Below are 103,836 nucleotides of genomic sequence, written 5' to 3'. Positions count from 1 at the left end.
TTAAAATTGCTTGTCTCATGTTCTTTTCCTTAAGACATATACCTCAGATAGGACAAAGGTTTGTACTACAATCTCTTTTCTAAAAGGAGAACCCAGTCTGGGCAAACCGGTTCTATGAGAATAATGATTCAATTCTTAATTCGTTAGATGACTTTTTTGCCACCATGGCAACCCTATACGAGGATACTAACAAACAGTTAACCACAGAAAATGATCTCACTAAAGCAAGGAAAGAGACTGGTTGAGGATTATGTAGCCGAGTTCCAAATGTGGGTTACTGATTCTAATTGGAATCCACTCAGTCTCAAAAACCATCAATCACTACATCCGGGGAAGTGGTCTCTCTATCCAGATGTATTCTATCAGATTGTACAGATGTGGGGGTCTTCCAGACATAGATCTGATGGCCTTTTGTCTAAACAAGAAGCTTCCCAGATACCTCTCCAGGTCCAGAAATGATGGATGCTCTAGCAGTTCCATGGTTTTACCAACCTGCTTACATTTTTCCACATCTGGTTCTTCTACCAAGAGTGATCTCAATCTTATGTGTTTCTGATAGCACCAGCATGGCCTCACAGGTTCTGGTATGCAGGCCTTGTCCGAATGTCCAGTTACCAACCTTGGTCACTTCCTTTAAGACTAGACCTTCTGCTTCAAGGCCTGTTTTTCCATCCGTATCTCAAATCTCTAAATTTGATGGCATGGAAATTGAACGCTTAGTCCTTACTCATAGAGGTTTTTCTGACTGAAGGGGCGTGACCCAGAAACGCTTTGTGCGTTTGCAGGTATTGTCTGACCAGACAAGTGAGTTGCGGCTTGCTTTTATCCTACTTTTGATTTTTATCTTATTTCAACTATTCCCGTTTTTTTAGCTTATTTTTCCACTAGTGATGTTTGTATTTATCATGCTATAATATCATGCTATAATATACAGGACTGCTAGGATTTTATTTCAATCCTGTTTTAATTCTTTATTGCTGCCCTGTTGAATCCAGTTGCTTGACTGTTCACATAGTAAAACCGTCTAGTGTGAAATATGCTTTAATCTGTTGATTGCAAATACGGATACCACTCCAAATTTGCCTTGTGTGATAAAATGTGTCACACTAAAACAATTTTGCTACGTTGTCACTATTATGTGTAGAATGATTGTAATTGAATCAAATATTTTATTTTTTATAAAAAGTTTTTTCTTGAATTTTGTTGCACCAATCACAAAATTAGAGCTGTTAGTGTTTTTTGTATTATATATAAACAAGGTATCTGTTGTTGCTAGAACCTCAAATGTTTACTGTAAATAACTGATAAGACAAAGGGCTAGATTACGAGTGGCACACTAACTATTGCACGCAAGTGATATTGGGTTTCTCGCGCATGTTTGCAGGATGAAAGTAAATGCGATCCCTTGAACGAAATTGAATTGAGCTTGCATCGAGATAGCGCAACATCAGAGCTCTGGTAAACTGTTACACGAGACGAAAAAAAATATATATAAAAAAACACATTGAAAATACATTTAAACACAGTCTAATAAAAAAGTATTAAAAACAAAATTTATAAGGGCTCAAAGATATGAGGTTTCTGGTGTTAGAGAAAAAAAACTGCAAAGTACATTAACATAGATACATACATGTCTATATATGTGTGTGTGTGTATATATATATATATATATATATATATATATAGACAGCAGGCAGGCCAGCACTCATGGTTAACATTTCATCCACCCAGGGTGCTTCCATGGTATTGATAGTAGTAAAGAATGGGGATGCACTCGCCAGGATTTCATGTAACGTTTAGGGGTGTTACCTTCTTCGTCAGACAATACATTGTGTATATACTATGTGTATATATATATATATATATATATATGTATTTGCAGACATATATACACATAAATACATATGTATACATATATAGAAGTGCATTGGAGCCCTTTGCAGTCAAGTAGATGTACTGTAAATATTTCACATTCCAATGTTCTGCACATAGGAATATGTTTTAAATATTTATAGATATTCCTATTTATATTTGTATATATCTATACCTATATATAATCATCTATGTTTGGATATATATTTTTCCTAAAAATCACATGTACAGTATATAGAAATATGTATTTATGAATAAATAGAACATATTCTATGTGAAGAACATTGGAATGTGAAATATTAATATTTTCATGTTGGGTTAGCGCATTTGAGAAGATGCGATTGGGTTTGCGCTCAAGTTGGTTGTTAGATTTCCCCCACACACACTTTTCGCACTTCCTTGAGTTCTAAGGGGGAAAACTTTATCCCAGTTGCGATATTCTAACTTCAGCCTTTAGCGTGTGCAAAAACCTTTTACTTTCAACTTGTAATACGAACAAAAAACAAAATTTATGCTTACCTGATAAATTTCTTTCTTTTGCGATGTACCGAGTCCACAGATTCATCCTTACTTGTGGGATATTGTCCTTCCTGACAGGAAGTAGCAAAGAGAGCACCACAGCAGAGCTGTCTATATAGCTCCTCCCCTAACTCCACCCCCCAGTCATTCGACCGAAGGCCAAGGAAGAAAAGGAGAAACTATAAGGTGCAGAGGTGACTGAAGTTTTCATAACAAAAATACTATCTGTCTTGAATAGACAGGGCAGGCCGTGGACTCGGTACATCGCAAAAGAAAGAAATTTATCAGGTAAGCATAAATTTTGTTTTCTTTTGCATGATGTACCGAGTCCACGAATTCATCCTTACTTGTGGGATACCAATACCAAAGCTTTAGGACACGGATGAAGGGATGGACAAGACAGAAACCTAAACGGAATGCACCACTGCTTGCATAACCTTTCTCCCAAACATAGCCTCCGAAGAAGCAAAAGTATCAAATTTGTAAAATTTGGAAAAGGTATGAAGCGAAGACCAAGTCGCAGCCTTACAAATCTGTTCAACAGAAGCATCATTTTTAAAAGCCCATGTGGAAGCCATCGCTCTAGTGGAGTGAGCTGTAATTCTTTCAGGAGGCTGCTGTCCAGCAGTCTCATAAGCCAAACGGATGATGCTTTTCAGCCAAAAGGAAAGAGAGGTAGCCGTAGCCTTTTGACCTCTACACTTTCCAGCATAGACAACAACAACGAAGATGATTGGCGAAAATCTTTGGTTGCCTGCAAATAAAACTTCAAGGCACGAACCACGTCCAAGTTGTGCAACAGACATTCCTTCTTAGAAGAAGGATTAGGACACAGAGAAGGAACAACAATTTCCTGATTGATATTCCTGTTAGAAACAACCTTAGGGAGGAACCCAGGTTTGGTACGCAAAACCACCTTATCAGCATGGAAAACAAGATAAGGCGAGTTGCATTGTAATGCAGATAGTTCAGAAACTCTTCGAGCTGAAGAGATAGCAACTAGAAACAGAACTTTCCAAGATAGAAGCTTAACATCTATGGAATGCATGGGTTCAAACGGAACCCCCTGAAGAACATTAAGAACTAAATGTAGACTCCATGGCGGAGCAACAGGTTTAAACACAGGCTTGATTCTAACTAAAGCCTGACAAAAAGCCCGAACGTCTGGGACATCAGCCAGACTCTTGTGCAATAGGATAGAAAAAGCAGATATCTGTCCCTTTAGGGAACTAGCTGACAATCCCTTTTTACAATCCTTCTTGAAGAAAGGACAAAATCCTAGGAATCCTGATCTTACTCCATGAGTAGCCTTTGTATTCGCACCAAAAAAGATATCTACGCCATATCTTATGATAGATTTTCCTGGTGACAGGCTTTCGAGCCTGAATCAAGGTATCTATGACCGACTCAGAGAAACCCCGTTTTGATAAAATCAAGCGTTCAATCTCCAAGCAGTCAGTTGCAGAGAAAGTAGATTTGGGTGCTTGAACGGACCTTGAATTAGAAGGTCCCGTCGCAGTGGCAGAGTCCATGGTGGTAGAGATGACATGTCCACCAGGTCTGCATACCAAGTCTTGCGTGGCCATGCAGGTGCTATCAAAATCACCAAAGCTCTCTCCTGTTTGATTCTGGCAATCAGACGCGGAAGGAGAGGGAAAGGTGGAAACACATAAGCCAGGTTGAACGACCAGGGTACTGCTAGAGCATCTATTAGTACTGCCTGAGGGTCCCTGGACCTGGATCCGTAACAAGGAAGTTTGGCATTCTGACGAGACGCCATCAGATCCAATTCTGGTGTGCCCCATAGCTGAACCAGTAGAGCAAACAACTCCGGATGGAGCTCCCCTGGATGAAAAGTCTGTCGACTTAGAAAATCTGCCTCCCAGTTCTCTACCCCTGGGATATAGATCGCTGATAGATGGCAAGAGAGAGTCTCTGCCCATCGGATTATCCTGGAAACTTCTATCATCGCCAAGGAACTCCTTGTTCCCCCCTGATGATTGATATAAGCTACAGTCGTGATGTTGTCCAACTGAAACCTGATGAATCCGGCTGAAGCCAGCTGAGGCCACGCCTGAAGAGCATTGAATATCGCTCTTAATTCCAGAATATTTATCGGTAGGAGGGCCTCCTCCTGAGTCCACAAACCCTGTGCTTTCAGGGAATTCCAGACTGCACCCCAGCCCAGAAGGCTGGCGTCCGTCGTCACAATAACCCACGCTGGCTTGCGGAAACACATTCCCCCTGGACAGGTGATCCTATGACAACCACCAAAGAAGAGAGTCTCTGGTCTCGTGATCCAGATTTATCTGGGGAGATAAATCTGCATAATCCCCATTCCACTGTTTGAGCATGCATAGTTGCAGTGGTCTGAGATGCAAGCGAGCAAACGGAACTATGTCCATTGCCGCTACCATAAGCCCGATTACCTCCATACGCTGAGCCACTGACGGCCGAGGAATGGAATGAAGAGCTCGGCAGGTGGTTAAAATTTTTGATTTCCTGACCTCCGTCATGTCCACCAAATCTATCAGAGTCCCCAGGAATGGAACTCTTGTGAGAGGAATAAGAGAACTCTTTTTCACGTTCACCTTCCACCCATGAGATCTTAGAAAGGCCAACACTAAGTCCGTGTGAGACTTGGCAAGTTGGAAAGTCGACGCTTGAATTAAGATGTCGTCTAGATAAGGCGCAAATGCTATGCCCCGCGGCATTAAGACCGCCAGAAGGGACCCTAGCACCTTTGTGAAGATTCTTGGTGCCGTGGCCAACCCGAAGGGAAGAGCCACAAACTGGTAATGCCTGTCCAGAAAGGCAAACCTTAGGAATTGGTTTAGGATCTTGAGATCTAGAATTGGTCTGAAGGTTCATTCTTTTATGGGAACCACAAACAGATTGGAGTAGAAACCTTGTCCCTGTTCTGCTTTTGGAACTGGGCAGGTCCCTCCCATGGTAAAAAGGTCTTCTACACAGCGTAAGAATGCCTCTCTCTTTTGTCTGGTTTACAGACAATTGAGAAAGATGGAATCTCCCCCTTGGAGGAGAATCCTTGAAATCTAAAAGATACCCCTGGCTTACAATTTCTACGGCCCAGGAGTCCTTAACGTCTCTTGCTCAGGCCTGAGCAAAGAGAAAGAGTCTGCCCCCTACTAGATCCGGTCCCGGATCGGGGGCTACCCCTTCATGCTGTCCTAGTGACAACAGCAGGCTTTTAGGCCTGCTTACCCTTGTTCCAAGCCTGGTTAGGTCTCCAGGTTGGTTTGGATTGAGCAAAGTTCCCCTCTTGCTTTGCAGCAGGGGAATTGGAATCCAAAATATCATCTAGTGGGGTCTCCATCTGAAGAGCCTCTTCTAGAGCCTCAAACCAAAAGGCAGCCGCAGTGGTTACAGGAACAATGCACGCTATAGGTTGAAGAAGAAAACCTTGATGAACAAAAATTTTCTTTAGGAGACCCTCTAATTTTTTATCCATAGGATCAATGAAAGCACAACTGTCTTCAATAGGTATAGTTGTACGCTTAGCCAGGGTAGAAATAGCTCCCTCCACCTTAGGGGCCATTTGCCATGAGTACTTTATGGTGTCAGAAATTGGAAACATTTTCTTAAAAACAGGAGGGGAGAGAACGGAATATCTGGTCTATCCCACTCCTTAGTAACAATGTCCGAAATCCTCTTAGTGACCGGAAAAACATCAGTGTAAACAGGAACCTCTAAATATTTGTCCATTTTACACAATTTCTCTGGAACTACAATAGGGTCACAATCATCCAGAGTCGCTAAAACCTCCCTGAGCAATAAGCGGAGGTGTTCTAGCTTAAATTTAAATGCCGTCATATCTGAATCTGTCTGAGGGAACATCTTTCCTGAATCAGAAATCTCTCCCTCAGACAGCAAATTCCTCATCCTTACTTCAGAACATTGTGATGGAATATCGGATACGGCCACTAAAGCGTCAGAAGGCTCAGCATTTGTTCTTAACCCAGAGCTACTGCGCTTCCCTTGCAACCCAGGCAGTTTCGATAAAACCTCTGTGAGGGTAGTATTCATAACTGAAGCCATATCTTGCAAGGTGAAAGAATTAGACACACTAGAAGTACTTGGCGTTGCTTGTGCGGGCGTTACCGGTTGTGACACTTGGGGAGAACTAGATGGCAAAACCTGATTTCCTTCTGTCTGAGAATCATCTAATGCCAAACTTTTATAAGTCAAAATATGCTGTTTGCAATTTATAGACATATCAGTACAAGTGGGACACATTCTAAGAGGGGGTTCCACAATGGCTTCTAAACAAATTGAGCAATGAGTTTCCTCCGTGTCAGACATGTTTAACAGACTAGTAATAAAGCAAGCAAGCTTGGAAAACACTTTATTTAATGCAAAAAACACAATTTGCAAAAACGGTACAGTGCCTTTAAGATAAAAAAAGGCATACACAAACTGCAAAACAGATTAAAATTGCTTCAATTTTTCCGAAATTTTAACAGTGTACCCACTAAGCTTTAGAAGGATTGCACCACAAGTTAATAAGCAATAAACCCCCAAATGAAAAAAAAACCCTATAAGCACCTTGCCACAGCTCTGCTGTGGCCCTACCTGCCCTTAGGAATGATAATATGGGGTTAAAGCTTCGAACAGGCCCTCAGAAGATTAATAGGACCTCAGGAGAAGTTGCTTGCTGCTTGTCTGTATAACTAAATACAGGCCCCGCCCACCTCACTGGATGTTGCTGGGGCCTAAACAAATCTAGCAAACCTAGTTTGAAAACCATGTGGGTTATAACAACCCCAAAAAGCCAAATGACCCCTCAAGCAAACGTCCCATAAACATAAAAAACGTTACTCCCAGAACACACAAACGTTTGTCCCAATTTTTCATAAACAAACTGAGTATCCAAAAAACTTAGCCCTTTATGCAAGCTAGTAAAGCCTCTTTCACACTAGGATTACTGCTTCCCCTTCCCCTAAAGGGGATACTGTCAGCCTTTCTGAGTTAACACAGTCTCTGAATCGTTCCTCACACTGAAGTTTTCCTGTACTCCTCAGCTTCTGTGGAAACAGCAGTGGACCTTAGTTACAAATGCTAAGATCATCATCCTCCAGGCAGAAATCTTCATCTATGTCCTGCCTGAGAGTAAATAGTACAACACCGGTACCATTTAAAAATAACAAACTCTTGATTGAAGATAAAATAAAAACTAACAGTTTATCACCTCTTCTCTTTACCCTTCCAGCTTAGAGCCAGCAAAGAGAATGACTGGGGGGTGGAGTTAGGGGAGGAGCTATATAGACAGCTCTGCTGTGGTGCTCTCTTTGCTACTTCCTGTCAGGAAGGACAATATCCCACAAGTAAGGATGAATCCGTGGACTCGGTACATCATGCAAAAGAAAAACTTCTATCAGAGTTAGTGGAGAGCAATAAATAGCACTCCACTCGTAATCTAGCCCAAAAATGGTTTATTCAATTAGTTTCTTTTCCTTTATCATTAAAAACTGGGGAAAGAATGTGAGTTTCATTTTAGATCGGATGGCATCCAGATCAATAATAAAAAAAAAAAAGGTAAGATTGTGTGGCATCATGCATCCTTGGATTCTCACTAGATTAATAGAATATAAAAACATACCAGCATTAAGCTAAAAGTTTGAATGCTTTAAAGGTATTAAATTGATAGTGAATAGAAGGATCAAAGTAGGAAACTTCTGGGTGCTATAGAGCAGAGCTTCTTAAACTTTTCCTTTCACCTGGGACCCCTTTTTGCATTGGAAAATGGACTTATCTTTTTCTATTTGTAGCAATGAACAACACCCATGCATTTGAAGAGGTACACAATTAGCGTTGTGCCTATCGAACATTAAGTTAAAATACAAACAAAAAAAGTTACTCATAATTACACATACATTTTTAAAGGGAGGTCCAAGGGGGGTCCTGACCCACAGTTTAAATAGCATGACTGTAGTATGTTGTAGTTGCCACTGTTCGTTGAGTGCTAATCGGAAATGGTAGATGTAACAGGGATGTGGTTAGACTTATTAATTAACTTAATCCCTTATAATGTCTCTATAATTAAAAAAACAAACATCCGAGACTAAAGGTCCAGCAAGTCTATCAACTGGATTGGAATGTAGGTTATTCTCTAAACAAAAATGTATTAGAAAATGTATAGCATTAAATGATATTTTATATATTTTGTGAAAAGCACAACTGGGCTAAAAGAGGCTGCTCCTAGTTTGTAAATCGTTATAGAACAAGTTACTGAGCTGTTGTTCGTTCCTGGTAGAGCACTTCTCTCTTTGTATGCATTTATATTTTTTAATGATTACATATATAGTCATAAAACTGTTGCAATTCCTGCATACGTCTCACATGATGTATATTTTGTATTATTAAAGAGACATTAAACACTAAATAAATGCTAGAATGATGCATTCAAAGAAAATATAAGTCTGAGAATAACATGTAAATGTATTTGCTAAAATTTTCATTAGCTGATATAGACAAAATAATTGTAACGTTTTAGGGCTCCATTTATTAAGCAGTGGATGCTGCTTCATAGATCCGGGCCAGAAACGGAAGAAGCAGCGGTCATAAGACCGCTGCTTCTTAACCTGTCCACCATCTTTTAAGTGGTGATCGGGATAATTGACAGCCCCCTGCTAGCGGCCAATTGGCCGCCAGTGAGCAGGGGGCGGCATTGCACAAGCATTTCCCTAGAAATGCTTGTAAAATGTTAAATGCAGACAGCATATGCTGGCATTTAGTGAGGTTGAGCGGTCATGATTCGCTACAGCGAATCATGTCTGCTCGACTATTAATAGATCTACCCCATAGTGTCTATAAAATAATGGGAGCCGCCGTTTTGTAACTTAGGTTACCTCCTCTGTTGCGGCCCATTAGGGACAGTAATAAATAGTTCACTAGAGTGTTCAGCCAAATGCTGTGTGGAATATAAGTATTCTGCATTTCCATTTCAAATAGGAACTTAAAAGCTCACAATTTCAGAATGGAATTACAGGAAGGGGGAACAAAATAAATCATGACAGTATATTGAAGATATATATATTGTATATAAATATATATATATATATATATGAGTGATGTGAAGGAAGGAAAAGAAGGAGCACTGTAAGGTTCCAAATGATCAGATTAAGAAAACCTACTATTACTATATTGATATATATATATAGTATAGTGTATAGTAAATGAACAAATCTGCTTCTTAAATTGTTTATGACCCTAATGCTTTAGTTCTCTCACTAAAGTAAAAAAATCAATAAAATCCAATTGAAATTATAAGGAATAATAGGTGTTTAAAAACTGCTGTGAATAGTTATAAGATCATAAAACTATAGATGGTACTGAGGATTATTTTCCATATATGGTATATATTAACCAATGATGAGTGTCACTTATCTGTAAGTAAGCCCAATCGTTGGTGTATAAAATGGAAGAGGCAAAAAAAACATGCCGACGTGGGTGGTTTCAGAGAAAACGGAAGTGATGTCACTCGTATCGCAATATCTTACGCGTTTTGTGGGTCCTGTGCCCACTTCGTCAGAGATAGGATCCACTTTCATCCTGGGTCTCCTTTTATTTTTGGAGACCAGAAGTGCTTCCATTCTGTTTTTTTGGAGTTTTGTTTATTTTAATCCAAAATTATTATATAAAAAAAAATGTTTAAGAAACTTTCATAGAAGATTTTCGGGGGGTGGCGGGTTCTGCTAGTGTAATGATCGGTTTGGAATTGGGATATATTATTATTCCATAGTCCAATTTATAATAGTTTGTTAAACATATTTAATATAATAATGCATGTTTTTAATTGATTAAAATATATATATATACATGTAAAAATATATAAATAAGCATATATGGACTCTAGGAAGGGAATAAATAATGTAAATTAAAATATAAGTTGAAAGGGGAATATATATTTTATTATTAAAACATTTTATAATTTTTTTTTTTAATATTTGTAAAAAAAAATAATTAAAATTGATATGGATAATTTGTTGTTTTATAAAGGTCTAAAATAGGACCTAATTACGTCAAACTATAAATTTGTGAAATCGTGAGTTTTTAGAAGTCAAAGGTTTTTAGGAGAAGGTTCCAGACCATATAGAAGTGTATGAGATGTTTATCTAAATGTTTAGTAAGTGTAAAACACAATAGAATAAAATAAAGTACTATAGAGTAGTCATTTGCATAATTTAAATTTAGGATTAGATTATTTAATAAAATATATTATATATATATATATATATATATATATTCAGGAATGCTTGGGTTTATTGGTTGTTCATAAAAAGGCGGCTTGATTTATGTCCCTATTCAGACCATATGGTTTCCCTTGTATTTAAATAGTGGATCCAATGTTTCCCTTTTTCTTAATTGTAATAATCTATCCTTACCCCATGACTTTGGTATTAGTTAAATCACTTTGATTGTGAATTTGTTTGAGTTTTTATTGTGAAACTCCTCGAAATGTCTACTTAGACTGTATTCGGATGTTTCTCCCTCATAGTGTTTTACATGCTCTAGGAGTCTGGTTTTAAGAATTCTCTTTGTTCTACCAATGTAGATTTTTTTTTGCATGTGCACTCTATTCTATAAACAACGTATTCTGATTTGCAGTTCATGTAAGATTGAATTGGAATTTGTTTAGTAGTGTTGTTGATGATGATCCATTTGTTTTCGCTAGTTCGTTTATAGCACTTGCAGTTTTTTCTCCCACATTAGAATCCTTTAACTAGTTGTTGATTAATCTCCAATTTTTGTGGGTTGTTTGTTTTTAGTTGTGTTGGAGCTAGAATGTTTTTAAAGTTTAGATTCTTTTTATATGTTACCAGAGGTCTCTGGGGTGTTTTTTTTTTTTTTTCTTCAAGGACTGGATCTTTTCTTAGGATGTGCCAATGTTCATTCAGGATTTTCTCAATCTGTTTTGATGCACAGTTGTAAGTGGTGATGAATCTGGGAGTTTTGTCTATATTAGTAGATTGTTTGATCTTATTCTTTGGTTGGAGCAGAGTGCTTCTTTCCATAGTTTTCACTTTGTTATATGCTTCCGAGATGTCCTTTTAATTTCAACAGTTTTAAAGGAAAAATTCAAAGAAAAAGGGTTTAGAGTCTTCAAAATCATCAATTTCTGTACAATTTCTTTTGATCCTCTAAAATTGCCTATACAGTGTATTTTTTAACTTTTGGATGATGGCGACTCTTAGCGTGTAGATAGCCGTTTATGTCCGTTTCTTTTGTGAATAATTGCGTGCTGATTTTCTCACCTTTTGATAAAAGAAAAAGTATGCTTACCTGATAAATTTATTTCTTTTTTGACACGATGAGTGTACAGATCATCTAATTACTATTGGGAATATCACTACTGCCCAGCAGGAGGCGGCATAGAGCACCACAGCAAAGCTGAAAAATATCACCTCCCTTCCCTCCCAACCCAGTCATTCGACCGAAGTAAAGGAGAGAAAGGAAGCAACAAGGTGCAGAGGTGTCTGAAGTTTATAATAAACCAACAACCTGTCTATAAAACAGGGCAGGCCGTGGACTCATGTCAAAAAAGAAATAAATTTATCAGATAAGCATACATTTTCTTTTCTTTTTAATGGACACGATGAGTCCACGAATCATCTAATTACTATTGGGAATCAATACCCAAGCTAGAGTACACCGATGATAAAGGAGGGATAAGAGAGGAAACCTAAATGGAAGGCACCACTGCTTGAAGAACCTTTCTCCCAAAAGCGGCCTCAGCCGAGGCAAAAGTGTCAAATATGTAAAATTTTGAAAAAGTGTAAAGAGAAGACCAAGTTGCAGCCTTGCAAATCTGTTCCACAGATGTTTCATTTTTGAATGCCCATGAGGAAGACACAGCCCTCGTGGAATGAGCTGTAATTTTCTCTGGAGGATGCTGCCCGGAAGTTTCATAGGCAAAACATATGATACTCTCCAGCCAAAAAGAAAGAGAAGTAGCCGTAGCTGTCTGTCCCTTGCGTTTTCCCGAGAAAACCACAAACAAAAGCAGAAGACTGACGAAAATCCTTAGTCGTCTGTAAGTAGTATTTTAGAGCCCATACTACGTCCAATTTGTGCAGAAGCCATTCCTTCTGAAGAGGAGGATTAGGACATAATGAAGGAACCACAATCTCCTAATTAATGTTCCGATCAGAAACTACTTTAGGGAGAAATCCTAACTTTATACGTAAAACTACCATGTCCGAATTAAAATAAGGTAAGGTGACACATACTGTAATGCAGAGAGCTCTGACACTCTACGAGCAGATGAAATAGCCAGTAAAAACAAATAACTTTCCAAGATAACAACTTAATATCTAAGGAATGCATGGGCTCAAACGGAGCCCCTTCAAAAACTTTAAGAACTAAATTAAGACTCCAGGGAGGAGTAACTGGTTTGAACACAGGCCTGATACTGACCAAGGCCTGACAAAAAGATTGCACATCTGGAACATCTGCCAGACGTTTACAGGGAGTGCAGAATTATTAGGCAAATGAATATTTTGACCACATCATCCTCTTTATGCATGTTGTCTTACTCAAAGCTGTATAGGCTCGAAAGCCTACTACCAATTAAGCATATTAGGTGATGTGCATCTCTGTAATGAGAAGGGGTGTGGTCTAATGACATCAACACCCTATATCAGGTGTGCATAATTATTAGGCAACTTCCTTTCCTTTGGCAAAATGGGTCAAAAGAAGGACTTGACAGGCTCAGAAAAGTCAAAAATAGTGAGATATCTTGCAGAGGGATGCAGCACTCTTAAAATTGCAAAGCTTCTGAAGCGTGATCATCGAACAATCAAGCGTTTCATTCAAAATAGTCAACAGGGTCGCAAGACACACAAGCTGAAACGTCAAGACTGGGCCAAGAAATATCTCAAGACTGATTTTTCTAAGGTTTTATGGACTGATGAAATGAGAGTGAGTCTTGATGGGCCAGATGGATGGGCCCGTGGCTGGATTGGTAAAGGGCAGAGAGCTCCAGTCCGATTCAGACGCCAGCAAGGTGGAGGTGGAGTACTGGTTTGGGCTGGTATCATCAAAGATGAGCTTGTGGGGCCTTTTCGGGTTGAGAATGGAGTCAAGCTCAACTCCCAGTCCTACTGCCAGTTTCTGGAAGACACCTTCTTCAAGCAGTGGTACAGGAAGAAGTCTGCATCCTTCAAGAAAAACATGATTTTCATGCAGGACAATGCTCCATCACACGCGTCCAAGTACTCCACAGCGTGGCTGGCAAGAAAGGGTATAAAAGAAGAAAATCTAATGACATGGCCTCCTTGTTCACCTGATCTGAACCCCATTGAGAACCTGTGGTCCATCATCAAATGTGAGATTTACAAGGAGGGAAAACAGTACACCTCTCTGAACAGTGTCTGGGAGGCTGTGGTTGCTGCTGCACGCAATGTTGATGTGAACAGATCAAAACACTGACAGAATCCATGGATGGCAGGCTTTTGAGTGTCCTTGCAAAGAAAGGTGGCTATATTGGTCACTGGTTTGTTTTTGTTTTGTTTTTGAATGTCAGAAATGTATATTTGTGAATGTTGAGATGTTATATTGGTTTCACTGGTAAAAATAAATAATTGAAATGGGTATATATTTGTTTTTTGTTAAGTTGCCTAATAATTATGCACAGTAATAGTCACCTGCACACAAAGATATCCCCCTAAAATAGCTAAAACTAAAAACAAACTAAAAACTACTTCCAAAAATATTCAGCTTTGATATTAATGAGTTTTTTGGGTTCATTGAGAGCATGGTTGTTGTTCAATAATAAAATTAATCCTCAAAAATACAACTTGCCTAATAATTCTGCACTCCCTGTATGTAACAAAACAGACAAGGCAGAAATTTGACCCTTTAGGGAACTAGTCGATAATACTTTCTCCAAACCTTCTTGGAGAAAAGACAGAATTAGAGAAAAGGAATGCGTAGGTCTGGCGCTAGTATATGAACCTACAGCTCTCTCCTAAAAGGGTGCCTAGTCAACCCTGAAATGGTTACGTGGTATAGGTGGTGGAGTGAGCGCCTGAAAGGCAGAGGTTTAATAAGAATATAATAAAGTAATATATATATATATAAATGCTCTATAAAAAATATTAGGTTAAAAATATTTTGTTAGAAATATTTTACTAAAAGGATATATCGCTAAAAATATTAATGTTTAATACAAAGTCTTTAAAACATAATATCATGGATCCATGAATACATTAAATATACAAAATGTTGACAACATAAATATTATGAGTGGATGATACACTTAAAAACAAGTTGGATTAAACCATAACAACATAATGACATATAAAATAGATTATGAACATATAAAAAACTATATAAAATAATCCAGTGATAGAATCCAAAAATCACAGTGTGTATAACTTAGGAGTCCAGTGAGAAAAGTCAAATATATAAAATATGCCCTATAGTGGTTAAAGTTCAATGTGATCCAAATGGTCCTTGTGGTGTCAAATCCAAGTTAGAAACCAAATCCAATGTGAATCCAAAAATCAATGGCAAAAATCAGTGGCAAAAATGTGAAGAAATAGAAAAATATAAAGAATGGATTATAAAGTAAAATTAAAAATATAAAGTTATAAAAATACAAAAACAGATGTGAGGACTGTGGTAAAAATATATAATTGATGTGATATGTGTTTGAGTGATATCACACTAAAAATACAATTAAAAAACCTGTGGGAAAAAACAAAAACAATACTAAGAACAACAAAAATAATACTTGTTTAGAGTATCAGAAAATCTCTCACCATTTATATGTCGACACGTTTTGGCCTGATATCAGGCCTTTCTCAAGACTGTATAAACTGGTGAGTGATGAATGTATTTATAAGGGTATTGTTCCAATCAAAAACCTAGGTTTGGGCGCCAAAATTCCTCCTTTTCAGGGACCACCCCAATCCTAATGAATTGTGGGTATGGGCAAACTTTTAAATTATTATACCTTTTTATAGGCCGTTTATTAGGTCGTTTTTTAGGTGGATAAAACCTCAATACAATTAATGAGAAAGTTTTCTAACTCCTAACCTTAATAGTATGCTCGCCTAACTGATAAATCTATCTGATGAATTATATTTCTCATATTGTTAGGAGAATTATCGCCGCTGAATATTCCCAAAAGATGACGTCACTTCCGGTATCGGCTTAGTGACGTCATTTCCGGTTTCGCCGGATATTTAAAATAGTCCCGTGGCGATCGGGAGGACATGACTAGTGCAGTACTTGTTATTATGGAAGGGGACCAGATCGATTGATTATAATATACAGGCAGTCCCCGGGTTACAGACACCCGACTTAAGTACAACTCGTACTTACAAACAGAGAAAATAGAGCAGAGGTTTAATAAGAATATAATAAAGTAATATATATATATATAAATGCTCTATAAAAATATTAGGTTAAAAATATTTTGTTAGAAATATTTTACTAAAAGGATATATCGCTAAAAATATTAATGTTTAATACAAAGTCTTTAAAACATAATATCATGGATCCATGAATACATTAAATATATGAAATGTTGACAACATAAATATGAGTGGATGATACACTTAAAAACAAGTTGGATTAAACCATAACAACATAATGACATATAAAATAGATTATGAACATATAAAAAAACTATATAAAATAATCCAGTGATAGAATCCAAAAATCACAGTGTGTATAACTTAGGAGTCCAGTGAGAAAAGTCAAATATATAAAATATGTCCTACAGTGGTTAAAGTTCAATGTGATCCAAATGGTCCTTGTGGTGTCAAATCCAAGTTAGAAACCAAATCCAATGTGAATCCAAAAATCAATGGCAAAAATCAGTGGAAAAAATGTGAAGAAATAGAAAAATATAAAGAATGGATTATAAGATAAAATTAAAAATATAAAAATACAAAAACAGATGTGAGGACTGTGGTAAAAATATATAATTGATGTGATATGTGTGTTGAGTGATATCACACTAAAATCCCAGAAAAAATACAGGGTATTGTTCCAATCAAAAACCTAGGTTTGGGCGCCAAAATTCCTCATTTTCAGGGACCACCCCTATCCTAATGAATTGTGGGTATGGGCAAACTTTTAAATTATTATACCTTTTTATAGGCCGTTTATTAGGTCGTTTTTTAGGTGGATAAAACCACAATACAATTAATGAGAAAGTTTTCTAACTCCTAACCTTAATAGTATGCTCGCCTAACTGATAAATCTATCTGATGAATTATATTTCTTATATCGTTAGGAGAATTATCGCAGCTGAATATTCCCAAAAGATGACGTCACTTCCGGTATCGGCTTAGTGACGTCATTTCCGGCTTCCCCGGATATTTACAATAGTCCGGTAGCGATCGGGAGGACATGACTAGTACAGTACTAGTTATTATGGAAGGGGACCAGATCGATTGTTTATAATATAATGTTATCTCATTAAAATTATGTAAGTCTGAAATGATCACTTTATTGTATGTATTAAACGGTCGGACTTAAAGAGGCTTCTTGTTGTGTCGTAATTTACACTTGGGGAATGTTAAGAATTGGTACATAGTCTAATGATATGTGTCCTACAGTGGGTAGTACCTAAAATGCAAGTTAGTATCCATTCTGATCACTCACAATAAGGGACTATATGGGTTATATGGTATATAATACATATCCACGAAAGGACTTCATGTAAAACACTCCATAAAATTTTATAAGAATTTATAAAAAAATATATCCTTGCGATAAGAGCTGATTAGAGCATAGATAATACATATCCACAAGATTATAGAAGTTTTCATATGAGAAAAGGTGTTTTTTGCGATGTGAGCTGATCAGAAAACGGATATTTGCTTTATACAATAAATCTTGATATTTAGATTGTAACCATGGTACAGAAAAAAATGGTGGTACAAAAAATAGATAGAACATATTATTAATACAGGGAGTGCAGAATAATTAGGCAAGTTGTATTTTTGAGGATTCATTTTATTATTGAACAACAACCATGTTCTCAATGAACCCAAAAAACTCATTAATATCAAAGCTGAATAGTTTTGGAAGTAGTTTTTAGTTTGTTTTTAGTTATAGCTATTTTAGGGGGATATCTGTGTGTGCAGGTGACTATTACTGTGCATAATTATTAGGCAACTTAACAAAAAACAAATATATACCCATTTCAATTATTTATTTTTACCAGTGAAACCAATATTACATCTCAACATTCACAAATATACATTTCTAACATTCAAAAACAAAACAAAAACAAATCAGTGACCAATATAGCCACCTTTCTTTGCTAGGACACTCAAAAGCCTGCCATCCATGGATTCTGTCAGTGTTTTGATCTGTTCACCATCAACATTGCGTGCAGCAGCAACCACAGCCTCCCAGACACTGTTCAGAGAGGTGTACTGTTTTCCCTCCTTGTAAATCTCACATTTGATGATGGACCACAGGTTCTCAATGGGGTTCAGATCAGGTGAACAAGGAGGCCATGTCATTAGATTTTCTTCTTTTATACCCTTTCTTGCCAGCCACGCTGTGGAGTACTTGGACGCGTGTGATGGAGCATTGTCCTGCATGAAAATCATGTTTTTCTTGAAGGATGCAGACTTCTTCCTGTACCACTGCTTGAAGAAGGTGTCTTCCAGAAACTGGCAGTAGGACTGGGAGTTGAGCTTGACTCCATCCTCAACCCGAAAAGGCCCCACAAGCTCATCTTTGATGATACCAGCCCAAACCAGTACTCCACCTCCACCTTGCTGGCATCTGAGTCGGACTGGAGCTCTCTGCCCTTTACCAATCCAGCCACGGGCCCATCCATCTGGCCCATCAAGACTCACTCTCATTTCATCAGTCCATAAAACCTTAGAAAAATCAGTCTTGAGATATTTCTTGGCCCAGTCTTGACGTTTCAGCTTGTGTGTCTTGTTCAGTGGTGGTCGTCTTTCAGCCTCTTACCTTGGCCATGTCTCTGAGTATTGCACACCTTGTGCTTTTGGGCACTCCAGTGATGTTGCAGCTCTGAAATATGGCCAAACTGGTGGAAAGTGGCATCTTGGCAGCTGCACGCTTGACTTTTCTCAGTTCATGGGCAGTTATTTTGCGCCTTGGTTTTTCCACACGCTTCTTGCGACCCTGTTGACTATTTTGAATGAAACACTTGATTGTTCGATGATCACGCTTCAGAAGCTTTGCAATTTTAAGAGTGCTGCATCCCTCTGCAAGATATCTCACTATTTTTGACTTTTCTGAGCCTGTCAAGTCCTTCTTTTGATCCATTTTGCCAAAGGAAAGGAAGTTGCCTAATAATTATGCACACCTGATATAGGGTGTTGATGTCATTAGACCACACCCCTTCTCATTACAGAGATGCACATCACCTAATATGCTTAATTGGTAGTAGGCTTTCGAGCCTATACAGCTTGGAGTAAGACAACATGCATAAAGAGGATGATGTGGTCATATACTCATTTGCCTAATAATTCTGCACTCCCTGTATAGAAGATCCATATTTAAACATCCAATTATATAAATTAAATTATACAAGCACAAAAGAACAAATGCAAATATGTGTAATGGCACTAATGTGGGACCATTGTGTCATACATATGAAAGTTCCGAATTCCATAAAAAACATGCTATACTTAAAATGAGTATAAAACAGAAAAGGAATGTATATATATATATATATATATATATATATATTATATATATATATATATATATATATATATATACGGAGATTAAAAGGACCTAAAACGGTCCCTAAAAACGTTATGATAATAAATATTGGTGGGATGAGCTTGGACTGACTCCCTAAATACAATCAGACAGGGGTAGTGTGACCTGGTAGTCAGGGGTCCAACACCTTGTCTAGAATATGATGGAAAAATTCTACTGGAATATAGTACAATATCAGACTAAAATACAAATCCTAGTGAGTTAATGATGGAATCACTGACCTAAGTCAAGGGAATAAGTAAACTGGATAGTGCGTCCTCATGGGTTCCCCATAGAACAAAGGTCTAGGTGAAAATGTTGGTGAACTAAAATGACTACCTATATTATCGTAGATAGAATGCTAAGGTTCCAATAGCGTGAACCATAGGAGTATATATCAAAAGTTGTGGTAATCACTATTAGACGGATAAGATTCTGATTAAAATAGATAGATTAATTAATATAACTACCTATACATACACAGGTACAGAATATCTGAGAGATGTATAAGACTAGTTAATAAATTACACAGACTCCCTTGTCATACAAGGATAATGTACTATGGTACCCAAACTCTAACCCGTGGGGGTATAGGTCAGATAACTATAAAATACGACTTTATCTGTACATATAATGTGCTAGCAAAAACAAGTATAAACAATGTCAGATAAAATATCTATTTAAAAAATTAAAAGGATGAAGTTATACAAAAATAAAAGAATAATAGACTATATCCTCTTAGATTATCTTCTAAGTTGTAAGAGATGTGATAAGTCTTCTTTATTATTGAGCCCTTTAGGATATAGGCTGTCTAACGTAAATATCTAGATTCTGAATACAGTAGCTTTTGCTCATAGTTCCCACCTCTCCAATTTTTGCTAACTTTTTGTATCCCAAAGAATTGGAAATCTTTCACATTCCCACCATGTTTTTGTGTAAAGTGCCTATAGAGTGCAGTGTCTATATTCTTTTTTTCTATACACAATATTTGTTCTCTAATTCTGTCCCTTAACATTCTAGAGGTCTGCCCTATGTATTGTAAACTGCAGGGGCATTGAATTAAATAAATGATACCTCTATCTTCACATCTAATTAGATTGTGGATATTATATTTCTCTTTTTTTGAACTTGAAAAGAAGTGGTTGGTTTTCAGCCCATTCTTGCAGGCCTTGCAGCTCAAGCATGGGAAGAAACCTCTGATGTTTTTGCCAAATACATCTATCGTATTGTGCCTTTTTTGGCCTGGAATGCTAGGGGCTATCATACTCTTCAAATTCTTTGTTTTCCTGTAAATAAATTTTGGATGGGAAATAAGTTTTTCGCCAATGATGTCGTCCTCTTTGAGTAGTGACCAGTGCCGTTTAATTATTTTCTCTATGTGTTTATTTTCACAATACTCAGTGATCATTGGGACGTCTATGACGTCATCTGAGTTGCTTCTGATGTGTTTCGTTTTGTATTTTGTAAGATCTTTACGGTCCACTTTCCTAACTTCTTCAATCTTCCCTTCTAAGGTATCTTCTTCATATCCTCTGTCCAGGAAGCGTTGCTTCAGAACTTTAGCTTGTTCCTCCCACTTGTCATAATTCGAGCAGTTTTTTCTTATTCAAAGGAGTTGGCCCTAAGGAATGTTCGATTTCCACAATGTGTGGTGACAGCTTAGATTATGTATATAATTGTTACAATCAACCTCCTTGAAGAAGGTTGATGTCTCAATATGCCCGTTATGAATCTCTATTTGTAGATCTAAAAAGTTGATCTTTTTTTGACTAAGTTCATGAGTAAAAATTAAGTTCATGGTATTCATATTCATTACATTAATCGTGTGGAGATCGTCAACGGTTCCTCTCCAGATTATAAAAATGTCATTGATGTATCTGACATATAGGACCAGGTCCACGCCGGCTGGGCAAGAGTCCCAAAACACTTGTTCCCACTTGCCCATGTAAAGATTTGCATAGCTCGGCGCGAACCTGGTCCCCATGGCCGTACCACATAATTGTTTATAAAATTGATTTCCATAGTTAAAATAGTTGTGTGATAAACTGTAACTTATACCATCAAGGATAAAAGTGTGTTGTGCTTCTATTAAGTTTGTGTCTTTTCTGAGAAAAAAATCAACTGCCTCAATCCCTCCTTCGTGGGGGATGTTCGTATATAAAGATGATATATCGCATGTTGCCATAATGAAATTATCCTCCCACTGTATTTCATCCAATTTATTGAAGAGTTGAGTCGAATCTTTTAGATACGATGGGAGGCTGGTGACATATTTCTGAAGGTTTATGTCAATGTACTCTGAAAGATTACTTGATATGGACCCTATTCCCGAAATTATGGGTCTTCCAGGGGGTTTGTGCAGTGATTTATGTATTTTTGGAAGCTGGTAGAACACTGCAGTGATAGGATATGTTACTGATATGTAATCATATTCCTTATCATTTAAAATCCCCCTTGTTTTTGCTTCCTTGATCAAGTCTTCCAATTCTTTGTTGTATTTCGTCGCTGGATTATTTGGTAACTTTTGGTATGTCTTTGTGTCATTTAGAATTCTTCTACATTCCTCATCGTAGTCGCTACTATTCATGACGACTATGCCTCCTCCCTTGTCTACTGGTTTTATACTCAGACTCTTATTATCTTCCAGTTTCTTGATGGTCTCAAGTTGTGACTTTGAGAGGTTATGTTTCACCTTCTTTATTGAGTTTCGACTGAGGTTTTTTAGATCTTGGCATACATTCGTCTCAAAGGTCTCAATGACACTGCCTTTGCTGTAGACGGGATTGAAAGAGGATCGTGGTCTTAGGTTTGTATGTACAAACTCATTATTGCTGGCAGTCCCCAAAGGGATGTGATTACGTTCAATAGGTGACTTCAAAAAGTGCTGTTTAAGCGTTAGTTTTCTCACAACCTCTTTTATACTGATAAATGTCTGGAACTTATCCAGACATTTTGTGGGTGCAAAGCTTAAACCATATGTTAATACGGATGTTTCCTTCTCAGATAATTGTGTTGAACTTAGGTTGTATATACCCTGTTCTTGACCTTTGTGTTCCGGTGTGTGTGAGCTGGATGCTTTTTGGGTTGGGTTAGGGACATACTTGTCGTATAGATGTTTCTTCTGTCTGTTTATTCTGACACCCCCTCTTTTCCCTCTATGGGTCTTCTTTTTAAGATTGGGCTTAGTGGTTCTTCTGAATCTGTATTCTTTCCTTTTGCTGCTGTTCTCTCTTTGCCTTTCTCCCTGAGAGGTAGGGGATTTACCCCTAAAAAAGAGGAGGAAGGAGAGGCAAGGACAGACAGAGGAGCTGCATCAGTCTCCTTGTGATTATTAGATGTTTGTTGTGATGTAGAAATCTGCTGATGTTGTCTCCTTTCATGGGTTTGTTGATAGTCACGTTGGTTATGAGAGGATTTGTTGGCATATGTGTGCGATATTCCTCTCTCCAAGTTAATCTGTGATAGGAGTCTGTTTGGACATTATTTTGTCGTGGTGGTATCCTGTAGTTGTGGTCTCTACGCCCATGTCTTGGCATATCTTCCACATCATCAGATAAGGATATTTTCCTCCCATATGTCTGTCTTCTATTAGAGGTCCTTGGTTGATCATAAGCATATCCTGCGTGCTTATAATTGTCATAATAGGATTCAGAATCGGAACTCCTATAAGGTCTATGGTCTCTATAAGAGTCATATGGCCTCACCTCATAGTTTTGGTAATAACCACTATTATCTCTCCTTTGGTTATAGTAGCCATAATTGTCTTTACCATAGTTCCTTGGAGTTCTTGCATATGTATTATTCCATTCGCTATTATTTCTAGAGTTGTTTCCTATATATGGGCCTTGTTGGAATGGGACTCTTCTTTGTAGTTGGTTATGATGATAATAGCCTCCATTTTGGTTACGATTCATGTTTCTTTGTTGATTGGTGTATCTCCTATTATGGCGTACCTCTGTCCAGTTCTTTTCTCCCTTGATGTTCCGAGGGCTGGCATCATGCGAGACCTTGATATCTGGTCCTGGTGGTCTTTTAGTCGGTAATTGGTTTTCTTGTTGTGCCTCTTGGGTCGTGTTTTTACAATTTTCCAATTCTCTGTTTAGCTTCTTAGTTTTCTTCGTGATATCTTCCCTAACCCTTCTGATCATGTTTTCTTTTCTTTCTAACATTTCTTTGTGTTCTGTTTCCGTCACATCAATGTTATTCAACATTGTTTCATCATCCTTGATTTCTAGGTCTAGTTTGTTAATAATTGATGTTCTGTATTTGATAATCAATTTAATGAGTTGCCAAGAGGTCTCTAAGAGAATATTTATCCATTTGTCTGTAAAGGTCAAATCATCTGTTTGAAATGCACAATCTTTATTGATTCTAAGCCCCTTTGGAATTAGGTCTAGATCTAAGCACTTATGTAAAAATGAGATTTCTGCTTTATATTTGACCTCAGACACAAGTGATCTTTCTAAACTTTTAAAAATAGACATAATGTCTAGACTGTCTGGGTCATCTTGGTGAGAGTTTGTCGTACTGGTGGAGATATCTAAGGTAATCTCTCTTCTCAGTGATATGAGATCTTCCATAATGAGTGCAATGTACAATATATGGAGTTAGGATAACAATGTCTAATGTATATTAGAAGATTAAAAACGTATTAGGAAGAGGATATAGAGGCAATAGTTAAAATATGTGATGAAATATCCTGAAATACAAGTTAGAGTAAAATAGGATGAAGGTATTGAGTAAATATAGGAATACTGCTGCCCGGACCTACTAACTAGGAAAATACAATGTTAGAGAAAAGGAATGCGTAGGTCTGGCGCTAGTATATGAACCTATAGCTCTCTCCTAAAAGGGTGCCTAGTCAACCCTGAAATGGTTACGTGGTATAGGTGGTGGAGTGAGCGCCTGAAAGGCAGAGGTTTAATAAGAATATAATAAAGTAATATATATATATATATATATAAATGCTCTATAAAAATATTAGGTTAAAAATATTTTGTTAGAAATATTTTACTAAAAGGATATATCGCTAAAAATATTAATGTTTAATACAAAGTCTTTAAAACATAATATCATGGATCCATGAATACATTAAATATATACGAAATTTTGACAACATAAATATTATGAGTGGATGATGCACTTAAAAACAAGTTGGATTAAACCATAACAACATAATGACATATAAAATAGATTATGAACATATAAAAAACTATATAAAATAATCCAGTGAAAGAATCCAAAAATCACAGTGTGTATAACTTAGGAGTCCAGTGAGAAAAGTCAAATATATAAAATATGTCCTATAGTGGTTAAAGTTCAATGTGATCCAAATGGTCCTTGTGGTATCAAATCCAAGTTAGAAACCAAATCCAATGTGAATCCAAAAATCAATGGCAAAAATCAGTGGAAGAAATAGAAAAATATAAAGAATGGATTATAAGATAAAATTAAAAATATAAAGTTATAAAAATACAAAAACAGATGTGAGGACTGTGGTAAAAATATATAATTGATGTTATATGTGTTTGAGTGATATCACACTAAAATCCCAGAAAAAATACAATTAAAAAACCTGTGGGAAAAAACAAAAACAATACTAAGAACAACAAAAACAATACTTGTTTAGAGTATCAGAAAATCTCTCATCATTTATATGTCGACGCATTTCGGCCTGATATCAGGCCTTTCTCAAGACTGTATAAACTGGTGAGTGATGAATGTATTTATAAGGGTATTGTTCCAATCAAAAACCTAGGTTTGGGCGCCAAAATTCCTCCTTTTCAGGGACCACCCCAATCCTAATGAATTGTGGGTATGGGCAAACTTTTAAATTATTATACCTTTTTATAGGCCGTTTATTAGGTCGTTTTTTAGGTGGATAAAACCTCAATACAATTAATGAGAAAGTTTTCTAACTCCTAACCTTAATAGTATGCTCGCCTAACTGATAAATCTATCTGATGAATTATATTTCTTATATCGTTAGGAGAATTATCACCGCTGAATATTCCCAAAAGATTACGTCATTTCCGGCTTCGCCGGATATTTACAATAGTCCCGTGGCGATCGGGAGGACATGACTAGTACAGTACTTGTTATTATGGAAGGGGACCAGATCGATTGTTTATAATATAATGTTAACTCATTAAAATTATGTAAGTCTGAAATGATCACTTTATTGTATGTATTAAATGGTCGGACTTAAAGTGGCTTCTTGTTGTGTCGTAATTTACACTTGGGGAATGTTAAGAATTGGTACATAGTCTAATGATGTGTCCTACAGTGGGTAGTACCTAAAATGCAAGTTAGTATCCATTCTGATCACTCACAATAAGGGACTATATGGGTTATATGGTATATAATACATATCCACGAAAGGACTTCATGTAAAATACTCCATAAAATTTTATAAGAATTTATAAAAAATATATCCTTGCGATAAGAGCTGATTAGAGCATAGATAATACATATCCACAAGATTATAGAAGTTTTCATGAGAGAAAAGGTGTTTTTTGCGATGTGAGCGTGGATATGTATTATATACCATATAACCCATATAGTCCCTTATTGTGAGTGATCAGAATGGATACTAACTTGCATTTTAGGTACTACCCACTGTAGGACACACATCATTAGACTATGTACCAATTCTTAACATTCCCCAAGTTTAAATTACGACACAAGAAGCCTCTTTAAGTCCGACCGTTTAATACATACAATAAACTGATCATTTCAGACTTACATAATTTTAATGAGTTAACATTACAGGCAGTCCCCAGGTTACGAACAAAAAAGGTTCTGTAGGTTTTGTTCTTAAGTTGAATTTGTATGTAAGTTGGAACAGGCACTGTTTTTAGGTGAAACTCTAGCCAAACATTTTTTTAGTTTTGGATAGCATAGGGAAGAGTTTGTTTTGTTATCTGTGCCCCTGTTCAGAAAATTTCATATCACTTTCTGTCCTTGTGAAAATTGGATTTTGAGTATTTTGGGTTATCGTGGAAATAAGGATTGTCAATAAAGCTCTATTTTCTCTGTTTGTAAGTACGAGTTGTACTTAAGTCGGGTGTCTGTAACCCGGGGACTGCCTGTATATTATAAACAATCGATCTGGTCCCCTTCCATAATAACAAGTACTGTACTAGTCATGTCCTCCCGATCGCCACGGGACTATTGTAAATATCCGACTAAACCGGAAATGACGTCACTAAGCCGATACCAGAAGTGACGTCATCTTTTGGGAATATTCAGCGGCGATAATTCTCCTAACGATATAAGAAATATAATTCATCAGATAGATTTATCAGTTAGGCGAGCATACTATTAAGGTTAGGAGTTAGAAAACTTTCTCATTAATTGTATTGAGGTTTTATCCACCTAAAAAACGACCTAATAAACGGCCTATAAAAAGGTATAATAATTTAAAAGTTTGCCCATACCCACAATTCATTAGGATTGGGGTGGTCCCTGAAAAAGAGGAATTTTGGCGCCCAAACCTAGGTTTTTGATTGGAACAATACCCTTATAAATACATTCATCACTCACCAGTTTATACTGTCTTGAGAAAGGCCTGATATCAACCCAAAACGTGTCGACATATAAATGGTGAGAGATTTTCTGATACTCTAAACAAGTATTATTTTTGTTGTTCTTAGTATTGTTTTTTAATTGTATTTTTAGTGTGATATCACTCAAACACATATCACATCAATTATATATTTTTACCACAGTCCTCACATCTGTTTTTGTATTTTTATAACTTTATATTTTTAATTTTATCTTATAATCCATTCTTTATATTTTTCTATTTCTTCACATTTTTGCCATTGATTTTTGGATTCACATTGGATTTGGTTACAAGGACCATTTGGATCACATTGAACTTTAACCACTATAGGACATATTTTATATAGGACTTTTCTCACTGGACTCCTAAGTTATACACACTGTGATTTTTGGATTCTATCACTGGATTATTTTATATAGTTTTTTTATATGTTCATAATCTATTTTATATGTCATTATGTTATGGTTTAATCCAACTTGTTTTTAAGTGTATCATCCACTCATAATATTTATGTTGTCAACATTTCGTATATATTTAATGTATTCATGGATCCATGATATTATGTTTTAAAGACTTTGTATTAAACATTAATATTTTTAGCGATATATTCTTTTAGTAAAATATTTCTAACAAAATATTTTTAACCTAATATTGTTAAATATATATATATATATATATATATATAGATATAACTTTATTATATTCTTATTAAACCTCTGCCTTTCAGGTGCTCACTCCACCACCTATACCACAGAAAAGACAGAATTCTAGGAATCCTAACCCTGCTCCAAGAGAAACCCTTCGATTCACACCAATATAGATATTTACGCCATATCTTATGGTAAATCTTTTTAGTCACAGGTTTACGAGCCTGAATCATGGTCTCAATGACTGAATCTGAAAATCCCTGCTTGGATAAAATTAAGCGTTCAATCTCCACGCAATCAGCTTCAGAGAAGCTAGATTTGGATGAAGGAAGGGTCCTTGAAGTAAAAGGACGTTCCTCAACGGAAGTTTCCAAGGTGGAAGAGATGACATTTCCACCAGGTCTGCATAGCAAATCCTGCAAGGCCAAGCCGGTGCAATGAGGATCACAGACGCCCTCTCCTGCTTGATTCGAACAATGACCCGAGGAAGAAGAGCAAACAGAGGAAATAGATATGCAAGACTGAAATTCCAAGGTACCGCCAGGGCATCTATCAGTATAGCCTGAGGGTCCCTGGACCTCGATTCGTACTTCGGACACTTGGCATTCTGTCGAGATGCCATGAGATCCAATTCCAGCTGACCCCACTTGAGAATCAGGCTGGAAAACACTTCCGGATGGAGTTCCCACTCCCCCAGGTGAAATGTCTGTCTGCTCAGGAAGTCCGCCTCCCAGTTGTCCAACCCTGGGATGGGGATCACCGATAGTCAGCAATTGTGGGTCTCCGCCCACCGAATTATCTTGGCTACCTCTGTCATGGCTAAGGAACTTTGCGTTCCTCCCTGATGATTGATGTAAGCCACTGAAGTTATATTGTCCGACTGGAACCTGATGAACTGGGCCGAGGATAACTGAGGCCAGGCCAGAAGAGCATTGTAGATTGCTCTCAACTCCAGAATATTTATGGGCAGAACAGACTCTGAGTCCAAGTTCCCTGAGCCTTTAGGGAGCCCCAGACTGCTCCCCATCCCAGAAGTCTGGCGTCTGTTGTTACAATTACCCAGGAGGGTCTACGAAAGCAAGTTCCCTGGGAAAGATGGTCATGAGACAACCAGCATCGAAGAAAATCCCTTGTCTCCTGCTCCAGTAGAATTCTTGGAGACAAATCCGCATAATCTCCGTTCCATTGACTGAGCATGTTTAGCTGCAGAGGTCTGAGGTGGAAATGAGCGAACGGGATGATGTCCATTGCCGCAACCATCAGCCCGATTACCTCCATGCACTGAGCCACTGATGGCCGAGGAGCGGACTGAAGAGCTAGACAAGAATTGAAAATCTTTGATTTCCTGTCAGAAAAATCTTCATTGATAGGGAATCTATTATGGTTCCCAATAAAATTACCCTTGTATTTGGAACTCTTTTCCAAATTTACCTTCCATCTGTGAGATCGCAGGATGGATAACAACATTTCCATGTGGGACCTTGCTTGTTGTAAGGATGGCGCCTGATGACGCCCTATCTGGACCAGGATGTCGTCCAGATAGGGCGCCACTGCAATGCCCCGTAATCGAAGCACCGCAAACAGCAATCCCAGGACTTAAGAGAAAATCTGGGAGCTGTGGCAAGACCGAAAGAAAGAGCCACGAATTTGAAGTGTTTGTCTAGAAAGGCAAACCTTAGAAACTTGTGATGATCCCTTTGAATGGGAACATGCAGGTACGCGTCCTTTAAATCCACTGTTGTCATAAATTGACCCTCTTGGACCAAAGGGAGAATGGAACGAATAGTTTCCATTTTGAAGGACGGCACTCTGAGGAATTTGTTTAGACTCTTGAGATCTAAAATTGGCCTGAAGTTTCCCTCTTTTTTGGGAACCACAAACAGATTGGAATAAAACCCCAGACCCTGTTCCTGCATCGGAACAGGAACTATCACTCCTAGGTCGGAGAGGTCTCTTACACATTGCAAGAACGCCTCTCTTTTTGCCTGGTCTACAGATAATCTTGAAAGCAGAAATCTGCCTCTGGGAGGAAAACTTTTGAATTCTAGTTTGTATCCCTGGGAAACTATGTCTACTGCCCAGGAATCCTGAACATTTCAAACCCAAGCCTGAGCAAAGAAGGAAAGTCTGCCCCCTACAAGATCCGGTCCCGGATCGGGGGCAGGCCCTTCATGCTGTCCGATTCAATAGCAGGCTTCTTGGATCGTTTTCCCTTATTCCAAAACCGATAGGTTCTCCATGAAGGTTTAGACTATTCCTACTTGGAAGCGGAAGAGGAAGAATTTCCCTTGACATTTCGAAAGGAACGAAAATTACTCTGACGTCCCTTTTGCTTGTTTCTCTTATCCTGAGGGAGATGACCCTTACCTCCCGTAATATCAAAGATTATTTCCATCAAGCCCAGTCCAAACTAAGCTTTTAGCGATTCCTTACAAAAGAAAGACCTTGACTTAGAGGATGCCTCCGCAGACCAAGGTTTTAACCATAAGGCTCTGCGAGGTAGAACAGAGAAACCTGAAATCTTTGCTCCCAGTTTGATATCCTGTAGGAAAGCATCCTTAATAAAGGAATTAGCCAATTTAAGAACTTTTATCCTATCCTGGATCTCATCAAGGGGAGTGTCTGTCCTAATAGCATCAGACAACGCATCAAACCAATATGCCGCTGCACTAGGGACGGTAGCAATGCACACAGCTGGTTGCCATTGTAAACCCTGGTGTGCATACATCTTTTTGAGTAACCCCTCCAATTTTTTGTCCATAGGATCTTTAAAAGCACAACTATCCTCTATGGGTATAGTAGTTCTCTTAGCCAGGGTGGAAACAGCTTCTTCCACCTTGGGGACTGTTTGCCAAGTCTCCTTGACAGATTCGGCTATGGGAAACATCTTTTTAAATATAGGAGATGGAGAAAAAGGGATACCCGGTCTCTCCCACTCCTTAGCAATGATCTCAGAAGCTTGGTCTGGTACCGGAAAAACCTCTATAGAGTAAGGTACCTCAAAATATTTGTTTAGCTTACTGGATTTCTTGGGATTAACAAGACCGTGGAGGAGTCGTCGTCCAATGTAGCTAAAACCTCCTTAAGTAACAGACGGAGGTGTTCTAGCTTAAATCTGAAAGATACCACTTCAGTATCAGCAAGAGGAATTACACTGTCAGAATCTGAAATTTTACTTTCAGATGCTACTACGATATCCTCCTCCTCAGGCTTCTGGGAGGGGGCGTTCGAAATAGCAACAACTGCGTCAGAAACCTTGCTTACTAAGTTTTCCTATTACACTTTCCCTGCAACATTGGAAAAGCAGACAACACATCCGAAAACTGCAGAAGACATGAGAGAAGCGATGTCTTGTAATGTAACTCCAGCAGGAACTAGAGAGGAAGCGCAGGGCACTGCATGTGAGGGCGGTAAAATTTGGGACGCTTGAGGAGAAAGCTGCGGCATATATTGAACATTGTCAGACTCCTGAACAGCATTCTCTTTGGAAAATTATGGCTCTCTATAGTGGAACAGAAAGGAATTGGTGGTTCCACATTGGCATCAAAACATAAAGAACAAGTGACAGATTGCAAGGACTCTTGGTCCATTCTTGACTCACAATGGATCAATTTTGTTAACACAAAGATAGAATCTTTAAGTAAAATTAAAAAAGGACAAAAAAAACATTACTTTCTCTTTAAATTTTAAAACGGTAACTTTTTATTTTTTGTTAAAGCATGGAAGACAAAAATAAAAAAAAATCCTGCAGATCACTTCTACACCTCAGCAGACTTTGCTGAGGTGCCAACCTGTGAGAAGCAACTGACCCTCTCTGCTAAACAGGAGCCGTTCCTTTCTTTACTAACAGAACCATAACTCTGCAGCCGATATAGATCGTCAGATTCCGTTCTCACACCCGCATCCAACTTCACTAGAGATGCGTAGTAATAAAATATGCTAACTTCTCCTTCCGACTAGCAGGAAGAGGAAGGAAAAAAAAGGAAATTTCTTCTTACCTGATAAATTTGTTTTTTTACGATACGATGAGTCCACGGATTTCATCCTTACTTGTGGGATATCGCCTCCTGGTCAGCAGGAGGAGGCAAAGAGCACCACAGCAGAGCTGTATATATATATATAGCTCCTCCCTTCCCTCCCACTCCAGTCATTCGACCGAAGTTAGGAAGAGAAAGGAAAAGCCAAGGTGCAGAAGTGACTGAAGTTTAACAAAATTAAAGACCTGTCATATAAAAACAGGGGGGGTCGTGGACTCATCGTATAGTAAAAGAAACAAATTTATCAGATAAGAATAAATTTCCTTTTCTTTTACAAGATACGATGAGTCCACGGATTTCATCCTTACTTGTGGGATACAATACCCAAGCTATAGTACACGGATGAAAAGGGAGGAACAAGACAGGGAACCTAAACGGAAGGCATCACTGCTTGAAGAACTTTTCTCCCAAAAACAGCCTCAGACGAGGCAAAAGTATCAAATTTGTAAAAAGTGTGAAGAGAAGACCAAGTTTCAGCTTTGTAAATCTGTTCAACAGAAGCATCATTTTTGAATGCCCATGATGAAGCCACAGCCCTAGTGGAATGAGCCATAATTCGATCAGGAGGCTGCTGTCCAGCAGTCTCATATGCAAAACGGATGATACTCTTCAGCCAAAATGAGAGAGGTAGCCGTAGCTTTCTGACCCCTACGCTTCCCAGAAAACACGACAAACAGGGAAGACGATTGACGAAAATCCTTAGTTGCCTGTAAGTAAAACTTCAAAGCACGGACCACGTCCAAATTATGTAACAGCTACTCCTTCTTAGAAGGAGGATTAGGACACAAGGAAGGAACAACAATTTCCTGATTAATATTTTTATTTGAAACAACCTCAGGAAGAAAACCAGGTTTGGTACGTAACACCACCTTATCCGAATGAAAAATAAGATAAGGAGAATCACATTGTAATGCTGAAAGCTCATATACTCTGCGAGCAAACTGAATGAGAAGGTCTTTCCTCAATGGAAGCTTCCATGGTGGCTGAGATGACATGTCCACCAGATCGGCATACCAAGTCCTGCAAGGCCACGCAGGAGCGATGAGGATCACCAAAGCCCTCTCCTGTTTGACTCGAGCAATCACCCGGGGAAGGAGAGCAAATGGAGGGACACATAAGCTAGGCTGAAAGACCAAGGTACTGCCAAGGCATCTATCAGCTCGGCCTGGGGATCCCTGGACCCGTATCTCCGAAGCTTGCCATTCTGACGAGACGCCATAAGATCCAAATCCGGCCTGCCCCATCTGAGAATCAGGTTGGCAAATACCTCTGGATGAAGTTCCCATTCTCCCGGATGAAAGGTCTGTCTGCTCAGAAAATCCGCCTCCCAGTTTTCCACACCTGGGATGTGGATCGCCGACAGATAACAAGAGTGAGCCTCCACCCACTGAATTATCCTGGCTACTTCTGTCATTGCTAAGGAACTCCTTGTTCCTCCCTGATGATTGATGTAAGCTACAGTTGTGATGTTGTCCGAATGGAATCTGATGAACCTGGCCAAAGCCAACTGAGGCCAAGCCTGAAGCGCATTGAATATTGCTCTCAACTCTAGGATATTGATAGGAAGCAGAGACTCCGTTCGAGTCCATACACCCTGAGCGAGTTCCAGACTGCTCCCCATCCTATCAGGCTGGCATCCGTTGTCACTATCACCCATGAGGGTCTGCGGAAGCATGTCCCCTGGGATAGATGATCCAGCGACAACCATCATAGAAGAGAGTCCCTTGTCTCCTGATCTAGATGTATTTGAGGAGACAAATTTGTATAATCTCCATTCCACTGACTGAGCATTCTCAGTTGAGGAGGTCTAAGATGAAAACGAGCAAACGGAATGATTTCCATCGCCGCTACCATCAATCCGATTACCTCCATGCACTGAGCCACTGACGGCCGAGGATTGGTCTGAAGGGCTCGGCATGTATGCAGAATCTTTAACTTTCTGACCTCCGTCAAAAAGATTTTCATGGATAGAGAGTTGATTAGAGTTCCCAGGAAAGGAACCCTTGTCTGAGGAACTAGTGAACTCTTTTCCAGATTCACCTTCCATCTGCGAGTCCTAAGGAAGGATAGAACAACGTCGGTATGAGACCTTGCTAGCTGATAAGACGACGCCTGGATCAGAATATCGTCCAGATGAGGCGCCACTGCAATGCCCCGAGGTCTTAGAACCGCCAGCAGAGACCCCAGAACTTTTGTGAAAATTCTTGGTGCCGTGGCCAGACTGAAAGGAAGAGCCACGAACTGAAAATGTATGTCCAGGAAGGCAAACCTCAGGAACTTGTGATGATCTCTGTGGATAGGAACATGAAGATATGCATCCTTTAAATCCACGGTAGTCATAAATTGACCCTCCTGGATCAATGGAAGAATGGTACGAATAGTTTCCATCTTGAATGATGGAACTCTGAGAAACTTGTTTAGACTTTTGAGGTCTAAAATAGGTCGGAACGTTCCCTCTTTTTTGGGAACTACAAAGAGATTTGAATAAAACCCCTGTCCCCATTCCTGTATTGGAACGGGACATAGCACTCCCATGGAAGAGAGGTCTCCTACACAACGTAAGAACGCCTCTCTCTTTATCTGGTCTGCAGATAATCGAGAAAGAAGAAACCTTCCTCTGGGGGAAGAGTTTCTGAACTCCAACTGATATCCCTGAGACACAATTTCTAGTGTCCAGGGATCCTGAACATCTCTTATCCAAGCCTGGGCGAAGAAAGTCTGCCCCTCACTATATTCCGGTCCCGGATCGGGGGCCGACCCTTCATGCTGACTTGGAAACAGCAGTAGGCTTCTTGGATTGTTAACCCTTGTTCCAAGACTGGTTGGGTCTCCAAGTGGACTTGGTTTGTGAATAGTTCCCTTCCTGTTTAGAGGAAGAGGAAACTCCCTTGAAATTTCGAAAGGAACGAAAATTACTCTGTCGACCTCTCTGTTTGGACTTCTTGTCCTGAGGGAGGGAATGACCCTTACCCCCCGTGATGTCAGAAATAATTTCCTTCAAGTCAGGCCCGAACAGGGTCTTCCCCTTGTAAGGAATGGCCAAAAGTTTAGACTTAGATGACACATCCGCAGACCAAGATTTCAACCATAAGGCTCTACGCGCTAAGATGGAAAATCCTGAACTCTTAGCCGCCAATTTGGTAATCTGCAAAGAAACATCAGTAATAAATGAATTAGCTAATTTGAGAGCTTTAATCCTATCCTGTATTTCTTCCAAAGAAGTCTCAGTTTTAAGAGATTCTTTCAAAGCATCAAACCAATAAGCAGCCGCAGTCATAACCGTAACAATGTAGGCCGCCGGTTGCAATAGCAACCCCTGGTGAACATAGATCTTCTTAAGGAGACCCTCTAATTTCTTATCCATAGGGTCTTTGAAGGCACAACTATCCTCGATAGTGATAGTAGTTCGTTTAGCTAAGGTGGAAATAGCTCCCTCCACCTTAGGGACCGTCTGCCAAGAGTCCCTAATGGCGTCAGCTATAGGGTACATTTTCTTGAAAACAGGAGAAGGGGAGAATGGAATACCCAGTCTCTCCCATTCCTTAGCAATAATTTCCGAAGTCCTCTTAGGAACTGGAAAAACATCAGAATAAGAAGGGACCTCCAAATATCTGTCACTCTTACTCAATTTCTCTGGAGGAACCACTATTGAATCACAGTCGTCCAGAGTTACCAAAACCTCCCTTAGCAACAGGCGGAGGTGTTCAAGCTTAAACCTGAAAGATACCACATCTGAATCCGTCAGAGGTAAGACACCCTCTGATAGGACCTCCGTACCCTCCATTTCAGAGCCCTGGGAGGGTATATCTGAGATCGCCATTAAAGCATCAGAAGTTGTATGGACCATGTGGTTATCCTTATTACTGTGTTTGCCTTGAAGTACGGGAAAGGCAAATAACACTTCTGAGAGTGTAGATGACATAACTGCAGCAATGTCCTGCAGTGTGATCGCAGCAGAAGCTGCCGAGGAACTTGGAGCCGCTTGAGTGGGCATGAAGGGATGTGACGCTTGGGGAGAAAGTTGCAGCATACTCTGAATCTCCTCAGCAGAACCCTGAGAAGCATTTGCTTTTAACAAACTTTTATTAAGTAAGGATGAAATCCGTGGACTCATCTTGTAAAAGAAAAGGCGCGCAGTGAGATTACAAGCTTCTAGTACCGCCCATCGTAGGCGTCGCCAATTTTCTCATCTCCCGGTCGTGCATATTGATAAAAAATGCCGGGAGATGTGAACCACCATAATGCCTATGCTTTTCTCTTATCCAGCCCCAGTGCCTGCGCTTATACTGTCCACATATTGCCACCTGATAACGTAGGAAATTTGTGCTTAAAATAAAGTGCCCCATATCAATGGGTCTCTTTATTGTCCCATTCTATGAAATAAAGTGCCCTTTTTCTGAGTCCTGTCTGTCCCCAGATAATAAGTCAGCACTTACCTCATAATCTGCCCGACAGTAAGGCAGCTCCCAGGTTTGAGAGGTCCTCTCCCTCACATGGACCTGTGAAACAAAATAAAAGACTGAGTAAAATCCATCAGACTTACAGAAGTAGGGCAGCATCAGTATATGGGAGGTGCAGTGAGAATTATGTCCCACAAGTTCCCATTGCTCTAAAGCCACCACTGCTCTACTGAAGAGACTGATATGGACTACGGCTACACCCTTGGACAAAGCAGCACAATCTTGTACTACTTTAAAATAATAAACTCTTGATTGAAGAATCTTTTCTAACACCTAACATTACCACCTCCTTGCTCCTAAAGAAGGACTTGACAGGCTCAGAAAAGTAAAAAATAGTGAGATATCTTGCAGAGGGATGCAGCACTCTTAAAATTGCAAAGCTTCTGAAGCGTGATCATCGAACAATCAAGCGTTTAATTCAAAATAGTCAACAGGGTCGCAAGAAGCGTGTGGAAAAACCAAGGCGCAAAATAACTGCCCATGAACTGAGAAAAGTCAAGCGTGCAGCTGCCAAGATGCCACTTGCCACCAGTTTGGCCATATTTCAGAGCTGCAACATCACTGGAGTGCCCAAAAGCACAAGGTGTGCAATACTCAGAGACATGGCCAAGGTAAGAAAGGCTGAAAGACGACCACCACTGAACAAGACACACAAGCTGAAACGTCAAGACTGGGTCAAGAAATATCTCAAGATTGATTTTTCTAAGGTTTTATGGACTGATGAAATGAGAGTGAGTCTTGATGGGCCAGATGGATGGGCCCGTGGCTGGATTGGTAAAGGGCAGAGAGCTCCAGTCCGACTCAGACGCCAGCAAGGTGGAGTACTGGTTTGGGCTGGTATCATCAAAGATGAGCTTGTGGGGCCTTTTCGGGTTGAGGATGGAGTCAAGCTCAACTCCCAGTCCTACTGCCAGTTTCTGGAAGACACCTTCTTCAAGCAGTGGTACAGGAAGAAGTCTGCATCCTTCAAGAAAAACATGATTTTCATGCAGGACAATGCTCCATCACATGCGTCCAAGTACTCCACAGCGTGGCTGGCAAGAAAGGGTATAAAAGAAGAAAATCTAATGACATGGCCTCCTTGTTCACCTGATCTGAACCCCATTGAGAACCTGTGGTCCATCATCAAATGTGAGATTTACAAGGAGGGAAAACAGTACACCTCTCTGAACAGTGTCTGGGAGGCTGTGGTTGCTGCTGCACGCAATGTTGATGGTGAACAGATCAAAACACTGACAGAATCCATGGATGGCAGGCTTTTGAGTGTCCTTGCAAAGAAAGGTGGCTATATTGGTCACTGATTTGTTTTTGTTTTGTTTTTGAATGTCAGAAATGTATATTTGTGAATGTTCAGATGTTATATTGGTTTCACTGGTAAAAATAAATAATTGAAATGGGTATATATTTGTTTTTTGTTAAGTTGCCTAATAATTATGCACAGTAATAGTCACCTGCACACACAGATATCCCCCTAAAATAGCTATAACTAAAAACAAACTAAAAACTACTTCCAAAACTATTCAGCTTTGATATTAATGAGTTTTTTGGGTTCATTGAGAACATGGTTGTTGTTCAATAATAAAATTAATCCTCAAAAATACAACTTGCCTAATAATTCTGCACTCCCTGTATGTATGTATGTATGTATGTATGTATGTATGTATGTATGTATGTGTATATATATATATATATATATATATATATATATATATACACACATATATACACACACATACATACATATATAACATAATTTATGTAAGAACTTACCTGATAAATTCATTTTTCATATTGGCAAGAGTCCATGAGCTAGTGACGTATGGGATATACGCCTCCTTAAGTGGTGACGACTGATTGTTACCAGGTTTGCATATGGGATATACAATCCTACCAGGAGGGGCAAAGTTTCCCAAACCTCAAAATGCCTATAAATACACCCCTCACCACACCCACAATTCAGTTTAACGAATAGCCAAGAAGTGGGGTGATAAAGAAAGGAGTAATAAAGCATCAACAAAGGAATTTGGAAATAATTGTGCTTTATACAAAAAAATCATAACCACCATAAAAAACGGGTAAGCCTCATGGACTCTTGCCAATATGAAAGAAATGAATTTATCAGGTAAGTTCTTACATAAATTATGTTTTCTTTCATGTAATTGGCAAGAGTCCATGAGCTAGTGACGTATGGGATAGCAATACCCAAGATGTGGAACTCCACACAAGAGTCACTAGAGAGGGAGGGATAAAAATAAAAACAGCCATTTTCCGCTGAAAAAATTAATCCACAACCCAAAATATAATTTTAATCTCATAAATGAAAGGAAAAAACTTAAATCAAAAGCAGAAGAATCAAACTGAAACAGCTGCCTGAAGAACTTTTCTACCAAAAACTGCTTCCGAAGAAGCAAATACATCAAAACGGTAGAATTTAGTAAATGTATGCAAATAAGATCAAGTTGCTGCCTTGCAAATCTGATCAACTGAAGCTTCATTCTTAAAAGCCCACGAAGTAGAGACTGATCTAGTAGAATGAGCTGTAATTCTCTGAGGCGGGGCTTGACTCGACTTCAAATAAGCTTGATGAATCAAAAACTTTAACCACGAACCCAAGGAAACAGCAGAAGCCTTCTGACCTTTCCTAGAACCAGAAAAGATAACAAATAGACTAGAAGTCTTCCTGAAATCTTTAGTAGCTTCAACATAATATTTCAAAGCTCTTACCACATCCAAAGAATGTAAGGATCTCTCCAAAGAATTCTTGGGATTAGGACACAAGGAAGGAACAACAATTTCTCTATTAATGGTGTTAGTATTCACAACCTTAGGTAAGAATTTAAATGAAGTCCACAAAACTGCCTTATCCTGATGAAAAATCAGAAAAGCAGATTCCCAAGAGAGAGCGGATAATTCAGAAACTCTTCCAGCAGAAGAGATGGCCAAAAGAAACAACACTTTCCAGGAAAGTAGTTTAATGTCCAAAGAATGCATAGGCTCAAACGGAGGAGCCTGTAAAGCCTTCAAAACTAAATTAAGACTCAAAGGAGGGGAGATTGATTTAATTACAGGCTTGATACGAACCAAAGCCTGCACAAAACAATGAATATCAGGAATTTTAGCAATCTTTCTGTGAAATAAAACAGAAAGAGCAGAGATATGTCCTTTCAAGGAACTTGCAACAAACCTTTATCCAATCCATCTTGAAGAAACTGTACAATTCTTGGAATTCTAAAAGAAAGCCTAGAGAATTTATGAGAACACCATGAAATGTAAGTCTTCCAAACTCGATAATAAATCTTTCTAGAAACAGATTTACGAGCCTGCAACATAGTATTAATCACCGAGTCAGAGAAACCTCTGACTAAGCACTAAGCATTCAATTTCCATACCTTCAAATTTAATGATTTGAGATCCTGATGGAAAAATGGACCTTGAGATAGGTCTGACCTTAGTGGAAGTGGCCAAGGTTGGCAACTGGACATCCGAACAAGATCTGCATACCAAAACCTGTGAGGCCATGCTGGAGCTACCAGCAGCACAAACGATTGCTCCATGATGATCTTAGAGATCACTCTTGGAAGAAGAACTAGAGGCGGGAAAACATAAGCAGGTTGATAACACCAAGGAAGTGTCAATACATCCACTGCTTCCGCCTAAGGATCCCTGGACAGGTACCTGGGAAGTTTTTTGTTTAGATGAGATGCCATCAGATCTATTTCTGGAAGCCCCCACATCTGAACAATTTGAGAAAACACATCTGGGTGGAGAGACCATTCTCCCGGATGTAAAGTCTGACGACTGAGGTACTCCGCTTCCCAATTGTCTATACCTGGGATATGAACCGCAGAAATTAGACAGGAGCTGGATTCCGCCCAAACAAGTATCCGAGATACTTCTTTCATAGCTTAAGGACTGTGAGTCCCACCCTGATGATTGACATATGCCACAGTTGTGACATTGTCTGTCTGAAAACAAATGAACGGTTCTCTCCAACAAAGGCCAAAATTGAAGAGCCCTGAGAATCGCACGGAGTTCCAAAATATTGATTGGTAATCTCGCCTCTTGAGATTTCCAAACTCCTTGTGCTGTCAGAGTTCCCCAAACAGCTCCCCAAACTGAAAGACTTGCATCTGTTGTGATCACAGTCCAGGTTGGACGAACGAAAGAGGCCCCTAGAAATATACTATGGTGATCTAACCACCAAGTCAGAGAAAGTCAAACATTGGGATTTAAGGATACTAATTGTGATATCCTTGTATAATCCCTGCACCATTGGTTCAGCATACAAAGCTAGAGAGGTCTCATATGAAAAAGAGCAAAGGGGATCGCGTCCGATGTTGCAGTCATGAGACCTAAAACTTCCATGCACATAGCTACTGAAGGGAATGACTGAGACTGAAGGTTCCGACAGGCTGCAACCAATTTCAAACATCTCTTGTCTGTTAGAGACAAAGTCATGGACACTGAATTTATCTGGAAACCTAAAAAGGTGACCCTTGTCTGAGGAATCAAATAACTTTTTGGTAAATTGATCCTCCAACCATGTCTTCGAAGAAACAACACTAGTTGATTTGTGTGAGATTCTGCAGAACGTAAAGACTGAGCGAGTACCAAGATATCGTCCAAATAAGGAAATACCGCAATACCCCACTCTCTGATTAGAGACTAGGGCACCTAGAACCTTTGAAAAGATTTGTGGAGCTGTCGCTAGGCCAAAAGCAAGAGCAACAAATTGGTAATGCTTGTCTAGAAAAGAGAATCTCAGGAACTGATAGTGAACTGGATGAATCGGAATATGAAGATATGCATCCTGTAAGTCTATTGTGAACATATAATGCCCTTGCTGAACAAAAGGCAGAATAGTCCTTATAGTCACCATTTTGAAAGTTACTCTTACATATCGATTCAAAATCTTTAGATCCAAAACTGGTCTGAATTAATTTTCTTTCTTTGGGACAATGAATAGATTTGAATAAAACCCCAGACCCTGTTCCTGAAACGGAACTGGCATGATTACCCCTGACAACTCCAGGTCTGAAACACACTTCAGAAAAGCCTGAGCCTTTACTGGGTTTACCGGAATGCGTGAGAAAAAAATCTTCTCACAGGCGGTCTTACTCTGAATCCTATTCAGAGACAATACTCTGTATCCAATGATTTTGGACCGAATTGATCCAAACATCTTTGAAAAATTTTAATCTGCCCTCTACCACCTGAGCTGGAATGAGGTCTGCACCTTCATGCGGACTTGGGAGCTGGTTTTGATCTCTTAAATAGCTTGGATTTATTCCAATTTGAAGAAGGCTTCCAATTGGAAGCAGATTCCTTGGGGGAAGGATTAGGTTTCTGTTCCTTATTTTGTCGAAAGGAACGAAATCGGTTAAAAGCTTTAGATTTACCCTTAAGTTTTTTATCCTGAGGCAAAAAAACTCCCTTCCCCCCAGTAACAGTTGAAATGATTGAATCCAACTGAGAACCAAATAATTTATTACCTTGGAAAGAAAGAGATAGCAATCTGGACTTAGAAGTCATGTCAGCATTCCAAGATTTGAGCCACAAAGCTCTTCAAGCTAGAATAGCTAAAGACATAGATTTAACATCAATTTTTATAATATCAAAAATGGCATCACAAATGTAATTATTAGCATGTTGAATCAACTTAACAATGCTAGACAAATCATGATCCGATACTTGTTGCGCTAAAGTATCCAACCAAAAAGTTGAAGCAGCCAAAGAAATTGCAGGCCTAAGAAGATGACCTGAAGATAAATAAGCTTTCCTTAGATAAGATTCAAGTTTCCTATCTAAAGGATCTTTAAAAGAAGTACTATCTTCAGTAGGAATAGTAGTACGTTTAGCAAGAGTAGAGATAGCCCCATCAACTTTGGGGATCTTTTCCCAAAACTCCAATCTAACTTCTGGCAAAGGATAGAATTTTTTAAACCTTGAAGAAGGAATAAAAGAAGTACCAGGCTTATTCCATTCCTTAGAAATCATATCAGAAATATCATCTGGAACTGGAAAAACCTGTGGAATAACCACAGGAGGTTTATAAACAGAATTTAAACGTTTACTAGTTTTAATATCAAGAGGACTAGTTTCCTCCATATCCAATGTAATCAACACTTCTTTTAACAAAGAACAATTTAAATAAATAAGAGGATTTATCAGTGTCAATATCTGAGGCAGGATCTTCTGAATCAGATAGATCCTCATCAGAGAAGGATAATTCAGTATGTTGCTGGTCATTTGAAATTTCATAAACCTTATGAGAAGTGTTAAAAGACCTTTTACGTTTATTAGAAGGCGGAATGGCAGACAAAGCCTTCTGAATAGAATCAGAAATAAATTCTTTTAAATTTACAGGTATATCTTGTGCATTAGATGTTGAGGGAACAGCAACAAGTAATGAACTACTACTGATGACATTGTCTGCATGTAAAAGTTTATCATGACAACTATTACAAACCACAGCTGGAGGTATAATCACAAGTTTACAACAAATGCACTTAGCTTTGGTAGAACTGTTATCAGGCCGCAGGGATCCAACAGTGAATTCTGAGACAGCATCAGATTGAGACATCTTGCAAATGTAAGAGAAAAAAACAACATATAAAGCAAAATTATCAATTTCCTTATATGGCAGTTTCAGGAATGGGAAAAAATGCAAACAGAATAGTCCTCTGACATAGAAAAAGGCAAGAGGCAAATCGGAATGGGGTCTAAAATAATGAAAATATTTGGCGCCAAGTATGACGCACAACAAACAGAAAAATATTTTTTGGCGCCAAAAATGTCCGGAAATGACACTCGCGTCATAGATGACGCAACATTGTGAAAGGACCCGGTGTCAACTAAGACGCCGGAAATGACGAATTTGCGTCAACGAACGTAACTTTGCGCCAAAAATGACGCAATAAACTTTAGCATTTAGCCTAATTCTGCCCGCGAATTCGAAAAATGACAGTCAATTGAAAAAAAGACTACACCCCAGGTAAGAAATAAATTTCTAAAAAATGCATGTCCCAGATATGAAACGGACAGTCTGCAAAAGGAAATACTGAAACCTGAATCATGGCAAATATAAGTACAAAACATATATTAGAACTTTATATAAATACATAAAGTGCCAAACCATAGCTGAGAGTGTCTTAAGTAATGAAAATATACTTACCTGAAGACACCCATCCACATATAGCAGATAGCCAAACCAGTACTGAAACAGTTATCAGTAGAGGTAATGGAATATGAGAGTATATATCGTCGATCTGAAAAGGAAGGTAGGAGATGAATCTCTACGACCGATAACAGAGAACCTATGAAATAGATCCCCGTGAGGAAAACCATTGCATTCAATAGGTGATACTCCCTTCACATCCCTCTGACATTCGCTGTACTCTGAGAGGAATCGGGCTTCAAAATGCTGAGAAGCGCATGTCAACGTAGAAATCTTAGCACAGACTTACTTCACCACCTCCATAGGAGGCAAAGTTTGTAAAACTGAATTGTGGGTGTGTTGAGGGGTGTATTTATAGGCATTTTGAGGTTTGGGAAACTTTGCCCCTCCTGGTAGGATTGTATATCCCATACGTCACTAGCTCATGGACTCTTGCAAATTACATGAAAAAAAAAAAATAAAAAAAAAAAATAATATATATATATATATATATATATATATATATATATATATATATATATACACACACACACACATATACATATATACATACACATACATACATATAGACACACATACATACACACACATACATACACATATATACACCCACCCACACCCCCCACCCAATTAGTTTAGAAACCAGTGTGGCAATATTATCTATACAACAAGAGAAATGACAACAAAAACAACAACACTGGGATGAATTATACAAGGGTGTTGTGGGATTTATTTTCCCCATTATTGTGTTTGGAGTTTTTTGTTTTTTATTTACATAGAGGTAAAGCAAATTTTACAACCCCAGTTCCTCTTTAATGCAGCAGAAACTGCTTGCTAATTGTTATGTATAACATTGGAAAACATTCCTTTAAATAGTGTCCATAAGATGCCATACTTATATATAAAAAAAAGTTTGTTAAAGATGCATATTTTATAGTTTTAGGCTTATGTATGTCATTGGCTGTGTAAGAAACAAATTAAACATCAATGCTACTTGTGCACTAGTCCAGTTTTTCAGCTTGAAGACACTGCAGTTTTCTGACAAAGCCGAGCAAGTAATCCAGCCATTTGCAAGAGAGAGTTGACCCCTTCTGCTACTTTCATATGCGTATAACCAATTTCCTAGATAAAAAATATATATATATTTAAACTGCAAGTATAAAATTAACAGTATAAATTAGACCTTGTACATGCGTATCTACTCCAGCGTCAGCAACTGGATAATATATACTAAGTGAAAAGTGTTCTTTTATCTGTTAATAAACAGTTGCTAATATAAAAACTGGAGTTCCCATGGAACTGGATCAGAGTTCTCCACATACAATTGCATTATAAAGGAGCCAGGTGGGGGTAGTGCAATACTTTGCAATATTATAACATTTTCTGTTATTTATAAATATTAAATAAATGGACAGAAAACCCCAAAGTTAACTTTCATGTTTTTGATAGAACATTTCAATTTTAAACAACTTTCCAATTTACTTCTAATATCACATTTACTTAATTCTCTTGTTATCCTTTGCTGAAGGAACAGCATTGCATTACTGGCAGCTAGCTGAAAACATAGTTAACATGAAGTATAGTTAGCCAATCACAAGAGACAAATGTGTGCAGGCACCAATCAGCAGCAGCTCCCACTAGTGTAGGATATGTGCGTATTATTTTGCAACAAGGGATACTAAGAGAACGAAGCACATTTGAAAATAGAAGTGAATTTAAAAGTTTCTTAAAATGACCTGCTCTATCTGAATCATGCACATTTAATTTTGACTTTCCTATTCATTTAAGCTATCCGGAGCACAAATCAATTTTTAGAACTTAACATAAATTGAGTTCATTATAATTTGTGCAACAGACATTGAAAAAAGTTAACAAGCATTCCTAGATAAACCTTTCAGCAAAGGCTAACAAGAGAAGGAAGCACATTAAATAATAGAAGTAAATTGGAAATTTGTTTCAAACTGTATTATCTATCTGAATCATGAAAAAAAAATTTAGGTTTCATGTCCCGTTAATTATTATTTTTTTAACTACTAGGAGTAGCATGTTAATCTAGGAACAGTTTAAAAAGAAAAAACTATATATTAATAAAGGAACATGTAAGTCAAAATGAAACTTTCATGATTCAGATAGAACGTAATTATAAAAATAAAAAACAGAATTTATGTTTACCTGATAAATTACTTTCTCCAACGGTGTGTCCGGTCCACGGCGTCATCCTTACTTGTGGGATATTCTCTTCCCCAACAGGAAATGGCAAAGAGCCCAGCAAAGCTGGTCACATGATCCCTCCTAGGCTCCGCCTACCCCAGTCATTCGACCGACGTTAAGGAGGAATATTTGCATAGGAGAAACCATATGTTACCGTGGTGACTGTAGTTAAAGAAAATAAATTATCAGACCTGATTAAAAAAACCAGGGCGGGCCGTGGACCGGACACACCGTTGGAGAAAGTAATTTATCAGGTAAACATAAATTCTGTTTTCTCCAACATAGGTGTGTCCGGTCCACGGCGTCATCCTTACTTGTGGGAACCAATACCAAAGCTTTAGGACACGGATGAAGGGAGGGAGCAAATCAGGTCACCTAAATGGAAGGCACCACGGCTTGCAAAACCTTTCTCCCAAAAATAGCCTCAGAAGAAGCAAAAGTATCAAATTTGTAAAATTTAGAAAAAGTGTGCAGTGAAGACCAAGTCGCTGCCTTACATATCTGATCAACAGAAGCCTCGTTCTTGAAGGCCCATGTGGAAGCCACAGCCCTAGTGGAGTGAGCTGTGATTCTTTCAGGAGGCTGCCGTCCGGCAGTCTCATAAGCCAATCGGATAATGCTTTTAATCCAGAAGGAGAGAGAGGTAGAAGTTGCTTTTTGACCTCTCCGTTTACCAGAATAAACAACAAACAAAGACAAAGTTTGTCTGAAATCCTTAGTAGCTGCTAAGTAAAATTTGAGAGCACGAACTACATCCGAGTTGTGCAACAAACGTTCCTTCTTTGAAACTGGATTAGGACACAAAGAAGGCACAACTATCTCCTGGTTAATGTTTTTGTTAGAAATAACTTTTGGAAGAAAACCAGGTTTAGTACGCAAAACCACCTTATCTGCATGGAACACCAGATAAGGAGAAGAACACTGCAGAGCAGATAATTCTGAAACTCTTCTAGCAGAAGAAATTGCAACCAAAAACAAAACTTTCCAAGATAATAACTTAATATCAACGGAATGTAAGGGTTCAAACGGAACCCCCTGAAGAACTGAAAGAACTAGGTTGAGACTCCAAGGAGGAGTCAAAATTTTGTAAACAGGCTTGATTCTAACCAGAGCCTGAACAAAGGCTAGAACATCTGGCACAGCTGCCAGCTTTTTGTGAAGTAACACAGACAAGGCAGAAATCTGTCCCATCAAGGAACTTGCAGATAATCCTTTTTCCAATCCTTTTGAAGGAAGGATAGACTCTTAGGAATCTTAACCTTGTCCCAAGGGAATCCTTAAAAGTATTGCACACCAAATTTGGAAGCTTTAACCCTTAAAATAACGGAACCGGAGCCGTTTTTATATTTAACCCCTTTACAGTCCCTGGAATCTGCTTTGCTGAGACCCAACCAAGCCCAAAGGGGAATACGATACCAAATGATGCCTTCAGAAAGACTTTTCTATGTATCAGAGCTCCACACACATGCAGCTGCATGCCATGCTGTCCTCAAAAACAAGTGCGCCATACCGGCGCGAAAATGAGGCTCTGACTATGATTAGGGAAAGCCCCTAAAGAATAAGGTGTCAAAAACAGTGCCTGCCGATATAATCATATCAAAATACCCAGAATAAATGATTCCTCAAGGCTAAATATGTGTTAATAATGAATCGATTGAGCCCAGAAAAAGTCTACAGTCTTAATAAGCCCTTGTGAAGCCCTTATTTACTATCTTAATAAACATGGCTTACCGGATCCCATAGGGAAAATGACAGCTTCCAGCATTACATCGTCTTGTTAGAATGTGTCATACCTCAAGCAGTAAGAGACTGCACACTGTTCCCCCAACTGAAGTTAATTGCTCTCAACAGTCCTGTGTGGAACAGCCATGGATTTTAGTTACGGTGCTAAAATCATTTTCCTCATACAAACAGAAATCTTCATCTCTTTTCTGTTTCTGAGTAAATAGTACATACCAGCACTATTTTAAAATAACAAACTCTTGATTGAATAATAAAAACTACAGTTAAACACTAAAAAACTCTAAGCCATCTCCGTGGAGATGTTGCCTGTACAACGGCAAAGAGAATGACTGGGGTAGGCGGAGCCTAGGAGGGATCATGTGACCAGCTTTGCTGGGCTCTTTGCCATTTCCTGTTGGGGAAGAGAATATCCCACAAGTAAGGATGACGCCGTGGACCGGACACACCTATGTTGGAGAAAACTCAGTTTACTTTGTTCTCTTGGTATGCTTGGCACCTTTCAATGAGAACATACCTAGGGAGGTTCAGGAGCATGCACAGGCCTTGTACACTGTAGAGCAGCTGTGTTTGCAACAATGTAAAAAATTGTTACAAGCACTGGGGTCGATCACAATCCTTTAGAAAAACATCTAAAGATTTTCTACAGAATTGGAAAGGCTTTTTTTTTTATTATATGGTTAAAAGAAGACGTATTGATTAGGATTGTCACCTTTAGCTCCGGTCAAACCCGAACACTTGCGACAAACACATTATCGTGCGCTGGTATTACTAAGTGGAGCGTTAATATCGCTTTCAAGAAAGATATTTAGCGCTCCACTTATAATTTGGCACTAAATAAATCATTGCTTGTATTCAGAGCTAAGATTAGCCTGAGAGTAATATGTACATGTATTTTTACAAATTATATTAGTAGTTTAAATATTGAAAAAAAATAAGGGTAAAAAGTTAATGTCCATAAAACAATGGCTGCTGCCATATTGTAACTTAGGTTACCCCTTTCTGATGAGGTCAATTAGGAATGCCTATCTAGACTGTGCAATATAGCTGTGTCTGCATGTTTAACATGAATTGGAAAGTCCACAATATTCAGAATCAAATTACAGGAAAGGAGAACAAAAACAATAAACGTATATTGCAAAGTTGTTTTACTACAAGTAATACAACAATTTATATTATTATCTTAAAGTGTTTAATGTCCCTTTAATGATTTCAGATGAGGTCTTACCTTAATAAACTCCAATTTAAGATATTCAGGCATTTGGAAGGTTTTGCATACCCTAAAAATGTTTCCTATAATATCTTCAGGAGAATAACCAAGCTTCCATAGGTGAGAAACAATCTTAAGGGAAAAACAATAAGATGTCCTTTATTTAATTTAAAAAGATTTAAAGAGGTAGTAAAGAAAAAAAAACAACAACATGATTCAGTTAGAAAGTGCAATTCAAATAAATAAATTCCAATTTAATTTTATCAAATTTGGTTTGTTCTCTTGATGAGTAAAACTAGGTAGGATCGCAGGAGTGTGAATGCATTTTTAGTTCTCTAAGGCAGCAGTGTTTGCAACTATGTAGTGTATAACATTACTACAAACATTGTTACAAAAATTATTGCAAACTCTGCTGCCAGATGGCTAAAGACAAGTGCACACTCCTGAGCTCAGGTTTACTCTTTAAAACAGGATAGCAAGAGAACAAAGCAAATTTCATAATAGAAATAAACTTGATTTTATACTGTTCCTTTCATTTTATAGTCTGACAGTTTTATGGTCACTGTTTTAAAGACATAGCTTTATAAACATTACAATAAACATAACCTAGTACAATTTTATTGATTTATTTTTCTTTCATTTATTTTTTTCCTTTATTGAGTCATGAATAAAAGATAAAAAAGGTATCAACAAGCAACTTTAGTCCAATAAAGTTTTAACTGATCAAACAAGTTAAGTCTTTTATGAGTCTTGCCATTTTTTTTTCTTTTTCTGTCTTGTTTATTCAATAAGTATCAAGATAGTAATTTTCTTATGCTCAATGAGGTTAGCAAAAATGATTTATCATCAGCAAAAAAAAGAAAAAAGGAGCAATATTTAACATGAAAATAAAAAGCATTGGCGAAAGAAATTTATTGCCATAAATCCAATTTAGTTTTAGGTTGTTTCAAAACATATTCTGCTAAAAAAATAAGGGTAATTGTTTGGATACATTTCTGGCTAGAAACAAAATTCATGGATATGATTGCTTGTATGTCACATTTAGTGGGATTAATTTAAGCTCAACTGGAGCTTTATGGTAAGTATATTAGATTTGTATAGGTTGAACTCTATGGACTTTGGTCTTTTTTCAACCTCATCTACTATGTTGCTATGTTACTATGAGCTAAGTACTCAATTAATAATAAGTATGAAATAGGATTATGTGACATTCAGAAGTTACAGGTAATTAAAGTGTCTGTGTTAGTTCAAGAGTTTTATAATTATCCCAGTAAAATATGTTGTGGTAAAAATCTAAATGTTCTCAATTAATAATATGAAATCTTTTTAATAAAAAGTAGTTTGCCAAAAATTTCCAGTCTTTAGTGGTTGGAATGTTGGGAGAGTTTCAGTATTTTTATCACTGTATGTGATACACATTACTTTTTTTTTTTTAACCAATTGTCTAAATAGGTTACATTTATTTATTAAAAGGGGCATCAATCATTTTTTCAGTTTCATCTAAAAGAGGGTGTTTCAAAATTATTACATTTCTCATTTTTTGAAAAATTAATATTTCATTAAATTTTGTGTCTTGTAAAATGAGATTTCTTGTTTTTATACTTTAGAGCAGTGTTTTTCAACCAGTGTGCCGTGAGAGATCCTCAGGTGTGCCGTGGCAGACTGACAACAGTGTGACATATTTTTTAAACTTTGCTTGTTTTTTACTCCCAGTGCAGGGGTAGTTTGTAGGAGGCATGGCATAACAGCACAATACATACAGTGTGTGTGTGTGTGTGTGTGTGTATATGTATGTATGTATGTATGTATGTATGTATGTATGTATGTATGTATGTGTATATATATATATATATATATATATATATATATATATATATAATTTTGGGATGGTGGTGTGCCACAGGATTTTTTAATGTAAAAAAGTGTGCCACAGCAAAAAAAAGGTTAAAAAACATAATTTATGTAAGAACTTACCTGATAAATTCATTTCTTTCATATTAGCAAGAGTCCATGAGCTAGTGACGTATGGGATATACATTCCTACCAGGAGGGGCAAAGTTTCCCAAACCTCAAAATGCCTATAAATACACCCCTCACCACACCCACAAATCAGTTTAACGAATAGCCAAGAAGTGGGGTGATAAGAAAAAACAGAATTTATGTTTACCTGATAAATTACTTTCTCCAACGGTGTGTCCGGTCCACGGCGTCATCCTTACTTGTGGGATATTCTCTTCCCCAACAGGAAATGGCAAAGAGCCCAGCAAAGCTGGTCACATGATCCCTCCTAGGCTCCGCCTACCCCAGTCATTCGACCGACGTTAAGGAGGAATATTTGCATAGGAGAAACCATATGTTACCGTGGTGACTGTAGTTAAAGAAAATAAATTATCAGACCTGATTAAAAAAACCAGGGCGGGCCGTGGACCGGACACACCGTTGGAGAAAGTAATTTATCAGGTAAACATAAATTCTGTTTTCTCCAACATAGGTGTGTCCGGTCCACGGCGTCATCCTTACTTGTGGGAACCAATACCAAAGCTTTAGGACACGGATGAAGGGAGGGAGCAAATCAGGTCACCTAAATGGAAGGCACCACGGCTTGCAAAACCTTTCTCCCAAAAATAGCCTCAGAAGAAGCAAAAGTATCAAACTTGTAAAATTTGGTAAAAGTGTGCAGTGAAGACCAAGTCGCTGCCCTACATATCTGATCAACAGAAGCCTCGTTCTTGAAGGCCCATGTGGAAGCCACAGCCCTAGTGGAATGAGCTGTGATTCTTTCGGGAGGCTGCCGTCCGGCAGTCTCGTAAGCCAATCTGATGATGCTTTTAATCCAAAAAGAGAGAGAGGTAGAAGTTGCTTTTTGACCTCTCCTTTTACCGGAATAAACAACAAACAAGGAAGATGTTTGTCTAAAATCCTTTGTAGCATCTAAATAGAATTTTAGAGCGCGAACAACATCCAAATTGTGCAACAAACGTTCCTTCTTTGAAACTGGTTTCGGACACAGAGAAGGTACGATAATCTCCTGGTTAATGTTTTTGTTAGAAACAACTTTTGGAAGAAAACCAGGTTTAGTACGTAAAACCACCTTATCTGCATGGAACACCAGATAAGGAGGAGAACACTGCAGAGCAGATAATTCTGAAACTCTTCTAGCAGAAGAAATTGCAACTAAAAACAAAACTTTCCAAGATAATAACTTAATATCAACGGAATGCAAGGGTTCAAACGGAACCCCCTGAAGAACTGAAAGAACTAAATTGAGACTCCAAGGAGGAGTCAAAGGTTTGTAAACAGGCTTAATTCTAACCAGAGCCTGAACAAAGGCTTGAACATCTGGCACAGCGGCCAGCTTTTTGTGAAGTAACACAGACAAGGCAGAAATCTGTCCCTTCAGGGAACTTGCAGATAATCCTTTTTCCAATCCTTCTTGAAGGAAGGATAGAATCCTAGGAATCTTAACCTTGTCCCAAGGGAATCCTTTAGATTCACACCAACAGATATATTTTTTCCAAATTTTGTGGTAAATCTTTCTAGTTACAGGCTTTCTGGCCTGAACAAGAGTATCGATAACAGAATCTGAGAATCCTCGCTTCGATAAGATCAAGCGTTCAATCTCCAAGCAGTCAGCTGGAGTGAAACCAGATTCGGATGTTCGAACGGACCCTGAACAAGAAGGTCTCGTCTCAAAGGTAGCTTCCAAGGAGGAGCCGATGACATATTCACCAGATCTGCGTACCAAGTCCTGCGTGGCCACGCAGGAGCTATCAAGATCACCGACGCCCTCTCCTGATTGATCCTGGCTACCAGCCTGGGGATGAGAGGAAACGGCGGGAACACATAAGCTAGTTTGAAGGTCCAAGGTGCTACTAGTGCATCCACTAGAGCCGCCTTGGGATCCCTGGATCTGGACCCGTAGCAAGGAACTTTGAAGTTCTGACGAGAGGCCATCAGATCCATGTCTGGAATGCCCCACAGCTGAGTGACTTGGGCAAAGATTTCCGGATGGAGTTCCCACTCCCCCGGATGCAATGTCTGACGACTCAGAAAATCCGCTTCCCAATTTTCCACTCCTGGGATGTGGATAGCAGACAGGTGGCAGGAGTGAGACTCCGCCCATAGAATGATTTTGGTCACTTCTTCCATCGCCAGGGAACTCCTTGTTCCCCCCTGATGGTTGATGTACGCAACAGTTGTCATGTTGTCTGATTGAAACCGTATGAACTTGGCCCTCGCTAGCTGAGGCCAAGCCTTGAGAGCATTGAATATCGCTCTCAGTTCCAGAATATTTATCGGTAGAAGAGATTCTTCCCGAGACCAAAGACCCTGAGCTTTCAGGGATCCCCAGACCGCGCCCCAGCCCATCAGACTGGCGTCGGTCGTGACAATGACCCACTCTGGTCTGCGGAATGTCATCCCTTGTGACAGGTTGTCCAGGGACAGCCACCAACGGAGTGAGTCTCTGGTCCTCTGATTTACTTGTATCTTCGGAGACAAGTCTGTATAGTCCCCATTCCACTGACTGAGCATGCACAGTTGTAATGGTCTTAGATGAATGCGTGCAAAAGGAACTATGTCCATTGCCGCTACCATCAACCCGATCACTTCCATGCACTGAGCTATGGAAGGAAGAGGAACGGAATGGAGTATCCGACAAGAGTCTAGAAGTTTTGTTTTTCTGGCCTCTGTCAGAAAAATCCTCATTTCTAAGGAGTCTATTATTGTTCCCAAGAAGGGAACCCTTGTTGACGGAGATAGAGAACTCTTTTCCACGTTCACTTTCCATCCGTGAGATCTGAGAAAGGCCAGGACAATGTCCGTGTGAGCCTTTGCTTGAGGAAGGGACGACGCTTGAATCAGAATGTCGTCCAAGTAAGGTACTACAGCAATGCCCCTTGGTCTTAGCACAGCTAGAAGGGACCCTAGTACCTTTGTGAAAATCCTTGGAGCAGTGGCTAATCCGAAAGGAAGCGCCACGAACTGGTAATGTTTGTCCAGGAATGCGAACCTCAGGAACCGATGATGTTCCTTGTGGATAGGAATATGTAGATACGCATCCTTTAAATCCACCGTGGTCATGAATTGACCTTCCTGGATGGAAGGAAGAATAGTTCGAATGGTTTCCATCTTGAACGATGGAACCTTGAGAAACTTGTTTAAGATCTTGAGATCTAAGATTGGTCTGAACGTTCCCTCTTTTTTGGGAACTATAAACAGATTGGAGTAGAACCCCATCCCTTGTTCTCTTAATGGAACGGGATGAATCACTCCCATTTTTAACAGGTCTTCTACACAATGTAAGAATGCCTGTCTTTTTATGTGGTCTGAAGACAACTGAGACCTGTGGAACCTCCCCCTTGGGGGAAGTCCCTTGAATTCCAGAAGATAACCTTGGGAGACTATTTCTAGCGCCCAAGGATCCAGAACATCTCTTGCCCAAGCCTGAGCGAAGAGAGAGAGTCTGCCCCCCACCAGATCCGGTCCCGGATCGGGGGCCAACATTTCATGCTGTCTTGGTAGCAGTGGCAGGTTTCTTGGCCTGCTTTCCCTTGTTCCAGCCTTGCATTGGTCTCCAAGCTGGCTTGGCTTGAGAAGTATTACCCTCTTGCTTAGAGGACGTAGCACTTTGGGCTGGTCCGTTTCTACGAAAGGGACGAAAATTAGGTTTATTTTTTGCCTTGAAAGGCCGATCCTGAGGAAGGGCGTGGCCCTTACCCCCAGTGATATCCGAGATAATCTCTTTCAAGTCAGGGCAAAACAGCGTTTTCCCCTTGAAAGGAATGTTAAGTAGCTTGTTCTTGGAAGACGCATCAGCCGACCAAGATTTCAACCAAAGCGCTCTGCGCGCCACAATAGCAAACCCAGAATTCTTAGCCGCTAACCTAGCCAATTGCAAAGTGGCGTCTAGGGTGAAAGAATTAGCCAATTTGAGAGCATTGATTCTGTCCATAATCTCCTCATAAGGAGGAGAATCACTGTCGACCGCCTTTATCAGCTCATCGAACCAGAAACATGCGGCTGTAGCGACAGGGACAATGCATGAAATTGGTTGTAGAAGGTAACCCTGCTGAACAAACATCTTTTTAAGCAAACCTTCTAATTTTTTATCCATAGGATCTTTGAAAGCACAACTATCCTCTATGGGTATAGTGGTGCGTTTGTTTAAAGTGGAAACCGCTCCCTCGACCTTGGGGACTGTCTGCCATAAGTCCTTTCTGGGGTCGACCATAGGAAACAATTTTTTAAATATGGGGGGAGGGACGAAAGGAATACCGGGCCTTTCCCATTCTTTATTAACAATGTCCGCCACCCGCTTGGGTATAGGAAAAGCTTCTGGGAGCCCCGGCACCTCTAGGAACTTGTCCATTTTACATAGTTTCTCTGGGATGACCAACTTGTCACAATCATCCAGAGTGGATAATACCTCCTTAAGCAGAATGCGGAGATGTTCCAACTTAAATTTAAATGCAATCACATCAGGTTCAGCTTGTTGAGAAATGTTCCCTGAATCAGTAATTTCTCCCTCAGACAAAACCTCCCTGGCCCCATCAGACTGAGTTAGGGGCCCTTCAGAAATATTAATATCAGCGTCGTCATGCTCTTCAGTATCTAAAACAGAGCAGTCGCGCTTACGCTGATAAGTGTTCATTTTGGCTAAAATGTTTTTGACAGAATTATCCATTACAGCCGTTAATTGTTGCATAGTAAGGAGTATTGGCGCGCTAGATGTACTAGGGGCCTCCTGAGTGGGCAAGACTCGTGTAGACGAAGGAGGGAATGATGCAGTACCATGCTTACTCCCCTCACTTGAGGAATCATCTTGGGCATCATTGTCATTGTCACATAAATCACATTTATTTAAATGAATAGGAATTCTGGCTTCCCCACATTCAGAACACAGTCTATCTGGTAGTTCAGACATGTTAAACAGGCATAAACTTGATAACAAGTACAAAAAACGTTTTAAAACAAAACCGTTACTGTCACTTTAAATTTTAAACTGAACACACTTTATTACTGCAAATGCGAAAAAACATGAAGGAATTGTTCAAAATTTACCAAATTTTCACCACAGTGTCTTAAAGCCTTAAAAGTATTGCACACCAAATTTGGAAGCTTTAACCCTTAAAATAACGGAACCGGAGCCGTTTTGAACTTTAACCCCTTTACAGTCCCTGGTATCTGCTTTGCTGAGACCCAACCAAGCCCCAAGGGGAATACGATACCAAATGACGCCTTCAGAAAGTCTTTTTTAAGTATCAGAGCTCCTCTCACATGCGACTGCATGCCATGCCTCTCAAAAACAAGTGCGCAACACCGGCGCGAAAATGAGGCTCTGCCTATGCTTTGGGAAAGCCCCTAAAGAATAAGGTGTCTAAAACAGTGCCTGCCGATATTATTATATCAAAATACCCAGATAAAATGATTCCTCAAGGCTAAATATGTGTTAATAATCAATCGATTTAGCCCAAAAAAAGTCTACAGTCTTAATAAGCCCTTTTTGAAGCCCTTATTTACAATCGTAATAAACATGGCTTACCGGATCCCAGAGGGAAAATGACAGCTTCCAGCATTACATCGTCTTGTTAGAATGTGTCATACCTCAAGCAGCAAGAGACTGCTCACTGTTCCCCCAACTGAAGTTAATTGCTCTCAACAGTCCTGTGTGGAACAGCCATGGATTTTAGTGACGGTTGCTAAAATCATTTTCCTCATACAAACAGAAATCTTCATCTCTTTTCTGTTTCTGAGTAAATAGTACATACCAGCACTATTTCAAAATAACAAACTCTTGATTGAATAATAAAAACTACAGTTAAACACTAAAAAACTCTAAGCCATCTCCGTGGAGATGTTGCCTGTACAACGGCAAAGAGAATGACTGGGGTAGGCGGAGCCTAGGAGGGATCATGTGACCAGCTTTGCTGGGCTCTTTGCCATTTCCTGTTGGGGAAGAGAATATCCCACAAGTAAGGATGACGCCGTGGACCGGACACACCTATGTTGGAGAAAAGTGCGAAAGCATAAAAAATAAGGAATTGGAATAATTGTGCTTTATACAAAAAAATCATAACCACCACAAAAAAGGGTGGGCCTCATGGACTCTTGCTAATATGAAAGAAATGAATATATCAGGTAAGTTCTTACATAAATTATGTTTTCTTTCATGTAATTAGCAAGAGTCCATGAGCTAGTGACGTATGGGATAATAAATACCCAAGATGTGGAGCTTCCACGCAAGAGTCACTAGAGAGGGAGGGATAAAATAAAGACAGCCAATTCCGCTGAAAAAATAATCCAAACCCCAAAATAAAGTTTAAATCTTATAATGAAAAAAACTGAAATTATAAGCAGAAGAATCAAACTGAAACAGCTGCCTGAAGTACTTTTCTACCAAAAAAAGAAGAAAACACATCAAAATGGTAGAATTTAGTAAAAGTATGCAAAGAAGACCAAGTGGCTGCTTTGCAAATCTGATCAACCGAAGCTTCATTCCTACCCCAGGAAGTAGAAACTGACCTAGTAGAATGAGCTGTAATCCTTTGAGGCGGAGTTTTACCCGACTCGACATAAGCATGATGAATCAAAGATTTTAACCAAGATGCCAAAGAAATGGCAGAAGCCTTCTGACCTTTCCTAGAACCGGAAAAGATAACAAATAGACTAGAAGTCTTTCGGAAATCCTTAGTAGCTTCAACATAATATTTCAAAGCTCTAACTACATCCAAAGAATGCAACGATCTTTCCTTAGAATTCTTAGGATTAGGACACAATGAAGAAACCACAATTTCTCTACTAATGTTGTTAGAGTTCACCACTTTAGGTAAAAATTTAAATGAAGTTCGCAACACCGCCTTATCCTGATGAAAAATCAGAAAAGGAGATTCACAAGAAAGAGCAGATAACTGAAACTCTTCTAGCAGAAGATATGGCCAAAAGGAACAAGACTTTCCAAGAAAGTAATTTAATGTCCAGAGAATGCATAGGTTCAAACGGAGGAGCTTGTAAAGCCCCCAGAACCAAATTCAAACTCCAAGGAGGAGAAATTGACTTAATGACAGGTTTGATACGAACCAAAGCCTGAACAAAACAATGAATATCAGGAAGATTAGCAATCTTTCTGTGAAACACAGAAAGAGCAGAAATTTGTCCTTTCAAAGAACTTGCAGACAAACCTTTATCCAGACCATCCTGAAGAAATTGTAATATTCTAGGAATTCTAAAAGAATGCCAGGAAAAATGATGAGAAGAGCACCAAGAAATTTAAGTCTTTCAGACTCGATAATATATCTTCCTAGATACAGATTTACGAGCCTGTAACATAGTATTAATTACGGAGTCAGAGAAACCTCTATGACTGAGAATCAAGCGTTCAATCTCCATACCTTCAAATTTAAGGATTTGAGATCCTGATGGAAAAAAAGGACCTTGCGATAGAAGGTCTGGTCTTAACGGAAGAGTCCACGGTTGGCAAGTAGCCATCCGAACAAGATCAGCATACCAAAACCTGTGAGGCCATGCTGGAGCCTCCAGCAGAACAAACGAACTCTTGGAAGAAGAACTAGAGGCGGAAAGATATAGGCAGGATGATACTTCCAAGGAAGTGACAATGCATCCACTGCTTCCGCCTGAGGATCCCTGGATCTGGACAGATACCTGGGAAGCTTTTTGTTTAGATGAGAAGCCATCAGATCTATTTCTGGAAGTCCCCAGATTTGAACAATCTGAAGAAATACTTCTGGGTGAAGAGACCATTCGCCCGGATGTAATGTTTGGCGACTGAGATAATCCGCTTCCCAATTGTCTATACCTGGGATGTGAACCGCAGAAATTAGACAGGAGCTGGATTCCGCCCATACAAGTATTCGAGATACTTCTTTCATAGCCAGAGGACAGTGAGTCCCTCCTTGATGATTGACATATGCCACGGTTGTGACATTGTCCGTCTGAAAACAAATGAACGACTCTCTCTTTAGAAGAGGCCACGACTGAAGAGCTCTGAAAATGTTGATTGGTAATCTCGCCTCCTGAGATTCCCAAATCCCCTGTGCTGTCAGAGACCCCCAAACAGCTCCCCAACCTGTCAGACTTGCATCTGTTGAGATCACAGTCCAGGCCGGAAGAACAAAAGAAGCCCCCTGAACTAAACAATGGTAGTCTGTCCACCACGTCAGAGAGTGTCGTACGTTCGGTTTTAAAGATATTAATTGTGATATCTTTGTATAATCCCTGCACCACTGGTTCAGCATACAGAGCTGAAGAGGTCGCATGTGAAAACGAGCAAAGGGGATCGCGTCCGATGCAGCAGTCATAAGACCTAGAATTTCCATGCATAAGGCTACCGAAGGGAATGATTGAGACTGAAGGTTTCGACAAGCTGAAACCAATTTCAGACGTCTCTTGTCCGTCAGACAGAGTCATGGACACTGAATCTATCTGGAAACCTAAAAAGGTTACCCTTGTCTGAGGAATCAACGAACTCTTTGGTAAATTGATCCTCCAACCATGTTCTTGAAGAAACGATACAAGTCGATTCGTATGAGATTTTGCTAAATGTGAAGACTGAGCAAGTACCAAGATATCGTCCAAATAAGGAAATACCACAATACCCTGTTCTCTTATTACAGATAGTAGGGCACCGAGAACCTTTGTAAAAATCCTTGGAGCTGTTGCTAGGCCAAACGGCAGAGCCACAAACTGGTAATGCTTGTCTAGAAAAGAGAATCTCAGAAACTGAAAGTGATCTGGATGAATCGGAATATGCAGATATGCATCTTGTAAATCTATTGTGGACATATAATGCCCTTGCTGAACAAAAGGCAGAATAGTCCTTATAGTTACCATTTTGAATGCTGGTATTCTTACATAACGATTCAATATTTTTAAATCCAGCACTGGTCTGAAGGAATTCTCCTTCTTTGGTACAATGAATAGATTTGAGTAAAACCCCAGACCCTGTTCCAGAACTGGAACTGGCACAATTACTCCAGCCAACTCTAGATCTGAAACACATTTCAGAAACGCTTGAGCCTTCACTGGCTTTATTGGAACGCGAGAAAGAAAAAATCTTCTTGCAGGAGGCCTTATCTTGAAACCTATTCTGTACCCTTGAGAAACAATGTTCTGAATCCAAAGACTGTGAATCGAATTGATCCAAATTTCTTTGAAAAATCGTAATCTGCCCCCTACCAGCTGGGCTGGAATGAGGGCCGCACCTTCATGTGGACTTGGAAGCTGGCTTTGGCTTTCTAAAAGGCTTGGATTTATTCCAGACTGGAGATGGTTTCCAAACTGATACCGTTCCTGTAGGGGAAGGAACAGGCTTTTGTTCCTTATTGTTACGAAAGGAACGAAAATGATTAGCAGCCCTATATTTACCTTTAGATTTTTTATCCTGTGGTAAAAAAGTTCCTTTCCCCCCAGTAACAGTTGAAATAATAGAATCCAACTGTGAACCAAACAATTTATTACCTTGGAAAGAAAGGGAAAGCAAAGTTGACTTAGAAGACATATCAGCATTCCAAGTTTTAAGCCATAAAGCTCTTCTAGCTAAAATAGCTAAAGACATATACCTGACATCAACCCTAATGATGTCAAAGATGGCATCACAAATAAAGTTATTAGCATGTTGAAGAAGATTAACAATGCTATGAGTATTATGATCTGTCACTTGTTGAGCTAAAGCCTCCAACCAGAAAGTTGAAGCTGCAGCAACATCCGCCAAAGATATAGCAGGCCTAAGAAGATTACCTGAACATAAATAAGCTTTTCTTAGAAAGGATTCTTAAAGGAAGTACTATCTGCCGTAGGAATAGTAGTACGTTTAGCAAGAGTAGAGATAGCCCCATCAACCTTAGGGATTTTGTCCCAAAACTCTAATCTGTCAGATGGCACAGGATATAATTTCTTAAACCGTTTAGAAGGAGTAAATGAATTACCCAGATTATTCCATTCCCTGGAAATTACTTCAGAAATAGCATCAGGGATGGGAAAAACCTCCGGAATAATTACAGGAGGTTTAAAAACCGTGTTTAAACGTTTAGATTTAGTATCAAGAGGACCAGATTCCTCTATTTCTAATGCAATTAAAACTTCTTTAAGTAAAGAACGAATAAATTCCATTTTAAATAAATATGAAGATTTATCAGTGTCAATCTCTGAAACAGAATCCTCTGAACCAGACAAATCATCATCAGAAACAGAATCAGAATGATGATGTTCATTTAAAAATTCATCTGGAAAACGAGAAGTTTTAAAAGACCTTTTACGTTTACTGGAAGGAGGAATAACAGACATAGCCTTCCTAATAGATTTAGAAACAAAATCTCTTATATTAACAGGAACACCCTGAGTATTAGATGTTGATGGAACAACAACAGGTAATGGGACATTACTAAAAGGAAATATTATCTGCATTAGCAAGTTTATCATGACATTCATCACAAACAACAGCCGGAGGGACAGTTACCACAAGCTTACAGCAAATACACTTAACTTTGGTAGATCCAGCATCAGGCAGCGATTTTCCAGAAGTAGCTTCTGATTCAGGGTCAATCTGAGACATCTTGCAATATGTAATAGAAAAAACAACATATAAAGCAAAATTTATCAAATTCCTTAAATGACAGTTTCAGGAATGGGAAAAAATGCCAATGAACAAACTTCTAGCAACCAGAAGCAAATAAACAACTAGACTTAAATAATGTGGAGACAATAATGACGCCCACATTTTTTAGCGCCAATAAAGACGCCCACATTATTTGGCGCTTAAATGCTTTTGGCACCAAAAATGACGCCACATCCGGTGACGCCGATAATTTTGGCGCGAAAACGTCAAAAACATGACGCAACTTCCGGCGACAAGTATGACGCCGGAAACGACAAAGAACATTTTTTGCGCCAAAAAAGTCAGCGCCAAGAATGACGCAATAAAGAGAAGCATTTCCAGCCCCCGCGAGCCTAACAGCCCACAGGAAAAAAAGTCAAATTTTGAGGTAAGAAAAATTTATTAATTCATATGCATTATCCCAAATAATGAAACTGACTGTCTGAAATAAGGAATATCGAACATCCTGAATCAAGGCAAATAAATGTTTAAACACATATATTTAGAACTTTATATAAAAGTGCCCAACCATAGCTTAGAGTGTCACAAAAAATAAGACTTACTTACCCCAGGACACTCATCTACATATAGTAGAAACCCAAACCAGTACTGAAACGAGAATCAGTAGAGGTAATGGTATATATAAGAGTATATCGTCGATCTGAAAAGGGAGGTAAGAGATGAATCTCTACGACCGATAACAGAGAACCTATGAAATAGACCCCGTAGAAGGAGATCATTGAATTCAAATAGGCAATACTCTCTTCACATCCCTCTGACATTCACTGCACACTGAGAGGAAAACCGGGCTCCAGCCTGCTGCGAAGCGCATATCAACGAAGAATCTAGCACAAACTTACTTTACCACCTCCAAGGGAGGCAAAGTTTGTAAAACTGATTTGTGGGTGTGGTGAGGGGTGTATTTATAGGCATTTTGAGGTTTGGGAAACTTTGCCCTTCCTGGTAGGAATGTATATCCCATACGTCACTAGCTCATGGACTCTTGCTAATTACATGAAAGAAATCACTGCTTTAGAGGTATGTCTCTGTCCACCAATATAGCAGTGGGAGTTCTGCTCGTCAGCAAGTGAGAAACTAGGTATCAAGACCCAGTTGTACTTGTTAACTTCAAAATCAAAATAGCTCTAAATGTAACCCTTAAAAAAAAAAAAAAATGAAGAAATTCCTATCCCTTTAAATTGTAATGTGTATTAGTTTCTGTGATTATTTGCAGGACAAACTTAATTTTTTAGGAAAAAAAGTGGTTGGAGGAAATGATATATTAAAGACAAACCTTATACGCGTCATCTATATTTGCATTTACACAGTGCTGTAGCATTTCCTTCACTAATAAAGGATGAGGCTCATCGCAAACCTGAAAAAAAAAAAAAAATGAATTTTAAGAGAGAGTAAGAGCAAATAGGCATCACAAACTACTTCTACTCTTTTTTATAGCATATTCTCACAACTACTGTGCATTAGAAATAGAAAAATACAAAAGTGCTAAAAAATGTTATTATGCAAACAGTAAAAGTAAAAAAGGAGATCTATTAATGACTAATAAGTTCTTTCCAGAACTAGAGAACAGCTAATTTGAATACTTTGCAAAAAGTTTGACCGAATAGTTACTGGCAGTGTTCCCTCTAAGGCCAGTTTTGTGTGCAACTAAGCAGTGAAACCGTTAATAAGGTAACCACACCTTGCAGTCTGCATTGTGTAGTGTTTGCCAATTGCTGTAATTAACTGTTTTACTGCTGGACTGCTCACAAAATTGGCCTTAGAGGAAACACTGGTTACCGGCATACAAGTACATAAATAAAAGCAGTGCATTAATATACAAACCATTCTTTATGATAAACATACAAAACCCTCTATAACACTGCAATCTTCTATACTTCAGTCCTTGTCTGAAAAACGTTCTCCCACCTGTCCCCTTTGCTCTGCACAACTTATTTTCCTGCTCTTCCATTCCTTTTGCACATTTCAATTAACAGAGTTCTCTAGAGCTGCACCTATTCCCAAGAGTTATGTGTCCTCTTCAAACATATAACCTACAACAACCCTACATTACCTTATTTCTCTAAACCCCCTCATCTTATTTTTCAACAGTTCTATGTTGTGCTTAGAAAGTAAGCTCACAAGCCCACCTGCCCTAGCAGGATATATATACAAAGTAAGCTCACAAGCCCACCTGCCCTAGCAGGATATATATACAAAAGCTCAGGCACCACGTCAAGGTCCTTTCCACTGCCTGAGTCCCTAACACAGCCACACCATCATGCGAGCTCACAAAGCCAAACAGACTGAGAACAAAGAAGGGGTGCACAGGTGGATGTAATCACCCAGAGAAAATACAAAACATGGAAGGGAACTGCACTCCAAGACCGGACCAGGTACACATCCTGTGACTCAGCAACATCCAGCCCTGGGTGCTAAATAGCACTCCAAAAAAGCTGTGATGTCACCAGAGCCACAGGCAGTTAACCCCAGTCCGGAATGGGTGCAAGAAACAAGGGGGATTACAAACAAAAAGTAATACAACACATAGAAACACCCAGCACTCACCAGCTAGCTCACAGCTAAGATAAAATTTAGCACCCAGGGCTGGGATGTCGCTGAGTCACTAGATGTGTACCTGGTCTTGGAGTGCAGTTCCCTTCCATGTTTTGTATTTTCTCTGGGTGATTACATCCACCTTTGCACCCCTTCTTTGTTCTCAGTCTGTTTGGCTTTGTGAGCTCGCATGATGGTGTTAGGGACTCAGGCAGTGGAAAGGACCTTGACGTGGTGCCTGAGCTTTCCCATTTGGCCAGATGCGGTAACTAACCTTTCCAGTTGTGATTTTATCTTAGCTGTGAGCTAGCTGGTGAGTGCTGGGTATTTCTATGTGTTGTATTACTTTTTGTTTGTAATCCCCCTTGTTTCTTGCACCCATTCCGGACTGGGGTTAACTGCCTGTGGCTCTGGTGACATCACAGCTTTTTTGGAGTGCTATTTAGCACCCAGGGCTGGATGATGCTGAGTCACAGGATGTGTACCTGTGTGTGTATATATATATATATATATATATATATATATATATATATATACATATATATATATATATATATATATATATATATATATACATATATATATACATATATATATATATATATATATACATACATACATATACATACATATACATACATACACACACACACATATACACACACACTGTGCTGTCATGCCATGCCATGTCTCCTACAAACTATACATGACATATTTACATTCATTCACAAATCATAATGATTGTCTGTGAATGAATGTCAATGTCATGGTTGTAAAGGATGCCTGATGAGCCTGTCACATACCTACCAATATTTCAAAATTTGAAAGAGGGACATCCCCGCACTGTTGTCAGTCTGCCGCGGCACACCTGAGGATCTCTCACGGCACACTAGTGTGCCACGGCACACTGGTTGAAAAACACTGACCTAGAGCCTTCTACCCTTTTATAAATTTGTGTAATTATCAAATCTTCTTGCTTAAAGAAACAGTCTACTCCAGCATATGTGTTGTTTAAAAAGATAGCTAATCCCTTTATTACCCATTGCTCAGTTTTGCATAACCTACACGGTAATATTGATATACTTTTTACCTCTGTCATTACCTTGCATCTAGTTTCATGGCCTATCTGAATCATGAAAACATAATTTATGCTTACCAGATAAATTCCATTCCTTCTGGATAGGGAGAGTCCACGGCTTCATTCCTTACTGTTGGGAAATACAACACCTGGCCACCAGGAGGCAGACACCCCAGCCAAAGGCTTAAAGGGACAGTATACACTCATTTTCATATAACTGCATGTAATAGACACTACTATAAAGAATAAGATGCACAGATACTGATATAAAAATCCAGTATAAAACGGTTTAAAAACTTACTTAGAAGCTCTCAGTTTAGCTCTGTTGAAAAGGTTACTGTAACACCCACTACAATTGGGAAATAAGACACTCCCCCCTCCGCCTTCTTTTGCATATGAAAAGACCCTTTACACAAACAGGAGCAAGCTGGAGAAGGTAGCTGACGGTATTCTCATAAAACTTTGGGGCTCGGTTAGGAGTCTGAAAATCCGAGCAATGTTATTTAAAAATAAGCAAAACTATACATTTAAAAAAACAAAAAAAACTTTATGGGCTATATAAATAGATCATCTACAAAACATTTATGCAAAGAAAAAATGAGTCTATAATGTCCCTTTAAATATCCCTCCCACTTCCTCATTACCCCCAGTCATTCTGCAGAGGGAACAAGGAAAAGTAGAAGAAATATCAGGGTATAAATGGTGCCAGAAGAATAAGATAAATAGGGGGCAGCCTTTAGACAAGAAAAAACATGCAGGGCCGTGGACTCTCCCTATCCGGAAGGAAAGGAATTTATCTGGTAAGCATAAATTATGTTTTCCTTCATAAGATAGGGAGAGTCCACGGCTTCATTCCTTACTGTTGGGAAAACTATACCCAAGCTCCAGAGGACACTGAATGAATAACGGGAGGGCACAAAAAGGAAGAGGCGGATCCTATTCTGAGGGCACCACAGCCTTCAAAACTTTTCTCCCAAAAGCTGCTTCAGACGAAGCAAAAACAAACTAGTAAAAATTAGTAGACAAAAAAAAAAAAAAGGGGGAGTATGTAAGGAGGACCAGGGAGCTGCCTTACAAATCTGATCCATAGAGGCCTCATTCTTAAAGGGACATTATACACTATTTTTTTCTTTGCAAAAATGTTTTGTAGATGATTTATATAGCCCATAAAGTTTTTTGTTTTTTTAAATGTATATAGTTTTGCTTATTTTTAAATAACATTGCTATGATTTCCAGACTCTTAACCAAACCCCAAAGTTTTATAAGAATACCATCCTACCTTCTCCAGCTTGCTCCTGTTTGTGTAAAGGTTCTTTTCATATGCAAAAGAAGGGGGAGGGGAGAGTGTCTTATTTTCCACTTGCTGTGGGCTTTTCATTTACCTTTTCCACAGAGCTAAACTGAGAGCTTCTAAGTAAGTTTTTAAATAGTTTTATACTGGATTTTTATATCAGTATCTGTGCATCTTATTTTTTTAAGTAGTGTCTATTACATGCAGTTATATGAAAATGAGTGTATACTGTCCCTTTAACGGCCCAAGAGAAAGCCACTGCTCTAGTAGAATGAGCCGTTATCCTCTCAGGAGGATGATATCCCGCTGTCTCGTAAGCTAAGCGGATGACACTCCTTAAACAAAAAGATAGGGGTGGAATTAGCCTTCTGTCCCTTACGCTTTTCCCGAATAGACAACAAAGAGGAAGATTGTCTAAACTCCTTAGTAGCCTGAAGAAAGAACTTTAAGGCGCAAACCACATCCAAATGGTGAAGTAAAGGTTCCTTCGATGAAGGTGGTTTAGGACACAAGGAAGGAATCACAATCTCTTGATTGATGTTGCGATCTGACACAACCTTAGGAAGAAAACCTAAATTTAATCTGCATGAAAAATCAGATAAGGGAACTCACATAGCAGAAACTATGCGCGAAGAGGCAATAGCCATTAAAAAGAGAACCTTCCAATATAACAATTTAAATGTCAACGGAATGCAGAGGCTCAACAGGAGCCTGTTGCAAAACATGAAGAACAAGATTTAGGCTCCAATGAGGAGCCCCAGATCTAAAAACAGGTCTGATCCTAATCAGAGCCTTAACAAATAACTGCACGTCTGGAAGCTCAGCCAGCCTCTTGTGCAATAAAAACGACAGGGACGAAATCTGTCCTCTCAGGGAACTAGCAGAAAGGCTCTTCTCTAGTCCATCCTGGGGAAAAGATAAGACCCTGGCAACCTTTACTCTGTGCCAGGAAAAAACATGTTCTTCACACCAGAATAAGTCCTCCACCCTTTGTGGTAGATACGCCGAGTAACTGGTTTACGAGCATGAATAAGAGTATCAATGACACTCTCAGAGAAACCTCTCTTTGCTAAGACTAAGTGTTCAATCTATACGCAGTCAGCCTCAGATAATCTAGATTTTGATGAACAAATGGACCTTGTAACAGCAGGTCTCTGCAACAAGGTAACTTCCACAGAGATGAGGACATCCCCACTAGATCCACGAACCACGTCCTTTGTGGCCACGATGGAGCAATCAGGATTACTAATACCCACTCCTGCTTGATGCGGGCCACCACTCGAGGAAGAAACGGTAATGGAGGAAAAAGATATATGGAGTTTGAACCTCCAGGGCATTGCTAGTGCATCTATTAAATCCACTTGAGGATCCCTTGACCCGTACCAGGGTAGCTTGGTATTGAGATCCATCTCCGGCGTCCCTCACTTGCTGCATATCTCTGCAAACACCTTGGGATGGAGAGACCATTCCCCTGGGTGGAAGGATTGCCAGCTGAGAAAATCCACCTCCCAGTTGTCCACGCCCGGAATGTAATGTATATTGCTGACAGCGAACAGCTGTGGGCCTCCGCCCACTCCAGAATCTGAGATACTTCCATTATCGCCAAGGAACTTCTTGTTCCCCCCTGATGGCTGATGTAAGCCACTGAGGATATATTGTCTGATTGGAATCTGATAAACTGGGATGAACCCAGAAGTGGCCAAGCCTTCAGGGCATTGAAGATTGCCCGTAATCCTAAAATTGATCGGGAGGGAGGACTCCTCCTGAGTCCACAACCCCTGTGCCTCCCTGGCACCCCAAACAGCTCCCCATCCGGATAGGCTTGTGTACATAGTCACAATCTCCCAGGATGGTCTTAAGAAGCACGTCCCTCGGGACAGATGATCTGGACAGAGCCACCAAGAGAGTGATTCTTTCGACCGGCTGTCTAATACAATCTGTAGAGAAGATCAGAATGATCGCCGTTCCACTGTCTCAGCATGCACAGTTGTAAAGGTCTGAGACGGAAACTGACAAAAGGAATGATGTCCATGCAGGACACCATGAGACCAATCACCTCCATACACTGAGCCACAAAGGGACTCAAGGAGGTCCGGAGGGCAAGACATGCCGAAGTTAGCTTGCAATGTCTCTGGTCTGTTAGAAATATCCTGATAGATATGGAGTCTATTATAGCACCAAGGAATTCCACCCTGGTACTTGGGATAAGAGAACTCTTTTCCAAGTTTATCTTCCATCAATGTAATCGAAGAAGACTGAGATGGGACTCCGAGTATTCTTCCATTAGACGCCAAGATGGTGCTTGCACCAGAATATCGTCCAAGTATGGGGCTACTGTAATACCCTGAGTTCTGGCAACGGCTAGAAGAACCCCCAGAACCTTTGTAAGGATTCTTGGAGCAGTAGCTAGGCCAAAGAGAAGGGCAATGAACTGGAAGTGCTGGTCCAGGAATGCAAACCTTAGGAACTGAAAGTGTTCCCTGTGGATTGGAACATGAAGGTAAGTGTCCTTCAGATCTATAGTGGTCATAAACTGGCCTTCCTGAACTAAAGGAAGGATGGAACTTATTGTCTCCATCTTTAAGGAAGGGACACTGAGAAATTTGTTTAAGCACTTTAGGTCCAGAATTGGGCAGAAAGTTCCCTCCTTCTTTGGGACCACGAAAATGTTTGAATAAAACCCCAAAACCTCTTTCTTCGATAGGCACCGGGACAACAACTCCTAAGGAGGATAGGTCCCGAACGCACCCTAGAAAGGCATCCCTCTTTTCTGGTCTGTAGACAGGTTTGAGAGTAGGAATCTGCCCCTAGGCGGATGAGATTTGAAGCGTATCTTGTATCCCTGAGAACGAGCTCCAGAACCCATGGATCCTATATGTCCCTGAACCAAGCATCTGAGGAAAAAAAAAATTCTGTCTTAAATATCGAGGGGAGACTCCACCTCAATGAGTTCCAACAAAGAGTCGCACCAGTAGGTAGCTGCTCTGGCAACCGCAGCCTCCAGTTGAAATAAAAATTCTGTATGTTAAAAACATCATCTTTCTCAGAAAGGCTTTCATTTTCTTATCCATCGGCTCTCTGAACGAAGAACTATCCTCAAGAAGTATAGTAGTATGTTTAGCAAGCGTAGAGATAGCAACATCCACCTTTGGAATGGAGCCCCACAAATCCAGTTGAGAGTCCTGGACTGGGAACAACTTTTTTTTTTTTTTTTAAAGTAGACGAGGGGGAAGAGGAAGATCCAGTTCTTTCCCATTCGTTGTTAAAAATGTTCGCCATTTTAACCGACACTGGAAAAGTCAAAGGAACTTTTAAGTCTTTGTAAACGCTGTCTAATTTAGGTATCATAGGTTCTTCAGGCAGCGCGGCCTCTGGAACCTCTAATGTAGACAGAACCTCCTTTAATAAAAAAATGCAAGTGCTCAATTTTAAATCTAAAGGACGGTTCCTCCGCAGCAGGAGGCTTAGACCCTAAGGACTCCGACCCCGAAAGTTCACCCTCTGAAGCTACAGAGGTTAACTCATCAGATAACTAGGACATAATAGCTAAATCTGATAAATATTTAGAGGACTCCGGGTCAGGAGAGCTATGTTTAAAGGGACACTGAACCCAGTTTTTTTTTTTTCGTGATTCAGATAGAGCATGCAATTTTAAGCAACTTTCTAATTTACTCCTATTATCAAATTTTCTTCATTCTCTTAGTATCTTTATTTGAAAAGCAAGAATGTAAGTTTAGATGCCGGCCCATTTTTGGTGAACAACCTGGATTGTCCTTGCTGATTGGTGGATAAATTCACCCACCAATAAAAAAAAGAAAAATTGATTATAGGAATAAATTAGAAAGATGCTTAAAATTGCATTCTCTATCTGAATCACAAAAGAAAAAAAATTGAGTTTAGTGTCCCATTAACCTTTCTCTTGCATTTGTTAGAATGAGGTAATGCACTGAGGGCCGCAGACACCGCCGTTTGTAACTGCGCGGCAAAGTCCGCAGGAAGAAGGCCCCCTCCGGATGGAGGATTAGATGTGTTACGGGGAACTGCATGTGAAGTGGATAATGTAGCAAGGGTAGTAATCTCGCGGGACGCCGAGTCCTTAGAGGTAGACGGCTCAGAGGGACTAAGAGCTTTAGCAGGCTTGTCTCCCTTCTTAGACTTTATAACGGTGTTAAGGCATGTGGAACATAATTGAGTGGGCATTTAGTACAGAAGTAGTACCTTCTAACATGTCAGAGTCCTCCATAGCTCAGGTTATACCCACAGAAGGACACAAATAAAAACTTTTTTTTTTTGTTTGTTATATATACTCTTAATGGCTGGGGCACTCACGACCTCCTAGACCCTGACAGTTAACAGAGGAAACTCTCTCCTCAGGTTGAAGTCTCAGCCGGAATAAAGGAAATGAACATAGACCACCTGCTATGAAAAGTACAGCAAGTTAATAGGAGCTGTGCAACACTTTCAAAAATGAATGTGAAACCTGTTTGTTCCAGCCCAAAACAGTTTATGAGCCCAGAAAATAAAATCACACAAAGCAGCACGTAAATAATACAATGATTAATTAACCCCAACTGTTTAATAAACCCCCCTCAGTGGATATTAACCCTGGATCCTATCAAGGTATAAAGGAGCCACACTGTGACCCTGTTTTATAGTGTTTTATGTGTAAAAATTGAAACGCTCTTACCTCCAGGATCCATGCTGTGGAATAGAACACAGCCTCTCAAGTGTGACAGTGTTGTAACAGCGTTCCTGACAAGGACTGAGTGAGAAAAAGCAGGCAGTGAAACTCGTCAACACTGATTGCTTAGGAGCGGTTAGCAGTAGTCTGGATGGTTTCGCAAAAAAACTTCCCCTGCATCTCCAGACTCTAACTTTTATCAATACTCTCACTGAGAGGTTGACATGACTACTTAAAACTCCAGGCCTATCTCGAAAGGCAGATATCCTTTTTTCAGGACTCTCCGAATCTTCTGACACTTCTCTGCCACCTCCTATCGTGACGAAAGGGAAAGAATGACTGGGGGTAATGAGGAAGTGGGAGGGATATTTAAGCCTTTGGCTGGGGTGTCTTTGCCTCCTCCTGGTGGCCAGATGTTGTATTTCCCAACAGTAAGGAATAAAGCCGTGGACTCTCCCTATCTTAAAAAGAAGAGTTTAATTTTGACTAGACTATCCCTAAACCTTTATAATCATGCAGCTATTATCATAGAGCTGTAGATTATGTTGAAACTTTACAAAAAATTAGTCATAAAATATTTGCAAATAAACTTCCTGCATTATTATTTATAGAGCTTCATTACATCTTTAAGAAATGTTGAAAAAAATTATTATTATTAAGTATTAGTATTTAAAGAAAATCAAAAGTCAATATTTTGTAAATTAAAATTTAAAAAGTAAAAATTAATTAATTGATTTCATCAACAGCAATATTTCTCCGTGACAAATAATTTGTTACCATAAAAACATTTCATTAACAACATAAATGTACCTTAAACACATTTGTGCTGTTTACAGTGCCAAAACCAGCATGTGTAGACTGCAAGTTATTTAACGCCTGGAAGAAAGCATAGGTTTAAAAATTGACAAACAGAAAACAGACATATATCAACTAAGAGATCTTGCAAAACATAAATGACTGACCTCCAGATACAGTATCTACTTATCTTAAATAAAAGTATCATAAAGCGCATCATTAGGTTTTCTGGGGTTCTAAAATATTTAAAAAAAGGGACACTGAACCCAAATTTTTTCTTTCATGATCCAGATAGAGCACGCAATTTTAAGCAACTTTCTAATTTACTCCTATTATCAATTTTTCTTCGTTCTCTTGCTATCTTTATTTGAAAAAGGAATCTAAGGAGCCAGAACATTTGTGATTCAGACCATGGACAGCACTTGTTTATTGGTGCTGTCCAAACAGCAAGGACAACCCAGGTTGTTCACCAAAAATGGGCCAGCATCTAAACTTACATTCTTGCTTTTCAAATAAACATACCAAGAGAATGAAAAACATTTGATAATAGGAGTAAATTAGAAAGTTGCTTAAAATTACATGCTCTATCTGAATCAAAAAAGAAAAAAAAATTGAGTTCAGTGTCCCTTTAAGCTCTCTAAAACTTTCTACAAACTGGATTAAATGGTTTTATGGGACGGACAATATAGTTTAGAATCTGTAGCATATGTCCTGAAAGTTTAAGCGCTTTTAGGTAGTTTAAAGTAAGAAAGCAATGGAAAGGTTTAGCGGTACAATAGTCTAACATTTCATAATTAGAAAAAGCTTAATACTAAAAGTATTCAAAACAGAAATTAAGATATTTCACATTAAATACGTGTATGGCATGAAATACAATGCTTTCAAAACGGAATGTTTACAGAAACCCAAAATATTTTATACTACTGCAGCCAACTTAAAATTAACAATGTCAAGAAAAAAAAACCTGACTATTATGTGAACAATTTTCCTTTAAATTCAATAAAACAATCGATTTAAGACATGTAATTAAAAAAAAAAAAAAAAATGTATGGTACTTTTTTTTTTGTATTATATTGCACTATAAACTATAGGCACGGATGTTAAAAGCATTGTGATAAGCTATATTTTAAAAAGGCATCCGTCATCCTTTTGATATTGATGGTGACATTTTATAAAAGGCTAAAATCTGTATTTGAAGGCACTCTTGCCAAGACGCGTTTTACTATACTTCTCTGTGGGAGAAGATGATCCTCTGACGCTGGTGGAATTTTAAAAGCAGCATCGCCACCTGCATTGACGGTGTAATGTAAATTATACATTTACACAATATTGAATGGCAATACAATATAAATGTGTCAACCAAAACTAGGACAGGCATAATAAATCTATAAGAAGAGCTGTGGGATTGTCTGTATATTGTACATGTGTATACACTGTGTATGTATATGTGTTATACTGAAATGTGTTGATAGTCTTAATTATTTAAATAAACATTTTTTTTTATCTTTTTGGCATGTTCTTTTCTTTAAGATTTTGTGTATGGTATATTAATATCCCATGGAAGACATTGCAGTATGTAAAACATGTTATATGGAATCGATTGCTTTTTAAATATTGTATTTCTGTAACTGCAATAAGTTCACATACGTTTTAGTGTAGCTGCAATATCGGAAGTAAAACACATTCAGCGCAGTGTGAACTTATAGCAGCTATACAAATACAATATTTAAAACAAAAAAAATATATGGGATTGCAAGACTGGCGAGACAAAAAAGGCCATTTCACATGGGTCTGACGATCCTTTTATTATAGGGTCCTAAACATCTCAAAATCAATTTCATTAGAAAAACAGAAAAAAGTGATTTGCATTACTTTCCCCAGTATTTTAAAATCAAGTCTAATCAAATTGGCAGTGATGAGGACCACACAAAAAAACCTGGTAGTTTTAGTTATTATAACCAGGGAACCATTTAGCCATCATAGCGCTGCGGAATCTGTTGGCGCTCTACAAATAACTAATAATAATAATAATCATGTTCTCTTTATTTTGGCTGCATATCTTTTGCTTTCATGAAGTTCTCAGAGAACACATTTGGAAATCCTGTGAAAAGCTGGTTTCCTTTCATTTTTAAATGCTTAACCAGACTTCCCTGTTATGTCATACATCATTTGTAGCTTGCGTTGCTTTTCCATATCAAACTGAGCTATTACTAACAGATTGGGATGGAACCCATCTTTAATTTAGGTGTTAGAGTGTGGATTTGGTTCAGTACAGAACCTGTTGTACACACATCAAGGTCCTTTAAGTTTTCAAAACTGTAAAGTACTTACAATAGCATGAGTTAATTAGGTTTGCTTAGTGTTTAATCATAAACACCTTCCCAGTACCTGTCTCATATCCCCTTGTGCAGTAAACACTATAGCCTCTAGGCCATCATCTGAACACTGAACCTTCTCCTTCTCAACAACAGTCATCAATCTAGCAAGGACTTGTGCATCAGTCAGTTTTGTGTAACGAAGTACAGCACATCGAGACTGAATTGGCTCTGGAAACAAAAATAGAGTGGTCACTACAATAGCTGCAACAATCTAGCAAACATATTTAAAAAAAAAAAAAAAAAAAATTAAAAATATACCTATAATTTTGTCTGAAGCATTGCATGCCAGAGCAAATCGTGTAGTTTTAGAATATATCTCCATGGTTCTTCTTAAAGCTTGCTGAGCTCCATCTGTCATGCTGCAAGACGTTTGGAAAATAATTGTTTTTACCAAGACACAAGAAAACCATACAAAAATATGAGGTGACACTGATGCCAAATTGAAATGTAACAAAATTAAAGGGACAATGCATAAACATTAATGAACTGATTCTAATCCTTACAGTGGTGCTTTATGACATATTTCTGCATACTTAGACTTCTTATTAATAAACAAACAGGGCTTCAATATAGACAAACAAGCCCGGTCTATAAAGATGAATATGAAGTATACAAATATCTTCCTGGCTGTTTGCTGCCAATGGGATTGTGTGTGTGTGTATATATATATATATATATATATATATATATATATATATATATATATATATATATATATATATATATATATATATATATATATATATATATATATATATATATATATATATATATATATATATATATATATATATATATATATATATATATATATATATATATACACACACACACATATATATACACACACACACACATACATACACTCTCAGGTCTTTCACAACAAACGAGGTTACTTTATTTGTAACGTTTTCGGAGGTCTCGCCTCCTTCATCAGCATAATTCAAAAAAGACAGTAAACACATTTATATAGTGAGATACACACACACACCACTTCAAACCATGCCCCCCTATTTGGCGCCAAACTTTCGATGCTGGAACGCATACTGCACGTCAAGGTACGAGCAAGAAGGATCAGCTATGGCTCTGGGACAATCTATGAAGGGACTGTATTCATACGATCTAAACAACTCAGAAGATACACTATATGAAGTCTTTAAGGGACATAGGATATCCCATCAAGAGAAGGACCTCAGTGTGGTCTGACATGACATCAACAAGGAAGGGCCTGGGATAAAAAATCCAACGAAGAAAGAAGATAACTTGGAGAGATAGCAGTCAATTGGTTGATTACACCACTAGAAAAATTGTGTTGGCTGTTGCTTATTATGCAAACCTGGAACTTATACAGTTGAGACATTACCCTGCGGGGTACCATATTATTGAACATATGGACCCTGATGAATGTCTGTTTTTAACCTGTGTTCTTTTTCTTGTTCTTTTTGCTTTAGGTAGTCCTTTTAGTGATATGTGGTCCTTATAGTAAGTATGGATGTGGTATGGGTGTGATGGTTTAATGTAAGTGCCATAGGTTATGGGTATAGTGTTTAATCCCCATGAGCAATCATCGTTCAAAGTAGGGGGTTTTATAACTACTTGGTCCTGCAGATTGGGGGATGGCTCCCTGAAGGGGTGTCTAGATTACCATTCAGATCAGTGAATGATGTGGATTGGTTCGTATATGTTACTCTTTATACATATTAGAAGGTTTGATATTTTCTTAGAGTATACTGTAACACAAAGGGAGAGTCTATTAGTCTCTACAAAACCCCTTAATGTACAACAATCCATTGTTAGACATCTTATGGAAACAGCAACTAGAAACCAATTATCTAAATAGTGGGAATTAATATACACTGGGCACCTAGAGAAACAAATATTGTATGAGCCAGCTAGGATCCTAAATTAATATGATCCGCTACTTTTGACAAGTGTTAACATACACATAAAAAATCCCTCTACTATACACTACAGAAATATAAGGTTGCCACATTATAGCACACAACATGAATTCATGTTAGGCATAGAATAGTATAGTCAATATATGTCTTTCCTTTTTTCACGTAAGGCACATAAGGTATATTATCCAGTATGGCGTAAATACATGTTAAGTAATGTCATACAAGTAGGGTTGCACCGATACCGATACTAGTATCGGTACCGATACCAAGTATTTGTATGAGTACTTGTACTCGTGTAAATGCACCGATACTTAAACCGATACCTCCGCTTCCTACCCATATGCTATCTTGTGGTGTTTTTTTCAAACTGCATGTTCCCATTTCATTCAAACTAAAAATTGTTTACTACTGTTCTGCCAATACAAACTGCTGTTATTTGTATTATTGTAGGAGAGATCACTGTACATCATTCAGACAAACCCCCGAAGTACTGGTCAGTTAATAAACAGATTTCCAGCTCTGGCTAAAATGGCCCAAAAATATCTTTCTGCCCCATGCAGTATGGTGGAAAGTGAAAGACTGTTCAACTTAGATTCGAAACTCCATACAAATGTCAGATTGATGTTATATAACAGCCCTACAACCCAATTGCATCACCCCTTTAAATGTAATATTTTATTGTAATATTTTTTATTTATAAAAATGTTCAGTGAACTTTGTGACAAATAAAACTTTTATTATTTCATAATGTCTTTTGAATTACAGTCCTTTATAATTAATAATAATCTAAAGACTACCAAAGAATTCTGTGGTGCAATGTAGGGCCCAGTGTCAGAAAGTTGGGTCTCTGTCAGAGGTCACGGGTCTTACAGCAGGACAATGACCCAAAGCACACATCAAAAAGCACCCAGAAATGGTTTAAGACAAAGCGCTGGAGAGTACTGAACTGGCCAGCAATAATGACTCCAGATCTCAATCCCAAAGAGCACCTGTGGAGAGATCTCAAAACAGCAGTTGGGAAAAGGAACCTTTGTAATCCGAAAAACCTGGAGCAGTTGGCAAAAGAAGAGTGGTCTAAAATTCCAGTAGAGAGGTTTTAGAAACTCATTGATGGTTACAGGAAGCGATTGATTTCAGTTATTTTTTCCAAGGGGTGCGCTACCAAATATTAAATTGAGGGTGCCAAAAATTTTGTCCAGACCATTTTTGAAGTTTTGCGTGGAATGTGTCAGATTTGGCTTTTTTCCCTCCACATTTTTGTGTCATATCAATACAATAAAAGAAATAAACATGTAATTGCAACAATCCTCTGGGCGAAATGGTGCATTATCTGACAGAAATGCAGGGGTGCCAATATTTTTGGCCATAACTGTATACACACACACAGAGAAATCCCTTTATCCACACTGCTTAGGACTGGATTTTTGAATTTTTGTATAATGTGCATATTTAAAAATCGGACAGTTTGGAGAGGGGATGGACCAAGTGTAAACAACATACAATATCTTGTCATTTAGGCAATATTTATATGTCATTATGCAGCGTATACATGCAACCTAAAGGAAGTTTTATATAATTTTTTTTACTTTTATATGCATAGTACCATCAGAAAGATAGTACAGTACTGTAATCAAAAAAGCAATTTTTGTTGTCTTAAATAGACTATTTGCATTTTAGAACAAAAAAAAAATCAAAGACACAGGCAGAGAAGATTGTGGCTAACAGGTAGAGAGAAAAAGTAATTTATCATATTATTAAAAAAAAAAAAAAAAATTAAATTAAAAAGTTTGGATTCTGGAATTCCGGATTTGGGGATTTGTACCTGTATAGCACACAGCTAAATTAACAGCGAAATGGAAGAGTTAGTTAAAGCATCATAAAATATGTTTATAGGACCAGGACCTTGTTAAGGTCTATTCCTCCCTGGGTCTCTACCTTACAGCCATACAATGCTTGTATTTAACCAAAGCACATACATTTATTTCATGATACAGGTAGAGAATGCAGTTTTAAAGTATCTTTCCAATTTCTTCTATTTCTAATTTTTCTATTATCAATACTGTTGCATTCTCTTGGTATCCTTTGTTGAAGGTGTAGCAATGCACTACTAGTAGCTAGTGAAGATACTGGGTGAGCCAATGACAAGAAGCATACAGGTGCATCCACCAAACAGTTAATTCCCTTAAAGGGACACTCAATCAAAATTAAAATTTCATTATTCAGATAGAGCATGCCATTTTAAAACAACTTTCCAATTTACTTCCATTAACTAAATGTGCACAGTCTTTTTAAATTTAAACTTTTTGAGTCACCAGCTCCTACTGAGCATGTGCAAGAATAAGTGTGTATGCGTTTGTGAATGGCTGATGGCTGTCACATGGTACATGCATGCATTTGTGAATGGCTGATGGCTGTCACATGGTACAAGGGGAGTGGAAAGAGAAATAACTTTTAAAATTGTCAGAAAAAAAAAATCTACTACTCATTTGAAGTTCAGACTAAGTGCTATTGCACTGTCTTGTTATCTTGCATTTGTTGATTGTGCAAATCTACTGTGTTGACTGGTCCTTTAAAGGGACATGAAACCCACGTTTTTTTCTTTCATGATTTAGAAAGAGTATGCAATTTAAAACAACTTTCTAATTTGCTTCTATTATCTAATTTGCTTCATTCTCTCTTGATATCCTTTGCTGAAAAGCATATCTAGATAGGCTCAGTAGCTGCTGATTGATAGCTGCACATAGATGTCTTGTGTGATTGGCTCACCATGTGCATTGCCATTACTTCAACAAAGAATATCTATAGAATGAAGCAAATTAGATAATAGAAGTAAAAAAGAATGTTTAAAATGGTATTCTCTATCTGAATCATTGATTGGGGTTTAATGTGTATTGCTGCTCATAAGCCTACCAAGGTATGCTTTTCAACATACAAAAGAGAACAAAGCAAACTAGATCATAGAAGTAAATTGTAAAGTGGTTTAAAATGTTATGCTCCATCTGAATCATAAACGTTTAGGCCTAGATTTGGAGTTTGGCGGTAGCCGTGAAAACCAGCGTTAGAGGGTCCTAAAGCTGGTTTTAGGCTACCGCCGGTATTTGGAGTCATTAAAAAAAGGGTCTAACGCTCACTTTTCAGCCGCGACTTTTCCATACCGCAGATCCCCTTACGTCAATTGCGTATCCTATCTTTTCAATGGGATCTTTCTAACTCCGGTATTTAGAGTCGTTTCTGAAGTGAGCGTTAGAAATCTAACGACAAAACTCCAGCCGCAGAAAAAAGTCAGTAGTTAAGAGCTTTCTGGGCTAACGCCGGTTCATAAAGCTCTTAACTACTGTGCTCTAAAGTACACTAACACCCATAAACTACCTATGTTCCCCTAAACCGATGTCCCCCCACATCGCCGCCACTCGATTAAAAATTTTTAACCCCTAATCTGCCGACCGCCACCTACGTTATACTTATGTACCCCTAATCTGCTGCCCCTAACACCGCCGACCCCTATATTATATTTATTAACCCCTAACCTGCCCCCCACAACGTCGTAGCCAGCTACCTACAATAATTAACCCCTAATCTGCCGACCGCAAAGAGCCGCCACCTACATTATAGCTATGTACCCCTAATCTGCTGCCCCTAACACCGCCGACCCCTATATTATATTTATTAACCCCTAATCTGCCCCCCTCAACGTCGCCTCCACCTGCCTACACTTATTAACCCCTAATCTGCCGAGCGGACCGCACCGCTACTATAATAAAGTTATTAACGCCTAATTCGCCTCACTAACCCTATAATAAATAGTATTAACCCCTAATCTGCCCTCCCTAACATCGCCGACACCTAACTTCAATTATTAACCCATAATCTGCCGACTGGAGCTCACCGCTATTCTAATAAATGTATGAACCCCTAAAGCTAAGTCTAACCCTAACACTAACACCCCCCTAAATTAAATATAATTTTAATCTAACGAAATTAATTAACTCTTCTTAAATAAATTATTCCTATTTAAAGCTAAATACTTACCTGTAAAATAAATCCTAATATAGCTACAATATAAATTATAATGATATTATAGCTATTTTAGGATTAATATTTATTTTACAGGTAACTTTGTATTTATTTTAACCAGGTACAATAGCTATTAAATAGTTAAGTTTAATAGCTAAAATAGTTAAAATAATTACAAATTTACCTGTAAAATAAATCCTAACCTAAGTTACAATTAAACCTAACACTACACTATCAATAAATAAATTAAATACAATTCCTACAAATAAATACAATGAAATAAACTAACTAAAGTACAAAAAATAAAAAAGAACTAAGTTACAAAAAATAAAAAAATATTTACAAACATTAGAAATATATTACAACAATTTTAAACTAATTACACCTACTCTAAGCCCCCTAATAAAATAACAAAGCCCCCTAAAATAAAAAAATGCCCTACCCTATTCTAAATTACTAAAGTTCAAAGCTCTTTTACCTTACCAGCCCTGAACAGGGCCCTTTGCGGGGCATGCCCCAAGAAGTTCAGCTCTTTTGCCTGTAAAAAAAAACATACAATACCCCCCCCCAACATTACAACCCACCACCCACATACCCCTAATCTAACCCAAACCCCCCTTAAATAAACCTAACACTAAGCCCCTGAAGATCTCCCTACCTTGAGTCGTCTTCACCCAGCCGAGCCAAATTCTTCATCCAAGGGGAGCAAGAAGAGGTCCTCCATCCGGTAGAAGTCTTCATCCAAGCGGGGCAGAAGAGGTCTTCCATCCGATTGAAGTCTTCATCCAAGCGGGATCTTCTATCGTCATCCATCCGGAGCGGAGCGGCAGCATCCTGAAGACCTCCGACGCGGAACATCCATCCTGGCCGACGACTGAACGACGAATGACGGTTCCTTTAAATGACGTCATCCAAGATGGCGTCCCTCGAATTCCGATTGGCTGATAGGATTCTATCAGCCAATCGGAATTAAGGTAGGAATATTCTGATTGGCTGATGGAATCAGCCAATCAGAATCAAGTTCAATCCGATTGGCTGATTGGGTTAATAAGTGTAAGGTTAGGGGTGTTTAGACTCGGGGTACATGTTAGGTGCAGACGTAGGAAGTGTTTCCCCATAGCAAACAATGGGGCTGCGTTAGGAGCTGAACGCGGCTTTTTTGCAGGTGTTAGTTTTTTTTTTCAGCTCAAACAGCCCCATTGTTTTCTATGGGGGAATCGTGCACAAGCACGTTTTTGAGGCTGGCCGCGTCCGTAAGCAACTCTGGTATCGAGAGTTGCAGTTGCGTTAAATATGCTCTACGCTCCTTTTTTGGAGCCTAACGCAGCCATTCTGTGGACTCTCAATACCAGAGTTATTTTAAAGGTGCGGCCAGAAAAAAGCCAGCGTTAGCTACGCGGGTCGTTACCGACAAAACTCTAAATCTAGCCGTTAGTTTTTACTTCACTGTTCCTTTAAGGTAATAGGGCAAAAAAAAAAAAAACCACAACACATAACATACCTATCTGCTTCATCCAGTATGATAACTTTATGTCGGCCTTTGGGAAGTGTGACCTTTTGCTGAGCAAACATTTTAATTTTGTTTCTCACTACATCAATTCCTCTATGAAAAAGAGCAAAGAAAAGCTATCATTAACTTTTTAAAATGTATAATACAAATAAGTCACACAAAAGAGAAAATAGAGTTATCAGAATCCAAAAAAAATATTCATAAAATAATTGTAACTTTTAGGTTACATAAAAGTGAAAGCCGTATGACTAAGGAAAACCTGGAGTAAATAAATAATTAAGTACAACAATTGGCAAACCCCTGTACAATACGTGTTAAAAAAAAACCCCAAAAAAACATGAATAACCACTATCTTATTAAAGCAAAAACATAATTTATGTAAGAACTTACCTGATAAATTAATTTCTTTCATATTAGCAAGAGTCCATGAGCTAGTGACGTATGGGATATACATTCCTACCAGGAGGGGCAAAGTTTCCCAAACCTTAAAATGCCTATAAATACACCCCTCACCACACCCACAAATCAGTTTAACGAATAGCCAAGAAGTGGGGTGATAAGAAAAAATTGCGAAAGCATATAAAATAAGGAATTGGAATAATTGTGCTTTATACAAAAAAATCATAACCACCACAAAAAGGGTGGGCCTCATGGACTCTTGCTAATATGAAAGAAATGAATTTATCAGGTAAGTTCTTACATAAATTATGTTTTCTTTCATGTAATTAGCAAGAGTCCATGAGCTAGTGACGTATGGGATAATGAATACCCAAGATGTGGATCTTTCCACGCAAGAGTCACTAGAGAGGGAGGGATAAAATAAAGACAGCCAATTCCTGCTGAAAATAATCCACACCCAAAATAAAGTTTAATGAAAACATAAGCAGAAGATTCAAACTGAAACCGCTGCCTGAAGTACTTTTCTACCAAAAACTGCTTCAGAAGAAGAAAACACATCAAAATGGCAGAATTTAGTAAAAGTATGCAAAGAGGACCAAGTTGCTGCTTTGCAAATCTGATCAACCGAAGCTTCATTCCTAAACGCCCAGGAAGTAGAAACTGACCTAGTAGAATGAGCTGTAATCCTTTGAGGCGGAGTTTTACCCGACTCGACATAGGCATGATGAATTAAAGATTTCAACCAAGATGCCAAAGAAATGGCAGAAGCTTTCTGGCTTTTTCTAGAACCAGAAAAGATGAAAAATAGACTAGAAGTCTTTCGAAAAGACTTAGAAGCTTCAACATAATATTACAAAGCTCTAACAACATCCAAAGAATGCAATGATTTCTCCTTAGAATTCTTAGGATTAGGACACAATGAAGGAACCACAATTTCTCTACTAATGTTGTTAGAATACACAACCTTAGGAAAAAAATCAAAAGAAGTTCGCAACACCGCCTTATCCTGATGAAAAATCAGAAAAGGAGACTCACAAGAAAGAGCAGATAATTCAGAGACTCTTCTGGCAGAAGAGATGGCCAAAAGAAACAAAACTTTCCAAGAAAGAAGTTTAATGTCCAAATGAATGCATGGGTTCAAAAGGAGGAGCTAGAAGAGCCCCCAGAACCAAATTCAAACTCCAAGGAGGAGAAATTGACTGAATGACAGGTTTTATACGAACCAAGTCTTGTACAAAACAATGAATATCAGGAAGATTAGCAATCTTTCTGTGAAAAAGAACAGAAAGGGCAGAGATTTGTCCTGTCAAGGAACTTGCGGACAAACTTATCTAAACCATCCTGAAGAAACTGTAAAAAAATTCTCGGAATTCTAAAAGAATGCCAGGAAAAATGATGAGAAGACACTAAGAAATATAAGTCTTCCAGACTCTATAATATATCTCTCTAGATACAGATATACGAGCCTGTAACATAGTATTAATCACAGAGTCAGAGAAACCTCTTTGACCAAGAATCAAGCGTTCAATCTCCATACCCTTAAATTTAAAGATTTTGAGATCCTGATGGAAAAAAGGACCTTGCAACAGAAGGTCTGGTCTTAACGGAAGAGCCCACGGTTGGCAAGAGGCCATCCGAAAAAGAATCCGTCCATGCTGGAGCTACCAGCAGAACAAACGAGCATTCCTTCAGAATCTTGGAGATTACTCTTGGAAGAAGAACTAGAGGCGGAGAGATATAGGCAGGATGATACTTCCAAGGAAGTGATAATGCATTCACTGCCTCCGCCTGAGGATCCCGGGGTCTGAACAGATACCTGGGAAGTTTCTTGTTTAGATGAGAAACCATCAGATCTATTTCTGGAAGTTCCCACATTTGAACAATCTGAAGAAATACCTCTGGGTGAAGAGACCATTCGCCCAGATACAACGTTTGACGACTGAGATAATCCGCTTCCTAATTGTCTATACCTGGGAAATGAACCGCAGAGATTAGACAGGAGCTGGATTCCGCCCAAACCAGAATTCGAGATACTTCTTTCATAGCCAGAGGACTGTGAGTCCCTCCTTGATGATTGATGTATGCCACAGTTGTGACATTGTCTGTCTGAAAACAAATGAACGACTCTCTCTTCAGAAGAGGCCAAGACTGAAGAGCTCTGAAAATTGCACGGAGTTCCAAAATATTGATCGGTAATCTCACCTCCTGAGATTCCCAAACCCCTTGTGCCATCAGAGACCCCCACACAGCTCCTCAACCTGTAAGACTTGCATCTGTTGAAATTACAGTCCAGGTCGGAAGAACAAAAGAAGCCCCCTGAACTAAACGATGGTGATCTGACCACCACGTCAGAGAGTGTCGTACAATCGGTTTTAAAGATATTAATTGAGATATCTTTGTGTAATCCCTGCACCATTGGTTCAGCATACAGAGCTGAAGAGGTCGCATGTGAAAATGAGCAAAGGAGATCGCGTCCGATGCAGCAGTCATAAGACCTAAAATTTCCATGCATAAGGCTACCAAAGGGAATGATTGTGACTGAAGGTTTTGACAAGCTGATATCAATGTTAGACTTCTCTTGTCTGACAAAGACAGAGCCATAGACACTGAATCTACCTGGAAACCTAAAAAGGTTACCCTTGTCAGAGGAATCAATGAACTTTTTGGTAAATTGATCCTCCAACCATGATCTTGAAGAAACAACACAAGTCGATTCGTATGAGATTCTGTTAAATGTGAAGACTGAGCAAGTACCAAGATATCGTCCAAATAAGGAAATACCAATACCCTGTTCTCTGAATACAGACAGAAGGGCACCGAGAACCTTTGAAAAAATTCTTGGAGCAGATGCTAAGCCAAACGGTAGAGCCACAAAACTGGTAATGCTTGTCTAAAAAAAGAGAATCTCAGAAACTAAAAGTGATCTGGATGAATCGGAATATGCAGATATGCATCCTGTAAATCTATTGTAGACATATAATGCCCTTGCTGAACAAAAGGCAGGATAGTCCTTACAGCTACCATCTTGAATGTTGGTATCCTTACATAACGATTCAATATTGATAGATCCGGAACTGGTCTGAAGGAATTGACCTTCTTTGGTACAATGAAGAGATAGAATAAAACCCCAGCCCCTGTTCCAGAACTGGAACTGGCATAATTACTCCAGCCAACTCTAGATCTGAAACACATTTCAGAAATGCTTGAGCCTTTGCTGGGTTTACTGGGACACGGGAAAGAAAAAAATCTCTTTGCAGGAGGCCTTAACTTGAAGCCAATTCTATACCCTTCTGAAACAATGTTCTGAAACCAGAGATTGTGAACGGAATTGATCCAAATTTCTTTGAAAAGAACGTAAACTGCCCCATACCAGCTGAGCTGGAATGAGGGCCGCACCTTCATGGGGACTTAGGAGCTGGCTTTGGGTTTCTATAAGGCTTGGATATATTCCAAAGTGAAGAAGGTTTCCAAACTGATACCGCTCCTGAGGATGAAGGATCAGGCTTTTGTTCCTTGTTGTGATGAAAGGAACGAAAACAATTATTAGACCTAAATTTACCTCAGATTTTTTATCCTGTGGTAAAAAAGTTCCCTTCCTTCCAGTAACAGTTGAGATAAAAGAATCCAACTGAGAACCGAATAATTTATTACCCTGGAAAGAAAGGGATAGCAAAGTTGACTTAGAAGACATATCAGCATTCCAAGTTTTAAGCCATAAAGCTCTTCTAGCTAAAATAGTTAGAGACATATACCTGACATCAATTCTAATGATATCAAAGATGGCATCACAAATAAAATAATTAGCATGTTATAGAATAAAAATGCTATGAGAATTATAATCTGTTACTTGTTGCGCTAAAGCTTCTAACCAAAAAGTTGAAGCTGCAGCAACATCCGCTAAAAATATAGCAGGAGTAGAGACAGCCCCATTAACCTTAGGGATTTTGTCCCAAACTCTAATCTGTCAGATGGCACAGGATATAATTGCTTAAAACGTTTTAAAAGGAGTAAATGAATTACCCAAATTATTCCATTCCCTGGAAATTACTTCAGAAATAGCATCAGGGACAGGAAACACTTCTAGAATAACTACAGGAGATTTAAAAACTTTATTAAAACGTTTAGTTTTAGTATCAAGAGGACCAGAATCCTCTATTTCTAATGCAATTAATACTTCTTTAAATAAAGAACGAATAAATTCCATCTTGAACAAATACAAAGATTTATCAGCATCAACCTCTGAGACAGAAACCTCTGAACCAGAAGAACCATTATCAGTATCAGAATGATGATGTTCATTTAAAAATTCATCTGAAAAAAGAGAAGTTTTAAAAGACTTATGTATACTAGAAGGAGAAATAACAGACATAGCCTTCTTAATGGATTTAGAAACAAAATCTCTTATGTTATCAGGAACACTCTGAGTATTAGATGTTGACGGAACAGCAACAGGTAATGTAACAGTACTAAAGGAAATTTTATCTGCATTAACAAGTTTGTCATAACATTTAATACAAACAACAGCTGAAGGAACAGATACCAAAAGTGATACACTTAGCTTTGGTAGCTCCAGCTCCGGGCAGCGATTTTCCTGAAGTATCTTCTGACTCAGTTGCAACGTGGAACATCTTGCGATATGTAATAGAAAAAACAACATATAAAGCAAAATTGATCAAATTCCTTAAATGACAGTTTCAGGAATGGGAAAAAAATGCCAGTGAACAAGCTTCTAGCAACCAGAAGCAATAAATAATGAGACTTAAATAATGTGGAGACAAAAGTGACGCCCATATTTTTTTAGCGCCAAATAAGACGCCCACATCATTTGGCGCCTAAATGCTTTTGGCGCCAAAAATGACGCCACATCCGGAACGCCGACACTTTTGACGCAAAAGAACGTCAAAAATTACGCAACTTCCGGCGACACGTATGATGCCGGAAACAGAAAAAAATTTTGCGCCAAAAAAGTCAGCGCCAAGAATGACGCAATAAAATGAAACATTTTCAGCCCCCGCGAGCCTAACAGCCCACAGGGAAAAAGTCAAATTTTTTAAGGTAAGAAAAAATGATTGATTCAAATGCATTATCCTAAATATGAAACTGACTGTCTGAAAATAAGGAATGTTGAACAACCTGAGTCAAGGCAAATAAATGTTTGAATACATATATTTAGAACTTTATAAAAAAAGTGCCCAACCACAGCTTAGAGTGTCACAGAAAATAAGACTTACTTACCCCAGGACACTCATCTACATGTTTGTAGAAAGCCAAACCAGTACTGAAACGAAAATCAGCAGAGGTAATGGTATATATATATATAAGAGTATATCGTCGATCTGAAAAGGGAGGTAAGAGATGAATCTCTACGACCGATAACAGAGAACCTATGAAATAGACCCCGTAGAAGGAGATCATTGCATTCAAATAGGCAATACTCTCCTCACATCCCTCTGACATTCACTGCACGCTGAGAGGAAAACCGGGCTCCAACCTGCTGCGGAGCGCATATCAACGTAGAATCTAGCACAAACTTACTTCACCACCTCCATAGGAGGCAAAGTTTGTAAAACTGATTTGTGGGTGTGGTGAGGGGTGTATTTATAGGCATTTTAAGGTTTGGGAAACTTTGCCCCTCCTGGTAGGAATGTATATCCCATACGTCACTAGCTCATGGACTCTTGCTAATTACATGAAAGAAATAAAATATTACTGCATATTAGACACACTAGGTTTCTTTTTAATGTATTTGAATGCATAAATAAATAAGCTTCAAAAAGACAGCTAAACTTACTGAAATATACAAGAGATGCTAATATGATAAAACAAAGCAAGTGTCTTTATTATGTGAAATAATTGATAATAGGAGTAAATTAGAAAGTTGCCTAAAGTTTCATACTATATATGAATCAAGAAAGAAAAACAAATTGGTGCAATGATATTGTATCTGGAACAATGTTTTAATTTGTTGTTGAATTAACTCACAGTAGAATCTTATTTAATTACTGCACCACTCCTATTGAAGAATTATGGTGCGTTACAAATAAATATTATGAGTGTGTCAAGCTTACCTATCATTAGAGGCATTGAGTTCTAAAACTGCATCTTTTAGAGCTGGGCCCAGAAGTGCACGAGCTAAACATAAAATGCTGGTTGTTTTGCCTGTTCCAGGGGGCCCCTGTAAATACAAATAACCAGATATCTTTGTATAAGAAGTTAATTTACTAGTTACAAATGGCTTTTTGATACTGCAAAACCCTTGACAGTTAAGAGGTATTACAATCAACTGATTATAGTAAAATTATAGTAAAGCTTTATGATTACAATCCTTTAGAAAATCTTATTATAATGTGTTTGCAGTGATCCATTTTACTTGCTGGAGTCATGTATTCAACTGTTTGCAAAACAGCTACTTTACTTTTACTTTGTCATTTGAAACGGTTGATTTTGCCTGTTGGAACCACCACCTATACTAAAATTATGAATATGTATAAATTAACATCCCAGTAGGGGTAGAAGAGATTTTGTCTCTGAAACTGCAGGTTTCATTATAGCCAATATAAAATAGTTATTAATATATTTCTAATATAATAGCAACAAACAAACAAAAAATATATATATATATATATATATATATATATATATATATATATACACACACACACACACACTATCACAAGATGTGTAGTGCACTCGTTCACAGTAAATTCAGTACTCAGAGATATATAAAATCCAAAGATGCTTTATTTTCAAACTTTTAAAAGCATATAAAAGACCTCCATAAGAAAACACCTCACTCCACCAAACAGAAAATCAGTGTACACAGATACACCTGCATACGCGTTTCGTGCATGCGCACTTGGTCACTGCAAAGTGACAGTGTGTATACCCAAAATAGTTTATGAGAGACAAATATATACAAAATATTAACGATCATCACTTAATCTACTCATTTATGCCCTCTTTAGGACGTTATTCAATTTTTCAATTTTGTGATTCAACTATTCTATAGCAGACAAGCTAAATAGAGAAATACATTTTAAACATTAGATGGGTTTTTAGACATTCATTATTTACGCTTCATAAGTGCTTAGATCAACATAGTAACTAGCGATATATTACAATACCCTGATTATATTCCCTTTTGACTGAAATTTAATGTATTGTAAATCACAAAGAAAAAAATACATATTGATATTTTATTTCATGTTACTATATCTTTAGTAGAAAATTAACTAAAATGTGTTTGAATGTTACAGCTAGATAGTATTCAGTTAGTACTAATGTTCGTATGAAGAAGATGAGGAAAGTTAGTCTTTCATGTAAACAAATCAAGGTCTCTTCTCATGTTTAGACCAAGTGGGCTACTGGTCTTTAGAGTAAAGATCCAGTATACCTCACTTTTATTTAGTTTGTTCTCCATGTCTCCTCCCCTCCTCCACACAGGTACATGATCAATACCCTGTATAGCAAGTTTAGACACATCAGCATTGTGCAATTCTTTGAAGTGTCTGGCTACTGGTGTATCTGAATCTATATCTTCTATAGATCTCAGATGTTGTAAGAACCTATCCTTTAGAGAACGTTTTGTTTTCCCTGTATATTGTTTTGAACAAATCTGACCAAAATCTGACACGTAAGTAAATAAACTTGTGTGGTAGAACAATTTATATAGAAATTAAAGGGACAGTCTAGTCCAAAATAAACTTTCATGATTCAGATAGTGCATGTAATTTTAAACAATTTTCCAATTTACTTTTATCACCAATTTTGCTTTGTTCTCTTGGTATTCTTAGTTGAAAGCTTAACCTAGGAGGTTCATATGCTAATTTCTTATACCTTGAAGGCCGCCTCTTAAGAATGCATTTTAACAGGTTTTTCACTAGAGGGTGTTAGTTCATGAATTTCATATAGATAACACTGTGCTCATGCACGTGAAGTTACCTGGGAGCTATCACTGATTGGCTAAATTACAAGTCTGTCAAAAGAACTGAAAAAAGGGGCAGTTTGCAAAGGCTCAGATACAAGATAATCACAGAGGTAAAAAATATATAAATATAACTGTGTTGGTTATGCAAAACTGGGGAATGGGTAAAAAAAAGGGGATTATCTATCTTTTAAAACAATAACAATTCTGGTGTAGACTGTCCCTTTAATGTCATGTTCTTGTCCTGTACTATTGGACTTAATTTTGTCCCTTCTGTGACATGAGAACAAGTTTTGCAGATTGGTCGTCTGCATTTGTAAAATCCTACCCTTTTTTAAGCCAAGTGGTTTTAGTTTTAACAGTCAGATCAGATGGGGATAGGAAATTGGCCAGTGTTTTACCCCTTCTAGTGATAAAGTCACATCCCTTACCTTATCTACTATCTCTTTAATGATAGGATCAGTGTTTAATATGGGAAATGACTTTTTTTTTTTTTGGTTTTATGTATTTTATTGTCTGATGTTTCAATTTGACTTATTTTGAACAAGAGCGCTGTACTCTTGGCAAATATTACAGATGTTTGACAATGTGCGCACAGTAGACATTTAATACATCCTATGGGGTACTGCATTGCATTTAAAGTTCTTAAAATAAAGATTTATTTTTCAACATATGACTTTGGTTTATTTTATACATTACTTTTTTCTTGAAGAAAAATAAAATTGTACAACTGCATAAATATAAAATTCTTCCACCATGATAATGGATAAAACATTTGCAAAGACACAGCACCAAAGTGTGATGCTTTCAGAAAAAAAAAAATATATATATATATATTATATTATATATAACTCAAAAAAAAAAAAGTGACAGTCGGACCCAGGTCTCACACACCTTCAAAACATACTTACGGATTAAGGGGAAACAAGTTTGTATAAAAAGCATTAAATACAATCACAGCACAACCCATCACCTTTTGCAGTTAAGTGAAGCTAAAAAGAGGGGGGGGGGGGAATAAAATAAAAAAAAGGAAAAATGCCCCCTTTATCCAAATAAAATCAATGCCACATTTAAAAAGGGCTCTGTGGAGTGCTATTAAATATCCTCATCAGTGGGTCAATTTTTTTGTGTTTTTATACATTTTTTTAAAGTAGCAACAAAAATACCATGCCAGTTTTATTCCCATTATAGAGTATTTACACCTTGGACTGCAAACTTGCTCACAAAGTAGAAACATGGCTTGGAGAAAATTGCAGAGTATGCACATATGCTACTGTACAAGTACACTAAAAAAATAAAAATGACAGAAAAAGTAGCAATATTTTGGGGCCAGAAACACTGCTTACTACATTTCTGATTATGGAATCATTAATTTACAGCAGAATGGGCATGTCCCAAGGTTCAAGTCATTTACAGTAGAATAAATATAATTCTATTGCTACACCTTGATTTTACATTCTAACCTAGTAAATGCAGAAATCTAGCGTGAAGCATATATATTTAGTGTAGGTCCCATACATGACAGTTTGTTCAAGACTAGAAGTTTGTTTTATATAGTTTATGATTTTGGAAAGGTTGTGCTTGTGATCAGCTACTCTTTATTTCAAACTTTACATCAAACCGTCCCTGAAAGCGGTCTTTCTCACTATAACCGATATTTTCACCATATGCCTTGCATTCAATACGAACTTCTGTGTCCATGATTATATTGACAAATTGCACAGCCACCAGTGGCTGCAGGTATGATTCGTGTAGCTTTATTCCATAGTAAGGGTAGTAGTTCAGGGGGAAACCTGCAAATCCACCCAGTCCATAATATCGCACCTCCTGAATTTTAGGTACGTCGTCTTCTTTCTTGCCTCGACAGACTATAGGAATGACATTTTTGTTATAATTTATTAAATCTTCTGGTAAGCTTTCATTGGTAGGAGGCTTTGGATAATATCCCAAAATTCTGTTCAGCTTAATAATGACACAGGGTTTTCCCTCTTTAAAGCCATAATCAGGGTCATTTAAGCCAGAGCAGTTTTGCAGCCATTCACGATAGAACCTGCATGATTTCTTCATGCCATAGTTTTTGTTTATAGGACCTCTTTCTATGTAGCCTGTAGGTTCAGCACCGCAATCTTCAAATTCTTTAGGATTTATCTGCTTCTCACGGTCATAAGATTTCAAAAATGCATCAATACTAGCCACATAATCTTCATAGGTTTTAGGATCGGAAAGTTTAAAAGGTAATTTCTGTCTTCACTGCCCTTGGAACCTGGGACAAACCTGGTGGTGCTACTCGGTCTTGATACATTGGTTCAAATTCACTTATGGTTAAGAGAAGCACTTGAATGGTCCCAATAAATATACCAGCTACACATCCATAGAACACCAGATAGAATAAAAGGATCTTGAACCAGCTGCCACCTGTTCTTCCCAAAAATTCCTTCTTTTCGGGGTTCCACATAAATTTCTTCCAACCTCCATCGTTTTCCTTATCCTTTCCTCTAGCCATTTTTTTTCTTCTTCTTTTTGTGTCTTGTAAACGCTATTCAAACCAGACAACCTTTTTATATACACGCACCGATCTCCTTCAGTCTATTTCGAATTTCTTCCGGCCGGATGAAGTTATTTCTCTGGTTCCCTTAGGCAGAAATAATCATTCTTTATGTTAGATCTTGCTTGCAATGCAGTTTTAAGGCTTAGATAGCACGATCGGGGGTGGCTACGTTTTTTTTGGCAATAAAATGGGTGGTGTAGACGGCAGCAGCAGTTGTTGTGTAGGTGGTAGTGATGTTTTTTTGACAAGTGGCCCCCGGTGCTTGTTAAAGGAGAATTTTGGACCCGGCGAGGTCGGGAAATGACTCTCTAATAATATTGCAGATTTTGTGATATTCATCACTGTAAGTGGTGATAAACTTGCATACACACATGCAGTGTGTATGTGTGTGTATATATATATATATATATATATATATATATATATATATATATATACACACATACACACACATAGATAGGTGTGTGTATGTGTATATATATATATATATATATATATATATATATATATATATATATATATATATATATATATATACACACACACACACACACACACACACATATACATATATATATATATATATATATATATATACACACACATATACACACACATACATACAGACTCAATTTTAAATGAGTCACTTGAAATTATTTTATTAGTGGATATTAAGGGAAACATTTGTTTTACCATTGATATAAATGATGCTATCATACTGAAGCTTACAATAAATAGGTAGGTGTGTGTGTGTGTGTGTGTGAGTATTTTCAGAAATGTTTGAATGTACATACTTACAGCAATGATGATGTTTGGTACATTTCCTTCCCTTGCGAAAACCTAAAATAAATTAGATTTTAATCTGTAACATTGGAGTCTTTATAGGTTGTACATGTAGTTTTAGCAGCCGATACTTTGTTAATATAGAATGAAAACACAGTATAGCAGTATCTATGCATATCTATTTAACCCTTTGAGTGCTAATGACGGCTCTGATCCGTCACAGAGTTTCTCACTCTGGTGCTAATGACGGCTCAGAGCCGTCATGAGCACTCTCCCACCTTGAGGGAGATCTGGAGGCTCCCACCTGCTCCTACCCCTGGCGATCGGGCCTGCATTGTGACAGGCATCGCCGGGGCTTCACGTGATGCGCGGTGATGTCACTGCGCAACTTTATTTATACTTAATGTTAAAGGGACAGTCAAGTCCAAAAAATCTTTCATGATTTAAATAGGGCATGCAATTTTAAACAACTTCCCAATTTACTTTTATCACCAATTTTGCTTTGTTCTCTTGGTATTCTTAGTTGAAAGCTAAACCTAGGAGGTTCATATGCTAATTTCTTAGACCTTGAAGACTGCCTCTAATCTGAATACATTTTGACCACTAGACGGCATTAGTTCACATGTTTCATATAGATAACATTGAGCTCATGCACGTAAAGTGACCTAGGACTGAGCACTGATTGGCTAAACTGCATGTCTGTCAAAAGAACTGAAACAAGGGGGCAGTCAGCAGAGGCTTAGATACAAGATAATTACAGAGGTAAAACGTGTATTATTATAACTGTGTTGGATATGCAAAACTGGGGAATGGGTAATAAAAGGATTATCTTTCTTTTTAAACAACAAAAATTCTGGTGTTGACTGTCCCTTTAAGTATAGGAGCAGATGGCATGCATATAAGCAGCTACAGACCCATAAGACCCACTGTTGGAAAGGTAATCGCCTAACCTTTCCAACAGTGTAAGTCTTGGGGGTTTGAAAAAAAAAAAAAAAGTTTAAATTTAAAAAAAAAAAAAAACCAACCCCTTTAAAAAAAATCTTAGCAACCAGATGGGAAAGTGCTGTCAAAGGGTTAATGAATAAACATGATAAAATACTAAAACACAAGATTCAGATTTTCTTACAACTGAAGTAACATTGATCAATATAATAAGCTATAAATTAAAAAGCAAGAGATAATAAAGTATTTATGAGAATAATGAAAATGTTATAAATAAATGGAATACTTGCCTTAAATACATAAATACTAACTTGCATTACAATATTGATTCAGATTTGAGGAAGTGAGGAACATGAACTTCAAAATGTATAGGCTGTGTATATCAGAGCACTTTTTGTTAAAAATGGTGCCCTGTTACAGCTTTATCTTAACATAAAATGCAGGTTTGTACACAACTGGTCTGTGGGCTAGATTGTTCACTGAGGAGGAAATCTCACAACTCTACTGGAGGACACTATAAGAAAAATCATAGTTAAAAAGGGACAGTCTAGTCAAAATTAAACTTTCATGATTCAGATAGAGCATGCAATTTTAAGAAACTTTCTAATTTACTCATATTATAAAATTTCTCTTCTTTGTAAAAAGCTGGAATGCAAGCTTAGGAGCAGGCCCATTTTTGGTTCAGAACCTGGGTAGTGCTTGCTGATCGGTCTAAATGTAATCATCTAATCAGCAAGTGCTACCCAGGTTCTGAACCAAAAATGGACTAACACCTAAGCTTACATTCCAGCTTTTTCAAATAAAGATACCAAGAGAACGAAGAAAAAATGATAATAGGAGTAAATTAGAAAGTTGCATAAAATTGCATGCTCTAGCTGAATAATAAAAGAAAATGTGGGTTTAATAACCCTTTAAAGCTTAATTTGAGATAGCAAGTTTTTATCATATCACAGTAAATGCACCAATTTAAAGGGCCATGACACCCAAATGTTGAAACACTTGAAAGTGCTGCAGCATAGCTGTAAAAAGCTGACTAGAAAATATCACCTGAAGATCTCTATGTAAAAAAGGATGATATTTTACCTCAAAATGTCCTAAGTATTCAAACCCCATTGCAAAGGACTTTAAGCAGCAAATCAGTAGGTCTGTTCCGAGACAGGCAAGGGAGTGAGCCTTGTGCACACATGTTATTTCCCTATTCAGTTTAATGAAGTTTACTATGAAATCTCGAGAGATCACAGTAAAAAAAAATAGTTCATGACCTCAGCACTGCTGATAATGATTGGCTGCAGTTCGCAGTTCATTTTTTCTTTTTTACCTGCAGCTGAAATAAAACTTTTTACACAGGACTTACTCTGGTGAGCTGAAGAAATTGTGAGGTAAAAGATCTTCCTTTTTTACAGAGATGCTCAGGTGATATTTTTCTGTCGGCTTTTTAGTTATGCTTCATCAGTTTCAAGTGATTTAGCATGAGTATTATGTCCCTTTAACTGAGAAATTGTGGCCTGCAAATATTATCCAGTAAAACTATTCTTCTAGCAAATGTATTACTCACCTCTAGTCGGCTAACCGTTTCTTCATTGCCAACTATTTCATTTAACTTTAACGGTCGGTATTTTTCTACCCTGTAAAACATATATACATAATACAATCAGTAATATATATATGGTGAAGATATTCTCTGTTTCACATTTGGATGCCTTCACACTGAGACTTGCATCTCCTATAAATCTAGGTTAAAGGGCCATTGTTGTAGGGGTGAAAAAACAAACAAACCATGATATGCTCTTATTGTAAGTAGTTTTATTACTATTGATCCTGCATAGCCGCACATGGGTTAAACACATAAAGTACCTCTCAGGAGCCACAGAGAACTGTGCAGAATTGTGCTATGCAAGCCATCACATGCCTGTTAGCGGGGTGCTTCAATTACATAAGATACACACTGAGATCAGCATGTATCTCATGCTGTTGCTAGATACCTGCATGTGAGGCTACCCAGCAACAGTGCAGTATCAGTGAAGAACAACTGTTACTTTGTATAGAATCACTGTGATTGGCTAACACAGTGATTCTATACAAAGTAACAGTAACTGTATACAGGTGGCCCTCGGTTTACGACGGTTCAATTTGCGCCGTTTCAGAATAACGCCCTTTTTTTTGCTATTGAAAAGCATTGACTGCTTTTGAAAGCATTAGCACATGCATACATTAAAATAGCCAGTAGGTGGAGCTATCCGCTTGTGATGCAGCAAACACATGCAAAGAAAAGCAAGCCAGACATGATCAATGGATCAGCTTTCAAAGGAACAATATCTAGCAGCCATTTCCCTTAGCTGCAGACTCAATGCAGAGAACTGTTTGCAGAAAAAGGCAAGTAAAAAACGTTTTTGTTCATTAAACTTAGTTTGATGATGATGATACAGTCTGTTGTGTGATTAAACACAGGCAGGCTGAAATTATTCAGTGTATAACCAGACCTGAGCAATGGAGCCGTTTTTAAAGGAACAAGATCTAGCAGCCACTTCCCTTAGCTGCAGAAAAATGCAAGTAAAAAAACGTTTTTCTTCATTAAACTTAGTTTGATGATGATACAGTCTGTTGTGTGATTATTTTGTTTTTGTACATTAAACTTAGATTGATGAGGATACAGTCTGTGTTTGTGTGATAATTTTATTAGGTGCGGTTTAGCTAGGGTTGCCACCTCAGCCATGTTTTCCTGGACACTTATGAGTTACACATGCTGCAGGGAGGAACATGTATTGTGTTTCTGGACAGCACTATTCATACTCCTCCCTGCACACCCTGCAGCATGTGTAACTTATAAGTGTTCTGTATTTTAAGGGACAGGTGGCAACCCTAGGTTTAGCAAATGTTTTTGTTTATTAAACTTAGTTTGATGATGACACAATCTATATTATTAGGTTAATAATGCTGTTTCGCATTTAAAGTCTTCATTTCAAAGCTTTAAAAATAATGTATTAGGTGTTACTTACGACAATTTTGAGAGGGGTCTGGAACCTAACTCCCTCACTTCCCATTGACTTACATTATAAACTGGGTTTCAATTTACAACGGTTTCGATTTACAACCATTCCTTCTGGAACCTAACCCCGGCGTAAACTGAGGGCTACCTGTACTTAAAATGGAGCCTAGGTACTGTCATGCTGCAATGCATGCTGGTATCAGGCTCAGTGGGCTATCACTGGATGCTTCAAGAGTGAGGCAATCCAGTGATGCCCAATAAAGTGCCCCCATAGTCATGTGATCAACCCCTCCTCTCAGCACCTACGCCATATAAATGGTTTCAAATTACTCTAATAAAGTGTATTTTTTTTTTTATAATTGTAAGTGGTTTCTTCAAATATATAAAAAATGATAGTGGTATAATTTCATATTGCTTTAAATAATAAGTTGTTAGACCACCATTTGCCTTTAAAGGGACATTAAACCCAACAATTTTTTTCATGATTCAGATAGAAATTACAATTTTAAACAACATGCCAATTTACTTCTATTATCTCATTTACTTTATACTTTAAATATCAATTGTTGAAGAAATAGCAATGCACATGGGTGAGCCAATCACATGAGACATCTATGTGCAGCCACCAATCAGCAGCTACTGAGTCGATCTAGATATGCTTTTCAGCAAAGGATATCAAGAGAATAAAGCAAATGAGATAATATAAGTAAATTAGAAAGTTTTTTAAAATTGCATGTTCTTTCTAAATAATGAAAGAAAAATGTTTGGGTTTCATGTCCCTTTAATACAGTTTTTGAATAGTCTCCCGTGGAATGTTGTACCATTTGTCTATAACAACATCTGCCAATTGCTTTAGATATAGAGAGAATATGGTTTTTACTCTGCTCTCCAAAACTGCCTATATTTGTTCGATTGTATTCAAGTCAGATGTTAAGGATTATCTAGCTGCTTCTCAAACCAAGACTTAACTCTTCTGGTTGTGTGTATAAGTGTATCATCATCTTGAAAAATGGCATTGTTGTTGGGAAACATTTGGACCATATGATGTCCCTTGTAGTTGCTGGCAGTAACTCAACCTTTTAGGGTAATGATGTGGCCAGCCCACATTATCACAGATTCACCCCATGTTTTGTCAGTTGGAACCAGACAGTCTGAGTTTATGCTGAGTTAAGCTGCTGTTGGAAATAATGTAATTAATGACTCATCTGACCATATCACCTATTTCCATTTTCAGCTGTCCAGGTTTTATGACCATGACACCAACTTTTTCTTATTTCACAATTTGTCCTTTTGGAAGTTTGATGTCACCCAATTTCACCAACCTCTTGTTCTAACCACCACTCAACGCAACTTGTACTACACTGGCATACAGAATATAGACAAACAAAAGAAAAACAAAAAAAATTGCAACATTTCTTTTTTTTTTTTCTCTCCACTGTAGCCTACAAGAATAATATTAAAAGGATACTAAACACAATTTATTTCTTTCATGATTCAAATAGAGCATGCAATTTAAGCAACTTTCTAATTTACTCCTATTATCAATTTTTCTTGTTCTCTTGCTATCTTTTTAAAAAAAAAAAATCTAAGCTGAGTAGCTGGCCCATTTTGGTTCAGTACCCTTGATAGCGCTTGCTGATTGGTGGGTACATTTAGCCACCAGATAGAGTAGGTTAAAATGAACACTTTATTAAACATTTATGCAAGGACAGACAATTCACTTAAATTGGATCACACTTAAGAATCAAGTTATCACCATATGTTTCTATATTCTGGTCATTATGAATGATCCAACTAAAAAATAAAACCAAAGTTAAAAATAAGGGCAATGTGCTCTAGTAGATACTAGTGCTGTGTGTGATAGAATGAATCAAGGTTGTGTAGTATGGGATATAGTAAAGTTAGTGCCAAACGCAAACACACAGGCTATGCGCTGAAAGGCGTCCTACCTGCGTACTGCTGGGATTAAACCCAGTCAGCCGATTTCTAACTTGATCCCTTATAGGTAAACTAACACAACATTCATACAGTATCAGTGTGTCTTTTAAGAATCACACCATTATGCTCATGTGCGATGAGAAAGTCTATTGTGTAATAGTAGCGGTATAGCGCTAATCATCATCATAAAGGTCTGCAGTATGTACATCAAAACATACGTACATTACAAAAAATTATAAGGGCTTCCCTTTGCAAAATAATAAATGCTCCCTTAGTCTAGAGAAGATTTAGTTAAGTTCTAAGTGCATATCGTCACTAAACGAACTAATTCTCTATATTATTGGCACAATTTGCAAATTAAATGTACAGCTATTAACCTTATGCGCTATAACGCTAAGAGACAAATCCACTGTTTAAAACAGCGGGTATTACAACAAACAGGCATAAGTTTCGGTAGCTGCTCTCACACAACACTAGAGCACGCCCACCGACGCGTTTCGTCACTATGCCTTGACGAAGTCACGTACAGTGACGAAACGCGTCGGTGGGCGTGCTCTGGTGTTGTGTGAGAGCAGCTACCGAAACTTATGCCTGTTTGTTGTAATACCCGCTGTTTTAAACAGTGGATTTGTCTCTTAGCGTTATAGCGCATAAGGTTAATAGCTGTACATTTAATTTGCAAATTGTGCCAATAATATAGAGAATTAGTTCGTTTAGGGACGATATGCACTTAGAACTTAACTGAATCTTCTCTAGACTAAGGGAGCATTTATTATTTTGCAAAGGGAAGCCCTTATAATTATCATACTGCAGACCTTTATGATAATTAGCGATATACCGCTACTATTACACAATAGACTTTCTCATCGCACATGAACATAAGAGTGTGATTCTTAAAAGACACACTGATACTGTATGAATGTTGTGTTAGTTTACCTATAGGGATCAAGTTAGAAATCGGCTGACTGGGTTTAATCCCAGCAGTACGCAGGTAGGAGGACGCCTTTGAGCGCATAGCCTGTGTGTTTGCGTTTGGCACTAACTTTACTATATCCCATACTACACAACCTTGATTCATTCTATCACACACTGCACTAGTATCTACTAGAGCACATTGCCCTTATTTTTAACTTTGGTTTTATTTTTTAGTTGGATCATTCATAATGACCAGAATATAGAAACATATGGTGATAACTTGTTTCTTAAGTGTGATCCAATTTAAGTGAATTGTCTGTCCTTGCATAAATGTTTAATAAAGTGTTCATTTTAACCTACTCTATCTAATTACAATAGTGCCTATTTCAGCACTTGGCTTCAAATTTCACAAACCCTTTGAATTTTCCCTAACCTATCATACATTTAGCCACCAGTCAGCAAGTGCAACCCGAACCAAAAAATGGTCCGGCTCCTTAGCTTAGATTCCTGCTTTTTCAAATAAAGAAATAATGAAACCGAACAAAGAAAAAGCGATAATATAGGAGTAAATTAGAATGTTGCTTAAAATTGCATGCTCTATCTGAATCATGAAAGAAAAAATGTGGGTTTAGTATCCCTTTAACTCTTACAATAAAAATTACATTATTGTGTCCAACATATATATATACAGGTAGCCCTCAGTTTACACCGGGGTTAGGTTCCAGAAGGAATGGTTGTAAATTGAAACCCAGTTTATAATGTAAGTCAATGGGAAATGAGGGAGATAGGTTCCAGGCCCCTCTCAAAATTGTCATAAGTAACACCTAATACATTATTTTAAAAGTTTTGAAATAAAGACTTTAAATGCTAGACAGCATTATAAACCTAATAAAATAATCACACAACACAGACGTCACATGCATTTTTCTGCAAACAGTTCTTTCTATGCATTCCAATCTGGACTGAGTTATAGACAGGAAGATCTTTTTCTTTTGAAATCTGCTTGATAGCTCAGGTCTGGTTAAACTGATTAATTTCAGCTTGCTTGGCTTTGCTGCAACACAAGTGGACATGTCCACCTACTGGCTATTTTAGTAAATGCACTGCTTCTCAATGCTTTTCAATAGCAGTCACATGACTGGAAAAAAAGGTTGTTATTCTGAAACTGTGTAAATTGAACCGTTGTAAAACGAGGGCCACCTGTATATATATATATATATATATATATATATATATATATATATATATATATATATTAAGTTTAATATCCCTTTAAGAAATATTGCTTATTTCCCAGGTGCTCACATTATTTTATCAAACCATGTGTTCTTGTAATAAAACAGAAAGAATTAGACAAACTCAAATTTTAAATTCCCTATATTGACATAGTTACTGTTTGAAGGGAAATGTATATATCTGTATATGAAATAATCTTCTGTACTTTTTGACTGACACCTGAAGAATTGTTTGAACTACACACTCATTTGCAAAATGTTTTTATTAAAATATATTTCTGCTACAATGATACACAACTTAGCCTAACATGAGAATAGACAAATGCGGCCAAATTTTGATTGTTAAAATATTTTTGGCCAAATTAGTCATGTTTGCCAGACAAATATGTGTTCGGTTCCCAGACTTTATTTTAATAGGCTGTTATGATCCTGAGCTTCTATAAGTGGCATTTCTCACTTTGCACCTCAAAGCTAAATGGTGAGGGATCTATTCATATCTAGTACAATCATAAGGCAAACACAGTTGTTAGTGTGTGCACAATTTGAATTGTTAGTGCATACAGACAACAGTAAGTTTTCTACAGAGTTTTACACTCATGTTAACACCCTAGTTGCTAAATATAAAATTTAAAAAAATAACATAACACTGGAGTCCAGCATTAAATGGATATTAAACCCAAATTTTAAGCAACTTGCCCATTTTTTGTTCAGCACCCTGGGTAGCACTTGCAGATTGGTGGCTACATTTAGCCACCAATCAGCAAGTGCTACCCAGGTGTTGAACTAAAAATGGGTCGGCTCCTAAACTTACATTGCTTTTCAAATAAAGACACCAAGAGAACAAAGACAATTTGATAATAGGAGTAAATTAGAAAGTTGCATGAGTGTGCCATAGACTCAAATTTGAGAACCACTGCTCTAGATTCCACCTTTTGCTGTGTGTGTCATAAGCACTCAGAACAATCGAAGGGAAAATGTGCAAGTGCAATTGGTCCTATTTGTGGGTTGTGTGCACACCAGGTGAAATTAGTAGAGCAATAAGAAAATGTCTAAAGTTATAATACGTGTATAACGCTATTTATAAGTAATGAAAAAGTTAGTAGTAATTTAAACCGTAAGCGCCATGGTTGAACGGCCCCTAAAATTTATCAAACAATGATCTGACACGTCAATTCATATTTATGTTTAACCCTTTGCCGCAAGGAAGTATGTGACGCACTAACCAGTGTGAAGCACAGCGCTCCCTAGCAGCCAAGGGGTTGAATGCAACAACATTCAGTTGTACCAGTGTAATCACAAGACTACGCATTATTTACTAAAGAGCATTTAATGGCAGATGGTGCATGTCACTAGTGCTGCGCTATATCACTGCGCTCTCACCAGGGCAGCTCAAAAGTCCCGGCAGACCCTTTCGTCGCTGGTGCAGGTGGATCCTTTTTCCCTGTTTCAGAGCTAGAAGCTTCTTTCATTTCTACATCCATGATTTGCTTCCCGCCAGCAGCACCAAGACCAGACCGCAAGAAGCGCGCCTAGCGTCAGCGAGACGTGCTCATGTTCCGCCCCTACAGCTAGTGCTGTCAGACGGGGAGGGGATAAAGTCACATCAGTTTTGTGTGACAGTTTAGTAGCTGGTGCTTTTTGTTACCGATACCTATCTTGTCTTAGATACTCTTAGCTGGTGGGCATACAACTAGCTGAAAAACACATTAAATGGTAGAATATGCCGTTTATTAAAATCCTCAAATAAAAACATATTGGTAAATGCGTGGTTGGTGCAGTACTTCGTTATTCCCCTAGATGGCTGTCCATGCGTGTTCTTTAGTTTTATGAACAAGGGCTGGAGCCTGGATCCCTCCTCGAAAGTGCTTATAACTTTATTTGATGACAAAGATTGGTTGAATGTTAAAGTTAAACTGCCAGATCTTTACAAAACACAAATCTATTTTAAATGTTCTTGTGGGAAAACTAGTTTTTCATTTATTAGAGAGGGAAAGTTAAAGGGACATTAAACCCAAAGATTTTCTTTCATGATTCAGATAGAAAATACAATTTTAAACAACATTCCAATTTACTTCTATTATCTAATTTGCTTCATTCTTTAGATATCTTTTGTTAAAGAAATAGCAATGCACATGGGTGAGCCAATCACATGAGGCATCTATGTGCAGCCACCAATCAGAAGCTACTGAGCCTATCTAGATATGCTTTTCAGGAAAAAATATCAAGAGAATGAAGCAAATTAGATAATAGAAGTAAATTAGAAAGTTGTTTAAAATAGTATTCTCCATCTGAATCTTGAAAGAAAATTTTGGGGTTTAATGTCCCTTTAAAGATTTAGAGAAAGCTACAGAAAAAACCCAAATATTAGCTGTAGAGAATTATGGAGCACAATTATGGTTTACAGTTTAGGTTATATTTTGCTTGCTCTTCTATCCAAATCTTCTATTCCTTGGTTTGAATAAGCAAAACCACACACTATGAGCTAGATTACAAGCAAATGCACCTGTTTATGGGTGCACGATAAATAACCAGCCATTACAAGAGGCTGGTTATTGCTACCGCAAGCTCGCTTAGCACCCCAAATATTAACCAGAGGTCAGAACTCTAGTTCATTTTCAAAATATCCCCCGATTGCCCCTTAAAATAAAAAGCATATTGTTCTTTTTTTTAATTAAAATAAATGTAGCTTTTTTTTTTAAAGAAAAACGGCACAAAGCAGTTTTTAGGGGTTAAGGGTGGCGGTGTTAGAAAAACACAGCAATGAAAAGTGCCTTTACATTGCAGTCTAGGGGGAACTGTGTGTTCCCTGTAAATATATATGTATATGCTTATAAACATACAGTATATATATTTATGTGTATATACACATACAAACACATATGTATAAATTCATCCACAAGGGACAATGTATACGTGCAAAACGTAATTGTTCCAATCAAATAAACTACACAGAACAGGTGAATATTATGACACAACGTTTAACCCCTTAATGACCACCGCACTTTTCCATTTTCTGTCCGTTTGGGACCAAGGCTATTTTTACATTTTTGCGGTGTTTGTGTTTAGCTGTAATTTTCCTCTTACTCATTTACTGTAGCCACACATATTATATACCGTGTTTCTCGCCATTAAATGGACTTTCTAAAGATACCATTATTTTCATAATATCTTATAATTTACTATA

At 38.1% G+C, this 103,836-nt stretch overlaps 1 protein-coding gene and 1 pseudogene across 1 annotated transcript; both read right to left on the bottom strand.

The window, feature by feature from the left end:
• Nucleotides 1-43,713: 43,713 nt before the first annotated feature.
• RFC2 (replication factor C subunit 2) lies at nucleotides 43,714-102,184 on the bottom strand. Its single transcript, XM_053707492.1, has 11 exons — nucleotides 102,033-102,184; nucleotides 95,134-95,203; nucleotides 92,652-92,693; nucleotides 87,450-87,556; nucleotides 80,974-81,075; nucleotides 73,816-73,916; nucleotides 73,568-73,725; nucleotides 71,195-71,260; nucleotides 62,076-62,156; nucleotides 48,190-48,303; nucleotides 43,714-44,132 (listed from the first exon to the last, which is right to left on the bottom strand). The coding sequence occupies exons 1-11, from the start codon at nucleotides 102,131-102,133 to the stop codon at nucleotides 44,025-44,027; spliced, it is 1,050 nt and encodes a 349-aa protein (XP_053563467.1). The 5' UTR covers nucleotides 102,134-102,184; the 3' UTR covers nucleotides 43,714-44,024.
• On the bottom strand, nucleotides 90,776-92,068 carry LOC128653920 (sodium/potassium-transporting ATPase subunit beta-1-like; annotated as a pseudogene).
• Nucleotides 102,185-103,836: the final 1,652 nt, after the last annotated feature.

This window comes from Bombina bombina, chromosome 3, assembly GCF_027579735.1.
Source record: "Bombina bombina isolate aBomBom1 chromosome 3, aBomBom1.pri, whole genome shotgun sequence".
NCBI classification, from domain to species: domain Eukaryota; kingdom Metazoa; phylum Chordata; class Amphibia; order Anura; family Bombinatoridae; genus Bombina; species Bombina bombina.
The sequence above is the reverse complement of the archived record's forward strand: the minus strand, read 5'-3'. Positions and strand labels throughout refer to the sequence as shown.

Coding starts and splice junctions, on each gene's coding strand:
- RFC2 (XM_053707492.1), bottom strand. CDS start 102,133: ATGGATGTAGAAATGAAAGAAGCTTCTAGCTCTGAAACAGGGAAAAAG. Junction 73,917..80,973: donor ATACTGGATGAAGCAGATAG/GTATGTTATGTG, acceptor AACGTCTTGCAG/CATGACAGATGGAGCTCAGC. Junction 73,726..73,815: donor TGCTTCAGACAAAATTATAG/GTATATTTTTAA, acceptor TTTTGTTTCCAG/AGCCAATTCAGTCTCGATGT.